We start from the raw sequence: 144179 nt of genomic DNA on the forward strand, positions 1-144179 counted from the left end.
GTGATCACACACTGATTGATCACACACTGATTGATCACACTCTGATTGATCACACTGTGATTGATCACACTCTGACTGATCACACTCTGATTGATCACACACTGATTGATCACACTCTGACTGATCTCACTCTGAGTGATCACACACTGACTGATCTCACTCTTATTGATCACACTCTGACTGATCACACTCTGATTGATCACACTGTGATTGATCACACACTGATTGATCACACTCTGACTGATCTCACTCTGAGTGATCACACACTGATTGATCACACTCTGATTGATCACACTGTGATTGAGCACACTCGGATTGATCACACTCTGATTGATCACACTCTGAGTGATCACACACTGATTGATCACACGCTGATTGATCACACTCTGATTGATCACACACTGATTGATCACTCTCTGATTTATCACACTCTGATTGATCACACTCTGACTGATCACACTCTGATTGATCACACTCTGATTGATCACACTCTGATAGATCACACTCTGACTGATCACACTCTGATTGATCACACTCTGATAGATCACACTCTGACTGATCTCACTCTGAGTGATCACACACTGATTGATCACACTCTGACTGATCACACTCTGATTGATCACACTCTGACTGATCACGCTCTGATTGATCACACTCTGATTGATCACACTCTGATAGATCACACTCTGACTGATCACACTCTGATTGATCACACTCTGATTAATCACACTCTGATTGATCACACTCTGACTGATCACACTCTGATTGATCACACTCTGACTGATCACACTGTGATTGATCACACTCTGACTGATCACACACTGATTGATCAGATTCTGATTGATCACACTCTGATAGATCACACTCTGACTGATCTCACTCTGACTGATCACACTCTGATTGATCACACTCTGACTGATCACACTCTGATTGATCACAAACTGATTGATCACACACTGATTGATCACACTCTGATTGATCACACTCTGATTGATCACACACTGATTGATCACACACTGATTGATCACACTCTGATTGATCACACTCTGATTGATCACACACTGATTGATCACACTCTGATTGATCATTCTCTGATTGATCACACTCTGATTGATCACACTCTGACTGATCACACTCTGATTGATCACACTCTGACTGATCACACTCTGCCTGATCACACTCTGATTGATCACACATTGATTGATCACACTCTGATTGATCACACTCTGATTGATCACACACTGATTGATCACACTCTGACTGATCTCACTCTGAGTGATCACACTCTGATTGATCACACTGTGATTGATCACACACTGATTGATCACACACTGATTGATCACACTCTGACTGACCTCACTCTGAGTGATCACACTCTGATTGATCACACTCTGATTGATCACACTCTGACTGATCACTCTCTGATTGATCACACTCTGATTGATCACACTGTGATTGATCACACTCTGATTGATCACACTCTGATTGATCACACTCTGATAGATCACACTCTGACTGATCACACTCTGATTGATCACACTCTGATAGATCACACTCTGACTGATCTCACTCTGAGTGATCACACACTGATTGATCACACTCTGACTGATCACACTGTGATTGATCACACTCTGACTGATCACACACTGATTGATCAGATTCTGATTGATCACACTCTGATAGATCACACTCTGACTGATCTCACTCTGACTGATCACACTCTGATTGATCACACTCTGACTGATCACACTCTGATTGATCACACACTGATTGATCACACACTGATTGATCACACTCTGATTGATCACACTCTGATTGATCACACACTGATTGATCACACACTGATTGATCACACTCTGATTGATCACACTCTGATTGATCACACACTGATTGATCACACTCTGATTGATCACACTCTGACTGATCACACACTGATTGATCACACTGTGATTGATCACACTCTGATTGATCACACTCTGATTGATCACACTCTGATTGATCACACTGTGATTGATCACACTCTGACTGATCACACTCTGATTGATCACACACTGATTGATCACACTCTGACTGATCTCACTCTGAGTGATCACACACTGACTGATCTCACTCTGATTGATCACACTCTGACTGATCACACTCTGATTGATCACACTGTGATTGATCACACACTGATTGATCACACTCTGATTGATCACACTGTGATTGATCACACTCGGATTGATCACACTCTGATTGATCACACTCTGAGTGATCACACACTGATTGATCACACGCTGATTGATCACACTCTGATTGATCACACACTGATTGATCACTCTCTGATTGATCACACTCTGATTGATCACACTCTGACTGATCACACTCTGATTGATCACACTCTGACTGATCACACTCTGCCTGATCACACTCTGATTGATCACACATTGATTGATCACACTCTGATTGATCACACTCTGATTGATCACACACTGATTGATCACACTCTGACTGATCTCACTCTGAGTGATCACACTCTGATTGATCACACTGTGATTGATCACACACTGATTGATCACACACTGATTGATCACACTCTGACTGACCTCACTCTGAGTGATCACACTCTGATTGATCACACTCTGATTGATCACACTCTGACTGATCACTCTCTGATTGATCACACTCTGATTGATCACACTGTGATTGATCACACTCTGATTGATCACACTCTGATTGATCACACACTGATTGATCACACTCTGAGTGATCACACACTGATTGATCACACACTGACTGATCTCACTCTGAGTGATCACACACTGATTGATCACACTCTGACTGATCTCACTCTGAGTGATCACACACTGATTGATCACACTCTGACTGATCACACTCTGATTGATCACACTCTGACTGATCACACTCTGATTGATCACACTCTGATTGATCACACTCTGATTGATCACACTCTGACTGATCACACTCTGATTGATCACACTCTGACTGATCACACTCTGATTGATCACACACTGATTGATCACACTCTGATTGATCACACTCTGAGTGATCACACTCTGATTGATCACACTCTGATTCATCACACACTGATTGATCACACTCTGATTGATCAACTCTGACTGATCACACTCTGATTGATCACACACTGATTGATCACACTCTGACTGATCACACTCTGATTGATCACACTCTGACTGATCACACTCTGATTGATCACAGACTGATTGATCACACTCTGATTGATCACACTCTGACTGATCACACTCTGATTGATCACACTCTGACTGATCACACTCTGATTGCTCACACTGTGATTGATCACACTCTGACTGATCACACTCTGATTGATCACACTCTGACTGATCACACTCTGATTGATCACACTCTGATTGATCACACTCTGATAGATCACACTCTGACTGATCACACTCTGATTGATCACACTCTGATAGATCACACTCTGACTGATCTCACTCTGAGTGAGCACACACTGATTGATCACACTCTGACTGATCACACTCTGATTGATCACACTCTGACTGATCACGCTCTGATTGATCACACTCTGATTGATCACACTCTGATAGATCACACTCTGACTGATCACACTCTGATTGATCACACTCTGATTAATCACACTCTGATTGATCACACTCTGACTGATCACACTCTGATTGATCACACTCTGACTGATCACACTCTGATTGATCACACTCTGACTGATCACACTCTGAGTGATCACACTGTGATTGATCACACTCTGACTGATCACACACTGATTGATCAGATTCTGATTGATCACACTCTGATTGATCACACTCTGACTGATCACACTCTGATTGATCACACTCTGACTGATCACACTCTGATTGATCACACACTGATTGATCACACACTGATTGATCACACTCTGATTGATCACACTCTGATTGATCACACACTGATTGATCACACACTGATTGATCACACTCTGATTGATCACACTCTGATTGATCACACACTGATTGATCACACTCTGATTGATCACACTCTGACTGATCACACACTGATTGATCACACTCTGATTGATCACACTCTGATTGATCACACACTGATTGATCACACTCTGACTGATCTCACTCTGAGTGATCACACTCTGATTGATCACACTGTGATTGATCACACACTGATTGATCACACACTGATTGATCACACTCTGACTGACCTCACTCTGAGTGATCACACTCTGATTGATCACACTCTGATTGATCACACTCTGACTGATCACTCTCTGATTGATCACACTCTGATTGATCACACTGTGATTGATCACACTCTGATTGATCACACTCTGATTGATCACACACTGATTGATCACACTCTGAGTGATCACACACTGATTGATCACACACTGACTGATCTCACTCTGAGTGATCACACACTGATTGATCACACTCTGACTGATCTCACTCTGAGTGATCACACACTGATTGATCACACTCTGACTGATCACACTCTGATTGATCACACTCTGACTGATCACACTCTGATTGATCACACTCTGATTGATCACACTCTGATTGATCACACTCTGACTGATCACACTCTGATTGATCACACTCTGACTGATCACACTCTGATTGATCACACACTGATTGATCACACTCTGATTGATCACACTCTGAGTGATCACACTCTGATTGATCACACTCTGATTCATCACACACTGATTGATCACACTCTGATTGATCAACTCTGACTGATCACACTCTGAGTGATCACACACTGATTGATCACACTCTGACTGATCACACTCTGATTGATCACACTCTGACTGATCACACTCTGATTGATCACAGACTGATTGATCACACTCTGATTGATCACACTCTGACTGATCACACTCTGATTGATCACACTCTGACTGATCACACTCTGATTGATCACACTGTGATTGATCACACTCTGACTGATCACACTCTGATTGATCACACTCTGACTGATCACACTCTGATTGATCACACTCTGATTGATCACACTCTGATAGATCACACTCTGACTGATCACACTCTGATTGATCACACTCTGATAGATCACACTCTGACTGATCTCACTCTGAGTGATCACACACTGATTGATCACACTCTGACTGACCACACTCTGATTGATCACACTCTGACTGATCACGCTCTGATTGATCACACTCTGATTGATCACACTCTGATAGATCACACTCTGACTGACCACACTCTGATTGATCACACTCTGATTAATCACACTCTGATTGATCACACTCTGACTGATCACACTCTGATTGATCACACTCTGACTGATCACACTCTGATTGATCACACTCTGACTGATCACACTCTGAGTGATCACACTGTGATTGATCAGATTCTGATTGATCACACTCTGATTGATCACACTCTGACTGATCACACTCTGATTGATCACACTCTGACTGATCACACTCTGATTGATCACACACTGATTGATCACACACTGATTGATCACACTCTGATTGATCACACTCTGATTGATCACACACTGATTGATCACACACTGATTGATCACACTCTGATTGATCACACTCTGATTGATCACACACTGATTGATCACACTCTGATTGATCACACTCTGACTGATCACACACTGATTGATCACACTGTGATTGATCACACTCTGATTGATCACAATCTGATTGATCACACTCTGACTGATCACACACTGATTGATCACACTGTGATTGATCACACTCTGATTGATCACACTGTGATTGATCACACTCTGATTGATCACACTGTGATTGATCACACACTGATTGATCACACTCTGATTGATCACACTCTGACTGATCACACACTGATTGATCACACTGTGATTGATCACACTCTGATTGATCACACTCTGATTGATCACACACTGATTGATCACACACTGATTGATCACACTCTGATTGATCACACTCTGACTGATCACACACTGATTGATCACACTGTGATTGATCACACTCTGATTGATCACACTCTGATTGATCACACTCTGATTGATCACACTCTGATTGATCACACACTGATTGATCACACTCTGATTGATCACACTCTGATTGATCACACACTGATTGATCACACTCTGATTGATCACACACTGAGTGATCACACTCTGATTGATCTCACTCTGAGTGATCACACTCTGACTGATCACACTCTGACTGATCACACTCTGATTGATCACACTGTGATTGAGCACACTCGGATTGATCACACTCTGATTGATCACAGTCTGAGTGATCACACACTGATTGATCACACGCTGATTGATCACACTCTGATTGATCACACACTGATTGATCACTCTCTGATTTATCACACTCTGATTGATCACACTCTGACTGATCACACTCTGATTGATCACACTCTGATTGATCACACTCTGATAGATCACACTCTGACTGATCACACTCTGATTGATCACACTCTGATAGATCACACTCTGACTGATCTCACTCTGAGTCATCACACACTGATTGATCACACTCTGACTGATCACACTCTGATTGATCACACTCTGACTGATCACGCTCTGATTGATCACACTCTGATTGATCACACTCTGATAGATCACACTCTGACTGATCACACTCTGATTGATCACACTCTGATTAATCACACTCTGATTGATCACACTCTGACTGATCACACTCTGATTGATCACACTCTGACTGATCACACTGTGATTGATCACACTCTGACTGATCACACACTGATTGATCAGATTCTGATTGATCACACTCTGATTGATCACACTCTGACTGATCACACTCTGATTGATCACACTCTGACTGATCACACTCTGATTGATCACACTCTGATTGATCACACACTGATTGATCACACTCTGATTGATCACACTCTGAGTGATCACACTCTGATTGATCACACTCTGATTCATCACACACTGATTGATCACACTCTGATTGATCAACTCTGACTGATCACACTCTGATTGATCACACACTGATTGATCACACTCTGACTGATCACACTCTGATTGATCACACTCTGACTGATCACACTCTGATTGATCACAGACTGATTGATCACACTCTGATTGATCACACTCTGACTGATCACACTCTGATTGATCACACTCTGACTGATCACACTCTGATTGATCACACTGTGATTGATCACACTCTGACTGATCACAATCTGATTGATCACACTCTGACTGATCACACTCTGATTGATCACACTCTGATTGATCACACTCTGATAGATCACACTCTGACTGATCACACTCTGATTGATCACACTCTGATAGATCACACTCTGACTGATCTCACTCTGAGTGATCACACACTGATTGATCACACTCTGACTGACCACACTCTGATTGATCACACTCTGACTGATCACGCTCTGATTGATCACACTCTGATTGATCACACTCTGATAGATCACACTCTGACTGACCACACTCTGATTGATCACACTCTGATTAATCACACTCTGATTGATCACACTCTGACTGATCACACTCTGATTGATCACACTCTGACTGATCACACTCTGATTGATCACACTCTGACTGATCACACTCTGAGTGATCACACTGTGATTGATCAGATTCTGATTGATCACACTCTGATTGATCACACTCTGACTGATCACACTCTGATTGATCACACTCTGACTGATCACACTCTGATTGATCACACACTGATTGATCACACACTGATTGATCACACTCTGATTGATCACACTCTGATTGATCACACACTGATTGATCACACACTGATTGATCACACTCTGATTGATCACACTCTGATTGATCACACACTGATTGATCACACTCTGATTGATCACACTCTGACTGATCACACACTGATTGATCACACTGTGATTGATCACACTCTGATTGATCACAATCTGATTGATCACACTCTGACTGATCACACACTGATTGATCACACTGTGATTGATCACACTCTGATTGATCACACTGTGATTGATCACACTCTGATTGATCACACTGTGATTGATCACACACTGATTGATCACACTCTGATTGATCACACTCTGACTGATCACACACTGATTGATCACACTGTGATTGATCACACTCTGATTGATCACACTCTGATTGATCACACACTGATTGATCACACACTGATTGATCACACTCTGATTGATCACACTCTGACTGATCACACACTGATTGATCACACTGTGATTGATCACACTCTGATTGATCACACTCTGATTGATCACACTCTGATTGATCACACTCTGATTGATCACACACTGATTGATCACACACTGATTGATCACACTCTGATTGATCACACACTGATTGATCACACTCTGATTGATCACACACTGAGTTATCACACTCTGATTGATCTCACTCTGAGTGATCACACTCTGACTGATCACACTCTGACTGATCACACTCTGATTGATCACACTCTGATTGATTTCACACTGAGTGATCACACTCTGATTGATCACACTCTGATTGATCACACTCTGACTGATCTCACTCTGAGTGATCACACTCTGACTGATCACACTCTGATTGATCACACTCTGACTGATCACACTCTGATTGATCACACTCTGATTGATCACACACTGATTGATCACACACTGATTGATCACACTCTGATTGATCACACTCTGACTGATCACACACTGATTGATCACACTGTGATTGATCACACTCTGATTGATCACACTCTGATTGATCACACTCTGATTGATCACACTCTGATTGATCACACACTGATTGATCACACTCTGATTGATCACACTCTGATTGATCACACACTGATTGATCACACTCTGATTGATCACACTCTGATTGATCACACACTGATTGATCACTCTCTGATTGATCACACACTGATTGATCACACACTGATTGATCACACTCTGATTGATCACACTCTGATTGATCACACACTGATTGATCACACTCTGATTGATCACACTCTGACTGATCACACACTGATTGATCACACACTGATTGATCACACTCTGATTGATCACACTCTGACTGATCACACTCTGATTGATCACACACTGATTGATCACACTCTGACTGATCTCACTCTGAGTGATCACACACTGACTGATCTCACTCTGACTGATCTCACTCTGAGTGATCACACACTGATTGATCACACACTGATTGATCACACTCTGATTGATCACACTGTGATTGATCACACTCTGACTGATCACACTCTGATTGATCACACACTGATTGATCACACTCTGACTGATCTCACTCTGAGTGATCACACACTGACTGATCTCACTCTGATTGATCACACTCTGACTGATCACACTCTGATTGATCACACTGTGATTGATCACACACTGATTGATCACACTCTGACTGATCTCACTCTGAGTGATCACACACTGATTGATCACACTCTGATTGATCACACTGTGATTGAGCACACTCGGATTGATCACACTCTGATTGATCACAGTCTGAGTGATCACACACTGATTGATCACACGCTGATTGATCACACTCTGATTGATCACACACTGATTGATCACTCTCTGATTTATCACACTCTGATTGATCACACTCTGACTGATCACACTCTGATTGATCACACTCTGATTGATCACTCTCTGATAGATCACACTCTGACTGATCACACTCTGATTGATCACACTCTGATAGATCACACTCTGACTGATCTCACTCTGAGTGATCACACACTGATTGATCACACTCTGACTGATCACACTCTGATTGATCACACTCTGACTGATCACGCTCTGATTGATCACACTCTGATTGATCACACTCTGATAGATCACACTCTGACTGATCACACTCTGATTGATCACACTCTGATTAATCACACTCTGATTGATCACACTCTGACTGATCACACTCTGATTGATCACACTCTGACTGATCACACTGTGATTGATCACACTCTGACTGATCACACACTGATTGATCAGATTCTGATTGATCACACTCTGATTGATCACACTCTGACTGATCACACTCTGATTGATCACACTCTGACTGATCACACTCTGATTGATCAGACACTGATTGATCACACACTGATTGATCACACTCTGATTGATCACACTCTGATTGATCACACACTGATTGATCACACACTGATTGATCACACTCTGATTGATCACACTCTGATTGATCACACACTGATTGATCACCTTCTGATTGATCACACTCTGACTGATCACACACTGATTGATCACACTGTGATTGATCACACTCTGATTGATCACACTCTGATTGATCACACTCTGACTGATCACACACTGATTGATCACACTGTGATTGATCACACTCTGATTGATCACACTGTGATTGATCACACTCTGATTGATCACACTGTGATTGATCACACACTGATTGATCACACTCTGATTGATCACACTCTGACTGATCACACACTGATTGATCACACTGTGATTGATCACACTCTGATTGATCACACTCTGATTGATCACACACTGATTGATCACACACTGATTGATCACACTCTGATTGATCACACTCTGACTGATCACACACTGATTGATCACACTGTGATTGATCACACTCTGATTGATCACACTCTGATTGATCACACTCTGATTGATCACACTCTGATTGATCACACACTGATTGATCACACTCTGATTGATCACAATCTGATTGATCACACACTGATTGATCACACTCTGATTGATCACACTCTGATTGAACACACACTGATTGATCACTCTCTGATTGATCACACACTGATTGATCACACACTGATTGATCACACTCTGATTGATCACACTCTGATTGATCACACACTGATTGATCACACTCTGATTGATCACACTCTGACTGATCACACACTGATTGATCACACACTGATTGATCACACTCTGATTGATCACACTCTGACTGATCACACTCTGATTGATCACACACTGATTGATCACACTCTGACTGATCTCACTCTGAGTGATCACACACTGACTGATCTCACTCTGACTGATCTCACTCTGAGTGATCACACACTGATTGATCACACACTGATTGATCACACTCTGATTGATCACACTGTGATTGATCACACTCTGACTGATCACACTCTGATTGATCACACACTGATTGATCACACTCTGACTGATCTCACTCTGAGTGATCACACACTGACTGATCTCACTCTGATTGATCACACTCTGACTGATCACACTCTGATTGATCACACTGTGATTGATCACACATTGATTGATCACACTCTGACTGATCTCACTCTGAGTGATCACACACTGATTGATCACACTCTGATTGATCACACTGTGATTGATCACACTCGGATTGATCACACTCTGATTGATCACACTCTGAGTGATCACACACTGATTGATCACACGCTGATTGATCACACTCTGATTGATCACACACTGATTGATGACTCTCTGATTTATCACACTCTGATTGATCACACTCTGACTCATCACACTCTGATTGATCACACTCTGACTGATCACACTCTGACTGATCACACTCTGATTGATCACACACTGATTTATCACACTCTGACTGATCACACTCTGATTGATCACACACTGATTGATCACACACTGAGTGATCACACTCTGACTGATCTCACTCTGAGTGATCACACTCTGATTGATCACACTCTGATTGATCACACTGTGATTGATCACACACTGAGTGATCACACTCTGAGTGATCACACTCTGATTGATCACACTCTGACTGATCACACTCTGATTGATCACACTCTGATTGATCACACTGTGATTGATCACACACTGAGTGATCACACTCTGACTGATCACACTCTGATTGATCACACTCTGATTGATCACACTGTGATTGATCACACACTGAGTGATCACACTCTGAGTGATCACACTCTGATTGATCACACACTGATTGATCACACACTGATTGATCACACACTGAGTGATCACACTCTGATTGATCTCACACTGAGTGATCACACTCTGACTGATCACACTCTGACTGATCACACTCTGATTGATCACACTCTGATTGATTTCACACTGAGTGATCACACTCTGATTGATCACACTCTGATTGATCACACTCTGACTGATCTCACTCTGATTGATCATACTCTGATTGATCACACTCTGATTGATCACACTCTGATTGATCACACTCTGAATGATCACACTCTGATTGATCACACTCTGATTGATCACACTCTGATTGATCACACTCTGATTGATCACACTCTGATTGATCACACTCTGAATGATCACACTCTGGTTGATCACACACTGACTGATCACACTCTGATTGATCACACTCTGATTGATCACACTCTGATTGATCACACTCTGATTGATCACACTCTGATTGATGACACTCTGATTGATCACACTCTGATTGATCACACACTTACTGATCACACTCTGAATGATCACACACTGATTGATCACACTCTGATTGATCACACTCTGATTGATCACACTCTGACTGATCACACACTGATTGATCACTCTCTGATTGATCACACACTGACTGATCACACTCTGATTGATCACACACTGACTGATCACACTCTGATTGATCACACTCTGACTGATCACACTCTGATTGATCACACACTGACTGATCACACACTGATTGATCACACTCTGATTGATCACACTCTGATTGATCACACACTGATTGATCACACTCTGACTGATCACACTCTGATTGATCACACTCTGATTGATCACACACTGACTGATCACACTCTGATTGATCACACTCTGATTGATCACACACTGACTGATCACACTCTGATTGATCACACTCTGACTGATCACACTCTGATTGATCACACACTGACTGATCACACTCTGACTGATCACACTCTGATTGCTCACACACTGATTGATCACACTCTGATTGATCACAAACTGATTGATCACACTCTGACTGATCACACACTGATTGATCACTCTCTGATTGATCACACTCTGATTGATCACACTCTGAGTGATCTCACTCTGACTGATCTAACTCTGACTGATCTCACACTGATTGATCACACTCTGATTGATCACACTCTGACTGATCACACTCTGATTGATCACACTCTGATTAATCACACTCTGATTGATCACACTCTGACTGATCACACTCTGATTGATCACACTCTGACTGATCAAACTGTCATTGATCACACTCTGACTGATCACACACTGATTGATCAGATTCTGATTGATCACACTCTGATTGATCACACTCTGACTGATCACACTCTGATTGATCACACTCTGACTGATCACACTCTGATTGATCACACTCTGATTGATCACACACTGATTGATCACACTCTGATTGATCACACTCTGAGTGATCACACTCTGATTGATCACACTCTGATTCATCACACACTGATTGATCACACTCTGATTGATCAACTCTGACTGATCACACTCTGATTGATCACACACTGATTGATCACACTCTGACTGATCACACTCTGATTGATCACACTCTGACTGATCACACTCTGATTGATCACAGACTGATTGATCACACTCTGATTGATCACACTCTGACTGATCACACTCTGATTGATCACACTCTGACTGATCACACTCTGATTGATCACACTGTGATTGATCACACTCTGACTGATCACAATCTGATTGATCACACTCTGACTGATCACACTCTGATTGATCACACTCTGATTGATCACACTCTGATAGATCACACTCTGACTGATCACACTCTGATTGATCACACTCTGATAGATCACACTCTGACTGATCTCACTCTGAGTGATCACACACTGATTGATCACACTCTGACTGACCACACTCTGATTGATCACACTCTGACTGATCACGCTCTGATTGATCACACTCTGATTGATCACACTCTGATAGATCACACTCTGACTGACCACACTCTGATTGATCACACTCTGATTAATCACACTCTGATTGATCACACTCTGACTGATCACACTCTGATTGATCACACTCTGACTGATCACACTCTGATTGATCACACTCTGACTGATCACACTCTGAGTGATCACACTGTGATTGATCAGATTCTGATTGATCACACTCTGATTGATCACACTCTGACTGATCACACTCTGATTGATCACACTCTGACTGATCACACTCTGATTGATCACACACTGATTGATCACACACTGATTGATCACACTCTGATTGATCACACTCTGATTGATCACACACTGATTGATCACACACTGATTGATCACACTCTGATTGATCACACTCTGATTGATCACACACTGATTGATCACACTCTGATTGATCACACTCTGACTGATCACACACTGATTGATCACACTGTGATTGATCACACTCTGATTGATCACAATCTGATTGATCACACTCTGACTGATCACACACTGATTGATCACACTGTGATTGATCACACTCTGATTGATCACACTGTGATTGATCACACTCTGATTGATCACACTGTGATTGATCACACACTGATTGATCACACTCTGATTGATCACACTCTGACTGATCACACACTGATTGATCACACTGTGATTGATCACACTCTGATTGATCACACTCTGATTGATCACACACTGATTGATCACACACTGATTGATCACACTCTGATTGATCACACTCTGACTGATCACACACTGATTGATCACACTGTGATTGATCACACTCTGATTGATCACACTCTGATTGATCACACTCTGATTGATCACACTCTGATTGATCACACACTGATTGATCACACACTGATTGATCACACTCTGATTGATCACACACTGATTGATCACACTCTGATTGATCACACACTGAGTTATCACACTCTGATTGATCTCACTCTGAGTGATCACACTCTGACTGATCACACTCTGACTGATCACACTCTGATTGATCACACTCTGATTGATTTCACACTGAGTGATCACACTCTGATTGATCACACTCTGATTGATCACACTCTGACTGATCTCACTCTGAGTGATCACACTCTGACTGATCACACTCTGATTGATCACACTCTGACTGATCACACTCTGATTGATCACACTCTGATTGATCACACACTGATTGATCACACACTGATTGATCACACTCTGATTGATCACACTCTGACTGATCACACACTGATTGATCACACTGTGATTGATCACACTCTGATTGATCACACTCTGATTGATCACACTCTGATTGATCACACTCTGATTGATCACACACTGATTGATCACACTCTGATTGATCACACTCTGATTGATCACACACTGATTGATCACACTCTGATTGATCACACTCTGATTGATCACACACTGATTGATCACTCTCTGATTGATCACACACTGATTGATCACACACTGATTGATCACACTCTGATTGATCACACTCTGATTGATCACACACTGATTGATCACACTCTGATTGATCACACTCTGACTGATCACACACTGATTGATCACACACTGATTGATCACACTCTGATTGATCACACTCTGACTGATCACACTCTGATTGATCACACACTGATTGATCACACTCTGACTGATCTCACTCTGAGTGATCACACACTGACTGATCTCACTCTGACTGATCTCACTCTGAGTGATCACACACTGATTGATCACACACTGATTGATCACACTCTGATTGATCACACTGTGATTGATCACACTCTGACTGATCACACTCTGATTGATCACACACTGATTGATCACACTCTGACTGATCTCACTCTGAGTGATCACACACTGACTGATCTCACTCTGATTGATCACACTCTGACTGATCACACTCTGATTGATCACACTGTGATTGATCACACACTGATTGATCACACTCTGACTGATCTCACTCTGAGTGATCACACACTGATTGATCACACTCTGATTGATCACACTGTGATTGAGCACACTCGGATTGATCACACTCTGATTGATCACAGTCTGAGTGATCACACACTGATTGATCACACGCTGATTGATCACACTCTGATTGATCACACACTGATTGATCACTCTCTGATTTATCACACTCTGATTGATCACACTCTGACTGATCACACTCTGATTGATCACACTCTGATTGATCACTCTCTGATAGATCACACTCTGACTGATCACACTCTGATTGATCACACTCTGATAGATCACACTCTGACTGATCTCACTCTGAGTGATCACACACTGATTGATCACACTCTGACTGATCACACTCTGATTGATCACACTCTGACTGATCACGCTCTGATTGATCACACTCTGATTGATCACACTCTGATAGATCACACTCTGACTGATCACACTCTGATTGATCACACTCTGATTAATCACACTCTGATTGATCACACTCTGACTGATCACACTCTGATTGATCACACTCTGACTGATCACACTGTGATTGATCACACTCTGACTGATCACACACTGATTGATCAGATTCTGATTGATCACACTCTGATTGATCACACTCTGACTGATCACACTCTGATTGATCACACTCTGACTGATCACACTCTGATTGATCAGACACTGATTGATCACACACTGATTGATCACACTCTGATTGATCACACTCTGATTGATCACACACTGATTGATCACACACTGATTGATCACACTCTGATTGATCACACTCTGATTGATCACACACTGATTGATCACCTTCTGATTGATCACACTCTGACTGATCACACACTGATTGATCACACTGTGATTGATCACACTCTGATTGATCACACTCTGATTGATCACACTCTGACTGATCACACACTGATTGATCACACTGTGATTGATCACACTCTGATTGATCACACTGTGATTGATCACACTCTGATTGATCACACTGTGATTGATCACACACTGATTGATCACACTCTGATTGATCACACTCTGACTGATCACACACTGATTGATCACACTGTGATTGATCACACTCTGATTGATCACACTCTGATTGATCACACACTGATTGATCACACACTGATTGATCACACTCTGATTGATCACACTCTGACTGATCACACACTGATTGATCACACTGTGATTGATCACACTCTGATTGATCACACTCTGATTGATCACACTCTGATTGATCACACTCTGATTGATCACACACTGATTGATCACACTCTGATTGATCACAATCTGATTGATCACACACTGATTGATCACACTCTGATTGATCACACTCTGATTGAACACACACTGATTGATCACTCTCTGATTGATCACACACTGATTGATCACACACTGATTGATCACACTCTGATTGATCACACTCTGATTGATCACACACTGATTGATCACACTCTGATTGATCACACTCTGACTGATCACACACTGATTGATCACACACTGATTGATCACACTCTGATTGATCACACTCTGACTGATCACACTCTGATTGATCACACACTGATTGATCACACTCTGACTGATCTCACTCTGAGTGATCACACACTGACTGATCTCACTCTGACTGATCTCACTCTGAGTGATCACACACTGATTGATCACACACTGATTGATCACACTCTGATTGATCACACTGTGATTGATCACACTCTGACTGATCACACTCTGATTGATCACACACTGATTGATCACACTCTGACTGATCTCACTCTGAGTGATCACACACTGACTGATCTCACTCTGATTGATCACACTCTGACTGATCACACTCTGATTGATCACACTGTGATTGATCACACACTGATTGATCACACTCTGACTGATCTCACTCTGAGTGATCACACACTGATTGATCACACTCTGATTGATCACACTGTGATTGATCACACTCGGATTGATCACACTCTGATTGATCACACTCTGAGTGATCACACACTGATTGATCACACGCTGATTGATCACACTCTGATTGATCACACACTGATTGATGACTCTCTGATTTATCACACTCTGATTGATCACACTCTGACTCATCACACTCTGATTGATCACACTCTGACTGATCACACTCTGACTGATCACACTCTGATTGATCACACACTGATTTATCACACTCTGACTGATCACACTCTGATTGATCACACACTGATTGATCACACACTGAGTGATCACACTCTGACTGATCTCACTCTGAGTGATCACACTCTGATTGATCACACTCTGATTGATCACACTGTGATTGATCACACACTGAGTGATCACACTCTGAGTGATCACACTCTGATTGATCACACTCTGACTGATCACACTCTGATTGATCACACTCTGATTGATCACACTGTGATTGATCACACACTGAGTGATCACACTCTGACTGATCACACTCTGATTGATCACACTCTGATTGATCACACTGTGATTGATCACACACTGAGTGATCACACTCTGAGTGATCACACTCTGATTGATCACACACTGATTGATCACACACTGATTGATCACACACTGAGTGATCACACTCTGATTGATCTCACACTGAGTGATCACACTCTGACTGATCACACTCTGACTGATCACACTCTGATTGATCACACTCTGATTGATTTCACACTGAGTGATCACACTCTGATTGATCACACTCTGATTGATCACACTCTGACTGATCTCACTCTGATTGATCATACTCTGATTGATCACACTCTGATTGATCACACTCTGATTGATCACACTCTGAATGATCACACTCTGATTGATCACACTCTGATTGATCACACTCTGATTGATCACACTCTGATTGATCACACTCTGATTGATCACACTCTGAATGATCACACTCTGGTTGATCACACACTGACTGATCACACTCTGATTGATCACACTCTGATTGATCACACTCTGATTGATCACACTCTGATTGATCACACTCTGATTGATGACACTCTGATTGATCACACTCTGATTGATCACACACTTACTGATCACACTCTGAATGATCACACACTGATTGATCACACTCTGATTGATCACACTCTGATTGATCACACTCTGACTGATCACACACTGATTGATCACTCTCTGATTGATCACACACTGACTGATCACACTCTGATTGATCACACACTGACTGATCACACTCTGATTGATCACACTCTGACTGATCACACTCTGATTGATCACACACTGACTGATCACACACTGATTGATCACACTCTGATTGATCACACTCTGATTGATCACACACTGATTGATCACACTCTGACTGATCACACTCTGATTGATCACACTCTGATTGATCACACACTGACTGATCACACTCTGATTGATCACACTCTGATTGATCACACACTGACTGATCACACTCTGATTGATCACACTCTGACTGATCACACTCTGATTGATCACACACTGACTGATCACACTCTGACTGATCACACTCTGATTGCTCACACACTGATTGATCACACTCTGATTGATCACAAACTGATTGATCACACTCTGACTGATCACACACTGATTGATCACTCTCTGATTGATCACACTCTGATTGATCACACTCTGAGTGATCTCACTCTGACTGATCTAACTCTGACTGATCTCACACTGATTGATCACACTCTGATTGATCACACTCTGATTGATCACACTGTGATTGATCACACACTGATTGATCACACTCTGATCAATCACACTCTGAGTGATCACACACTGACTGATCTCGCTCTGATTGATCACTCTCTGATTGATCACACTCTGAGTGATCACACTCTGATTGATCACACACTGATTGATCACACTGTGATTGATCACACTCTGATTGATCACACACTGATTGATCACTCTCTGATTGATCACACTCTGACTGATCTCACTCTGAGTGATCACACTCTGATCACACTCTGACTGATCTCACTCTGAGTGATCACACACTGATTGATCACACTCTGATTGATCACACTGTGATTGATCACACTCGGATTGATCACACTCTGATTGATCACACTCTGAGTGATCACACACTGATTGATCACACACTGATTGATCACACTCTGATTGATCACACACTGATTGATCACTCTCTGATTGATCACACTCTGATTGATCACACTCTGACTGATCACACTCTGATTGATCCCACTCTGACAGATCACACTCTGACTGATCACACTCTGATTGATCACACATTGATTGATCACACTCTGATTGATCACACTCTGATTGATCACACTCTGACTTATCACACACTGATTGATCACACTCTGATTGATCACACACTGATTTATCACACTCTGACTGATCACACTCTGATTGATCACACACTGATTGATCACACACTGAGTGATCACACTCTGACTGATCACACTCTGATTGATCACACTCTGTCTGATCACACTGTGATTAATCACACACTGAGTGATCACACTCTGAGTGATCACACTCTGATTGATCACACTCTGATTGATCACACTGTGATTGATCACACACTGAGTGATCACACTCTGACTGATCACACTCTGATTGATCACACACTGATTGATCACACACTGAGTGATCACACTCTGACTGATCACACTCTGATTGATCACACTCTGTCTGATCACACTGTGATTAATCACACACTGAGTGATCACACTCTGAGTGATCACACTCTGATTGATCACACTCTGATTGATCACACACTGATTTATCACACTCTGACTGATCACACTCTGATTGATCACACACTGATTGATCACACACTGAGTGATCACACTCTGACTGATCACACTCTGATTGATCACACTCTGTCTGATCACACTGTGATTAATCACACACTGAGTGATCACACTCTGAGTGATCACACTCTGATTGATTACACTCTGATTGATCACACTGTGATTGATCACACTCTGAGTGATCACACTCTCTCTGATTGATCACACTCTGATTGATCACACTGTGATTGATCACACACTGAGTGATCACTCTCTGATTGATCACACTCTGATTGATCACACTCTGATTGATCACACACTGATTGATCACACACTGAGTGATCACACTCTGATTGATCACACTCTGATTGATCACACTCTGATTGATCACACACTGATTGATCACACACTGAGTGATCACACTCTGACTGATCTCACTCTGAGTGATCACACTCTGACTGATCACACTCTGATTGATCACATTCTGATTGATCACACTGTGATTGATCACACACTGAGTGATCACACTCTGAGTGATCACACTCTGATTGATCACACACTGATTGATCACACACTGATTGATCACACTCTGATTGATCACACTCTGACTGATCACACACTGATTGATCACACTGTGATTGATCACACTCTGATTGATCACACTCTGATTGATCACACTCTGATTGATCACACACTGATTGATCACACTCTGATTGATCACACACTGATTGATCACACTCTGATTGATCACACTCTGATTGATCACACACTGATTGATCACACTCTGATTGATCACACTCTGATTGATCACACACTGATTGATCACTCTCTGATTGATCACACACTGATTGATCACACTCTGATTGATCTCACTCTGATTGATCACACTCTGATTGATCACACTCTGACTGATCACACTGTGACTGATCTCACTCTGATTGATCACACTCTGATTGATCACACTCTGACTGATCACACTGTGACTGATCTCACTCTGATTGATCACACTCTGATTGATCACACTCTGATTGATCACACTCTGATTGATCACACTCTGAGTGATCACACTCTGACTGATCACACACTGACTGATCACACTGTGATTGATCACACTCTGATTGATCACATTCTGACTGATCACACTCTGATTGATCACACTCTGACTGATCGCACACTGATTGATCACACTCTGATTGATCTCACTCTGATTGATCACACTCTGATTGATCACACTCTGACTGATCACACTGTGACTGATCTCACTCTGATTGATCACACTCTGATTGATCACACTCTGACTGATCACACTGTGACTGATCTCACTCTGATTGATCACACTCTGATTGATCACACTCTGATTGATCACACTCTGATTGATCACACACTGAGTGATCACACTCTGACTAATCACACACTGACTGATCACACTGTGATTGATCACACTCTGATTGATCACATTCTGACTGATCACACTCTGATTGATCACACTCTGACTGATCGCACACTGACTGATCACACTCTGATTGATCACACACTGATTGATCACACACTGATTGATCACACTCTGAGTGATCACACTCTGATTGATCACACACTGATTGATCACACTCTGATTGATCACTCTCTGAGTGATCACACTCTGATTGATCACACACTGACTGATCACACTCTGATTGATCACACTCTTAGTGATCACACTCTGATTGATCACACTCTGATTGATCACACTCTGATTGATCACACACTGATTGATCACACTCTGATTGATCACACTCTGATTGATCACACTCTGATTGATCACACACTGATTGATCACACTCTGATTGATCACACTCTGATTGATCACACTCTGATTGATCACACTCTGACTGATCACACTCTGACTGATCACACACTGATTGATCACACTCTGATTGATCACACTCTGATTGATCACACTCTGACTGATCTCACACTAAGTGATCACACTCTGACTGATCACACTGTGATTGATCACACTCTGACTGATCACACTCTGATTGATCACACTCTGATTGATCACACTCTGATTGATCACACTCTGACTGATCACACACTGATTGATCACACTCTGATTGATCACACTCTGATTGATCACACTGTGACTGATCTCACTCTGACTGATCACACGCTGACTGATCACACTCTGATTGATCACACACTGTGATTGATCACACTCTGACTGATCACACTCTGATTGATCACACTCTGATTGATCACACTCTGATTGATCACACTCTGACTGATCACACTCTGACTGATCACACACTGATTGATCACACGCTGATTGATCTCACTCTGATTGATCACACTCTGATTGATCACACTCTGACTGATCACACACTGAGTGATCACACTCTGACTGATCACACTCTGATTGATCACACTCTGACTGATCACACTGTGATTAATCACACACTGAGTGATCACACTCTGAGTGATCACACTCTGATTGATCACACTCTGATTGATCACACTGTCATTGATCACACTCTGATTGATCTCACTCTGATTGATCACACTCTGATTGATCACACTCTGACTGATCACACTGTGACTGATCTCACTCTGATTGATCACACTCTGATTGATCACACTCTGACTGATCACACTGTGACTGATCTCACTCTGATTGATCACACTCTGATTGATCACACTCTGATTGATCACACTCTGATTGATCACACACTGAGTGATCACACTCTGACTAATCACACACTGACTGATCACACTGTGATTGATCACACTCTGATTGATCACACTCTGATTGATCACACTCTGATTGGTCACACTCTGACTGATCACACACTGACTGATCACACTGTGATTAATCACACACTGAGTGATCACTCTCTGATTGATCACACTCTGATTGATCACACTCTGATTGATCACACACTGATTGATCACACACTGAGTGATCACACTCTGACTGATCTCACTCTGAGTGATCACACTCTGACTGATCACACTCTGATTGATCACATTCTGATTGATCACACTGTGATTGATCACACACTGAGAGATCACACTCTGAGTGATCACACTCTGATTGATCACACACTGATTGATCACACACTGATTGATCACACTCTGATTGATCACACTCTGACTGATCACACACTGATTGATCACACTGTGATTGATCACACTCTGATTGATCACACTCTGATTGATCACACTCTGATTGATCACACACTGATTGATCACACTCTGATTGATCACACTCTGATTGATCACACACTGATTGATCACACTCTGATTGATCACACTCTGATTGATCACACTCTGATTGATCACACACTGATTGATCACTCTCTGATTGATCACACACTGATTGATCACACTCTGATTGATCTCACTCTGGTTGATCACACTCTGATTGATCACACTCTGACTGATCACACTGTGACTGATCTCACTCTGATTGATCACACTCTGATTGATCACACTCTGACTGATCACACTGTGACTGATCTCACTCTGATTGATCACACTCTGATTGATCACACTCTGATTGATCACACTCTGATTGATCACACTCTGAGTGATCACACTCTGACTGATCACACACTGACTGATCACACTGTGATTGATCACACTCTGATTGATCACATTCTGACTGATCACACTCTGATTGATCACACTCTGACTGATCGCACACTGACTGATCACACTCTGAGTGATCACACTCTGATTGATCACACACTGATTGATCACACTCTGATTGATCACTCTCTGAGTGATCACACTCTGATTGATCACACACTGACTGATCACACTCTGATTGATCACACTCTTAGTGATCACACTCTGATTGATCACACTCTGATTGATCACACTGTGATTGATCACACACTGATTGATCACACTCTGATTGATCACACTCTGATTGATCACACTCTGATTGATCACACACTGATTGATCACACTCTGAGTGATCACACTCTGATTGATCACACTCTGATTGATCACACTCTGATTGATCACACTCTGACTGATCACACTCTGACTGATCACACACTGATTGATCACACTCTGATTGATCACACTCTGATTGATCACACTCTGACTGATCTCACACTGAGTGATCACACTCTGACTGATCACACTGTGATTGATCACACTCTGACTGATCACACTCTGATTGATCACACTCTGATTGATCACACACTGATTGATCACACTCTGACTGATCACACACTGATTGATCACACTCTGATTGATCACACTCTGATTGATCACACTGTGACTGATCTCACTCTGACTGATCACACGCTGACTGATCACACTCTGATTGATCACACACTGTGATTGATCACACTCTGACTGATCACACTCTGATTGATCACACTCTGATTGATCACACTCTGATTGATCACACTCTGACTGATCACACTCTGACTGATCACACACTGATTGATCACACGCTGATTGATCTCACTCTGATTGATCACACTCTGATTGATCACACTCTGACTGATCACACTCTGACTGATCACACACTGATTGATCACACGCTGATTGATCTCACTCTGATTGATCACACTCTGATTGATCACACTCTGACTGATCACACTGTGATTGATCACACTCTGACTGATCACACTCTGATTGATCACACTCTGATTGATCTCACTCTGATTGATCACACTCTGATTGATCACACTCTGACTGATCACACTGTGACTGATCTCACTCTGATTGATCACACTCTGATTGATCACACTCTGACTGATCACACTGTGACTGATCTCACTCTGATTGATCACACTCTGATTGATCACACTCTGATTGATCACACTCTGATTCATCACACTCTGAGTGATCACACTCTGACTGATCACACACTGACTGATCACACTGTGATTGATCACACTCTGATTGATCACACTCTGATTGATCACACTCTGAGTGATCACACTCTGACTGATCACACTCTGACTGATCACACACTGACTGATCACACTCTGATTGATCACACTCTGATTGATCACACACTGATTGATCACACTCTGAGTGATAACACTCTGACTGATCACACACTGACTGATCACACTCTGATTGATCACACTCTGATTGATCACACTCTGATTGATCACACTCTGAGTGATCACACTCTGACTGATCACACACTGACTGATCACACTCTGATTGATCACACACTGATTGATCACACTCTGATTGATCACACTCTGATTGATCACACTCTGATTGATCACACACTGATTGATCACACTCTGAGTGATTACACTCTGATTGATCACACTCTGATTGATCACACTGTGATTGATCACACACTGATTGATCACACTCTGAGTGATCACACTCTTATTGATCACACTGTGATTGATCACACTGTGACTGATCACACTCTGATTGATCACACTCTGATTGATCACACTCTGACTGATCACACTCTGATTGATCACACTGTGATTGATCACACTCTGATTGATCACACTCTGATTGATCACACTCTGACTGATCACACTCTGATTGATCGCACTCTGATTGATCACACTCTGATTGATCACACTGTGATTGATCACACTCTGATTGATCACACTGTGATTGATCACACTCTGATTGATCACACTCTGAGTGATCTCACTCTGACTGATCGCACTCTGATTGATCACAATCTGATTGATCACAAACTGATTGATCACACTCTGACTGATCTCACTCTGAGTGATCACACTCTGATTGATCACTCTCTGACTGATCTCACTCTGACTGATCACACTCTGATTGATCACACTCTGATTGATCTCACTCTGATTGATCACACTCTGATTGATCACTCTCTGAGTGATCACACTCTGATTGATCACACTCTGATTGATCACACTCTGATTGATCACTCTCTGATTGATCACACTCTGATTGATCACTCTCTGAGTGATCACACTCTGACTGATCACACTCTGATTGATCACACTCTGATTGATCACACTCTGACTGATCACACTCTGATTGATCACACTCTGATTGATCACACACTGATTGATCACAATCTGATTGATCACACTCTGATTGATCACACTCTGAGTGATCACACACTGACTGATCACACTCTGATTGATCACACACTGATTGATGACACTCTGATTTATCACACTCTGATTGATCACACTCTGAGTGATCACACACTGACTGATCACACTCTGATTGATCACACACTGATTGATCACACTCTGATTGATCACACTCTGATTGATCACACACTGATTGATCACACACTGATTGATCACACTCTGATTGATCACACTCTGACTGATCACACACTGACTGATCACACTCTGATTGATCACACTGTGACTGATCACACTCTGACTGATCACACTCTGATTGATCACACTCTGATTGATCACACTGTGATTGATCACACTCTGATTGATCACACTGTGATTGATCACACTCTGATTGATCACTCTCTGAGTGATCACACTCTGATTGATCACACTCTGATTGATCACACTCTGACTGATCACACTCTGATTGATCACACTCTGATTGATCACTCTCTGATTGATCACACTCTGACTGATCACACTGTGATTGATCACACTCTGATTGATCACTTTCTGAGTGATCACACTCTGATTGATCACACTCTGATTGATCACACACTGATTGATCACACTCTGATTGATCACACACTGATTGATCACACTCTGATTGATCACTCTCTGAATCATCACACACTGACTGATCACACTCTGACTGATCACACTCTGATTGATCACTCTCTGAGTGATCACACTCTGATTGATCACACTCTGATTGATCACACTCTGATTGATCACACTCTGATTGATCACACTGTGATTGATCACACTCTGATTGATCACTCTCTGAGTGATCACACTCTGATTGATCACACTCTGATTGATCACACTCTCATCACACTCTGATTGATCACACACTGATTGATCACACTCTGGTTGATCACACTCTGACTGATCACACTCTGATTGATCACACTCTGATTGATCACACACTGATTGATCACACTCTGATTGATCACACTCTGACTGATCACACTGTGATTGATCACACTCTGACTGATCACACTCTGATTGATCACACACTGACTGATCACACTCTGATTGATCACACACTGATTGATCACACTCTGATTGATCACACTCTGATTGATCACACTCTGAGTGATCACACACTGACTGATCACACTCTGATTGATCACACACTGATTGATCACACTCTGATTGATCACACTCTGATTGATCACACACTGATTGATCACACACTGATTGATCACACTCTGATTGATCACACTCTGACTGATCACACACTGATTGATCACACTCTGATTGATCACACTGTGACTGATCTCACTCTGACTGATCACACTCTGATTGATCACTCTCTGATTGATCACACTGTGATTGATCACACTCTGATTGATCACACTGTGATTGATCACACTCTGATTGATCACTCTCTGAGTGATCACACTCTGATTGATCACACTCTGATTGATCACACTCTGATTGATCACACTCTGATTGATCACACTCTGAGTGATCACACTCTGATTGATCACACTCCGATTGATCACACTCTGATTGATCACACTCTGATTGATCACACTCTGATTGATCACTCTCTGATTGATCACACTCTGACTGATCACACTGTGATTGATCACACTGTGATTGATCACTCTCTGAGTGATCACACTCTGATTGATCACACTCTGATTGATCACACTCTGATTGATCACACTCTGATTGATCACACTCTGATTGATCACACACTGATTGATCACACTCTGATTGATCACTCTCTGAATGATCACACACTGACTGATCACACTCTGACTGATCACACTCTGATTGATCACTCTCTGAGTGATCACACTCTGATTGATCACACTCTGATTGATCACACTCTGATTGATCACACTCTGATTGATCACACTCTGATTGATCACACTCTGATCACACTCTGATTGATCACACACTGATTGATCACACTCTGATTGATCACACTCTGACCGATCACACTCTGATTGATCACACTCTGATTGATCACACACTGATTGATCACACTCTGATTGATCACACTCTGACTGATCACACTGTGATTGATCACACTCTGACTGATCACACTCTGATTGATCACACTCTGACTGATCACACACTGACTGATCACACTCTGATTGATCACACACTGATTGATCACACTCTGATTGATCACACTCTGATTGATCACACACTGATTGATCACACACTGATTGATCACACTCTGATTGATCACACTCTGATTGATCACACTCTGATTGATCACACTCTGATTGGTCACACTCTGACTGATCACACACTGACTGATCACACTCTGACTGATCACACTCTGACTGATCACACTGTGATTGATCACACTCTGACTGATCACACTCTGATTGATCACACTCTGACTGATCGCACACTGACTGATCACACTCTGATTGATCACACACTGATTGATCACACTCTGATTGATCACACTCTGATTGATCACACACTGATTGATCACACACTGATTGATCACACTCTGAGTGATCACACTCTGATTGATCACACACTGATTGCTCACACTCTGATTGATCACTCTCTGAGTGATCACACTCTGATTGATCACACTCTGACTGATCACACTCTGATTGATCACACTCTTAGTGATCACACTCTGATTGATCACACTCTGATTGATCACACTGTGATTGATCACACACTGATTGATCACACTCTGATTGATCACACTCTGATTGATCACACTCTGATTGATCACACACTGATTGATCACACTCTGAGTGATCACACTCTGATTGATCACACTCTGATTGATCACACTCTGATTGATCACACTCTGACTGATCACACTCTGACTGATCACACACTGATTGATCACACTCTGATTGATCACACTCTCATTGATCACACTCTGACTGATCTCACACTGAGTGATCACACTGACTGATCACACTGTGATTGATCACACTCTGACTGATCACACTCTGATTGATCACACTCTGATTGATCACACTCTGATTGATCACACTCTGACTGATCACACACTGATTGATCACACTCTGATTGATCACACTCTGATTGATCACAATGTGACTGATCTCACTCTGACTGATCACACGCTGACTGATCACACTCTGATTGATCACACACTGTGATTGATCACACTCTGACTGATCACACTCTGATTGATCACACTCTGATTGATCACACTCTGATTGATCACACTCTGATTGATCACACTCTGACTGATCACACTCTGACTGATCACACACTGATTGATCACACGCTGATTGATCTCACTCTGATTGATCACACTCTGATTGATCACACTCTGACTGATCACACTCTGACTGATCACACACTGATTGATCACACGCTGATTGATCTCACTCTGATTGATCACACTCTGATTGATCACACTCTGACTGATCACACTGTGATTGATCACACTCTGACTGATCACACTCTGATTGATCACACTCTGATTGATCTCACTCTGATTGATCACACTCTGATTGATCACACTCTGACTGATCACACTGTGACTGATCTCACTCTGATTGATCACACTCTGATTGATCACACTCTGACTGATCACACTCTGACTGATCACACACTGACTGATCACACTCTGATTGATCACACACTGATTGATCACACTCTGATTGATCACACTCTGATTGATCACACACTGATTGATCACACACTGATTGATCACACTCTGATTGATCACACTCTGATTGATCACACTCTGATTGATCACACTCTGATTGGTCACACTCTGACTGATCACACACTGACTGATCACACTCTGACTGATCACACTCTGACTGATCACACTGTGATTGATCACACTCTGACTGATCACACTCTGATTGATCACACTCTGACTGATCGCACACTGACTGATCACACTCTGATTGATCACACACTGATTGATCACACTCTGATTGATCACACTCTGATTGATCACACACTGATTGATCACACGCTGATTGATCTCACTCTGATTGATCACACTCTGATTGATCACACTCTGACTGATCACACTGTGATTGATCACACTCTGACTGATCACACTCTGATTGATCACACTCTGATTGATCTCACTCTGATTGATCACACTCTGATTGATCACACTCTGACTGATCACACTGTGACTGATCTCACTCTGATTGATCACACTCTGATTGATCACACTCTGACTGATCACACTCTGACTGATCACACACTGACTGATCACACTCTGATTGATCACACACTGATTGATCACACTCTGATTGATCACACTCTGATTGATCACACACTGATTGATCACACACTGATTGATCACACTCTGATTGATCACACTCTGATTGATCACACTCTGATTGATCACACTCTGATTGGTCACACTCTGACTGATCACACACTGACTGATCACACTCTGACTGATCACACTCTGACTGATCACACTGTGATTGATCACACTCTGACTGATCACACTCTGATTGATCACACTCTGACTGATCGCACACTGACTGATCACACTCTGATTGATCACACACTGATTGATCACACTCTGATTGATCACACTCTGATTGATCACACACTGATTGATCACACACTGATTGATCACACTCTGAGTGATCACACTCTGATTGATCACACACTGATTGATCACACTCTGATTGATCACTCTCTGAGTGATCACACTCTGATTGATCACACTCTGACTGATCACACTCTGATTGATCACACTCTTAGTGATCACACTCTGATTGATCACACTCTGATTGATCACACTGTGATTGATCACACACTGATTGATCACACTCTGATTGATCACACTCTGATTGATCACACTCTGATTGATCACACACTGATTGATCACACTCTGAGTGATCACACTCTGATTGATCACACTCTGATTGATCACACTCTGATTGATCACACTCTGATTGATCACACTCTGATTGATCACACTCTGACTGATCACACTCTGACTGATCACACTCTGATTGATCACACTCTCATTGATCACACTCTGACTGATCTCACACTGAGTGATCACACTGACTGATCACACTGTGATTGATCACACTCTGACTGATCACACTCTGATTGATCACACTCTGATTGATCACACTCTGATTGATCACACTCTGACTGATCACACACTGATTGATCACACTCTGATTGATCACACTCTGATTGATCACACTGTGACTGATCTCACTCTGACTGATCACACGCTGACTGATCACACTCTGATTGATCACACACTGTGATTGATTACACTCTGACTGATCACACTCTGATTGATCACACTCTGATTGATCACACTCTGATTGATCACACTCTGATTGATCACACTCTGACTGATCACACTCTGACTGATCACACACTGATTGATCACACGCTGATTGATCTCACTCTGATTGATCACACTCTGATTGATCACACTCTGACTGATCACACTCTGACAGATCACACACTGATTGATCACACGCTGATTGATCTCACTCTGATTGATCACACTCTGATTGATCACACTCTGACTGATCACACTGTGATTGATCACACTCTGACTGATCACACTCTGATTGATCACACTCTGATTGATCTCACTCTGATTGATCACACTCTGATTGATCACACTCTGACTGATCACACTGTGACTGATCTCACTCTGAATGATCACACTCTGATTGATCACACTCTGATTGATCACACTCTGATTGATCACACTCTGAGTGATCACACTCTGACTGATCACACACTGACTGATCACACTGTGATTGATCACACTCTGATTGATCACACTCTGATTGATCACACTCTGAGTGATCACACTCTGACTGATCACACTCTGACTGATCACACACTGACTGATCACACTCTGATTGATCACACTCTGATTGATCACACACTGATTGATCACACTCTGAGTGATCACACTCTGACTGATCACACACTGACTGATCACACTCTGATTGATCACACTCTGATTGATCACACTCTGACGGATCACACTCTGAGTGATCACACTCTGACTGATCACACACTGACTGATCACACTCTGATTGATCACACACTGATTGATCACACTCTGATTGATCACACTCTGATTGATCACACTCTGATTGATCACACACTGATTGATCACACTCTGAGTGATTACACTCTGATTGATCACACTCTGATTGATCACACTGTGATTGATCACACACTGATTGATCACACTCTGAGTGATCACACTCTGATTGATCACACTGTGGTTGATCACACTGTGACTGATCACACTCTGATTGATCACACTCTGATTGATCACACTCTGACTGATCACACTCTGATTGATCACACTGTGATTGATCACACTCTGATTGATCACACTCTGACTGATCACACTGTGACTGATCTCACTCTGAATGATCACACTCTGATTGATCACACTCTGATTGATCACTCTCTGAGTGATCACACTCTGATTGATCACACTCTGACTGATCACACTCTGATTGATCACACTCTTAGTGATCACACTCTGATTGATCACACTCTGATTGATCACACTGTGATTGATCACACACTGATTGATCACACTCTGATTGATCACACTCTGATTGATCACACTCTGATTGATCACACACTGATTGATCACCCTCTGAGTGATCACACTCTGATTGATCACACTCTGATTGATCACACTCTGATTGATCACACTCTGATTGATCACACTCTGATTGATCACACTCTGACTGATCACACTCTGACTGATCACACACTGATTGATCACACTCTGATTGATCACACTCTCATTGATCACACTCTGACTGATCTCACACTGAGTGATCACACTGACTGATCACACTGTGATTGATCACACTCTGACTGATCACACTCTGATTGATCACACTCTGATTGATCACACTCTGATTGATCACACTCTGACTGATCACACACTGATTGATCACACTCTGATTGATCACACTCTGATTGATCACACTGTGACTGATCTCACTCTGACTGATCACACGCTGACTGATCACACTCTGATTGATCACACACTGTGATTGATTACACTCTGACTGATCACACTCTGATTGATCACACTCTGATTGATCACACTCTGATTGATCACACTCTGATTGATCACACTCTGACTGATCACACTCTGACTGATCACACACTGATTGATCACACGCTGATTGATCTCACTCTGATTGATCACACTCTGATTGATCACACTCTGACTGATCACACTCTGACAGATCACACACTGATTGATCACACGCTGATTGATCTCACTCTGATTGATCACACTCTGATTGATCACACTCTGACTGATCACACTGTGATTGATCACACTCTGACTGATCACACTCTGATTGATCACACTCTGATTGATCTCACTCTGATTGATCACACTCTGATTGATCACACTCTGACTGATCATACTGTGACTGATCTCACTCTGAATGATCACACTCTGATTGATCACACTCTGATTGATCACACTCTGATTGATCACACTCTGAGTGATCACACTCTGACTGATCACACACTGACTGATCACACTGTGATTGATCACACTCTGATTGATCACACTCTGATTGATCGCACTCTGAGTGATCACACTCTGACTGATCACACTCTGACTGATCACACACTGACTGATCACACTCTGATTGATCACACTCTGATTGATCACACACTGATTGATCACACTCTGAGTGATCACACTCTGACTGATCACACACTGACTGATCACACTCTGATTGATCACACTCTGATTGATCACACTCTGACTGATCACACTCTGAGTGATCACACTCTGACTGATCACACACTGACTGATCACACTCTGATTGATCACACACTGATTGATCACACTCTGATTGATCACACTCTGATTGATCACACTCTGATTGATCACACACTGATTGATCACACTCTGAGTGATTACACTCTGATTGATCACACTCTGATTGATCACACTGTGATTGATCACACACTGATTGATCACACTCTGAGTGATCACACTCTGATTGATCACACTGTGGTTGATCACACTGTGACTGATCACACTCTGATTGATCACACTCTGATTGATCACACTCTGACTGATCACACTCTGATTGATCACACTCTGATTGATCACACTCTGAGTGATCACACTCTGATTGATCACACTGTGATTGATCACACTCTGATTGATCACACTCTGAGTGATCACACTCTGATTGATCACACTCTGATTGATCACACTCTGACTGATCACACTCTGATTGATCACACTCTGATTGATCACACTGTGATTGATCACACTCTGATTGATCACACTCTGACTGATCACACTCTGATTGATCACACTCTGATTGATCACACTGTGAATGATCACACTCTGACTGATCACACTCTGATTGATCACACTGTGATTGATCACACTCTGACTGATCACACTCTGATTGATCACACTCTGATTGATCACACTGTGATTCATCACACTCTGATTGATCACACTGTGATTGATCACACTCTGATTGATCACACTCTGAGTGATCACACTCTGATTGATCACACTCTGATTGATCACACTATGACTGATCACACACTGATTGATCACACTCTGACTGATCACACTCTGATTGATCACACTCTGACTGATCACTCTCTGACTGATCACACTCTGACTGATCACACTGTGATTGATCTCACTCTGATTGATCACACTCTGATTGATCACACTCTGATTGATGACACTCTGAGTGATCACACTGTGATTGATCACACTCTGACTGATCACACTCTGATTGATCACATTCTGATTGATCTCACTCTGATTGATCACACTCTGATTGATCACACTCTGACTGATCACACTGTGACTGATCTCACTCTGATTGATCACACTCTGATTGATCACACTCTGACTGATCACACTCTGACTGATCTCACTCTGATTGATCACACTCTGATTGATCACACTCTGATTGATCACACTCTGACTGATCACACACTGACTGATCACACTGTGATTGATCACACTCTGATTGATCACACTCTGATTGATCACACTCTGAGTGATCACACTCTGACTGATCACACTCTGACTGATCACACTCTGAGTGATCACACTCTGACTGATCACACACTGACTGATCACACTCTGATTGATCACACACTGATTGATCACACTCTGATTGATCACACTCTGATTGATCACACTCTGATTGATCACACTCTGAGTGATTACACTCTGATTGATCACACTCTGATTGATCACACTCTGACTGATCACACTCTGATTGATCACACTCTGATTGATCACACTCTGAGTGATCACACTCTGATTGATCACACTGTGATTGATCACACTCTGATCGATCACACTCTGAGTGATCACACTCTGATTGATCACACTCTGATTGATCACACTCTGACTGATCACACTCTGATTGATCACACTCTGATTGATCACACTGTGATTGATCACACTCTGATTGATCACACTCTGACTGATCACACTCTGATTGATCACACTCTGATTGATCACACTGTGATTGATCACACTCTGACTGATCACACTCTGATTGATCACACTGTGATTGATCACACTCTGACTGATCACACTCTGATTGATCACACTCTGATTGATCACACTCTGATTGATCACACTGTGATTGATCACACTCTGATTGATCACACTGTGATTGATCACACTCTGATTGATCACACTCTGAGTGATCACACTCTGATTGATCACACTCTGATTGATCCCACTCTGACTGATCACACACTGATTGATCACACTCTGACTGATCACACTCTGATTGATCACACTCTGACTGATCACTCTCTGACTGATCACACTCTGACTGATCACACTGTGATTGATCTCACTCTGATTGATCACACTGTGATTGATCACACTCTGATTGATGACACTCTGATTGATCACACTCTGATTGATCTCACTCTGATTGATCACACTCTGATTGATCACACTCTGACTGATCACACTGTGACTGATCTCACTCTGATTGATCACACTCTGATTGATCACACTCTGATTGATCACACACTGTGATTGATTACACTCTGACTGATCACACTCTGATTGATCACACTCTGATTGATCACACTCTGATTGATCACACTCTGATTGATCACACTCTGACTGATCACACTCTGACTGATCACACACTGATTGATCACACGCTGATTGATCTCACTCTGATTGATCACACTCTGATTGATCACACTCTGACTGATCACACTCTGACAGATCACACACTGATTGATCACACGCTGATTGATCTCACTCTGATTGATCACACTCTGATTGATTACACTCTGACTGATCACACTGTGATTGATCACACTCTGACTGATCACACTCTGATTGATCACACTCTGATTGATCTCACTCTGATTGATCACACTCTGATTGATCACACTCTGAGTGATCACACACTGATTGATCACACACTGACTGATCTCACTCTGAGTGATCACACACTGATTGATCACACTCTGACTGATCTCACTCTGAGTGATCACACACTGATTGATCACACTCTGACTGATCACACTCTGATTGATCACACTCTGATTGATCACACTCTGATTGATCACACTCTGACTGATCACACTCTGATTGATCACACTCTGACTAATCACACTCTGATTGATCACACACTGATTGATCACACTCTGATTGATCACACTCTGAGTGATCACACTCTGATTGATCACACTCTGATTCATCACACACTGATTGATCACACTCTGATTGATCAACTCTGACTGATCACACTCTGATTGATCACACACTGATTGATCACACTCTGACTGATCACACTCTGATTGATCACACTCTGACTGATCACACTCTGATTGATCACAGACTGATTGATCACACTCTGATTGATCACACTCTGACTGATCACACTCTGATTGATCACACTCTGACTGATCACACTCTGATTGCTCACACTGTGATTGATCACACTCTGACTGATCACACTCTGATTGATCACACTCTGACTGATCACACTCTGATTGATCACACTCTGATTGATCACACTCTGATAGATCACACTCTGACTGATCACACTCTGATTGATCACACTCTGATAGATCACACTCTGACTGATCTCACTCTGAGTGATCACACACTGATTGATCACACTCTGACTGATCACACTCTGATTGATCACACTCTGACTGATCACGCTCTGATTGATCACACTCTGATTGATCACACTCTGATAGATCACACTCTGACTGATCACACTCTGATTGATCACACTCTGATTAATCACACTCTGATTGATCACACTCTGACTGATCACACTCTGATTGATCACACTCTGACTGATCACACTCTGATTGATCACACTCTGACTGATCACACTCTGAGTGATCACACTGTGATTGATCACACTCTGACTGATCACACACTGATTGATCAGATTCTGATTGATCACACTCTGATTGATCACACTCTGACTGATCACACTCTGATTGATCACACTCTGACTGATCACACTCTGATTGATCACACACTGATTGATCACACACTGATTGATCACACTCTGATTGATCACACTCTGATTGATCACACACTGATTGATCACACACTGATTGATCACACTCTGATTGATCACACTCTGATTGATCACACACTGATTGATCACACTCTGATTGATCACACTCTGACTGATCACACACTGATTGATCACACTGTGATTGATCACACTCTGATTGATCACTCTCTGATTGATCACACTCTGACTGATCACACACTGATTGATCACACTGTGATTGATCACACTCTGATTGATCACACTGTGATTGATCACACTCTGATTGATCACACTGTGATTGATCACACACTGATTGATCACACTCTGATTGATCACACTCTGACTGATCACACACTGATTGATCACACTGTGATTGATCACACTCTGATTGATCACACTCTGATTGATCACACACTGATTGATCACACACTGATTGATCACACTCTGATTGATCACACTCTGACTGATCACACACTGATTGATCACACTGTGATTGATCACACTCTGATTGATCACACTCTGATTGATCACACTCTGATTGATCACACTCTGATTGATCACACACTGATTGATCACACTCTGATTGATCACACTCTGATTGATCACACACTGATTGATCACACTCTGATTGATCACACACTGAGTGATCACACTCTGATTGATCTCACTCTGAGTGATCACACTCTGACTGATCACACTCTGACTGATCACACTCTGATTGATCACACTCTGATTGATTTCACACTGAGTGATCACACTCTGATTGATCACACTCTGATTGATCACACTCTGACTGATCTCACTCTGAGTGATCACACTCTGACTGATCACACTCTGATTGATCACACTCTGACTGATCACACTCTGATTGATCACACTCTGATTGATCACACACTGATTGATCACACACTGATTGATCACACTCTGATTGATCACACTCTGACTGATCACACACTGATAGATCACACTGTGATTGATCACACTCTGATTGATCACACTCTGATTGATCACACTCTGATTGATCACACTCTGATTGATCACACACTGATTGATCACACGCTGATTGATCACACTCTGATTGATCACACACTGATTGATCACTCTCTGATTGATCACACTCTGATTGATCACACTCTGACTGATCACACTCTGATTGATCACACTCTGACTGATCACACTCTGCCTGATCACACTCTGATTGATCACACATTGATTGATCACACTCTGATTGATCACACTCTGATTGATCACACACTGATTGATCACACTCTGACTGATCTCACTCTGAGTGATCACACTCTGATTGATCACACTGTGATTGATCACACACTGATTGATCACACACTGATTGATCACACTCTGACTGACCTCACTCTGAGTGATCACACTCTGATTGATCACACTCTGATTGATCACACTCTGACTGATCACTCTCTGATTGATCACACTCTGATTGATCACACTGTGATTGATCACACTCTGATTGATCACACTCTGATTGATCACACACTGATTGATCACACTCTGAGTGATCACACACTGATTGATCACACACTGACTGATCTCACTCTGAGTGATCACACACTGATTGATCACACTCTGACTGATCTCACTCTGAGTGATCACACACTGATTGATCACACTCTGACTGATCACACTCTGATTGATCACACTCTGACTGATCACACTCTGATTGATCACACTCTGATTGATCACACTCTGATTGATCACACTCTGACTGATCACACTCTGATTGATCACACTCTGATTGATCACACACTGATTGATCACACTCTGATTGATCACACTCTGAGTGATCACACTCTGATTGATCACACTCTGATTCATCACACACTGATTGATCACACTCTGATTGATCAACTCTGACTGATCACACTCTGATTGATCACACACTGATTGATCACACTCTGACTGATCACACTCTGATTGATCACACTCTGACTGATCACACTCTGATTGATCACAGACTGATTGATCACACTCTGATTGATCACACTCTGACTGATCACACTCTGATTGATCACACTCTGACTGATCACACTCTGATTGATCACACTGTGATTGATCACACTCTGACTGATCACACTCTGATTGATCACACTCTGACTGATCACACTCTGATTGATCACACTCTGATTGATCACACTCTGATAGATCACACTCTGACTGATCACACTCTGATTGATCACACTCTGATAGATCACACTCTGACTGATCTCACTCTGAGTGATCACACACTGATTGATCACACTCTGACTGACCACACTCTGATTGATCACACTCTGACTGATCACGCTCTGATTGATCACACTCTGATTGATCACACTCTGATAGATCACACTCTGACTGACCACACTCTGATTGATCACACTCTGATTAATCACACTCTGATTGATCACACTCTGACTGATCACACTCTGATTGATCACACTCTGACTGATCACACTCTGATTGATCACACTCTGACTGATCACACTCTGAGTGATCACACTGTGATTGATCAGATTCTGATTGATCACACTCTGATTGATCACACTCTGACTGATCACACTCTGATTGATCACACTCTGACTGATCACACTCTGATTGATCACACACTGATTGATCACACACTGATTGATCACACTCTGATTGATCACACTCTGATTGATCACACACTGATTGATCACACACTGATTGATCACACTCTGATTGATCACACTCTGATTGATCACACACTGATTGATCACACTCTGATTGATCACACTCTGACTGATAACACACTGATTGATCACACTGTGATTGATCACACTCTGATTGATCACAATCTGATTGATCACACTCTGACTGATCACACACTGATTGATCACACTGTGATTGATCACACTCTGATTGATCACACTGTGATTGATCACACTCTGATTGATCACACTGTGATTGATCACACACTGATTGATCACACTCTGATTGATCACACTCTGACTGATCACACACTGATTGATCACACTGTGATTGATCACACTCTGATTGATCACACTCTGATTGATCACACACTGATTGATCACACACTGATTGATCACACTCTGATTGATCACACTCTGACTGATCACACACTGATTGATCACACTGTGATTGATCACACTCTGATTGATCACACTCTGATTGATCACACTCTGATTGATCACACTCTGATTGATCACACACTGATTGATCACACTCTGATTGATCACACTCTGATTGATCACACACTGATTGATCACACTCTGATTGATCACACACTGAGTGATCACACTCTGATTGATCTCACTCTGAGTGATCACACTCTGACTGATCACACTCTGACTGATCACACTCTGATTGATCACACTGTGATTGAGCACACTCGGATTGATCACACTCTGATTGATCACAGTCTGAGTGATCACACACTGATTGATCACACGCTGATTGATCACACTCTGATTGATCACACACTGATTGATCACTCTCTGATTTATCACACTCTGATTGATCACACTCTGACTGATCACACTCTGATTGATCACACTCTGATTGATCACACTCTGATAGATCACACTCTGACTGATCACACTCTGATTGATCACACTCTGATAGATCACACTCTGACTGATCTCACTCTGAGTCATCACACACTGATTGATCACACTCTGACTGATCACACTCTGATTGATCACACTCTGACTGATCACGCTCTGATTGATCACACTCTGATTGATCACACTCTGATAGATCACACTCTGACTGATCACACTCTGATTGATCACACTCTGATTAATCACACTCTGATTGATCACACTCTGACTGATCACACTCTGATTGATCACACTCTGACTGATCACACTGTGATTGATCACACTCTGACTGATCACACACTGATTGATCAGATTCTGATTGATCACACTCTGATTGATCACACTCTGACTGATCACACTCTGATTGATCACACTCTGACTGATCACACTCTGATTGATCACACTCTGATTGATCACACACTGATTGATCACACTCTGATTGATCACACTCTGAGTGATCACACTCTGATTGATCACACTCTGATTCATCACACACTGATTGATCACACTCTGATTGATCAACTCTGACTGATCACACTCTGATTGATCACACACTGATTGATCACACTCTGACTGATCACACTCTGATTGATCACACTCTGACTGATCACACTCTGATTGATCACAGACTGATTGATCACACTCTGATTGATCACACTCTGACTGATCACACTCTGATTGATCACACTCTGACTGATCACACTCTGATTGATCACACTGTGATTGATCACACTCTGACTGATCACAATCTGATTGATCACACTCTGACTGATCACACTCTGATTGATCACACTCTGATTGATCACACTCTGATAGATCACACTCTGACTGATCACACTCTGATTGATCACACTCTGATAGATCACACTCTGACTGATCTCACTCTGAGTGATCACACACTGATTGATCACACTCTGACTGACCACACTCTGATTGATCACACTCTGACTGATCACGCTCTGATTGATCACACTCTGATTGATCACACTCTGATAGATCACACTCTGACTGACCACACTCTGATTGATCACACTCTGATTAATCACACTCTGATTGATCACACTCTGACTGATCACACTCTGATTGATCACACTCTGACTGATCACACTCTGATTGATCACACTCTGACTGATCACACTCTGAGTGATCACACTGTGATTGATCAGATTCTGATTGATCACACTCTGATTGATCACACTCTGACTGATCACACTCTGATTGATCACACTCTGACTGATCACACTCTGATTGATCACACACTGATTGATCACACACTGATTGATCACACTCTGATTGATCACACTCTGATTGATCACACACTGATTGATCACACACTGATTGATCACACTCTGATTGATCACACTCTGATTGATCACACACTGATTGATCACACTCTGATTGATCACACTCTGACTGATCACACACTGATTGATCACACTGTGATTGATCACACTCTGATTGATCACAATCTGATTGATCACACTCTGACTGATCACACACTGATTGATCACACTGTGATTGATCACACTCTGATTGATCACACTGTGATTGATCACACTCTGATTGATCACACTGTGATTGATCACACACTGATTGATCACACTCTGATTGATCACACTCTGACTGATCACACACTGATTGATCACACTGTGATTGATCACACTCTGATTGATCACACTCTGATTGATCACACACTGATTGATCACACACTGATTGATCACACTCTGATTGATCACACTCTGACTGATCACACACTGATTGATCACACTGTGATTGATCACACTCTGATTGATCACACTCTGATTGATCACACTCTGATTGATCACACTCTGATTGATCACACACTGATTGATCACACTCTGATTGATCACACTCTGATTGATCACACACTGATTGATCACACTCTGATTGATCACACACTGAGTGATCACACTCTGATTGATCTCACTCTGAGTGATCACACTCTGACTGATCACACTCTGACTGATCACACTCTGATTGATCACACTCTGATTGATTTCACACTGAGTGATCACACTCTGATTGATCACACTCTGATTGATCACACTCTGACTGATCTCACTCTGAGTGATCACACTCTGACTGATCACACTCTGATTGATCACACTCTGACTGATCACACTCTGATTGATCACACTCTGATTGATCACACACTGATTGATCACACACTGATTGATCACACTCTGATTGATCACACTCTGACTGATCACACACTGATTGATCACACTGTGATTGATCACACTCTGATTGATCACACTCTGATTGATCACACTCTGATTGATCACACTCTGATTGATCACACACTGATTGATCACACTCTGATTGATCACACTCTGATTGATCACACACTGATTGATCACACTCTGATTGATCACACTCTGATTGATCACACACTGATTGATCACTCTCTGATTGATCACACACTGATTGATCACACACTGATTGATCACACTCTGATTGATCACACTCTGATTGATCACACACTGATTGATCACACTCTGATTGATCACACTCTGACTGATCACACACTGATTGATCACACACTGATTGATCACACTCTGATTGATCACACTCTGACTGATCACACTCTGATTGATCACACACTGATTGATCACACTCTGACTGATCTCACTCTGAGTGATCACACACTGACTGATCTCACTCTGACTGATCTCACTCTGAGTGATCACACACTGATTGATCACACACTGATTGATCACACTCTGATTGATCACACTGTGATTGATCACACTCTGACTGATCACACTCTGATTGATCACACACTGATTGATCACACTCTGACTGATCTCACTCTGAGTGATCACACACTGACTGATCTCACTCTGATTGATCACACTCTGACTGATCACACTCTGATTGATCACACTGTGATTGATCACACACTGATTGATCACACTCTGACTGATCTCACTCTGAGTGATCACACACTGATTGATCACACTCTGATTGATCACACTGTGATTGAGCACACTCGGATTGATCACACTCTGATTGATCACAGTCTGAGTGATCACACACTGATTGATCACACGCTGATTGATCACACTCTGATTGATCACGCACTGATTGATCACTCTCTGATTTATCACACTCTGATTGATCACACTCTGACTGATCACACTCTGATTGATCACACTCTGATTGATCACTCTCTGATAGATCACACTCTGACTGATCACACTCTGATTGATCACACTCTGATAGATCACACTCTGACTGATCTCACTCTGAGTGATCACACACTGATTGATCACACTCTGACTGATCACACTCTGATTGATCACACTCTGACTGATCACGCTCTGATTGATCACACTCTGATTGATCACACTCTGATAGATCACACTCTGACTGATCACACTCTGATTGATCACACTCTGATTAATCACACTCTGATTGATCACACTCTGACTGATCACACTCTGATTGATCACACTCTGACTGATCACACTGTGATTGATCACACTCTGACTGATCACACACTGATTGATCAGATTCTGATTGATCACACTCTGATTGATCACACTCTGACTGATCACACTCTGATTGATCACACTCTGACTGATCACACTCTGATTGATCAGACACTGATTGATCACACACTGATTGATCACACTCTGATTGATCACACTCTGATTGATCACACACTGATTGATCACACTCTGATTGATCACACTCTGATTGATCACACTCTGATTGATCACACACTGATTGATCACCTTCTGATTGATCACACTCTGACTGATCACACACTGATTGATCACACTGTGATTGATCACACTCTGATTGATCACACTCTGATTGATCACACTCTGACTGATCACACACTGATTGATCACACTGTGATTGATCACACTCTGATTGATCACACTGTGATTGATCACACTCTGATTGATCACACTGTGATTGATCACACACTGATTGATCACACTCTGATTGATCACACTCTGACTGATCACACACTGATTGATCACACTGTGATTGATCACACTCTGATTGATCACACTCTGATTGATCACACACTGATTGATCACACACTGATTGATCACACTCTGATTGATCACACTCTGACTGATCACACACTGATTGATCACACTGTGATTGATCACACTCTGATTGATCACACTCTGATTGATCACACTCTGATTGATCACACTCTGATTGATCACACACTGATTGATCACACTCTGATTGATCACAATCTGATTGATCACACACTGATTGATCACACTCTGATTGATCACACTCTGATTGAACACACACTGATTGATCACTCTCTGATTGATCACACACTGATTGATCACACACTGATTGATCACACTCTGATTGATCACACTCTGATTGATCACACACTGATTGATCACACTCTGATTGATCACACTCTGACTGATCACACACTGATTGATCACACACTGATTGATCACACTCTGATTGATCACACTCTGACTGATCACACTCTGATTGATCACACACTGATTGATCACACTCTGACTGATCTCACTCTGAGTGATCACACACTGACTGATCTCACTCTGACTGATCTCACTCTGAGTGATCACACACTGATTGATCACACACTGATTGATCACACTCTGATTGATCACACTGTGATTGATCACACTCTGACTGATCACACTCTGATTGATCACACACTGATTGATCACACTCTGACTGATCTCACTCTGAGTGATCACACACTGACTGATCTCACTCTGATTGATCACACTCTGACTGATCACACTCTGATTGATCACACTGTGATTGATCACACACTGATTGATCACACTCTGACTGATCTCACTCTGAGTGATCACACACTGATTGATCACACTCTGATTGATCACACTGTGATTGATCACACTCGGATTGATCACACTCTGATTGATCACACTCTGAGTGATCACACACTGATTGATCACACGCTGATTGATCACACTCTGATTGATCACACACTGATTGATGACTCTCTGATTTATCACACTCTGATTGATCACACTCTGACTCATCACACTCTGATTGATCACACTCTGACTGATCACACTCTGACTGATCACACTCTGATTGATCACACACTGATTTATCACACTCTGACTGATCACACTCTGATTGATCACACACTGATTGATCACACACTGAGTGATCACACTCTGACTGATCTCACTCTGAGTGATCACACTCTGATTGATCACACTCTGATTGATCACACTGTGATTGATCACACACTGAGTGATCACACTCTGAGTGATCACACTCTGATTGATCACACTCTGACTGATCACACTCTGATTGATCACACTCTGATTGATCACACTGTGATTGATCACACACTGAGTGATCACACTCTGACTGATCACACTCTGATTGATCACACTCTCATTGATCACACTGTGATTGATCACACACTGAGTGATCACACTCTGAGTGATCACACTCTGATTGATCACACACTGATTGATCACACACTGATTGATCACACACTGAGTGATCACACTCTGATTGATCTCACTCTGAGTGATCACACTCTGACTGATCACACTCTGACTGATCACACTCTGATTGATCACACTCTGATTGATTTCACACTGAGTGATCACACTCTGATTGATCACACTCTGATTGATCACACTCTGACTGATCTCACTCTGATTGATCATACTCTGATTGATCACACTCTGATTGATCACACTCTGATTGATCACACTCTGATTGATCACACTCTGATTGATCACACTCTGATTGATCACACTCTGATTGATCACACTCTGATTGATCACACTCTGAATGATCACACTCTGGTTGATCACACACTGACTGATCACACTCTGATTGATCACACTCTGATTGATCACACTCTGATTGATCACACTCTGATTGATCACACTCTGATTGATGACACTCTGATTGATCACACTCTGATTGATCACACACTTACTGATCACACTCTGAATGATCACACACTGATTGATCACACTCTGATTGATCACACTCTGATTGATCACACTCTGACTGATCACACACTGATTGATCACTCTCTGATTGATCACACACTGACTGATCACACTCTGATTGATCACACACTGACTGATCACACTCTGATTGATCACACTCTGACTGATCACACTCTGATTGATCACACACTGACTGATCACACACTGATTGATCACACTCTGATTGATCACACTCTGATTGATCACACACTGATTGATCACACTCTGACTGATCACACTCTGATTGATCACACTCTGATTGATCACACACTGACTGATCACACTCTGATTGATCACACTCTGATTGATCACACACTGACTGATCACACTCTGGTTGATCACACTCTGATTGATCACACACTGACTGATCAAACTCTGATTGATCACACTCTGACTGATCACACTCTGATTGATCACACACTGACTGATCACACTCTGACTGATCACACTCTGATTGCTCACACACTGATTGATCACACTCTGATTGATCACAAACTGATTGATCACACTCTGACTGATCACACACTGATTGATCACTCTCTGATTGATCACACTCTGATTGATCACACTCTGAGTGATCTCACTCTGACTGATCTAACTCTGACTGATCTCACACTGATTGATCACACTCTGATTGATCACACTCTGATTGATCACACTGTGATTGATCACACACTGATTGATCACACTCTGATCAATCACACTCTGAGTGATCACACACTGACTGATCTCACTCTGATTGATCACTCTCTGATTGATCACACTCTGAGTGATCACACTCTGATTGATCACACACTGATTGATCACACTGTGATTGATCACACTCTGATTGATCACACACTGATTGATCACTCTCTGATTGATCACACTCTGACTGATCTCACTCTGAGTGATCACACTCTGATCACACTCTGACTGATCTCACTCTGAGTGATCACACACTGATTGGTCACACTCTGATTGATCACACTGTGATTGATCACACTCGGATTGATCACACTCTGATTGATCACACTCTGAGTGATCACACACTGATTGATCACACACTGATTGATCACACTCTGATTGATCACACACTGATTGATCACTCTCTGATTGATCACACTCTGATTGATCACACTCTGACTGATCACACTCTGATTGATCCCACTCTGACTGATCACACTCTGACTGATCACACTCTGATTGATCACACATTGATTGATCACACTCTGATTGATCACACTCTGATTGATCACACTCTGACTTATCACACACTGATTGATCACACTCTGATTGATCACACACTGATTTATCACACTCTGACTGATCACACTCTGATTGATCACACACTGATTGATCACACACTGAGTGATCACACTCTGACTGATCACACTCTGATTGATCACACTCTGTCTGATCACACTGTGATTAATCACACACTGAGTGATCACACTCTGAGTGATCACACTCTGATTGATCACACTCTGATTGATCACACTGTGATTGATCACACACTGAGTGATCACACTCTGACTGATCACACTCTGATTGATCACACACTGATTGATCACACACTGAGTGATCACACTCTGACTGATCACACTCTGATTGATCACACTCTGTCTGATCACACTGTGATTAATCACACACTGAGTGATCACACTCTGAGTGATCACACTCTGATTGATCACACTCTGATTGATCACACACTGATTTATCACACTCTGACTGATCACACTCTGATTGATCACACACTGATTGATCACACACTGAGTGATCACACTCTGACTGATCACACTCTGATTGATCACACTCTGTCTGATCACACTGTGATTAATCACACACTGAGTGATCACACTCTGAGTGATCACACTCTGATTGATCACACTCTGATTGATCACAATGTGATTGATCACACTCTGAGTGATCACACTCTCTCTGATTGATCACACTCTGATTGATCACACTGTGATTGATCACACACTGAGTGATCACTCTCTGATTGATCACACTCTGATTGATCACACTCTGATTGATCACACACTGATTGATCACACACTGAGTGATCACACTCTGATTGATCACACTCTGATTGATCACACTCTGATTGATCACACACTGATTGATCACACACTGAGTGATCACACTCTGACTGATCTCACTCTGAGTGATCACACTCTGACTGATCACACTCTGATTGATCACATTCTGATTGATCACACTGTGATTGATCACACACTGAGTGATCACACTCTGAGTGATCACACTCTGATTGATCACACACTGATTGATCACACACTGATTGATCACACTCTGATTGATCACTCTCTGACTGATCACACACTGATTGATCACACTGTGATTGATCACACTCTGATTGATCACACTCTGATTGATCACACTCTGATTGATCTCACTCTGACTGATCTAACTCTGACTGATCTCACACTGATTGATCACACTCTGATTGATCACACTCTGATTGATCACACTGTGATTGATCACACACTGATTGATCACACTCTGATCAATCACACTCTGAGTGATCACACACTGACTGATCTCACTCTGATTGATCACTCTCTGATTGATCACACTCTGAGTGATCACACTCTGATTGATCACACACTGATTGATCACACTGTGATTGATCACACTCTGATTGATCACACACTGATTGATCACTCTCTGATTGATCACACTCTGACTGATCTCACTCTGAGTGATCACACTCTGATCACACTCTGACTGATCTCACTCTGAGTGATCACACACTGATTGATCACACTCTGATTGATCACACTGTGATTGATCACACTCGGATTGATCACACTCTGATTGATCACACTCTGATTGATCTCACTCTGACTGATCTAACTCTGACTGATCTCACACTGATTGATCACACTCTGATTGATCACACTCTGATTGATCACACTGTGATTGATCACACACTGATTGATCACACTCTGATCAATCACACTCTGAGTGATCACACACTGACTGATCTCACTCTGATTGATCACTCTCTGATTGATCACACTCTGAGTGATCACACTCTGATTGATCACACACTGATTGATCACACTGTGATTGATCACACTCTGATTGATCACACACTGATTGATCACTCTCTGATTGATCACACTCTGACTGATCTCACTCTGAGTGATCACACTCTGATCACACTCTGACTGATCTCACTCTGAGTGATCACACACTGATTGATCACACTCTGATTGATCACACTGTGATTGATCACACTCGGATTGATCACACTCTGATTGATCACACTCTGAGTGATCACACACTGATTGATCACACACTGATTGATCACACTCTGATTGATCACACACTGATTGATCACTCTCTGATTGATCACACTCTGATTGATCACACTCTGACTGATCACACTCTGATTGATCCCACTCTGACTGATCACACTCTGACTGATCACACTCTGATTGATCACACATTGATTGATCACACTCTGATTGATCACACTCTGATTGATCACACTCTGACTTATCACACACTGATTGATCACACTCTGATTGATCACACACTGATTTATCACACTCTGACTGATCACACTCTGATTGATCACACACTGATTGATCACACACTGAGTGATCACACTCTGACTGATCACACTCTGATTGATCACACTCTGTCTGATCACACTGTGATTAATCACACACTGAGTGATCACACTCTGAGTGATCACACTCTGATTGATCACACTCTGATTGATCACACTGTGATTGATCACACACTGAGTGATCACACTCTGACTGATCACACTCTGATTGATCACACACTGATTGATCACACACTGAGTGATCACACTCTGACTGATCACACTCTGATTGATCACACTCTGTCTGATCACACTGTGATTAATCACACACTGAGTGATCACACTCTGAGTGATCACACTCTGATTGATCACACTCTGATTGATCACACACTGATTTATCACACTCTGACTGATCACACTCTGATTGATCACACACTGATTGATCACACACTGAGTGATCACACTCTGACTGATCACACTCTGATTGATCACACTCTGTCTGATCACACTGTGATTAATCACACACTGAGTGATCACACTCTGAGTGATCACACTCTGATTGATCACACTCTGATTGATCACACTGTGATTGATCACACTCTGAGTGATCACACTCTCTCTGATTGATCACACTCTGATTGATCACACTGTGATTGATCACACACTGAGTGATCACTCTCTGATTGATCACACTCTGATTGATCACACTCTGATTGATCACACACTGATTGATCACACACTGAGTGATCACACTCTGATTGATCACACTCTGATTGATCACACTCTGATTGATCACACACTGATTGATCACACACTGAGTGATCACACTCTGACTGATCTCACTCTGAGTGATCACACTCTGACTGATCACACTCTGATTGATCACATTCTGATTGATCACACTGTGATTGATCACACACTGAGTGATCACACTCTGAGTGATCACACACTGATTGATCACACACTGATTGATCACACACTGATTGATCACACTCTGATTGATCACACTCTGACTGATCACACACTGATTGATCACACTGTGATTGATCACACTCTGATTGATCACACTCTGATTGATCACACTCTGATTGATCACACACTGATTGATCACACTCTGATTGATCACACACTGATTGATCACACTCTGATTGATCACACTCTGATTGATCACACACTGATTGATCACACTCTGATTGATCACACTCTGATTGATCACACACTGATTGATCACTCTCTGATTGATCACACACTGATTGATCACACTCTGATTGATCTCACTCTGATTGATCACACTCTGATTGATCACACTCTGACTGATCACACTGTGACTGATCTCACTCTGATTGATCACACTCTGATTGATCACACTCTGACTGATCACACTGTGACTGATCTCACTCTGATTGATCACACTCTGATTGATCACACTCTGATTGATCACACTCTGATTGATCACACTCTGAGTGATCACACTCTGACTGATCACACACTGACTGATCACACTGTGATTGATCACACTCTGATTGATCACATTCTGACTGATCACACTCTGATTGATCACACTCTGACTGATCGCACACTGATTGATCACACTCTGATTGATCTCACTCTGATTGATCACACTCTGATTGATCACACTCTGACTGATCACACTGTGACTGATCTCACTCTGATTGATCACACTCTGATTGATCACACTCTGACTGATCACACTGTGACTGATCTCACTCTGATTGATCACACTCTGATTGATCACACTCTGATTGATCACACTCTGATTGATCACACACTGAGTGATCACACTCTGACTAATCACACACTGACTGATCACACTGTGATTGATCACACTCTGATTGATCACATTCTGACTGATCACACTCTGATTGATCACACTCTGACTGATCGCACACTGACTGATCACACTCTGATTGATCACACACTGATTGATCACACACTGATTGATCACACTCTGATTGATCACACACTGATTGATCACACTCTGATTGATCACTCTCTGAGTGATCACACTCTGATTGATCACACACTGACTGATCACACTCTGATTGATCACACTCTTAGTGATCACACTCTGATTGATCACACTCTGATTGATCACACTGTGATTGATCACACACTGATTGATCACACTCTGATTGATCACACTCTGATTGATCACACTCTGATTGATCACACACTGATTGATCACACTCTGATTGATCACACTCTGATTGATCACACTCTGACTGATCACACTCTGACTGATCACACACTGATTGATCACACTCTGATTGATCACACTCTGATTGATCACACTCTGACTGATCTCACACTAAGTGATCACACTCTGACTGATCACACTGTGATTGATCACACTCTGACTGATCACACTCTGATTGATCACACTCTGATTGATCACACTCTGATTGATCACACTCTGACTGATCACACACTGATTGATCACACTCTGATTGATCACACTCTGATTGATCACACTGTGACTGATCTCACTCTGACTGATCACACGCTGACTGATCACACTCTGATTGATCACACACTGTGATTGATCACACTCTGACTGATCACACTCTGATTGATCACACTCTGATTGATCACACTCTGATTGATCACACTCTGACTGATCACACTCTGACTGATCACACACTGATTGATCACACGCTGATTGATCTCACTCTGATTGATCACACTCTGATTGATCACACTCTGACTGATCACACACTGAGTGATCACACTCTGACTGATCACACTCTGATTGATCACACTCTGACTGATCACACTGTGATTAATCACACACTGAGTGATCACACTCTGAGTGATCACACTCTGATTGATCACACTCTGATTGATCACACTGTCATTGATCACACACTGAGTGATCACACTCTGAGTGATCACACTCTGATTGATCACACTCTGACTGATCACACTCTGACTGATCACACTCTGATTGATCACACTCTGACTGATCACACTGTGATTAATCACACACTGAGTGATCACTCTCTGATTGATCACACTCTGATTGATCACACTCTGATTGATCACACACTGATTGATCACACACTGAGTGATCACACTCTGACTGATCTCACTCTGAGTGATCACACTCTGACTGATCACACTCTGATTGATCACATTCTGATTGATCACACTGTGATTGATCACACACTGAGTGATCACACTCTGAGTGATCACACTCTGATTGATCACACACTGATTGATCACACACTGATTGATCACACTCTGATTGATCACACTCTGACTGATCACACACTGATTGATCACACTGTGATTGATCACACTCTGATTGATCACACTCTGATTGATCACACTCTGATTGATCACACACTGATTGATCACACTCTGATTGATCACACTCTGATTGATCACACACTGATTGATCACACTCTGATTGATCACACTCTGATTGATCACACTCTGATTGATCACACACTGATTGATCACTCTCTGATTGATCACACACTGATTGATCACACTCTGATTGATCTCACTCTGGTTGATCACACTCTGATTGATCACACTCTGACTGATCACACTGTGACTGATCTCACTCTGATTGATCACACTCTGATTGATCACACTCTGACTGATCACACTGTGACTGATCTCACTCTGATTGATCACACTCTGATTGATCACACTCTGATTGATCACACTCTGATTGATCACACTCTGAGTGATCACACTCTGACTGATCACACACTGACTGATCACACTGTGATTGATCACACTCTGATTGATCACATTCTGACTGATCACACTCTGATTGATCACACTCTGACTGATCGCACACTGACTGATCACACTCTGAGTGATCACACTCTGATTGATCACACACTGATTGATCACACTCTGATTGATCACTCTCTGAGTGATCACACTCTGATTGATCACACACTGACTGATCACACTCTGATTGATCACACTCTTAGTGATCACACTCTGATTGATCACACTCTGATTGATCACACTGTGATTGATCACACACTGATTGATCACACTCTGATTGATCACACTCTGATTGATCACACTCTGATTGATCACACACTGATTGATCACACTCTGAGTGATCACACTCTGATTGATCACACTCTGATTGATCACACTCTGATTGATCACACTCTGACTGATCACACTCTGACTGATCACACACTGATTGATCACACTCTGATTGATCACACTCTGATTGATCACACTCTGACTGATCTCACACTGAGTGATCACACTCTGACTGATCACACTGTGATTGATCACACTCTGACTGATCACACTCTGATTGATCACACTCTGATTGATCACACACTGATTGATCACACTCTGACTGATCACACACTGATTGATCACACTCTGATTGATCACACTCTGATTGATCACACTGTGACTGATCTCACTCTGACTGATCACACGCTGACTGATCACACTCTGATTGATCACACACTGTGATTGATCACACTCTGACTGATCACACTCTGATTGATCACACTCTGATTGATCACACTCTGATTGATCACACTCTGACTGATCACACTCTGACTGATCACACACTGATTGATCACACGCTGATTGATCTCACTCTGATTGATCACACTCTGATTGATCACACTCTGACTGATCACACTCTGACTGATCACACACTGATTGATCACACGCTGATTGATCTCACTCTGATTGATCACACTCTGATTGATCACACTCTGACTGATCACACTGTGATTGATCACACTCTGACTGATCACACTCTGATTGATCACACTCTGATTGATCTCACTCTGATTGATCACACTCTGATTGATCACACTCTGACTGATCACACTGTGACTGATCTCACTCTGATTGATCACACTCTGATTGATCACACTCTGACTGATCACACTGTGACTGATCTCACTCTGATTGATCACACTCTGATTGATCACACTCTGATTGATCACACTCTGATTCATCACACTCTGAGTGATCACACTCTGACTGATCACACACTGACTGATCACACTGTGATTGATCACACTCTGATTGATCACACTCTGATTGATCACACTCTGAGTGATCACACTCTGACTGATCACACTCTGACTGATCACACACTGACTGATCACACTCTGATTGATCACACTCTGATTGATCACACACTGATTGATCACACTCTGAGTGATAACACTCTGACTGATCACACACTGACTGATCACACTCTGATTGATCACACTCTGATTGATCACACTCTGATTGATCACACTCTGAGTGATCACACTCTGACTGATCACACACTGACTGATCACACTCTGATTGATCACACACTGATTGATCACACTCTGATTGATCACACTCTGATTGATCACACTCTGATTGATCACACACTGATTGATCACACTCTGAGTGATTACACTCTGATTGATCACACTCTGATTGATCACACTGTGATTGATCACACACTGATTGATCACACTCTGAGTGATCACACTCTGATTGATCACACTGTGATTGATCACACTGTGACTGATCACACTCTGATTGATCACACTCTGATTGATCACACTCTGACTGATCACACTCTGATTGATCACACTGTGATTGATCACACTCTGATTGATCACACTCTGATTGATCACACTCTGACTGATCACACTCTGATTGATCGCACTCTGATTGATCACACTCTGATTGATCACACTGTGATTGATCACACTCTGATTGATCACACTGTGATTGATCACACTCTGATTGATCACACTCTGAGTGATCTCACTCTGACTGATCGCACTCTGATTGATCACAATCTGATTGATCACAAACTGATTGATCACACTCTGACTGATCTCACTCTGAGTGATCACACTCTGATTGATCACTCTCTGACTGATCTCACTCTGACTGATCACACTCTGATTGATCACACTCTGATTGATCTCACTCTGATTGATCACACTCTGATTGATCACTCTCTGAGTGATCACACTCTGATTGATCACACTCTGATTGATCACACTCTGATTGATCACTCTCTGATTGATCACACTCTGATTGATCACTCTCTGAGTGATCACACTCTGACTGATCACACTATGATTGATCACACTCTGATTGATCACACTCTGACTGATCACACTCTGATTGATCACACTCTGATTGATCACACACTGATTGATCACAATCTGATTGATCACACTCTGATTGATCACACTCTGAGTGATCACACACTGACTGATCACCCTCTGATTGATCACACACTGATTGATGACACTCTGATTTATCACACTCTGATTGATCACACTCTGAGTGATCACACACTGACTGATCACACTCTGATTGATCACACTGTGATTGATCACACTCTGATTGATCACACTCTGATTGATCACACTCTGACTGATCACACACTGACTGATCACACTCTGATTGATCACACTGTGACTGATCACACTCTGACTGATCACACTCTGATTGATCACACTCTGATTGATCACACTGTGATTGATCACACTCTGATTGATCACACTGTGATTGATCACACTCTGATTGATCACTCTCTGAGTGATCACACTCTGATTGATCACACTCTGATTGATCACACTCTGATTGATCACACTCTGATTGATCACACTCCGATTGATCACACTCTGAGTGATCACACTCTGATTGATCACACTCCGATTGATCACACTCTGATTGATCACACTCTGATTGATCACACTCTGATTGATCACACTCTGATTGATCACTCTCTGATTGATCACACTCTGACTGATCACACTGTGATTGATCACACTCTGATTGATCACTTTCTGAGTGATCACACTCTGATTGATCACACTCTGATTGATCACACACTGATTGATCACACTCTGATTGATCACACACTGATTGATCACACTCTGATTGATCACTCTCTGAATGATCACACACTGACTGATCACACTCTGACTGATCACACTCTGATTGATCACTCTCTGAGTGATCACACTCTGATTGATCACACTCTGATCACACTCTGATTGATCACACTCTGATTGATCACACTGTGATTGATCACACTCTGATTGATCACTCTCTGAGTGATCACACTCTGATTGATCACACTCTGATTGATCACACTCTCATCACACTCTGATTGATCACACACTGATTGATCACACTCTGGTTGATCACACTCTGACTGATCACACTCTGATTGATCACACTCTGATTGATCACACACTGATTGATCACACTCTGATTGATCACACTCTGACTGATCACACTGTGATTGATCACACTCTGACTGATCACACTCTGATTGATCACACACTGACTGATCACACTCTGATTGATCACACACTGATTGATCACACTCTGATTGATCACACTCTGATTGATCACACTCTGAGTGATCACACACTGACTGATCACACTCTGATTGATCACACACTGATTGATCACACTCTGATTGATCACACTCTGATTGATCACACACTGATTGATCACACACTGATTGATCACACTCTGATTGATCACACTCTGACTGATCACACACTGATTGATCACACTCTGATTGATCACACTGTGACTGATCACACTCTGACTGATCACACTCTGATTGATCACTCTCTGATTGATCACACTGTGATTGATCACACTCTGATTGATCACACTGTGATTGATCACACTCTGATTGATCACTCTCTGAGTGATCACACTCTGATTGATCACACTCTGATTGATCACACTCTGATTGATCACACTCTGATTGATCACACTCTGAGTGATCACACTCTGATTGATCACACTCCGATTGATCACACTCCGATTGATCACACTCTGATTGATCACACTCTGATTGATCACACTCTGATTGATCACTCTCTGATTGATCACACTCTGACTGATCACACTGTGATTGATCACACTCTGATTGATCACTCTCTGAGTGATCACACTCTGATTGATCACACTCTGATTGATCACACTCTGATTGATCACACTCTGATTGATCACACTCTGATTGATCACACACTGATTGATCACACTCTGATTGATCACTCTCTGAATGATCACACACTGACTGATCACACTCTGACTGATCACACTCTGATTGATCACTCTCTGAGTGATCACACTCTGATTGATCACACTCTGATTGATCACACTCTGATTGATCACACTCTGATTGATCACACTCTGATTGATCACACTCTGATCACACTCTGATTGATCACACACTGATTGATCACACTCTGATTGATCACACTCTGACTGATCACACTCTGATTGATCACACTCTGATTGATCACACACTGATTGATCACACTCTGATTGATCACACTCTGACTGATCACACTGTGATTGATCACACTCTGACTGATCACACTCTGATTGATCACACTCTGACTGATCACACACTGACTGATCACACTCTGATTGATCACACACTGATTGATCACACTCTGATTGATCACACTCTGATTGATCACACACTGATTGATCACACACTGATTGATCACACTCTGATTGATCACACTCTGATTGATCACACTCTGATTGATCACACTCTGATTGGTCACACTCTGACTGATCACACACTGACTGATCACACTCTGACTGATCACACTCTGACTGATCACACTGTGATTGATCACACTCTGACTGATCACACTCTGATTGATCACACTCTGACTGATCGCACACTGACTGATCACACTCTGATTGATCACACACTGATTGATCACACTCTGATTGATCACACTCTGATTGATCACACACTGATTGATCACACACTGATTGATCACACTCTGAGTGATCACACTCTGATTGATCACACACTGATTGCTCACACTCTGATTGATCACTCTCTGAGTGATCACACTCTGATTGATCACACTCTGACTGATCACACTCTGATTGATCACACTCTTAGTGATCACACTCTGATTGATCACACTCTGATTGATCACACTGTGATTGATCACACACTGATTGATCACACTCTGATTGATCACACTCTGATTGATCACACTCTGATTGATCACACACTGATTGATCACACTCTGAGTGATCACACTCTGATTGATCACACTCTGATTGATCACACTCTGATTGATCACACTCTGACTGATCACACTCTGACTGATCACACACTGATTGATCACACTCTGATTGATCACACTCTCATTGATCACACTCTGACTGATCTCACACTGAGTGATCACACTGACTGATCACACTGTGATTGATCACACTCTGACTGATCACACTCTGATTGATCACACTCTGATTGATCACACTCTGATTGATCACACTCTGACTGATCACACACTGATTGATCACACTCTGATTGATCACACTCTGATTGATCACACTGTGACTGATCTCACTCTGACTGATCACACGCTGACTGATCACACTCTAATTGATCACACACTGTGATTGATCACACTCTGACTGATCACACTCTGATTGATCACACTCTGATTGATCACACTCTGATTGATCACACTCTGATTGATCACACTCTGACTGATCACACTCTGACTGATCACACACTGATTGATCACACGCTGATTGATCTCACTCTGATTGATCACACTCTGATTGATCACACTCTGACTGATCACACTCTGACTGATCACACACTGATTGATCACACGCTGATTGATCTCACTCTGATTGATCACACTCTGATTGATCACACTCTGACTGATCACACTGTGATTGATCACACTCTGACTGATCACACTCTGATTGATCACACTCTGATTGATCTCACTCTGATTGATCACACTCTGATTGATCACACTCTGACTGATCACACTGTGACTGATCTCACTCTGATTGATCACACTCTGATTGATCACACTCTGACTGATCACACTCTGACTGATCACACACTGACTGATCACACTCTGATTGATCACACACTGATTGATCACACTCTGATTGATCACACTCTGATTGATCACACACTGATTGATCACACACTGATTGATCACACTCTGATTGATCACACTCTGATTGATCACACTCTGATTGATCACACTCTGATTGGTCACACTCTGACTGATCACACACTGACTGATCACACTCTGACTGATCACACTCTGACTGATCACACTGTGATTGATCACACTCTGACTGATCACACTCTGATTGATCACACTCTGACTGATCGCACACTGACTGATCACACTCTGATTGATCACACACTGATTGATCACACTCTGATTGATCACACTCTGATTGATCACACACTGATTGATCACACGCTGATTGATCTCACTCTGATTGATCACACTCTGATTGATCACACTCTGACTGATCACACTGTGATTGATCACACTCTGACTGATCACACTCTGATTGATCACACTCTGATTGATCTCACTCTGATTGATCACACTCTGATTGATCACACTCTGACTGATCACACTGTGACTGATCTCACTCTGATTGATCACACTCTGATTGATCACACTCTGACTGATCACACTCTGACTGATCACACACTGACTGATCACACTCTGATTGATCACACACTGATTGATCACACTCTGATTGATCACACTCTGATTGATCACACACTGATTGATCACACACTGATTGATCACACTCTGATTGATCACACTCTGATTGATCACACTCTGATTGATCACACTCTGATTGGTCACACTCTGACTGATCACACACTGACTGATCACACTCTGACTGATCACACTCTGACTGATCACACTGTGATTGATCACACTCTGACTGATCACACTCTGATTGATCACACTCTGACTGATCGCACACTGACTGATCACACTCTGATTGATCACACACTGATTGATCACACTCTGATTGATCACACTCTGATTGATCACACACTGATTGATCACACACTGATTGATCACACTCTGAGTGATCACACTCTGATTGATCACACACTGATTGATCACACTCTGATTGATCACTCTCTGAGTGATCACACTCTGATTGATCACACTCTGACTGATCACACTCTGATTGATCACACTCTTAGTGATCACACTCTGATTGATCACACTCTGATTGATCACACTGTGATTGATCACACACTGATTGATCACACTCTGATTGATCACACTCTGATTGATCACACTCTGATTGATCACACACTGATTGATCACACTCTGAGTGATCACACTCTGATTGATCACACTCTGATTGATCACACTCTGATTGATCACACTCTGATTGATCACACTCTGATTGATCACACTCTGACTGATCACACTCTGACTGATCACACACTGATTGATCACACTCTGATTGATCACACTCTCATTGATCACACTCTGACTGATCTCACACTGAGTGATCACACTGACTGATCACACTGTGATTGATCACACTCTGACTGATCACACTCTGATTGATCACACTCTGATTAATCACACTCTGATTGATCACACTCTGACTGATCACACTCTGATTGATCACACTCTGACTGATCACACTGTGATTGATCACACTCTGACTGATCACACACTGATTGATCAGATTCTGATTGATCACACTCTGATTGATCACACTCTGACTGATCACACTCTGATTGATCACACTCTGACTGATCACACTCTGATTGATCACACTCTGATTGATCACACACTGATTGATCACACTCTGATTGATCACACTCTGAGTGATCACACTCTGATTGATCACACTCTGATTCATCACACACTGATTGATCACACTCTGATTGATCAACTCTGACTGATCACACTCTGATTGATCACACACTGATTGATCACACTCTGACTGATCACACTCTGATTGATCACACTCTGACTGATCACACTCTGATTGATCACAGACTGATTGATCACACTCTGATTGATCACACTCTGACTGATCACACTCTGATTGATCACACTCTGACTGATCACACTCTGATTGATCACACTGTGATTGATCACACTCTGACTGATCACAATCTGATTGATCACACTCTGACTGATCACACTCTGATTGATCACACTCTGATTGATCACACTCTGATAGATCACACTCTGACTGATCACACTCTGATTGATCACACTCTGATAGATCACACTCTGACTGATCTCACTCTGAGTGATCACACACTGATTGATCACACTCTGACTGACCACACTCTGATTGATCACACTCTGACTGATCACGCTCTGATTGATCACACTCTGATTGATCACACTCTGATAGATCACACTCTGACTGACCACACTCTGATTGATCACACTCTGATTAATCACACTCTGATTGATCACACTCTGACTGATCACACTCTGATTGATCACACTGTGATTGATCACACTCTGACTGATCACAATCTGATTGATCACACTCTGACTGATCACACTGTGATTGATCACACTCTGACTGATCACACTCTGAGTGATCACACTGTGATTGATCAGATTCTGATTGATCACACTCTGATTGATCACACTCTGACTGATCACACTCTGATTGATCACACTCTGACTGATCACACTCTGATTGATCACACACTGATTGATCACACACTGATTGATCACACTCTGATTGATCACACTCTGATTGATCACACACTGATTGATCACACACTGATTGATCACACTCTGATTGATCACACTCTGATTGATCACACACTGATTGATCACACTCTGATTGATCACACTCTGACTGATCACACACTGATTGATCACACTGTGATTGATCACACTCTGATTGATCACAATCTGATTGATCACACTCTGACTGATCACACACTGATTGATCACACTGTGATTGATCACACTCTGATTGATCACACTGTGATTGATCACACTCTGATTGATCACACTGTGATTGATCACACACTGATTGATCACACTCTGATTGATCACACTCTGACTGATCACACACTGATTGATCACACTGTGATTGATCACACTCTGATTGATCACACTCTGATTGATCACACACTGATTGATCACACACTGATTGATCACACTCTGATTGATCACACTCTGACTGATCACACACTGATTGATCACACTGTGATTGATCACACTCTGATTGATCACACTCTGATTGATCACACTCTGATTGATCACACTCTGATTGATCACACACTGATTGATCACACTCTGATTGATCACACTCTGATTGATCACACACTGATTGATCACACTCTGATTGATCACACACTGAGTGATCACACTCTGATTGATCTCACTCTGAGTGATCACACTCTGACTGATCACACTCTGACTGATCACACTCTGATTGATCACACTCTGATTGATTTCACACTGAGTGATCACACTCTGATTGATCACACTCTGATTGATCACACTCTGACTGATCTCACTCTGAGTGATCACACTCTGACTGATCACACTCTGATTGATCACACTCTGACTGATCACACTCTGATTGATCACACTCTGATTGATCACACACTGATTGATCACACACTGATTGATCACACTCTGATTGATCACACTCTGACTGATCACACACTGATTGATCACACTGTGATTGATCACACTCTGACTGATCTCACTCTGAGTGATCACACACTGACTGATCTCACTCTGACTGATCTCACTCTGATTGATCACACACTGATTGATCACTCTCTGATTGATCACACACTGATTGATCACACACTGATTGATCACACTCTGATTGATCACACTCTGATTGATCACACACTGATTGATCACACTCTGATTGATCACACTCTGACTGATCACACACTGATTGATCACACACTGATTGATCACACTCTGATTGATCACACTCTGACTGATCACACTCTGATTGATCACACACTGATTGATCACACTCTGACTGATCTCACTCTGAGTGATCACACACTGACTGATCTCACTCTGACTGATCTCACTCTGAGTGATCACACACTGATTGATCACACACTGATTGATCACACTCTGATTGATCACACTGTGATTGATCACACTCTGACTGATCACACTCTGATTGATCACACACTGATTGATCACACTCTGACTGATCTCACTCTGAGTGATCACACACTGACTGATCTCACTCTGATTGATCACACTCTGACTGATCACACTCTGATTGATCACACTGTGATTGATCACACACTGATTGATCACACTCTGACTGATCTCACTCTGAGTGATCACACACTGATTGATCACACTCTGATTGATCACACTGTGATTGAGCACACTCGGATTGATCACACTCTGATTGATCACAGTCTGAGTGATCACACACTGATTGATCACACGCTGATTGATCACACTCTGATTGATCACACACTGATTGATCACTCTCTGATTTATCACACTCTGATTGATCACACTCTGACTGATCACACTCTGATTGATCACACTCTGATTGATCACTCTCTGATAGATCACACTCTGACTGATCACACTCTGATTGATCACACTCTGATAGATCACACTCTGACTGATCTCACTCTGAGTGATCACACACTGATTGATCACACTCTGACTGATCACACTCTGATTGATCACACTCTGACTGATCACGCTCTGATTGATCACACTCTGATTGATCACACTCTGATAGATCACACTCTGACTGATCACACTCTGATTGATCACACTCTGATTAATCACACTCTGATTGATCACACTCTGACTGATCACACTCTGATTGATCACACTCTGACTGATCACACTGTGATTGATCACACTCTGACTGATCACACACTGATTGATCAGATTCTGATTGATCACACTCTGATTGATCACACTCTGACTGATCACAATCTGATTGATCACACTCTGACTGATCACACTCTGATTGATCAGACACTGATTGATCACACACTGATTGATCACACTCTGATTGATCACACTCTGATTGATCACACACTGATTGATCACACACTGATTGATCACACTCTGATTGATCACACTCTGATTGATCACACACTGATTGATCACCTTCTGATTGATCACACTCTGACTGATCACACACTGATTGATCACACTGTGATTGATCACACTCTGATTGATCACACTCTGATTGATCACACTCTGACTGATCACACACTGATTGATCACACTGTGATTGATCACACTCTGATTGATCACACTGTGATTGATCACACTCTGATTGATCACACTGTGATTGATCACACACTGATTGATCACACTCTGATTGATCACACTCTGACTGATCACACACTGATTGATCACACTGTGATTGATCACACTCTGATTGATCACACTCTGATTGATCACACACTGATTGATCACACACTGATTGATCACACTCTGATTGATCACACTCTGACTGATCACACACTGATTGATCACACTGTGATTGATCACACTCTGATTGATCACACTCTGATTGATCACACTCTGATTGATCACACTCTGATTGATCACACACTGATTGATCACACTCTGATTGATCACAATCTGATTGATCACACACTGATTGATCACACTCTGATTGATCACACTCTGATTGAACACACACTGATTGATCACTCTCTGATTGATCACACACTGATTGATCACACACTGATTGATCACACTCTGATTGATCACACTCTGATTGATCACACACTGATTGATCACACTCTGATTGATCACACTCTGACTGATCACACACTGATTGATCACACACTGATTGATCACACTCTGATTGATCACACTCTGACTGATCACACTCTGATTGATCACACACTGATTGATCACACTCTGACTGATCTCACTCTGAGTGATCACACACTGACTGATCTCACTCTGACTGATCTCACTCTGAGTGATCACACACTGATTGATCACACACTGATTGATCACACTCTGATTGATCACACTGTGATTGATCACACTCTGACTGATCACACTCTGATTGATCACACACTGATTGATCACACTCTGACTGATCTCACTCTGAGTGATCACACACTGACTGATCTCACTCTGATTGATCACACTCTGACTGATCACACTCTGATTGATCACACTGTGATTGATCACACACTGATTGATCACACTCTGACTGATCTCACTCTGAGTGATCACACACTGATTGATCACACTCTGATTGATCACACTGTGATTGATCACACTCGGATTGATCACACTCTGATTGATCACACTCTGAGTGATCACACACTGATTGATCACACGCTGATTGATCACACTCTGATTGATCACACACTGATTGATGACTCTCTGATTTATCACACTCTGATTGATCACACTCTGACTCATCACACTCTGATTGATCACACTCTGACTGATCACACTCTGACTGATCACACTCTGATTGATCACACACTGATTTATCACACTCTGACTGATCACACTCTGATTGATCACACACTGATTGATCACACACTGAGTGATCACACTCTGACTGATCTCACTCTGAGTGATCACACTCTGATTGATCACACTCTGATTGATCACACTGTGATTGATCACACACTGAGTGATCACACTCTGAGTGATCACACTCTGATTGATCACACTCTGACTGATCACACTCTGATTGATCACACTCTGATTGATCACACTGTGATTGATCACACACTGAGTGATCACACTCTGACTGATCACACTCTGATTGATCACACTCTGATTGATCACACTGTGATTGATCACACACTGAGTGATCACACTCTGAGTGATCACACTCTGATTGATCACACACTGATTGATCACACACTGATTGATCACACACTGAGTGATCACACTCTGATTGATCTCACTCTGAGTGATCACACTCTGACTGATCACACTCTGACTGATCACACTCTGATTGATCACACTCTGATTGATTTCACACTGAGTGATCACACTCTGATTGATCACACTCTGATTGATCACACTCTGACTGATCTCACTCTGATTGATCATACTCTGATTGATCACACTCTGATTGATCACACTCTGATTGATCACACTCTGATTGATCACACTCTGATTGATCACACTCTGATTGATCACACTCTGATTGATCACACTCTGAATGATCACACTCTGGTTGATCACACACTGACTGATCACACTCTGATTGATCACACTCTGATTGATCACACTCTGATTGATCACACTCTGATTGATCACACTCTGATTGATGACACTCTGATTGATCACACTCTGATTGATCACACACTTACTGATCACACTCTGAATGATCACACACTGATTGATCACACTCTGATTGATCACACTCTGATTGATCACACTCTGACTGATCACACACTGATTGATCACTCTCTGATTGATCACACACTGACTGATCACACTCTGATTGATCACACACTGACTGATCACACTCTGATTGATCACACTCTGACTGATCACACTCTGATTGATCACACACTGACTGATCACACACTGATTGATCACACTCTGATTGATCACACTCTGATTGATCACACACTGATTGATCACACTCTGACTGATCACACTCTGATTGATCACACTCTGATTGATCACACACTGACTGATCACACTCTGATTGATCACACTCTGATTGATCACACACTGACTGATCACACTCTGATTGATCACACTCTGATTGATCACACACTGACTGATCAAACTCTGATTGATCACACTCTGACTGATCACACTCTGATTGATCACACACTGACTGATCACACTCTGACTGATCACACTCTGATTGCTCACACACTGATTGATCACACTCTGATTGATCACAAACTGATTGATCACACTCTGACTGATCACACACTGATTGATCACTCTCTGATTGATCACACTCTGATTGATCACACTCTGAGTGATCTCACTCTGACTGATCTAACTCTGACTGATCTCACACTGATTGATCACACTCTGATTGATCACACTCTGATTGATCACACTGTGATTGATCACACACTGATTGATCACACTCTGATCAATCACACTCTGAGTGATCACACACTGACTGATCTCACTCTGATTGATCACTCTCTGATTGATCACACTCTGAGTGATCACACTCTGATTGATCACACACTGATTGATCACACTGTGATTGATCACACTCTGATTGATCACACACTGATTGATCACTCTCTGATTGATCACACTCTGACTGATCTCACTCTGAGTGATCACACTCTGATCACACTCTGACTGATCTCACTCTGAGTGATCACACACTGATTGATCACACTCTGATTGATCACACTGTGATTGATCACACTCGGATTGATCACACTCTGATTGATCACACTCTGAGTGATCACACACTGATTGATCACACACTGATTGATCACACTCTGATTGATCACACACTGATTGATCACTCTCTGATTGATCACACTCTGATTGATCACACTCTGACTGATCACACTCTGATTGATCCCACTCTGACTGATCACACTCTGACTGATCACACTCTGATTGATCACACATTGATTGATCACACTCTGATTGATCACACTCTGATTGATCACACTCTGACTTATCACACACTGATTGATCACACTCTGATTGATCACACACTGATTTATCACACTCTGACTGATCACACTCTGATTGATCACACACTGATTGATCACACACTGAGTGATCACACTCTGACTGATCACACTCTGATTGATCACACTCTGTCTGATCACACTGTGTTTAATCACACACTGAGTGATCACACTCTGAGTGATCACACTCTGATTGATCACACTCTGATTGATCACACTGTGATTGATCACACACTGAGTGATCACACTCTGACTGATCACACTCTGATTAATCACACACTGATTGATCACACACTGAGTGATCACACTCTGACTGATCACACTCTGATTGATCACACTCTGTCTGATCACACTGTGATTAATCACACACTGAGTGATCACACTCTGAGTGATCACACTCTGATTGATCACACTCTGATTGATCACACACTGATTTATCACACTCTGACTGATCACACTCTGATTGATCACACACTGATTGATCACACACTGAGTGATCACACTCTGACTGATCACACTCTGATTGATCACACTCTGTCTGATCACACTGTGATTAATCACACACTGAGTGATCACACTCTGAGTGATCACACTCTGATTGATCACACTCTGATTGATCACACTGTGATTGATCACACTCTGAGTGATCACACTCTCTCTGATTGATCACACTCTGATTGATCACACTGTGATTGATCACACACTGAGTGATCACTCTCTGATTGATCACACTCTGATTGATCACACTCTGATTGATCACACACTGATTGATCACACACTGAGTGATCACACTCTGATTGATCACACTCTGATTGATCACACTCTGATTGATCACACACTGATTGATCACACACTGAGTGATCACACTCTGACTGATCTCACTCTGAGTGATCACACTCTGACTGATCACACTCTGATTGATCACATTCTGATTGATCACACTGTGATTGATCACACACTGAGTGATCACACTCTGAGTGATCACACTCTGATTGATCACACACTGATTGATCACACACTGATTGATCACACTCTGATTGATCACACTCTGACTGATCACACTCTGATTGATCACACTCTGATTGATCACACTGTGATTGATCACACACTGAGTGATCACACTCTGACTGATCACACTCTGATTGATCACACTCTGATTGATCACACTGTGATTGATCACACACTGAGTGATCACACTCTGAGTGATCACACTCTGATTGATCACACACTGATTGATCACACACTGATTGATCACACACTGAGTGATCACACTCTGATTGATCTCACTCTGAGTGATCACACTCTGACTGATCACACTCTGACTGATCACACTCTGATTGATCACACTCTGATTGATTTCACACTGAGTGATCACACTCTGATTGATCACACTCTGATTGATCACACTCTGACTGATCTCACTCTGATTGATCATACTCTGATTGATCACACTCTGATTGATCACACTCTGATTGATCACACTCTGATTGATCACACTCTGATTGATCACACTCTGATTGATCACACTCTGATTGATCACACTCTGATTGATCACACTCTGATTGATCACACTCTGAATGATCACACTCTGGTTGATCACACACTGACTGATCACACTCTGATTGATCACACTCTGATTGATCACACTCTGATTGATCACACTCTGATTGATCACACTCTGATTGATGACACTCTGATTGATCACACTCTGATTGATCACACACTTACTGATCACACTCTGAATGATCACACACTGATTGATCACACTCTGATTGATCACACTCTGATTGATCACACTCTGACTGATCACACACTGATTGATCACTCTCTGATTGATCACACACTGACTGATCACACTCTGATTGATCACACACTGACTGATCACACTCTGATTGATCACACTCTGACTGATCACACTCTGATTGATCACACACTGACTGATCACACACTGATTGATCACACTCTGATTGATCACACTCTGATTGATCACACACTGATTGATCACACTCTGACTGATCACACTCTGATTGATCACACTCTGATTGATCACACACTGACTGATCACACTCTGATTGATCACACTCTGATTGATCACACACTGACTGATCACACTCTGATTGATCACACTCTGATTGATCACACACTGACTGATCAAACTCTGATTGATCACACTCTGACTGATCACACTCTGATTGATCACACACTGACTGATCACACTCTGACTGATCACACTCTGATTGCTCACACACTGATTGATCACACTCTGATTGATCACAAACTGATTGATCACACTCTGACTGATCACACACTGATTGATCACTCTCTGATTGATCACACTCTGATTGATCACACTCTGAGTGATCTCACTCTGACTGATCTAACTCTGACTGATCTCACACTGATTGATCACACTCTGATTGATCACACTCTGATTGATCACACTGTGATTGATCACACACTGATTGATCACACTCTGATCAATCACACTCTGAGTGATCACACACTGACTGATCTCACTCTGATTGATCACTCTCTGATTGATCACACTCTGAGTGATCACACTCTGATTGATCACACACTGATTGATCACACTGTGATTGATCACACTCTGATTGATCACACACTGATTGATCACTCTCTGATTGATCACACTCTGACTGATCTCACTCTGAGTGATCACACTCTGATCACACTCTGACTGATCTCACTCTGAGTGATCACACACTGATTGATCACACTCTGATTGATCACACTGTGATTGATCACACTCGGATTGATCACACTCTGATTGATCACACTCTGAGTGATCACACACTGATTGATCACACACTGATTGATCACACTCTGATTGATCACACACTGATTGATCACTCTCTGATTGATCACACTCTGATTGATCACACTCTGACTGATCACACTCTGATTGATCCCACTCTGACTGATCACAGTCTGACTGATCACACTCTGATTGATCACACATTGATTGATCACACTCTGATTGATCACACTCTGATTGATCACACTCTGACTTATCACACACTGATTGATCACACTCTGATTGATCACACACTGATTTATCACACTCTGACTGATCACACTCTGATTGATCACACACTGATTGATCACACACTGAGTGATCACACTCTGACTGATCACACTCTGATTGATCACACTCTGTCTGATCACACTGTGATTAATCACACACTGAGTGATCACACTCTGAGTGATCACACTCTGATTGATCACACTCTGATTGATCACACTGTGATTGATCACACACTGAGTGATCACACTCTGACTGATCACACTCTGATTGATCACACACTGATTGATCACACACTGAGTGATCACACTCTGACTGATCACACTCTGATTGATCACACTCTGTCTGATCACACTGTGATTAATCACACACTGAGTGATCACACTCTGAGTGATCACACTCTGATTGATCACACTCTGATTGATCACACACTGATTTATCACACTCTGACTGATCACACTCTGATTGATCACACACTGATTGATCACACACTGAGTGATCACACTCTGACTGATCACACTCTGATTGATCACACTCTGTCTGATCACACTGTGATTAATCACACACTGAGTGATCACACTCTGAGTGATCACACTCTGATTGATCACACTCTGATTGATCACACTGTGATTGATCACACTCTGAGTGATCACACTCTCTCTGATTGATCACACTCTGATTGATCACACTGTGATTGATCACACACTGAGTGATCACTCTCTGATTGATCACACTCTGATTGATCACACTCTGATTGATCACACACTGATTGATCACACACTGAGTGATCACACTCTGATTGATCACACTCTGATTGATCACACTCTGATTGATCACACACTGATTGATCACACACTGAGTGATCACACTCTGACTGATCTCACTCTGAGTGATCACACTCTGACTGATCACACTCTGACTGATCACACTCTGACTGATCACACTCTGATTGATCACACATTGATTGATCACACTCTGATTGATCACACTCTGATTGATCACACTCTGACTTATCACACACTGATTGATCACACTCTGATTGATCACACACTGATTTATCACACTCTGACTGATCACACTCTGATTGATCACACACTGATTGATCACACACTGAGTGATCACACTCTGACTGATCACACTCTGATTGATCACACTCTGTCTGATCACACTGTGATTAATCACACACTGAGTGATCACACTCTGAGTGATCACACTCTGATTGATCACACTCTGATTGATCACACTGTGATTGATCACACACTGAGTGATCACACTCTGACTGATCACACTCTGATTGATCACACACTGATTGATCACACACTGAGTGATCACACTCTGACTGATCACACTCTGATTGATCACACTCTGTCTGATCACACTGTGATTAATCACACACTGAGTGATCACACTCTGAGTGATCACACTCTGATTGATCACACTCTGATTGATCACACACTGATTTATCACACTCTGACTGATCACACTCTGATTGATCACACACTGATTGATCACACACTGAGTGATCACACTCTGACTGATCACACTCTGATTGATCACACTCTGTCTGATCACACTGTGATTAATCACACACTGAGTGATCACACTCTGAGTGATCACACTCTGATTGATCACACTCTGATTGATCACACTGTGATTGATCACACTCTGAGTGATCACACTCTCTCTGATTGATCACACTCTGATTGATCACACTGTGATTGATCACACACTGAGTGATCACTCTCTGATTGATCACACTCTGATTGATCACACTCTGATTGATCACACACTGATTGATCACACACTGAGTGATCACACTCTGATTGATCACACTCTGATTGATCACACTCTGATTGATCACACACTGATTGATCACACACTGAGTGATCACACTCTGACTGATCTCACTCTGAGTGATCACACTCTGACTGATCACACTCTGATTGATCACATTCTGATTGATCACACTGTGATTGATCACACACTGAGTGATCACACTCTGAGTGATCACACTCTGATTGATCACACACTGATTGATCACACACTGATTGATCACACTCTGATTGATCACACTCTGACTGATCACACACTGATTGATCACACTGTGATTGATCACACTCTGATTGATCACACTCTGATTGATCACACTCTGATTGATCACACACTGATTGATCACACTCTGATTGATCACACACTGATTGATCACACTCTGATTGATCACACTCTGATTGATCACACACTGATTGATCACACTCTGATTGATCACACTCTGATTGATCACACACTGATTGATCACTCTCTGATTGATCACACACTGATTGATCACACTCTGATTGATCTCACTCTGATTGATCACACTCTGATTGATCACACTCTGACTGATCACACTGTGACTGATCTCACTCTGATTGATCACACTCTGATTGATCACACTCTGACTGATCACACTGTGACTGATCTCACTCTGATTGATCACACTCTGATTGATCACACTCTGATTGATCACACTCTGATTGATCACACTCTGAGTGATCACACTCTGACTGATCACACACTGACTGATCACACTGTGATTGATCACACTCTGATTGATCACATTCTGACTGATCACACTCTGATTGATCACACTCTGACTGATCGCACACTGATTGATCACACTCTGATTGATCTCACTCTGATTGATCACACTCTGATTGATCACACTCTGACTGATCACACTGTGACTGATCTCACTCTGATTGATCACACTCTGATTGATCGCACTCTGACTGATCACACTGTGACTGATCTCACTCTGATTGATCACACTCTGATTGATCACACTCTGATTGATCACACTCTGATTGATCACACACTGAGTGATCACACTCTGACTAATCACACACTGACTGATCACACTGTGATTGATCACACTCTGATTGATCACATTCTGACTGATCACACTCTGATTGATCACACTCTGACTGATCGCACACTGACTGATCACACTCTGATTGATCACACACTGATTGATCACACACTGATTGATCACACTCTGAGTGATCACACTCTGATTGATCACACACTGATTGATCACACTCTGATTGATCACTCTCTGAGTGATCACACTCTGATTGATCACACACTGACTGATCACACTCTGATTGATCACACTCTTAGTGATCACACTCTGATTGATCACACTCTGATTGATCACACTGTGATTGATCACACACTGATTGATCACACTCTGATTGATCACACTCTGATTGATCACACTCTGATTGATCACACACTGATTGATCACACACTGATTGATCACACTCTGATTGATCACACTCTGATTGATCACACTCTGACTGATCACACTCTGACTGATCACACACTGATTGATCACACTCTGATTGATCACACTCTGATTGATCACACTCTGACTGATCTCACACAAAGTGATCACACTCTGACTGATCACACTGTGATTGATCACACTCTGACTGATCACACTCTGATTGATCACACTCTGATTGATCACACTCTGATTGATCACACTCTGACTGATCACACACTGATTGATCACACTCTGATTGATCACACTCTGATTGATCACACTGTGACTGATCTCACTCTGACTGATCACACGCTGACTGATCACACTCTGATTGATCACACACTGTGATTGATCACACTCTGACTGATCACACTCTGATTGATCACACTCTGATTGATCACACTCTGATTGATCACACTCTGACTGATCACACTCTGACTGATCACACACTGATTGATCACACGCTGATTGATCTCACTCTGATTGATCACACTCTGATTGATCACACTCTGACTGATCACACACTGAGTGATCACACTCTGACTGATCACACTCTGATTGATCACACTCTGACTGATCACACTGTGATTAATCACACACTGAGTGATCACACTCTGAGTGATCACACTCTGATTGATCACACTCTGATTGATCACACTGTCATTGATCACACACTGAGTGATCACACTCTGAGTGATCACACTCTGATTGATCACACTCTGACTGATCACACTCTGACTGATCACACTCTGATTGATCACACTCTGACTGATCACACTGTGATTAATCACACACTGAGTGATCACTCTCTGATTGATCACACTCTGATTGATCACACTCTGATTGATCACACACTGATTGATCACACACTGAGTGATCACACTCTGACTGATCTCACTCTGAGTGATCACACTCTGACTGATCACACTCTGATTGATCACATTCTGATTGATCACACTGTGATTGATCACACACTGAGTGATCACACTCTGAGTGATCACACTCTGATTGATCACACACTGATTGATCACACACTGATTGATCACACTCTGATTGATCACACTCTGACTGATCACACACTGATTGATCACACTGTGATTGATCACACTCTGATTGATCACACTCTGATTGATCACACTCTGATTGATCACACACTGATTGATCACACTCTGATTGATCACACTCTGATTGATCACACACTGATTGATCACACTCTGATTGATCACACTCTGATTGATCACACTCTGATTGATCACACACTGATTGATCACTCTCTGATTGATCACACACTGATTGATCACACTCTGATTGATCTCACTCTGGTTGATCACACTCTGATTGATCACACTCTGACTGATCACACTGTGACTGATCTCACTCTGATTGATCACACTCTGATTGATCACACTCTGACTGATCACACTGTGACTGATCTCACTCTGATTGATCACACTCTGATTGATCACACTCTGATTGATCACACTCTGATTGATCACACTCTGAGTGATCACACTCTGACTGATCACACACTGACTGATCACACTGTGATTGATCACACTCTGATTGATCACATTCTGACTGATCACACTCTGATTGATCACACTCTGACTGATCGCACACTGACTGATCACACTCTGAGTGATCACACTCTGATTGATCACACACTGATTGATCACACTCTGATTGATCACTCTCTGAGTGATCACACTCTGATTGATCACACACTGACTGATCACACTCTGATTGATCACACTCTTAGTGATCACACTCTGATTGATCACACTCTGATTGATCACACTGTGATTGATCACACACTGATTGATCACACTCTGATTGATCACACTCTGATTGATCACACTCTGATTGATCACACACTGATTGATCACACTCTGAGTGATCACACTCTGATTGATCACACTCTGATTGATCACACTCTGATTGATCACACTCTGACTGATCACACTCTGACTGATCACACACTGATTGATCACACTCTGATTGATCACACTCTGATTGATCACACTCTGACTGATCTCACACTGAGTGATCACACTCTGACTGATCACACTGTGATTGATCACACTCTGACTGATCACACTCTGAGTGATCACACTCTGATTGATCACACACTGATTGATCACACTCTGACTGATCACACACTGATTGATCACACTCTGATTGATCACACTCTGATTGATCACACTGTGACTGATCTCACTCTGACTGATCACACGCTGACTGATCACACTCTGATTGATCACACACTGTGATTGATCACACTCTGACTGATCACACTCTGATTGATCACACTCTGATTGATCACACTCTGATTGATCACACTCTGACTGATCACACTCTGACTGATCACACACTGATTGATCACACGCTGATTGATCTCACTCTGATTGATCACACTCTGATTGATCACACTCTGACTGATCACACTCTGACTGATCACACACTGATTGATCACACGCTGATTGATCTCACTCTGATTGATCACACTCTGATTGATCACACTCTGACTGATCACACTGTGATTGATCACACTCTGACTGATCACACTCTGATTGATCACACTCTGATTGATCTCACTCTGATTGATCACACTCTGATTGATCACACTCTGACTGATCACACTGTGACTGATCTCACTCTGATTGATCACACTCTGATTGATCACACTCTGACTGATCACACTGTGACTGATCTCACTCTGATTGATCACACTCTGATTGATCACACTCTGATTGATCACACTCTGATTCATCACACTCTGAGTGATCACACTCTGACTGATCACACACTGACTGATCACACTGTGATTGATCACACTCTGATTGATCACACTCTGATTGATCACACTCTGAGTGATCACACTCTGACTGATCACACTCTGACTGATCACACACTGACTGATCACACTCTGATTGATCACACTCTGATTGATCACACACTGATTGATCACACTCTGAGTGATAACACTCTGACTGATCACACACTGACTGATCACACTCTGATTGATCACACTCTGATTGATCACACTCTGATTGATCACACTCTGAGTGATCACACTCTGACTGATCACACACTGACTGATCACACTCTGATTGATCACACACTGATTGATCACACTCTGATTGATCACACTCTGATTGATCACACTCTGATTGATCACACACTGATTGATCACACTCTGAGTGATTACACTCTGATTGATCACACTCTGATTGATCACACTGTGATTGATCACACACTGATTGATCACACTCTGAGTGATCACACTCTGATTGATCACACTGTGATTGATCACACTGTGACTGATCACACTCTGATTGATCACACTCTGATTGATCACACTCTGACTGATCACACTCTGATTGATCACACTGTGATTGATCACACTCTGATTGATCACACTCTGATTGATCACACTCTGACTGATCACACTCTGATTGATCGCACTCTGATTGATCACACTCTGATTGATCACACTGTGATTGATCACACTCTGATTGATCACACTGTGATTGATCACACTCTGATTGATCACACTCTGAGTGATCTCACTCTGACTGATCGCACTCTGATTGATCACAATCTGATTGATCACAAACTGATTGATCACACTCTGACTGATCTCACTCTGAGTGATCACACTCTGATTGATCACTCTCTGACTGATCTCACTCTGACTGATCACACTCTGATTGATCACACTCTGATTGATCTCACTCTGATTGATCACACTCTGATTGATCACTCTCTGAGTGATCACACTCTGATTGATCACACTCTGATTGATCACACTCTGATTGATCACTCTCTGATTGATCACACTCTGATTGATCACTCTCTGAGTGATCACACTCTGACTGATCACACTCTGATTGATCACACTCTGATTGATCACACTCTGACTGATCACACTCTGATTGATCACACTCTGATTGATCACACACTGATTGATCACAATCTGATTGATCACACTCTGATTGATCACACTCTGAGTGATCACACACTGACTGATCACACTCTGATTGATCACACACTGATTGATGACACTCTGATTTATCACACTCTGATTGATCACACTCTGAGTGATCACACACTGACTGATCACACTCTGATTGATCACACACTGATTGATCACACTCTGATTGATCACACTCTGATTGATCACACACTGATTGATCACACACTGATTGATCACACTCTGATTGATCACACTCTGACTGATCACACACTGACTGATCACACTCTGATTGATCACACTGTGACTGATCACACTCTGACTGATCACACTCTGATTGATCACACTCTGATTGATCACACTGTGATTGATCACACTCTGATTGATCACACTGTGATTGATCACACTCTGATTGATCACTCTCTGAGTGATCACACTCTGATTGATCACACTCTGATTGATCACACTCTGATTGATCACACTCTGATTGATCACACTCCGATTGATCACACTCTGAGTGATCACACTCTGATTGATCACACTCCGATTGATCACACTCTGATTGATCACACTCTGATTGATCACACTCTGATTGATCACACTCTGATTGATCACTCTCTGATTGATCACACTCTGACTGATCACACTGTGATTGATCACACTCTGATTGATCACTTTCTGAGTGATCACACTCTGATTGATCACACTCTGATTGATCACACACTGATTGATCACACTCTGATTGATCACACACTGATTGATCACACTCTGATTGATCACTCTCTGAATGATCACACACTGACTGATCACACTCTGACTGATCACACTCTGATTGATCACTCTCTGAGTGATCACACTCTGATTGATCACACTCTGATCACACTCTGATTGATCACACTCTGATTGATCACACTGTGATTGATCACACTCTGATTGATCACTCTCTGAGTGATCACACTCTGATTGATCACACTCTGATTGATCACACTCTCATCACACTCTGATTGATCACACACTGATTGATCACACTCTGGTTGATCACACTCTGACTGATCACACTCTGATTGATCACACTCTGATTGATCACACACTGATTGATCACACTCTGATTGATCACACTCTGACTGATCACACTGTGATTGATCACACTCTGACTGATCACACTCTGATTGATCACACACTGACTGATCACACTCTGATTGATCACACACTGATTGATCACACTCTGATTGATCACACTCTGATTGATCACACTCTGAGTGATCACACACTGACTGATCACACTCTGATTGATCACACACTGATTGATCACACTCTGATTGATCACACTCTGATTGATCACACACTGATTGATCACACACTGATTGATCACACTCTGATTGATCACACTCTGACTGATCACACTCTGATTGATCACACTCTGATTGATCACACTGTGACTGATCACACTCTGACTGATCACACTCTGATTGATCACTCTCTGATTGATCACACTGTGATTGATCACACTCTGATTGATCACACTGTGATTGATCACACTCTGATTGATCACTCTCTGAGTGATCACACTCTGATTGATCACACTCTGATTGATCACACTCTGATTGATCACACTCTGATTGATCACACTCTGAGTGATCACACTCTGATTGATCACACTCCGATTGATCACACTCCGATTGATCACACTCTGATTGATCACACTCTGATTGATCACACTCTGATTGATCACTCTCTGATTGATCACACTCTGACTGATCACACTGTGATTGATCACACTCTGATTGATCACTCTCTGAGTGATCACACTCTGATTGATCACACTCTGATTGATCACACTCTGATTGATCACACTCTGATTGATCACACTCTGATTGATCACACACTGATTGATCACACTCTGATTGATCACTCTCTGAATGATCACACACTGACTGATCACACTCTGACTGATCACACTCTGATTGATCACTCTCTGAGTGATCACACTCTGATTGATCACACTCTGATTGATCACACTCTGATTGATCACACTCTGATTGATCACACTCTGATTGATCACACTCTGATCACACTCTGATTGATCACACACTGATTGATCACACTCTGATTGATCACACTCTGACTGATCACACTCTGATTGATCACACTCTGATTGATCACACACTGATTGATCACACTCTGATTGATCACACTCTGACTGATCACACTGTGATTGATCACACTCTGACTGATCACACTCTGATTGATCACACTCTGACTGATCACACACTGACTGATCACACTCTGATTGATCACACACTGATTGATCACACTCTGATTGATCACACTCTGATTGATCACACACTGATTGATCACACACTGATTGATCACACTCTGATTGATCACACTCTGATTGATCACACTCTGATTGATCACACTCTGATTGGTCACACTCTGACTGATCACACACTGACTGATCACACTCTGACTGATCACACTCTGACTGATCACACTGTGATTGATCACACTCTGACTGATCACACTCTGATTGATCACACTCTGACTGATCGCACACTGACTGATCACACTCTGATTGATCACACACTGATTGATCACACTCTGATTGATCACACTCTGATTGATCACACACTGATTGATCACACACTGATTGATCACACTCTGAGTGATCACACTCTGATTGATCACACACTGATTGCTCACACTCTGATTGATCACTCTCTGAGTGATCACACTCTGATTGATCACACTCTGACTGATCACACTCTGATTGATCACACTCTTAGTGATCACACTCTGATTGATCACACTCTGATTGATCACACTGTGATTGATCACACACTGATTGATCACACTCTGATTGATCACACTCTGATTGATCACACTCTGATTGATCACACACTGATTGATCACACTCTGAGTGATCACACTCTGATTGATCACACTCTGATTGATCACACTCTGATTGATCACACTCTGACTGATCACACTCTGACTGATCACACACTGATTGATCACACTCTGATTGATCACACTCTCATTGATCACACTCTGACTGATCTCACACTGAGTGATCACACTGACTGATCACACTGTGATTGATCACACTCTGACTGATCACACTCTGATTGATCACACTCTGATTGATCACACTCTGATTGATCACACTCTGACTGATCACACACTGATTGATCACACTCTGATTGATCACACTCTGATTGATCACACTGTGACTGATCTCACTCTGACTGATCACACGCTGACTGATCACACTCTGATTGATCACACACTGTGATTGATCACACTCTGACTGATCACACTCTGATTGATCACACTCTGATTGATCACACTCTGATTGATCACACTCTGATTGATCACACTCTGACTGATCACACTCTGACTGATCACACACTGATTGATCACACGCTGATTGATCTCACTCTGATTGATCACACTCTGATTGATCACACTCTGACTGATCACACTCTGACTGATCACACACTGATTGATCACACGCTGATTGATCTCACTCTGATTGATCACACTCTGATTGATCACACTCTGACTGATCACACTGTGATTGATCACACTCTGACTGATCACACTCTGATTGATCACACTCTGATTGATCTCACTCTGATTGATCACACTCTGATTGATCACACTCTGACTGATCACACTGTGACTGATCTCACTCTGATTGATCACACTCTGATTGATCACACTCTGACTGATCACACTCTGACTGATCACACACTGACTGATCACACTCTGATTGATCACACACTGATTGATCACACTCTGATTGATCACACTCTGATTGATCACACACTGATTGATCACACACTGATTGATCACACTCTGATTGATCACACTCTGATTGATCACACTCTGATTGATCACACTCTGATTGGTCACACTCTGACTGATCACACACTGACTGATCACACTCTGACTGATCACACTCTGACTGATCACACTGTGATTGATCACACTCTGACTGATCACACTCTGATTGATCACACTCTGACTGATCGCACACTGACTGATCACACTCTGATTGATCACACACTGATTGATCACACTCTGATTGATCACACTCTGATTGATCACACACTGATTGATCACACGCTGATTGATCTCACTCTGATTGATCACACTCTGATTGATCACACTCTGACTGATCACACTGTGATTGATCACACTCTGACTGATCACACTCTGATTGATCACACTCTGATTGATCTCACTCTGATTGATCACACTCTGATTGATCACACTCTGACTGATCACACTGTGACTGATCTCACTCTGATTGATCACACTCTGATTGATCACACTCTGACTGATCACACTCTGACTGATCACACACTGACTGATCACACTCTGATTGATCACACACTGATTGATCACACTCTGATTGATCACACTCTGATTGATCACACACTGATTGATCACACACTGATTGATCACACTCTGATTGATCACACTCTGATTGATCACACTCTGATTGATCACACTCTGATTGGTCACACTCTGACTGATCACACACTGACTGATCACACTCTGACTGATCACACTCTGACTGATCACACTGTGATTGATCACACTCTGACTGATCACACTCTGATTGATCACACTCTGACTGATCGCACACTGACTGATCACACTCTGATTGATCACACACTGATTGATCACACTCTGATTGATCACACTCTGATTGATCACACACTGATTGATCACACACTGATTGATCACACTCTGAGTGATCACACTCTGATTGATCACACACTGATTGATCACACTCTGATTGATCACTCTCTGAGTGATCACACTCTGATTGATCACACTCTGACTGATCACACGCTGATTGATCTCACTCTGATTGATCACACTCTGATTGATCACACTCTGACTGATCACACTGTGATTGATCACACTCTGACTGATCACACTCTGATTGATCACACTCTGATTGATCTCACTCTGATTGATCACACTCTGATTGATCACACTCTGACTGATCACACTGTGACTGATCTCACTCTGATTGATCACACTCTGATTGATCACACTCTGACTGATCACACTCTGACTGATCACACACTGACTGATCACACTCTGATTGATCACACACTGATTGATCACACTCTGATTGATCACACTCTGATTGATCACACACTGATTGATCACACACTGATTGATCACACTCTGATTGATCACACTCTGATTGATCACACTCTGATTGATCACACTCTGATTGGTCACACTCTGACTGATCACACACTGACTGATCACACTCTGACTGATCACACTCTGACTGATCACACTGTGATTGATCACACTCTGACTGATCACACTCTGATTGATCACACTCTGACTGATCGCACACTGACTGATCACACTCTGATTGATCACACACTGATTGATCACACTCTGATTGATCACACTCTGATTGATCACACACTGATTGATCACACGCTGATTGATCTCACTCTGATTGATCACACTCTGATTGATCACACTCTGACTGATCACACTGTGATTGATCACACTCTGACTGATCACACTCTGATTGATCACACTCTGATTGATCTCACTCTGATTGATCACACTCTGATTGATCACACTCTGACTGATCACACTGTGACTGATCTCACTCTGATTGATCACACTCTGATTGATCACACTCTGACTGATCACACTCTGACTGATCACACACTGACTGATCACACTCTGATTGATCACACACTGATTGATCACACTCTGATTGATCACACTCTGATTGATCACACACTGATTGATCACACACTGATTGATCACACTCTGATTGATCACACTCTGATTGATCACACTCTGATTGATCACACTCTGATTGGTCACACTCTGACTGATCACACACTGACTGATCACACTCTGACTGATCACACTCTGACTGATCACACTGTGATTGATCACACTCTGACTGATCACACTCTGATTGATCACACTCTGACTGATCGCACACTGACTGATCACACTCTGATTGATCACACACTGATTGATCACACTCTGATTGATCACACTCTGATTGATCACACACTGATTGATCACACACTGATTGATCACACTCTGAGTGATCACACTCTGATTGATCACACACTGATTGATCACACTCTGATTGATCACTCTCTGAGTGATCACACTCTGATTGATCACACTCTGACTGATCACACTCTGATTGATCACACTCTTAGTGATCACACTCTGATTGATCACACTCTGATTGATCACACTGTGATTGATCACACACTGATTGATCACACTCTGATTGATCACACTCTGATTGATCACACTCTGATTGATCACACACTGATTGATCACACTCTGAGTGATCACACTCTGATTGATCACACTCTGATTGATCACACTCTGATTGATCACACTCTGATTGATCACACTCTGATTGATCACACTCTGACTGATCACACTCTGACTGATCACACTCTGATTGATCACACTCTCATTGATCACACTCTGACTGATCTCACACTGAGTGATCACACTGACTGATCACACTGTGATTGATCACACTCTGACTGATCACACTCTGATTGATCACACTCTGATTGATCACACTCTGATTGATCACACTCTGACTGATCACACACTGATTGATCACACTCTGATTGATCACACTCTGATTGATCACACTGTGACTGATCTCACTCTGACTGATCACACGCTGACTGATCACACTCTGATTGATCACACACTGTGATTGATTACACTCTGACTGATCACACTCTGATTGATCACACTCTGATTGATCACACTCTGATTGATCACACTCTGACTGATCACACTCTGACTGATCACACTCTGACTGATCACACACTGATTGATCACACGCTGATTGATCTCACTCTGATTGATCACACTCTGATTGATCACACTCTGACTGATCACACTCTGACAGATCACACACTGATTGATCACACGCTGATTGATCTCACTCTGATTGATCACACTCTGATTGATCACACTCTGACTGATCACACTGTGATTGATCACACTCTGACTGATCACACTCTGATTGATCACACTCTGATTGATCTCACTCTGATTGATCACACTCTGATTGATCACACTCTGACTGATCACACTGTGACTGATCTCACTCTGAATGATCACACTCTGATTGATCACACTCTGATTGATCACACTCTGATTGATCACACTCTGAGTGATCACACTCTGACTGATCACACACTGACTGATCACACTGTGATTGATCACACTCTGATTGATCACACTCTGATTGATCACACTCTGAGTGATCACACTCTGACTGATCACACTCTGACTGATCACACACTGACTGATCACACTCTGATTGATCACACTCTGATTGATCACACACTGATTGATCACACTCTGAGTGATCACACTCTGACTGATCACACACTGACTGATCACACTCTGATTGATCACACTCTGATTGATCACACTCTGACTGATCACACTCTGAGTGATCACACTCTGACTGATCACACACTGACTGATCACACTCTGATTGATCACACACTGATTGATCACACTCTGATTGATCACACTCTGATTGATCACACTCTGATTGATCACACACTGATTGATCACACTCTGAGTGATTACACTCTGATTGATCACACTCTGATTGATCACACTGTGATTGATCACACACTGATTGATCACACTCTGAGTGATCACACTCTGATTGATCACACTGTGGTTGATCACACTGTGACTGATCACACTCTGATTGATCACACTCTGATTGATCACACTCTGACTGATCACACTCTGATTGATCACACTGTGATTGATCACACTCTGATTGATCACACTCTGATTGATCACACTCTGATTGATCACACTCTGATTGATCACACTCTGAGTGATCACACTCTGATTGATCACACTCTGATTGATCACACTCTGATTGATCACACTCTGAGTGATCACACTCTGATTGATCACACTCTGATTGATCACACTGTGATTGATCACACTCTGATTGATCACACTCTGACTGATCACACTCTGATTGATCACACTCTGATTCATCACACTGTGATTGATCACACTCTGACTGATCACACTCTGATTGATCACACTGTGATTGATCACACTCTGACTGATCACACTCTGATTGATCACACTCTGATTGATCACACTGTGATTCATCACACTCTGATTGATCACACTGTGATTGATCACACTCTGATTGATCACACTCTGAGTGATCACACTCTGATTGATCACACTCTGATTGATCACACTCTGACTGATCACACACTGATTGATCACACTCTGACTGATCACACTCTGATTGATCACACTCTGACTGATCACTCTCTGACTGATCACACTCTGACTGATCACACTGTGATTGATCTCACTCTGATTGATCACACTCTGATTGATCACACTCTGATTGATGACACTCTGAGTGATCACACTGTGATTGATCACACTCTGACTGATCACACTCTGATTGATCACATTCTGATTGATCTCACTCTGATTGATCACACTCTGATTGATCACACTCTGACTGATCACACTGTGACTGATCTCACTCTGATTGATCACACTCTGATTGATCACACTCTGACTGATCACACTGTGACTGATCTCACTCTGATTGATCACACTCTGATTGATCACACTCTGATTGATCACACTCTGACTGATCACACACTGACTGATCACACTGTGATTGATCACACTCTGATTGATCACACTCTGATTGATCACACTCTGAGTGATCACACTCTGACTGATCACACTCTGACTGATCACACTCTGAGTGATCACACTCTGACTGATCACACACTGACTGATCACACTCTGATTGATCACACACTGATTGATCACACTCTGATTGATCACACTCTGATTGATCACACTCTGATTGATCACACTCTGAGTGATTACACTCTGATTGATCACACTCTGATTGATCACACTCTGACTGATCACACTCTGATTGATCACACTCTGATTGATCACACTCTGAGTGATCACACTCTGATTGATCACACTGTGATTGATCACACTCTGATCGATCACACTCTGAGTGATCACACTCTGATTGATCACACTCTGATTGATCACACTCTGACTGATCACACTCTGATTGATCACACTCTGATTGATCACACTGTGATTGATCACACTCTGATTGATCACACTCTGACTGATCACACTCTGATTGATCACACTCTGATTGATCACACTGTGATTGATCACACTCTGACTGATCACACTCTGATTGATCACACTGTGATTGATCACACTCTGACTGATCACACTCTGATTGATCACACTCTGATTGATCACACTCTGATTGATCACACTGTGATTGATCACACTCTGATTGATCACACTGTGATTGATCACACTCTGATTGATCACACTCTGAGTGATCACACTCTGATTGATCACACTCTGATTGATCCCACTCTGACTGATCACACACTGATTGATCACACTCTGACTGATCACACTCTGATTGATCACACTCTGACTGATCACTCTCTGACTGATCACACTCTGACTGATCACACTGTGATTGATCTCACTCTGATTGATCACACTGTGATTGATCACACTCTGATTGATGACACTCTGATTGATCACACTCTGATTGATCTCACTCTGATTGATCACACTCTGATTGATCACACTCTGACTGATCACACTGTGACTGATCTCACTCTGATTGATCACACTCTGATTGATCACACTCTGATTGATCACACACTCTGATTGATCACACTCTGATTGATCACACTCTGATTGATCACACTCTGACTGATCACACTCTGACTGATCACACACTGATTGATCACACGCTGATTGATCTCACTCTGATTGATCACACTCTGATTGATCACACTCTGACTGATCACACTCTGACAGATCACACACTGATTGATCACACGCTGATTGATCTCACTCTGATTGATCACACTCTGATTGATCACACTCTGACTGATCACACTGTGATTGATCACACTCTGACTGATCACACTCTGATTGATCACACTCTGATTGATCTCACTCTGATTGATCACACTCTGATTGATCACACTCTGACTGATCACACTGTGACTGATCTCACTCTGAATGATCACACTCTGATTGATCACACTCTGATTGATCACACTCTGATTGATCACACTCTGAGTGATCACACTCTGACTGATCACACACTGACTGATCACACTGTGATTGATCACACTCTGATTGATCACACTCTGATTGATCACACTCTGAGTGATCACACTCTGACTGATCACACTCTGACTGATCACACACTGACTGATCACACTCTGATTGATCACACTCTGATTGATCACACACTGATTGATCACACTCTGAGTGATCACACTCTGACTGATCACACACTGACTGATCACACTCTGATTGATCACACTCTGATTGATCACACTCTGACTGATCACACTCTGAGTGATCACACTCTGACTGATCACACACTGACTGATCACACTCTGATTGATCACACACTGATTGATCACATTCTGATTGATCACACTCTGATTGATCACACTCTGATTGATCACACACTGATTGATCACACTCTGAGTGATTACACTCTGATTGATCACACTCTGATTGATCACACTGTGATTGATCACACACTGATTGATCACACTCTGAGTGATCACACTCTGATTGATCACACTGTGATTGATCACACTGTGACTGATCACACTCTGATTGATCACACTCTGATTGATCACACTCTGACTGATCACACTCTGATTGATCACACTGTGATTGATCACACTCTGATTGATCACACTCTGATTGATCACACTCTGATTGATCACACTCTGATTGATCACACTCTGAGTGATCACACTCTGATTGATCACACTCTGATTGATCACACTCTGACTGATCACACTCTGATTGATCACACTGTGATTGATCACACTCTGATTGATCACACTCTGACTGATCACACTCTGATTGATCACACTCTGATTGATCACACTGTGATTGATCACACTCTGACTGATCACACTCTGATTGATCACACTGTGATTGATCACACTCTGACTGATCACACTCTGATTGATCACACTCTGATTGATCACACTGTGATTCATCACACTCTGATTGATCACACTGTGATTGATCACACTCTGATTGATCACACTCTGAGTGATCACACTCTGATTGATCACACTCTGATTGATCACACTCTGACTGATCACACTCTGATTGATCACACTGTGATTGATCACACTCTGATTGATCACACTCTGATTGATCACACTCTGATTGATCACACTCTGATTGATCACACTCTGAGTGATCACACTCTGATTGATCGCACTCTGATTGATCACACTCTGACTGATCACACTCTGATTGATCACACTCTGATTGATCACACTGTGATTGATCACACTCTGATTGATCACACTCTGACTGATCACACTCTGATTGATCACACTCTGATTGATCACACTGTGATTGATCACACTCTGACTGATCACACTCTGATTGATCACACTGTGATTGATCACACTCTGACTGATCACACTCTGATTGATCACACTCTGATTGATCACACTGTGATTCATCACACTCTGATTGATCACACTGTGATTGATCACACTCTGATTGATCACACTCTGAGTGATCACACTCTGATTGATCACACTCTGATTGATCACACTCTGACTGATCACACACTGATTGATCACACTCTGACTGATAACACTCTGATTGATCACACTCTGACTGATCACTCTCTGACTGATCACACTCTGACTGATCACACTGTGATTGATCTCACTCTGATTGATCACACTCTGATTGATCACACTCTGATTGATGACACTCTGAGTGATCACACTGTGATTGATCACACTCTGACTGATCACACTCTGATTGATCACATTCTGATTGATCTCACTCTGATTGATCACACTCTGATTGATCACACTCTGACTGATCACACTGTGACTGATCTCACTCTGATTGATCACACTCTGATTGATCACACTCTGACTGATCACACTGTGACTGATCTCACTCTGATTGATCACACTCTGATTGATCACACTCTGATTGATCACACTCTGATTGATCACACTCTGAGTGATCACACTCTGAGTGATCACACTCTGACTGATCACACACTGACTGATCACACTGTGATTGATCACACTCTGAGTGATCACACTCTGACTGATCACACTCTGACTGATCACACTCTGAGTGATCACACTCTGACTGATCACACACTGACTGATCACACTCTGATTGATCACACACTGATTGATCACACTCTGATTGATCACACTCTGATTGATCACACTCTGATTGATCACACTCTGAGTGATTACACTCTGATTGATCACACTCTGATTGATCACACTCTGACTGATCACACTCTGATTGATCACACTCTGATTGATCACACTCTGAGTGATCACACTCTGATTGATCACACTGTGATTGATCACACTCTGATCGATCACACTCTGAGTGATCACACTCTGATTGATCACACTCTGATTGATCACACTCTGACTGATCACACTCTGATTGATCACACTCTGATTGATCACACTGTGATTGATCACACTCTGATTGATCACACTCTGACTGATCACACTCTGATTGATCACACTCTGATTGATCACACTGTGATTGATCACACTCTGACTGATCACACTCTGATTGATCACACTGTGATTGATCACACTCTGACTGATCACACTCTGATTGATCACACTCTGATTGATCACACTCTGATTGATCACACTGTGATTGATCACACTCTGATTGATCACACTGTGATTGATCACACTCTGATTGATCACACTCTGAGTGATCACACTCTGATTGATCACACTCTGATTGATCCCACTCTGACTGATCACACACTGATTGATCACACTCTGACTGATCACACTCTGATTGATCACACTCTGACTGATCACTCTCTGACTGATCACACTCTGACTGATCACACTGTGATTGATCTCACTCTGATTGATCACACTGTGATTGATCACACTCTGATTGATGACACTCTGATTGATCACACTCTGATTGATCTCACTCTGATTGATCACACTCTGATTGATCACACTCTGACTGATCACACTGTGACTGATCTCACTCTGATTGATCACACTCTGATTGATCACACTCTGACTGATCACACTGTGACTGATCTCACTCTGATTGATCACACTCTGATTGATCACACTCTGATTGATCACACTCTGATTGATCACACTCTGAGTGATCACACTCTGACTGATCACACACTGACTGATCACACTGTGATTGATCACACTCTGATTGATCACACTCTGATTGATCACACTCTGAGTGATCACACTCTGACTGATCACACTCTGACTGATCACACACTGACTGATCACACTCTGATTGATCACACTCTGATTGATCACACACTGATTGATCACACTCTGAGTCATCACACTCTGACTGATCACACACTGACTGATCACACTTTGATTGATCACACTCTGATTGATCACACTCTGACTGATCACACTGTGATTGATCACACACTGATTGATCACACTCTGAGTGATCACACTCTGATTGATCACACTGTGATTGATCACACTGTGACTGATCACACTCTGATTGATCACACTCTGATTGATCACACTCTGACTGATCACACTGTGACTGATCTCACTCTGATTGATCACACTCTGATTGATCACACTCTGACTGATCACACTGTGACTGATCTCACTCTGATTGATCACACTCTGATTGATCACACTCTGATTGATCACACTCTGATTGATCACACTCTGAGTGATCACACTCTGACTGATCACACACTGACTGATCACACTGTGATTGATCACACTCTGAGTGATCACACTCTGACTGATCACACTCTGACTGATCACACACTGACTGATCACACTCTGATTGATCACAGTCTGATTGATCACACACTGATTGATCACACTCTGAGTGATCACACTCTGACTGATCACACACTGACTGATCACACTCTGATTGATCACACTCTGATTGATCACACTCTGACTGATCACACTCTGAGTGATCACACTTTGACTGATCACACACTGACTGATCACACTCTGATTGATCACACACTGATTGATCACACTCTGATTGATCACACTCTGATTGATCACGCTCTGATTGAGCACACACTGATTGATCACACTCTGAGTGATTACACTCTGATTGATCACACTCTGATTGATCACACTGTGATTGATCACACACTGATTGATCACACTCTGAGTGATCACACTCTGATTGATCACACTGTGATTGATCACACTGTGACTGATCACACTCTGATTGATCACACTCTGATTGATCACACTCTGACTGATCACACTCTGATTGATCACACTGTGATTGATCACACTCTGATTGATCACACTCTGATTGATCACACTCTGACTGATCACACTCTGATTGATCACACTCTGATTGATCACACTCTGAGTGATCACACTCTGATTGATCACACTGTGATTGATCATACTCTGATTGATCACACTCTGAGTGATCACACTCTGATTGATCACACTCTGATTGATCACACTCTGACTGATCACACTCTGATTGATCACACTCTGATTGATCACACTGTGATTGATCACACTCTGATTGATCACACTCTGACTGATCACACTCTGATTGATCACACTCTGATTGATCACACTGTGATTGATCACACTGTGATTGATCACACTCTGACTGATCACACTCTGATTGATCACACTCTGACTGATCACACTCTGATTGATCACACTCTGATTGATCACACTCTGATTGATCACACTGTGATTGATCACACTCTGATTGATCACATTGTGATTGATCACACTCTGATTGATCACACTCTGAGTGATCACACTCTGATTGATCACAATCTGATTGATCACACTCTGACTGATCAAACACTGATTGATCACACTCTGACTGATCACACTCTGACTGATCACACTCTGACTGATCACACTGTGATTGATCACACTCTGATTGATCACACTGTGATTGATCACACTCTGACTGATCACACTCTGATTGATCACACTCTGATTGATCACACTCTGATTGATCACACTGTGATTGATCACACTCTGATTGATCACACTCTGACTGATCACACTCTGATTGATCACACTCTGACTGATCACACTCTGACTGATCACACTCTGACTGATCACACTCTGATTGATCACACTGTGATTGATCACACTCTGACTGATCACACTCTGATTGATCACACTCTGATTGATCACACTCTGATTGATCACACTGTGATTGATCACACTCTGATTGATCACACTGTGATTGATCACACTCTGATTGATCACACTCTGAGTGATCACACTCTGATTGATCACACTCTGATTGATCACACTCTGACTGATCAAACACTGATTGATCACACTCTGACTGATCACACTCTGATTGATCACACTCTGACTGATCACACTCTGACTGATCACACTCTGACTGATCACACTGTGATTGATCACACTCTGATTGATCACACTCTGATTGATCACACTCTGATTGATGACACTCTGAGTGATCACACTCTGATTGATCACACTGTGATTGATCACACTGTGATTGATCACACTCGGATTGATCACACTCTGATTGATCACACTCTGATTGATCACACACTGATTGATCACACTCTGATTGATCACACTCTGATTGATCACACACTGATTGATCACACTCTGACTGATCACACTCTGACTGATCACACTGTGATTGATCACACTGTGACTGATCACACTCTGATTGATCACACTCTGACTGATCACACTCTGACTGATCACACTGTGATTGATCACACTGTGACTGATCACACTCTGATTGATCACACTCTGACTGATCACACTCTGACTGATCACACTGATTGATCACACTGTGACTGATCACACTCTGATTGATCACACTCTGACTGATCACACTCTGATTGATCACACTTTGATTGATCACACTCTGATTGATCACACACTGATTGATCACACACTGATTGATCACACACTGATTGATCACACTCTGATTGATCACACTGTGATTGATCACACTCTGACTGATCACACTCTGACTGATCACACTGTGATTGATCACACTGTGACTGATCACACTCTGATTGATCACACTCTGACTGATCACACTCTGATTGATCACACTTTGATTGATCACACTCTGATTGATCACACACTGATTGATCACACTGATTGATCACACTCTGATTGATCACACTCTGATTGATCACACACTGATTGATCACACTCTGACTGATCTCACTCTGACTGATCACACTCTGACTGATCACACTGTGATTGATCACACTGTGACTGATCACAATCTGATTGATCACACTCTGACTGATCACACTCTGATTGATCACACTTTGATTGATCACACTCTGATTGATCACACACTGATTGATCACACTCTGATTGATCACACTCTGATTGATCACTCTCTGATTGATCACACTCTGACTGATCACAGTCTGATTGATCACACTGTGATTGATCACACTCTGATTGATCACACTCTGATTGATCACACTCTGATTGATCACTCTCTGATTGATCACACTCTGATTGATCACACTCTGATTGATCACACTGTGATTGGTCACACTCTGATTGATCACTCTCTGATTGATCACACTCTGACTGATCACACTCTGATTGATCACACTCTGACTGATCACACTGTGATTGATCACACTGTGATTGATCACACTCTGATTGATCACACTCAGACTGATCACACTCTGATTGATCACACTGTGATTGATCACACTCTGATTGATCACACTGTGATTGATCACACTCTGATTGATCACACTCTGATTGATCACTCTCTGATTGATCACACTCAGACTGATCACACTCTGATTGATCACACTCTGATTGATCACACTCTGATTGATCACACACTGATTGATCACACTCTGATTGATCACACTCTGATTGATCACACTGTGATTGATCACACTCTGATTGATCACTCTCTGATTGATCACACTGTGATTGATCACACTCTGATTGATCACTCTCTGGTTGATCACACTCTGATTGATCACACTCTGATTGATCACTCTCTGATTGATCACACTCTGATTGATCACACTCTGATTGATCACTCTCTGATTGATCACACTCTGATTGATCACTCTGTGATTGATCACTCTCTGATTGATCACACTCTGATTGATCACACTCTGACTGATCACACTGTGATTGATCACACTCTGATTGATCACTCTCTGATTGATCACACTCTGATTGATCACTCTCTGATTGATCACACTCTGATTGATCACACTCTGATTGATCACACTCTGATTGATCACTCTCTGATTGATCACACTGTGATTCATCACACTCTGATTGATCACTCTCTGATTGATCACACTCTGATTGATCACACTCTGATTGATCACTCTCTGATTGATCACACTCTGAATGATCACACTCTGATTGATCACTCTCTGATTGATCACACTCTGATTGATCACTCTCTGATTGATCACACTGTGATTGATCACACTCTGATTGATCACACTCTGATTGATCACTCTCTGATTGATCACTCTCTGATTGATCACTCTCTGATTGATCACTCTCTGATTGATCACACTGTGATTGATCACACTCTGATTGATCACACTGTGATTGATCACACTCTGATTGATCACACTCTGATTGATCACTCTCTGACTGATCACACTCTGATTGATCACTCTCTGATTGATCACACTGTGATTGATCACACTCTGATTGATCACACTCTGATTGATCACACTCTGATTGATCACTCTCTGATTGATCACACTGTGATTGATCACACTCTGATTCATCACTCTCTGATTGATCACACTCTGATTGATCACACTCTGATTGATCACTCTCTGATTGATCACGCTCTGATTGATCACACTCTGATTGATCACTCTCTGATTGATCACACTCTGATTGATCACTCTCTGATTGATCACACTGTGATTGATCACACTCTGATTGATCACTCTCTGATTGATCACACTCTGATTGATCACACTCTGATTCATCACACTGTGATTGATCACACTGTGATTGATCACACTCTGACTGATCACACTCTGACTGATCACACTGTGATTGATCACACTGTGACTGATCACACTCTGATTGATCACACTCTGACTGATCACACTCTGATTGATCACACTTTGATTGATCACACTCTGATTGATCACACACTGATTGATCACACTCTGATTGATCACACTCTGATTGATCACACTCTGATTGATCACACACTGATTGATCACACTCTGACTGATCTCACTCTGACTGATCACACTCTGACTGATCACACTGTGATTGATCACACTGTGACTGATCACACTCTGATTGATCACACTCTGACTGTTCACACTCTGATTGATCACACTTTGATTGATCACACTGTGATTGATCACACTCTGACTGATCACACTCTGACTGATCACACTGTGATTGATCACACTGTGACTGATCACACTCTGATTGATCACACTCTGACTGATCACACTCTGATTGATCACACTTTGATTGATCACACTCTGATTGATCACACACTGATTGATCACACTCTGATTGATCACACTCTGATTGATCACACTCTGATTGATCACACACTGATTGATCACACTCTGACTGATCTCACTCTGACTGATCACACTCTGACTGATCACACTGTGATTGATCACACTGTGACTGATCACACTCTGATTGATCACACTCTGACTGTTCACACTCTGATTGATCACACTTTGATTGATCACACTCTGATTGATCACACTCTGATTGATCACTCTCTGATTGATCACACTCTGACTGATCACAGTCTGATTGATCACACTGTGATTGATCACACTCTGATTGATCACACTCTGATTGATCACACTCTGATTGATCACTCTCTGATTGATCATACTCTGATTGATCACACTCTGATTGATCACACTGTGATTGGTCACACTCTGATTGATCACTCTCTGATTGATCACACTCTGACTGATCACACTCTGATTGATCACACTCTGACTGATCACACTGTGATTGATCACACTGTGATTGATCACACTCTGATTGATCACACTCAGACTGATCACACTCTGATTGATCACACTCTGATTGATCACACTCTGATTGATCACACTGTGATTGATCACACTCTGATTGATCACACTCTGATTGATCACACTCTGATTGATCACACTCAGACTGATCACACTCTGATTGATCACACTCTGATTGATCACACTCTGATTGATCACACTCTGATTGATCACACTGTGATTGATCACACTCTGATTGATCACTCTCTGATTGATCACACTGTGATTGATCACACTCTGATTGATCACTCTCTGGTTGTTCACACTCTGATTGATCACACTCTGATTGATCACTCTCTGATTGATCACACTCTGATTGATCACACTCTGATTGATCACTCTCTGATTGATCACACTCTGATTGATCACACTCTGATTGATCACTCTCTGATTGATCACACTCTGATTGATCACACTCTGACTGATCACACTGTGATTGATCACACTCTGATTGATCACTCTCTGATTGATCACACTCTGATTGATCACTCTCTGATTGATCACACTCTGATTGATCACACACTGATTGATCACACTCTGATTGATCACTCTCTGATTGATCACACTGTGATTGATCACACTCTGATTGATCACTCTCTGATTGATCACACTCTGATTGATCACACTCTGATTGATCACTCTCTGATTGATCACACTCTGATTGATCACACTCTGATTGATCACTCTCTGATTGATCACACTCTGATTGATCACTCTCTGATTGATCACACTGTGATTGATCACACTCTGATTGATCACACTCTGATTGATCAATCTCTGATTGATCACTCTCTGATTGATCACGCTCTGATTGATCACTCTCTGATTGATCACACTGTGATTGATCACACTCTGATTGATCACACTGTGATTGATCACACTCTGATTGATCACACTCTGATTGATCACTCTCTGACTGATCACACTCTGATTGATCACTTTCTGATTGATCACACTGTGATTGATCACACTCTGATTGATCACACTCTGATTGATCACACTCTGATTGATCACTCTCTGATTGATCACACTGTGATTGATCACACTCTGATTCATCACTCTCTGATTGATCACACTCTGATTGATCACACTCTGATTGATCACTCTCTGATTGATCACACTCTGATTGATCACACTCTGATTGATCACTCTCTGATTGATCACACTCTGATTGATCACTCTCTGATTGATCACACTGTGATTGATCACACACTGATTGATCACTCTCTGATTGATCACACTCTGATTGATCACACTGTGATTCATCACACTGTGATTGATCGCACTCTGATTGATCACACTCTGACTGATCACACTGTGATTGATCACACTCTGATTGATCACTCTCTGATTGATCACACTGTGATTGATCACACTCTGATTGATCACTCTCTGATTGATCACACTCTGATTGATCACACTCTGATTGATCAATCTCTGATTGATCACACTCTGATTGATCACACTCTGACTGATCACACTGTGATTGATCACACTCTGATTGATCACTCTCTGATTGATCACACTCTGATTGATCACTCTCTGATTGATCACACTCTGACTGATCACACTGTGATTGATCACACTCTGATTGATCACTCTCTGATTGATCACACTGTGATTGATCACACTCTGATTGATCACTCTCTGATTGATCACACTCTGATTGATCACACTCTGATTGATCACTCTCTGATTGATCACACTCTGATTGATCACACTCTGATTGATCACTCTCTGATTGATCACACTCTGATTGATCACTCTCTGATTGATCACACTGTGATTGATCACACTCTGATTGATCACACTCTGATTGATCACACTCTGATTGATCACTCTCTGATTGATCACACTGTGATTGATCACACTCTGATTGATCACTCTCTGATTGATCACACTGTGATTGATCACACTCTGATTGATCACTCTCTGATTGATCACACTCTGATTGATCACACTCTGATTGATCACACTCTGACTGATCACACTGTGATTGATCACTCTCTGATTGATCACACTCTGATTGATCACTCTCTGATTGATCACTCTCTGATTGATCACACTCTGATTGATCACACTCTGATTGATCACACTGTGATTGATCACACTCTGATTGATCACTCTCTGATTGATCACACTCTGATTGATCACACTCTGATTGATCACACTCTGACTGATCACACTGTGATTGATCACTCTCTGATTGATCACACTCTGATTGATCACTCTCTGATTGATCACACTCTGATTGATCACACTGTGATTGATCACACTCTGATTGATCACTCTCTGATTGATCACACTCTGATTGATCACACTCTGATTGATCACACTCTGACTGATCACACTGTGATTGATCACATTCTGATTGATCACACTCTGACTGATCACACTGTGATTGATCACACTCTGATTGATCACACTCTGATTGATCACACTCTGACTGATCACACTCTGATTGATCACACACTGATTGATCACACTCTGATTGATCACACTCTGATTGATCACACTGTGATTGATCACACTCTGATTGATCACACTGTGATTGATCACACTCTGATTGATCACACTCTGATTGATCACACTCTGATTGATCACACTCTGATTGATCAAACTCTGACTGATCACACTGTGATTGATCACACTGTGATTGATCACACTCTGATTGATCACACTCAGACTGATCACACTCTGATTGATCACACTCTGATTGATCACACTCTGATTGATCACACTGTGATTGATCACACTCTGATTGATCACACTCTGATTGATCACACTCTGATTGATCACACTCAGACTGATCACACTCTGATTGATCACACTCTGATTGATCACACTCTGATTGATCACACTCTGATTGATCACACTCTGATTGATCACACTGTGATTGATCACACTCTGATTGATCACTCTCTGATTGATCACACTGTGATTGATCACACTCTGATTGATCACTCTCTGGTTGATCACACTCTGATTGATCACACTCTGATTGATCACTCTCTGATTGATCACACTCTGATTGATCACACTCTGATTGATCACTCTCTGATTGATCACACTCTGATTGATCACACTCTGATTGATCACTCTCTGATTGATCACACTCTGATTGATCACACTCTGACTGATCACACTGTGATTGATCACACTCTGATTGATCACTCTCTGATTGATCACACTCTGATTGATCACTCTCTGATTGATCACACTCTGATTGATCACACTCTGATTGATCACTCTCTGATTGATCACACTGTGATTGATCACACTCTGATTGATCACTCTCTGATTGATCACACTCTGATTGATCACACTCTGATTGATCACTCTCTGATTGATCACACTCTGATTGATCACACTCTGATTGATCACTCTCTGATTGATCACACTCTGATTGATCACTCTCTGATTGATCACACTGTGATTGATCACACTCTGATTGATCACACTCTGATTGATCACTCTCTGATTGATCACTCTCTGATTGATCACTCTCTGATTGATCACTCTCTGATTGATCACACTGTGATTGATCACACTCTGATTGATCACACTGTGATTGATCACACTCTGATTGATCACACTCTGATTGATCACTCTCTGACTGATCACACTCTGATTGATCACTCTCTGATTGATCACACTGTGATTAATCACACTCTGATTGATCACACTCTGATTGATCACACTCTGATTGATCACTCTCTGATTGATCACACTGTGATTGATCACACTCTGATTCATCACTCTCTGATTGATCACACTCTGATTGATCACACTCTGATTGATCACTCTCTGATTGATCACACTCTGATTGATCACACTCTGATTGATCACTCTCTGATTGATCACACTCTGATTGATCACTCTCTGATTGATCACACTGTGATTGATCACACTCTGATTGATCACTCTCTGATTGATCACACTCTGATTGATCACACTCTGATTCATCACACTGTGATTGATCACACTGTGATTGATCACACTCTGACTGATCACACTCTGACTGATCACACTCTGATTGATCACACTGTGACTGATCACACTCTGATTGATCACACTCTGACTGATCGCACTCTGATTGATCACACTTTGATTGATCACACTCTGATTGATCACACACTGATTGATCACACTCTGATTGATCACACTCTGATTGATCACACTCTGATTGATCACACACTGATTGATCACACTCTGACTGATCTCACTCTGACTGATCACACTCTGACTGATCACACTGTGATTGATCACACTGTGACTGATCACACTCTGATTGATCACACTCTGACTGATCACACTCTGATTGATCACACTTTGATTGATCACACTCTGATTGATCACACACTGATTGATCACACTCTGATTGATCACACTCTGATTGATCACTCTCTGATTGATCACACTCTGACTGATCACAGTCTGATTGATCACACTGTGATTGATCACACTCTGATTGATCACACTCTGATTGATCACACTCTGATTGATCACTCTCTGATTGATCACACTCTGATTGATCGCACTCTGATTGATCACACTGTGATTGGTCACACTCTGATTGATCACTCTCTGATTGATCACACTCTGACTGATCACTCTCTGATTGATCACACTCTGACTGATCACACTCTGATTGATCACACTCTGACTGATCACACTGTGATTGATCACACTCTGACTGATCACACTCTGATTGATCACACTCAGACTGATCACACTCTGATTGATCACACTCTGATTGATCACACTCTGATTGATCACACTGTGATTGATCACACTCTGATTGATCACACTCTGATTGATCACACTCTGATTGATCACACTCAGACTGATCACACTCTGATTGATCACACTCTGATTGATCACACTCTGATTGATCACACTGTGATTGATCACACTCTGATTGATCACTCTCTGATTGATCACACTGTGATTGATCACACTCTGATTGATCACTCTCTGATTGATCACACTCTGATTGATCACACTCTGATTGATCACACTCTGACTGATCACACTGTGATTGATCACTCTCTGATTGATCACACTCTGATTGATCACTCTCTGATTGATCACTCTCTGATTGATCACATTCTGATTGATCACACTCTGATTGATCACACTGTGATTGATCACACTCTGATTGATCACTCTCTGATTGATCACACTCTGATTGATCACACTCTGGTTGATCACACTCTGACTGATCACACTGTGATTGATCACTCTCTGATTGATCACACTCTGATTGATCACTCTCTGATTGATCACACTCTGATTGGTCACACTGTGATTGATCACACTCTGATTGATCACTCTCTGATTGATCACACTCTGATTGATCACACTCTGATTGATCACACTCTGACTGATCACACTGTGATTGATCACACTCTGATTGATCACACTCTGACTGATCACACTGTGATTGATCACACTCTGATTGATCACACTCTGATTGATCACACTCTGACTGATCACACTCTGATTGATCACACACTGATTGATCACACTCTGATTGATCACACTCTGATTGATCACACTGTGATTGATCACACTCTGATTGATCACACTGTGATTGATCACACTCTGATTGATCACACTCTGATTGATCACACTCTGATTGATCACACTCTGATTGATCACACTCTGACTGATCACACTGTGATTGATCACACTGTGATTGATCACACTCTGATTGATCACACTCAGACTGATCACACTCTGATTGATCACACTCTGATTGATCACACTCTGATTGATCACACTGTGATTGATCACACTCTGATTGATCACACTCTGATTGATCACACTCAGACTGATCACACTCTGATTGATCACACTCTGATTGATCACACTCTGATTGATCACACACTGATTGATCACACTCTGATTGATCACACTCTGATTGATCACACTGTGATTGATCACACTCTGATTGATCACTCTCTGATTGATCACACTGTGATTGATCACACTCTGATTGATCACTCTCTGGTTGATCACACTCTGATTGATCACACTCTGATTGATCACTCTCTGATTGATCACACTCTGATTGATCACACTCTGATTGATCACTCTCTGATTGATCACACTCTGATTGATCACACTCTGATTGATCACTCTCTGATTGATCACACTCTGATTGATCACACTCTGATTGATCACTCTCTGATTGATCACACTCTGATTGATCACACTCTGACTGATCACACTGTGATTGATCACACTCTGATTGATCACTCTCTGATTGATCACACTCTGATTGATCACTCTCTGATTGATCACACTCTGATTGATCACACTCTGATTGATCACTCTCTGATTGATCACACTGTGATTGATCACACTCTGATTGATCACTCTCTGATTGATCACACTCTGATTGATCACACTCTGATTGATCACTCTCTGATTGATCACACTCTGATTGATCACACTCTGATTGATCACTCTCTGATTGATCACACTCTGATTGATCACTCTCTGATTGATCACACTGTGATTGATCACACTCTGATTGATCACTCTCTGATTGATCACTCTCTGATTGATCACTCTCTGATTGATCACTCTCTGATTGATCACACTGTGATTGATCACACTCTGATTGATCACACTGTGATTGATCACACTCTGATTGATCACACTCTGATTGATCACTCTCTGACTGATCACACTCTGATTGATCACTCTCTGATTGATCACACTGTGATTAATCACACTCTGATTGATCACACTCTGATTGATCACACTCTGATTGATCACTCTCTGATTGATCACACTGTGATTGATCACACTCTGATTCATCACTCTCTGATTGATCACACTCTGATTGATCACACTCTGATTGATCACTCTCTGATTGATCACACTCTGATTGATCACACTCTGATTGATCACTCTCTGATTGATCACACTCTGATTGATCACTCTCTGATTGATCACACTGTGATTGATCACACTCTGATTGATCACTCTCTGATTGATCACACTCTGATTGATCACACTCTGATTCATCACACTGTGATTGATCACACTGTGATTGATCACACTCTGACTGATCACACTCTGACTGATCACACTCTGATTGATCACACTGTGACTGATCACACTCTGATTGATCACACTCTGACTGATCGCACTCTGATTGATCACACTTTGATTGATCACACTCTGATTGATCACACACTGATTGATCACACTCTGATTGATCACACTCTGATTGATCACACTCTGATTGATCACACACTGATTGATCACACTCTGACTGATCTCACTCTGACTGATCACACTCTGACTGATCACACTGTGATTGATCACACTGTGACTGATCACACTCTGATTGATCACACTCTGACTGATCACACTCTGATTGATCACACTTTGATTGATCACACTCTGATTGATCACACACTGATTGATCACACTCTGATTGATCACACTCTGATTGATCACTCTCTGATTGATCACACTCTGACTGATCACAGTCTGATTGATCACACTGTGATTGATCACACTCTGATTGATCACACTCTGATTGATCACACTCTGATTGATCACTCTCTGATTGATCACACTCTGATTGATCGCACTCTGATTGATCACACTGTGATTGGTCACACTCTGATTGATCACTCTCTGATTGATCACACTCTGACTGATCACTCTCTGATTGATCACACTCTGACTGATCACACTCTGATTGATCACACTCTGACTGATCACACTGTGATTGATCACACTCTGACTGATCACACTCTGATTGATCACACTCAGACTGATCACACTCTGATTGATCACACTCTGATTGATCACACTCTGATTGATCACACTGTGATTGATCACACTCTGATTGATCACACTCTGATTGATCACACTCTGATTGATCACACTCAGACTGATCACACTCTGATTGATCACACTCTGATTGATCACACTCTGATTGATCACACTGTGATTGATCACACTCTGATTGATCACTCTCTGATTGATCACACTGTGATTGATCACACTCTGATTGATCACTCTCTGATTGATCACACTCTGATTGATCACACTCTGATTGATCACACTCTGACTGATCACACTGTGATTGATCACTCTCTGATTGATCACACTCTGATTGATCACTCTCTGATTGATCACTCTCTGATTGATCACACTCTGATTGATCACACTCTGATTGATCACACTGTGATTGATCACACTCTGATTGATCACTCTCTGATTGATCACACTCTGATTGATCACACTCTGATTGATCACACTCTGACTGATCACACTGTGATTGATCACTCTCTGATTGATCACACTCTGATTGATCACTCTCTGATTGATCACACTCTGATTGGTCACACTGTGATTGATCACACTCTGATTGATCACTCTCTGATTGATCACACTCTGATTGATCACACTCTGATTGATCACACTCTGACTGATCACACTGTGATTGATCACACTCTGATTGATCACACTCTGACTGATCACACTGTGATTGATCACACTCTGATTGATCACACTCTGATTGATCACACTCTGACTGATCACACTCTGATTGATCACACACTGATTGATCACACTCTGATTGATCACACTCTGATTGATCACACTGTGATTGATCACACTCTGATTGATCACACTGTGATTGATCACACTCTGATTGATCACACTCTGATTGATCACACTCTGATTGATCACACTCTGATTGATCACACTCTGACTGATCACACTGTGATTGATCACACTGTGATTGATCACACTCTGATTGATCACACTCAGACTGATCACACTCTGATTGATCACACTCTGATTGATCACACTCTGATTGATCACACTGTGATTGATCACACTCTGATTGATCACACTCTGATTGATCACACTCAGACTGATCACACTCTGATTGATCACACTCTGATTGATCACACTCTGATTGATCACACACTGATTGATCACACTCTGATTGATCACACTCTGATTGATCACACTGTGATTGATCACACTCTGATTGATCACTCTCTGATTGATCACACTGTGATTGATCACACTCTGATTGATCACTCTCTGGTTGATCACACTCTGATTGATCACACTCTGATTGATCACTCTCTGATTGATCACACTCTGATTGATCACACTCTGATTGATCACTCTCTGATTGATCACACTCTGATTGATCACACTCTGATTGATCACTCTCTGATTGATCACACTCTGATTTATCACACTCTGACTGATCACACTGTGATTGATCACACTCTGATTGATCACTCTCTGATTGATCACACTCTGATTGATCACTCTCTGATTGATCACACTCTGATTGATCACACTCTGATTGATCACTCTCTGATTGATCACACTGTGATTGATCACACTCTGATTGATCACTCTCTGATTGATCACACTCTGATTGATCACACTCTGATTGATCACTCTCTGATTGATCACACTCTGATTGATCACACTCTGATTGATCACTCTCTGATTGATCACACTCTGATTGATCACTCTCTGATTGATCACACTGTGATTGATCACACTCTGATTGATCACTCTCTGATTGATCACTCTCTGATTGATCACTCTCTGATTGATCACTCTCTGATTGATCACACTGTGATTGATCACACTCTGATTGATCACACTGTGATTGATCACACTCTGATTGATCACACTCTGATTGATCACTCTCTGACTGATCACACTCTGATTGATCACTCTCTGATTGATCACACTGTGATTGATCACACTCTGATTGATCACACTCTGATTGATCACACTCTGATTGATCACTCTCTGATTGATCACACTGTGATTGATCACACTCTGATTCATCACTCTCTGATTGATCACACTCTGATTGATCACACTCTGATTGATCACACTCTGATTGATCACTCTCTGATTGATCACACTCTGACTGATCACACTGTGATTGATCACACTGTGACTGATCACACGCTGATTGATCACACTCTGACTGATCACACTCTGATTGATCACACTTTGATTGATCACACTCTGATTGATCACACACTGATTGATCACACTCTGATTGATCACACTCTGATTGATCACACTCTGATTGATCACACACTGATTGATCACACTCTGACTGATCTCACTCTGACTGATCACACTCTGACTGATCACACTGTGATTGATCACACTGTGACTGATCACACTCTGATTGATCACACTCTGACTGATCACACTCTGATTGATCACACTTTGATTGATCACACTCTGATTGATCACACACTGATTGATCACACTCTGATTGATCACACTCTGATTGATCACTCTCTGATTGATCTCACTCTGACTGATCACAGTCTGATTGATCACTCTCTGATTGATCACACTCTGATTGATCGCACTCTGATTGATCACACTGTGATTGGTCACACTCTGATTGATCACTCTCTGATTGATCACACTCTGATTGATCACACTCAGACTGATCACACTCTGATTGATCACACTCTGATTGATCACACTCTGATTGATCACACTCTGATTGATCACACTGTGATTGATCACACTCTGATTGATCACACTCTGATTGATCACACTCTGATTGATCACTCTCTGATTGATCACACTCTGATTGATCGCACTCTGATTGATCACACTGTGATTGGTCACACTCTGATTGATCACTCTCTGATTGATCACACTCTGACTGATCACACTCTGATTGATCACACTCTGACTGATCACACTGTGATTGATCACACTGTGATTGATCACACTCTGATTGATCACACTCTGATTGATCACTCTCTGACTGATCACACTCTGATTGATCACACTTTGATTGATCACACTCTGATTGATCACACACTGATTGATCACACTCTGATTGATCACACTCTGATTGATCACTCTCTGATTGATCACACTCTGACTGATCACAGTCTGATTGATCACACTGTGATTGATCACACTCTGATTGATCACACTCTGATTGATCACACTCTGATTGATCACTCTCTGATTGATCACACTCTGATTGATCGCACTCTGATTGATCACACTGTGATTGGTCACACTCTGATTGATCACTCTCTGATTGATCACACTCTGACTGATCACACTCTGATTGATCACACTCTGACTGATCACACTGTGATTGATCACACTGTGATTGAGCACACTCTGATTGATCACACTCAGACTGATCACACTCTGATTGATCACACTCTGATTGATCACACTCTGATTGATCACACTGTGATTGATCACACTCTGATTGATCACACTCTGATTGATCACACTCTGATTGATCACACTCAGACTGATCACACTCTGATTGATCACACTCTGATTGATCACACTCTGATTGATCACACTCTGATTGATCACACTGTGATTGATCACACTCTGATTGATCACTCTCTGATTGATCACACTGTGATTGATCACACTCTGATTGATCACTCTCTGGTTGATCACACTCTGATTGATCACACTCTGATTGATCACTCTCTGATTGATCACACTCTGATTGATCACACTCTGATTGATCACTCTCTGATTGATCACACTCTGATTGATCACACTCTGATTGATCACTCTCTGATTGATCACACTCTGATTGATCACACTCTGACTGATCACACTGTGATTGATCACACTCTGATTGATCACTCTCTGATTGATCACACTCTGATTGATCACTCTCTGATTGATCACACTCTGATTGATCACACACTGATTGATCACACTCTGATTGATCACTCTCTGATTGATCACACTGTGATTGATCACACTCTTATTGATCACTCTCTGATTGATCACACTCTGATTGATCACACTCTGATTGATCACTCTCTGATTGATCACACTCTGATTGATCACACTCTGATTGATCACTCTCTGATTGATCACACTCTGATTGATCACTCTCTGATTGATCACACTGTGATTGATCACACTCTGATTGATCACACTCTGATTGATCACTCTCTGATTGATCGCTCTCTGATTGATCACTCTCTGATTGATCACTCTCTGATTGATCACACTGTGATTGATCACACTCTGATTGATCACACTGTGATTGATCACACTCTGATTGATCACACTCTGATTGATCACTCTCTGACTGATCACACTCTGATTGATCACTCTCTGATTGATCACACTGTGATTGATCACACTCTGATTGATCACACTCTGATTGATCACACTCTGATTGATCACTCTCTGATTGATCACACTGCGATTGATCACACTCTGATTCATCACTCTCTGATTGATCACACTCTGATTGATCACACTCTGATTGATCACTCTCTGATTGATCACACTCTGATTGATCACACTCTGATTGATCACTCTCTGATTGATCACACTCTGATTGATCACTCTCTGATTGATCACACTGTGATTGATCACACTCTGATTGATCACTCTCTGATTGATCACACTCTGATTGATCACACTCTGATTCATCACACTGTGATTGATCGCACTCTGATTGATCACACTCTGACTGATCACACTGTGATTGATCACACTCTGATTGATCACTCTCTGATTGATCACACTGTGATTGATCACATTCTGATTGATCACTCTCTGATTGATCACACTCTGATTGATCACACTCTGATTGATCAATCTCTGATTGATCACACTCTGATTGATCACACTCTGACTGATCACACTGTGATTGATCACACTCTGATTGATCACTCTCTGATTGATCACACTCTGATTGATCACTCTCTGATTGATCACACTCTGATTGATCACACTGTGATTGATCACACTCTGATTGATCACTCTCTGATTGATCACACTGTGATTGATCACACTCTGATTGATCACTCTCTGATTGATCACACTCTGATTGATCACACTCTGATTGATCACTCTCTGATTGATCACACTCTGATTGATCACACTCTGATTGATCACTCTCTGATTGATCACACTCTGATTGATCACTCTCTGATTGATCACACTGTGATTGATCACACTCTGATTGATCACACTCTGATTGATCACACTCTGATTGATCACTCTCTGATTGATCACACTGTGATTGATCACACTCTGATTGATCACTCTCTGATTGATCACACTCTGATTGATCACTCTCTGATTGATCACACTCTGATTGATCACACTCTGATTGATCACACTCTGACTGATCACACTGTGATTGATCACTCTCTGATTGATCACACTCTGATTGATCACACTCTGATTGATCACTCTCTGATTGATCACACTCTGATTGATCACACTCTGATTGATCACACTGTGATTGATCACACTCTGATTGATCACTCTCTGATTGATCACACTCTGATTGATCACACTCTGATTGATCACACTCTGACTGATCACACTGTGATTGATCACTCTCTGATTGATCACACTCTGATTGATCACTCTCTGATTGATCACACTCTGATTGATCACACTGTGATTGATCACACTCTGATTGATCACTCTCTGATTGATCACACTCTGATTGATCACACTCTGATTGATCACACTCTGACTGATCACACTGTGATTGATCACACTGTGACTGATCACACTCTGATTGATCACACTCTGACTGATCACACTGTGATTGATCACACTCTGATTGATCACACTCTGATTGATCACACTCTGACTGATCACACTCTGATTGATCACACACTGATTGATCACACTCTGATTGATCACTCTCTGATTGATCACACTCTGATTGATCACACTCTGATTGATCACACTGTGATTGATCACACTCTGATTGATCACACTCTGATTGATCACACTCTGATTGATCACACTCAGACTGATCACACTCTGATTGATCACACTCTGATTGATCACACTCTGATTGATCACACTCTGATTGATCACACTGTGATTGATCACACTCTGATTGATCACTCTCTGATTGATCACACTGTGATTGATCACACTCTGATTGATCACTCTCTGGTTGATCACACTCTGATTGATCACACTCTGATTGATCACTCTCTGATTGATCACACTCTGATTGATCACACTCTGATTGATCACTCTCTGATTGATCACACTCTGATTGATCACACTCTGATTGATCACTCTCTGATTGATCACACTCTGATTGATCACACTCTGACTGATCACACTGTGATTGATCACACTCTGATTGATCACTCTCTGATTGATCACACTCTGATTGATCACTCTCTGATTGATCACACTCTGATTGATCACACACTGATTGATCACACTCTGATTGATCACTCTCTGATTGATCACACTGTGATTGATCACACTCTTATTGATCACTCTCTGATTGATCACACTCTGATTGATCACACTCTGATTGATCACTCTCTGATTGATCACACTCTGATTGATCACACTCTGATTGATCACTCTCTGATTGATCACACTCTGATTGATCACTCTCTGATTGATCACACTGTGATTGATCACACTCTGATTGATCACACTCTGATTGATCACTCTCTGATTGATCACTCTCTGATTGATCACTCTCTGATTGATCACTCTCTGATTGATCACACTGTGATTGATCACACTCTGATTGATCACACTGTGATTGATCACACTCTGATTGATCACACTCTGATTGATCACTCTCTGACTGATCACACTCTGATTGATCACTCTCTGATTGATCACACTGTGATTGATCACACTCTGATTGATCACACTCTGATTGATCACACTCTGATTGATCACTCTCTGATTGATCACACTGCGATTGATCACACTCTGATTCATCACTCTCTGATTGATCACACTCTGATTGATCACACTCTGATTGATCACTCTCTGATTGATCACACTCTGATTGATCACACTCTGATTGATCACTCTCTGATTGATCACACTCTGATTGATCACTCTCTGATTGATCACACTGTGATTGATCACACTCTGATTGATCACTCTCTGATTGATCACACTCTGATTGATCACACTCTGATTCATCACACTGTGATTGATCGCACTCTGATTGATCACACTCTGACTGATCACACTGTGATTGATCACACTCTGATTGATCACTCTCTGATTGATCACACTGTGATTGATCACATTCTGATTGATCACTCTCTGATTGATCACACTCTGATTGATCACACTCTGATTGATCAATCTCTGATTGATCACACTCTGATTGATCACACTCTGACTGATCACACTGTGATTGATCACACTCTGATTGATCACTCTCTGATTGATCACACTCTGATTGATCACTCTCTGATTGATCACACTCTGATTGATCACACTGTGATTGATCACACTCTGATTGATCACTCTCTGATTGATCACACTGTGATTGATCACACTCTGATTGATCACTCTCTGATTGATCACACTCTGATTGATCACACTCTGATTGATCACTCTCTGATTGATCACACTCTGATTGATCACACTCTGATTGATCACTCTCTGATTGATCACACTCTGATTGATCACTCTCTGATTGATCACACTGTGATTGATCACACTCTGATTGATCACACTCTGATTGATCACACTCTGATTGATCACTCTCTGATTGATCACACTGTGATTGATCACACTCTGATTGATCACTCTCTGATTGATCACACTCTGATTGATCACTCTCTGATTGATCACACTCTGATTGATCACACTCTGATTGATCACACTCTGACTGATCACACTGTGATTGATCACTCTCTGATTGATCACACTCTGATTGATCACACTCTGATTGATCACTCTCTGATTGATCACACTCTGATTGATCACACTCTGATTGATCACACTGTGATTGATCACACTCTGATTGATCACTCTCTGATTGATCACACTCTGATTGATCACACTCTGATTGATCACACTCTGACTGATCACACTGTGATTGATCACTCTCTGATTGATCACACTCTGATTGATCACTCTCTGATTGATCACACTCTGATTGATCACACTGTGATTGATCACACTCTGATTGATCACTCTCTGATTGATCACACTCTGATTGATCACACTCTGATTGATCACACTCTGACTGATCACACTGTGATTGATCACACTGTGACTGATCACACTCTGATTGATCACACTCTGACTGATCACACTGTGATTGATCACACTCTGATTGATCACACTCTGATTGATCACACTCTGACTGATCACACTCTGATTGATCACACACTGATTGATCACACTCTGATTGATCACACTCTGATTGATCACACTGTGATTGATCACACTCTGATTGATCACACTCTGATTGATCACTCTCTGATTGATCACACTCTGATTGATCACACTCTGATTGATCACTCTCTGATTGATCACACTCTGATTGATCACTCTCTGATTGATCACACTGTGATTGATCACACTCTGATTGATCACTCTCTGATTGATCACACTCTGATTGATCACACTCTGATTCATCACACTGTGATTGATCGCACTCTGATTGATCACACTCTGACTGATCACACTGTGATTGATCACACTCTGATTGATCACTCTCTGATTGATCACACTGTGATTGATCACATTCTGATTGATCACTCTCTGATTGATCACACTCTGATTGATCACACTCTGATTGATCAATCTCTGATTGATCACACTCTGATTGATCACACTCTGACTGATCACACTGTGATTGATCACACTCTGATTGATCACTCTCTGATTGATCACACTCTGATTGATCACTCTCTGATTGATCACACTCTGATTGATCACACTGTGATTGATCACACTCTGATTGATCACTCTCTGATTGATCACACTGTGATTGATCACATTCTGATTGATCACTCTCTGATTGATCACACTCTGATTGATCACACTCTGATTGATCAATCTCTGATTGATCACACTCTGATTGATCACACTCTGACTGATCACACTGTGATTGATCACACTCTGATTGATCACTCTCTGATTGATCACACTCTGATTGATCACTCTCTGATTGATCACACTCTGATTGATCACACTGTGATTGATCACACTCTGATTGATCACTCTCTGATTGATCACACTGTGATTGATCACACTCTGATTGATCACTCTCTGATTGATCACACTCTGATTGATCACACTCTGATTGATCACTCTCTGATTGATCACACTCTGATTGATCACACTCTGATTGATCACTCTCTGATTGATCACACTCTGATTGATCACTCTCTGATTGATCACACTGTGATTGATCACACTCTGATTGATCACACTCTGATTGATCACACTCTGATTGATCACTCTCTGATTGATCACACTGTGATTGATCACACTCTGATTGATCACTCTCTGATTGATCACACTCTGATTGATCACTCTCTGATTGATCACACTCTGATTGATCACACTCTGATTGATCACACTCTGACTGATCACACTGTGATTGATCACTCTCTGATTGATCACACTCTGATTGATCACACTCTGATTGATCACTCTCTGATTGATCACACTCTGATTGATCACACTCTGATTGATCACACTGTGATTGATCACACTCTGATTGATCACTCTCTGATTGATCACACTCTGATTGATCACACTCTGATTGATCACACTCTGACTGATCACACTGTGATTGATCACTCTCTGATTGATCACACTCTGATTGATCACTCTCTGATTGATCACACTCTGATTGATCACACTGTGATTGATCACACTCTGATTGATCACTCTCTGATTGATCACACTCTGATTGATCACACTCTGATTGATCACACTCTGACTGATCACACTGTGATTGATCACACTGTGACTGATCACACTCTGATTGATCACACTCTGACTGATCACACTGTGATTGATCACACTCTGATTGATCACACTCTGATTGATCACACTCTGACTGATCACACTCTGATTGATCACACACTGATTGATCACACTCTGATTGATCACACTCTGATTGATCACACTGTGATTGATCACACTCTGATTGATCACACTGTGATTGATCACACTCTGATTGATCACACTCTGATTGATCACACTCTGATTGATCACACACTGATTGATCACACTCTGACTGATCACACTCTGATTGATCACACTCTGACTGATCACACTCTGATTGATCACACTCTGACTGATCACACTCTGATTGATCACACACTGATTGATCACTCTCTGATTGATCACACTCTGACTGATCACACTCTGATTGATCACTCTCGGAGTGATCACTCTCTGATTGATCACACTCTGACTGATCACACTCTGATTGATCACACTCTGATTGATCACACACTGATTGATCACTCTCTGATTGATCACACTCTGATTGATCACACTCTGACTGAGTTTGGTCTCACTCCAGCTGCCCAGTGACACCCGCGGGGACCACCTGAAGGGAGGAGGATCGGCAGGAGCGCAGCCCAGGGCCCTCCACCCATGGCCCTCCGCCCAGGGCCCTCCACCCATGGCCCTCCGCCCAGGGCCCTCCGCCCAGGGCCCTCCGCCCAGGGCCCTCCCCCCAGGGCCCTCTACCCAGGGTCCTCCACCCAGGGCCCCCTACCCAGGGCCCTCCACCCAGGGCCCTCCCCCAGGGCCCTCTACCCAGGGCCCTCCCTCAGGGCCCTCCACCCAGGGCCCTCCCCCAGGGCCCTCCACCCAGGGCCCTCCACCCAGGGCCCTCCCCCAGGGCCCTCTACCCTGGGCCCTCCACCCAGGGTCCTCCACCCAGGGTCCTCCACCCAGGGTCCTCCACCCAGGGCCCGCCACCCAGGGCCCTCCCCCAGGGTCCTCCACCCAGGGCCCCCTACCCAGGGCCCTCCACCCAGGGCCCTCCACCCAGGGCCCTCTACCCTGGGCCCTCCCCCAGGGCCCTCTACCCTGGGCCCTCCACCCAGGGTCCTCCACCCAGGGTCCTCCACCCAGGGCCCTCCCCCAGGGGACGCGGAGATGTCCATCTCACAACCCCCCACCTCCATGTCAGCGAAACACCACCAGAGGGTAGTGAGTGTCTGGAATGGGCTGCCAGAGGTAGTAGTAGAAGCGGGTACAATTGTGTCTTTCAAAAAGCATTTAGATGGTTACATGGGTAAGATGGGTATAGAGGGTTATGGGCCAAGTGCGGGCAACTGGGACTAGCTGAATGGAAAAAACTGGGCGGCATGGACTGGTTGGGCCGAAGGGCCTGTTTCCATGCTGTAAACTTCTATGATTCTATGAAATACCAATCACACCAGAAATATTCACATTTAGATTTTGAGCCCATGCCGAGCTTCCCATGAAAGGAGAGAGAGAAAACCGCCCCCAACCCCTCTGGACCATTCACCTGCCTCGGATCAATGGGAAGTTTGAGATTGAGGTTAGGGCGAGGCCCTGTTCTTGGAGGCTGGGGATTGAATCATTACAGCTCCCTGCCTCTCAGCTCCCTCTTGTGTCCCATCACTGTTACTGCACCCCCACGGCAGCCACCGCCGGGAGGCGAAAGCTCGGGAGGGCCCGGGAAGGTCAATCCAAAAGAGGTTTAATTCGACAACAAAAGTAATGGCTGTAATGTGGCTTCCTGCCCTGATCTTGCCGGTCCCAGCTCGTATTCAATGAGGCCCACCGGGAGATCAATTGGGGTCTCCCGTTGGGTCTCGTCAGGCTTATTACAGTGGGCTGGGGGGCTGGGTGGTGACACAGAGCGAGGCAGCAGCGTGGGGTCAGTCCCCGCGCCGGGCTGGGGGGCTGGGTGGTGACACTGAGCGAGGCAGCAGCGTGGGGTCAGTCCCCGTACCGGCTGCAGTTATTCATGAAGGCCTCACCTTCTCAACCTTGCCCCTCGCCTGAGGTGTGGTGAGTCAAAAGGGGAGAGTTGCCGAAGATCATCTGGGACTGTGGCGATAAAAGGCCCAGCCACAGCCTCTTGTGTGCCAGTCACTGTAGCTACCCTCCCACTACAACCATACTTGCCTCTGATGGGCTCTGCAGCAATGGTGAACATTGGGGCAGTCTCTTAATAATAATCTTTATTAGTGTCACAAGTAGGCTTACATTAACACTGCAATGAAGTTACTGATCCTAACCGTCTTTCTCCTGGAATAAAATGGGGGCACTTCTGAAACACGGAAGGTCGGGCCCAGCGTGGGCTTTGTGTTGCCGACACGCAGTAAAAGTCAGCCCCATATCTCTGCATCTGGAATGAAAACTGGATCTGGCTGTAGAATGAGGTTTAATGAAGGAAAGAGGCAAAATGAATGACAATATCTTGAATAACAATATTTTGATGTTGGTGTACAGAGACAATGAGGAGGCGAATTAAGCTGCTGTTTGTGGAGTGTGGCTTTTTTTCCACATGTTGTTTTTGTGACTGTTTTTCGTTTTGACGTCCCCCACTGTGGGAGAGGGGGCATGAACTCAGCAGCTGTGCTTGAGACGCCCTGGGTACGAAAAATACTTTTGCTACAAGACCAAACTTATTACAAGTTGTGGTTTTAATGCCCAATATTCACAGATGTTGACACCAAAGTGAGCACAGTTCAGTTTGAATATTACTTACTCGAAAAGGCTGAATCATTGCTCGCTTCAAACAAGTGACACTTTCACTTTCTAATCATTAGAGGCACTCTAACCAACACCAACTGTCAAGCCTTCCAAAGTTGTTTTAATTTGTTCATTGGGTCTTGTTGCAAAGTCATTATTTGTTGTCCAGCCCTCATTATCCTTCAGAAGGTGGTGGTGAATGTCGTTCTCCTGCTCTCCCCCCCCCCTCACTTGCTTCAAAACTCTTACATTTCTATCTTTCTTCAGTTCCGATCAAAGCTTTCAAAAACTAATTCTGATTAAGGGGCAATGTATCGTGGTCAATCCACCTACCTTTCACATCTATGTGTTGTGGGGATGAGACCCACGCAGGGAATGCGAAAACTCCACACGGACAGTGTGTGGTAGTCACCGCTGTTGTATTATATTGCATATATGGGTATTACAGTAAGGCCCCTGTACTACAGGTACGGGGGTAGATCCCTGCCTGCTGGCTCCGCCCTATAGGCGGAGTATAAATGTGTGTGCTCTCCGAACAGCAGCCATTTTGCCAGCTGCTGTAGGAGGCCACACATCTCTGTGTAATAAAGCCTCGATTATTCTCTACTCTCGCCTCGTCGTAATTGATAGCGCATCACAGTGAACCGGGGCTGGGATCGAGAGATGAAAGCTTATTGACCTGAAACATTAACTCTGATTGTCCACAGGTGCTGCTGGGACCTGCTGAAGTTTTGTTCCCGTTTTGGTTTTGAGTTGCACTCACTCAGGCAAATGGAGAGTATCCCATCCCACCCAGCGCCCTGTGCCTTGTGGATGGCGCAGAAGCTTTGAAGAAACATATTTCAGGTGAGTTACTTGCTGTCGAGTTCCCAAGCCCTGACATTCTGTTTGAGCCAGTTTTCAATGTTCCTGTTCAATGGTGACCCCCAGGATATTGATAGTGGGGAATTGAGTGCTGTTGAATGACAAGGAGGATTGGTGAGAGTTTCTCTCATTGCAGATGGCCATTGTCTTGTGTTTATGTGGTACAAATGCCTCAATTTAAATATAGCCCAGGTCTTGCTGTATTTGAACATGGACTGCTTCAGTGAGTCTCGAAATAAGCTGAATATTGAGTAAATGTCTCCACCGTTGATCATAGGAAACAGGAGCAGGAGTAGCCCATTCGGCCCATCGAGCCTGCTCATGCCTGATCTCAGGCTTCAAGTCTATTTTCCCACCCGCTCCCCTTGATTTCCCGAGAGATGGGAAATCTGTCTAGGCCCACCTTAAATGTATCCAACAATGGAACACCCACAATCCTCTGATCTAGAGAATTTCAAATATCCACAACCTTTTGAGTTAAAGAACTTCTCCTCTGCTCAGTCCTAACTGATTGGTTCCTTATCCTGAGACTTTGCCCCCTCTGTGTTTTAGACTCTCTGACCAGCTTCACCTAATCAAAGCTGTGTCAGAATTATGATGTTTCAATGAGATTGCCTCATTCTCCTAAACTCCAGAGAACAGGAAGAGGAGGAGGTCATCCAGACCATTGAGCTGGCTCCACCATTCAAAAAGATCATGGCTATCTCCCTTTCCCCCTCGTATCCTCCCTCTTATTCTGAGACGGTGTCCCCTGTTTCTAGACTCACCAGCCAGTGGAAACATCCTATCCACATCCACCACGTCAGGCCCTGGAAGAATATTGGGATCACCTTTCATACTTTGAAGCTCGAGCGAATACAGGTCCGATCTCCTCAATCTCTCCAAATAAGACAATCCCACCACTCCAGGCACTAGTTTGGTGAACCTTTATTGGACTCCTCTCGGGAAAGTACATCCTTCCTCTGCACAATACTCCAGTAGTCATCAAAGCTCGATGCAATTACAGCAAGACATTTAATAATCATAATAATAATCACTTATTGCCACAAGTAGGCGTCAATGAAGTTACCGTGAAAAGCCCCTAGTTGCCACATTCCACCGCCTGTTCGGGGAGGCCGGTACGGGAATTGAACCGCGCTGCTGGCATCGTTCTGCTTTACAGACCGGTTGTTTAGCCCACTGTGCTAAACCAGCCCCTGATCGCAAATCCCCAGTGAGCAATGAGGCCAGTGCACCATTTCCCTTCCTACTCACTGCTGCAGCTGCCGTGGTGACTCTCAAGCGCCACTGGGGATGGGTAAGAAATCCGGGCCTATTACTGGGCGGCCAACATATCGATGGTCAGGAAGTGGGTAGTGGGGGAGGGGTCGGTCTGGGAGCGGATGGAGGCAGCTTCCTGCAATGGTACGAGTCTGGAGGCTTTACTGACGGCGCCCCTGCCGTTCTCGCCGGCTCGGTACTCCACAAGTCCTGTTGTGGTGGCAGTCCTGAGGGTGTGGGGGGCAATGGAGGCAGCATACGAGACTGGAGGGGGCGTCAGTGTGGTCACCGATCTGTTCCAATCACCGGTTTGTCCCGAGGGGGCTGGATGGGGGCTTTAAGGTACGGCAGCGGGCAGGGATTGAGAGGTTTGGGGAACTATTCATCCAGGAGGGCTTCCCGACCTTGGAGACATTAGAGGAGGAGTTTGACTTGCCGGGAGGGAACGGGTTTCGGTATCTTCAAGTCGGGACTTTGTACGGAGACAGGTCCCAGGCGTTCCTCGCCTCCCCCTGAGGGGACTGCAGGATAAAGTGCTGTCAAAAACAGGGGTTGGAGGTGGGAAGGTTTTGGACATATACAGGGAATTGTTAGAGTGGGAAGGGGCCCCTATCAGAGAGGTGAAGAGGAAGTGGGAAGAGGAGTTGGGAGGGGAGCTGGAAACTGAACTGTGGGAAAAAGCCTTGAAAAGGGTAAATGCATCCTCGTCCTGTGCTAGGCCCAGCTTGGTTCAGTTCAAGGTGGTCCACAGGGCCCACATAACGGTAACCCGGATGAGTAGGTTCTTCGAGGAGGTGGAGGACAGATGTGGACGGTGTGGGGGTAGCCCAGCCAAACATGTTCATATGTTTTGGGCATGTCCCAAACTGAGGGAATTCTGGTATGGAGGGTGCTAGCTATGAAGAAAGGTTGAGTAGATTAGGATTGTTTTGTTTGGAAAGACGGAGGTTGAGGGGGGACCTGATTGAGGTCTACAAAATTATGAGAGGTATGGACAGGGTGGATAGCAACAAGCTTTTTCCAAGAGTGGGGGTGTCAATTACAAGGGGTCACGATTTCAAGGTGAGAGGGGGACAGTTTAAGGGAGATGTGCGCGGAAAGTTTTTTACGCAGAGGGTGGTGGGTGCCTGGAACGCTTTGCCAGCGGAGGTGGTAGAGGCGGGCACGATAGCATCATTTAAGATGCATGTAGACAGATATATGAACGGGCGGGGAACAGAGGGAAGTAGATCCTTGGAAAATAGGCAACAGGTTTAGATAAAGGATCTGGATCGGCGCAGGCTGGGGGGGGCCGAAGGGTCTGTTCCTGTGCTGTAATTTTCTTTGTTCTTTGTGTACAAAACTAGGTGGGATGCAAGTTGGGAGGACGATGCAAACTGGCTTCGAGGAGACTTGGACAGTCAATGGGCAAGAACTCAGCAGATGGAATAGAACATAGAACAGTCCAGCACAGAACAGGCCCTTCGGCCCTCGATGTGCCGAGCATTGTCCGAAACCAAGATCAAGCTATCCCACTCCCTGTCATTCTGGTGTGCTCCATGTGCCTATCCAATAACCGCTTGAAAGTTCCTAAAGTGTCCGACTCCACTATCACAGCAGGCAGTCCATTCCACACCCTAACCACTCTCTGAGTAAAGAACCTACCTCGGACATCCCTCCTATATCTCCCACCCTGAATCTTATAGTTATGCCCCCTTGTAACAGCTACATCCACCCAAGGAAATAGTCTCTGAACATCCACTCTATCTATCCCCCTCATTATCTTATAAGACCATAAGACATGGGAGTGGAAGTAAGGCCATTCGGCCCATCGAGTCCACTCCACCATTCAATCATGGCTGATTTCAACTCCATTTACCCGCTCTCTCTCCATAGCCCTTAATTCCTCGAGAAATCAAGAATTTATCAACTTCTGTCTTAAAGACACTCAACGTCCCGGCCACCACCGCCCTCTGTGGCAATGAATTCCACAGACCCACCACTCTCTGGCTGAAGAAATTTCTCCTCATCTCTGTTCTAAACTGACTCCCTTTTATTCTAAGGCTGTGCCCCCGGGTCCTAGTCTCCCCTGCTAATGGAAACAACTTCCCTACATGCACCCTATCTAAGCCATTCATTATCTTGTAAGTTTCTATTAGATCTCCCCTCAACCTCCTAAACTCCAATGAATATAATCCCAGGATCCTCAGGCGTTCATCGTATGTTAGGCCTACCATTCCTGGGATCATCCGTGTGAATCTCCGCTGGACCCGCTCCAGTGCCAGTATGTCCTTCCTGAGGTGTGGGGCCCAAAATTGCTCACAGTATTCTAAATGGGGCCTAACTAATGCTTTATAAAGCTTCAGAAGTACATCACTGCTTTTATATTCCAAGCCTCTTGAGATGAATGACAACATTGCATTTGCTTTCTTAATTACGGACTCAACCTGCAAGTTTACCTTCAGAGAATCCTGGACGAGGACTCCCAAGTCCCTTTGCACTTCAGCATTATGAATTTTGTCACCGTTTAGAAAATAGTCCATGCCTCTATTCTTTTTTCCAAAGTGCAAGACCTCGCACTTGCCCACGTTGAATTTCATCAGCCATTTCTTGGACCACTCTCCTAAACTGTCTAAATCTTTCTGCAGCCTCCCCACCTCCTCCACACTACCTGCCCCTCCACCTATCTTTGTATCATCGGCAAACTTAGCCAGAATGCCCCCAGTCCCGTCATCTAGATCGTTAATATATAAAGAGAACAGCTGTGGCCCCAACACTGAACCCTGCGGGACACCACTCGTCACCGGTTGCCATTCCGAAAAAGAACCTTTTATCCCAACTCTCTGCCTTCTGCCTGACAGCCAATCGTCAATCCATGTTAGTACCTTGCCTTGAATACCATGGGCCCTTATTTTACTCAGCAGTCTCCCATGAGGCACCTTATCAAAGGCCTTTTGGAAGTCAAGATAGATAACATCCATTGGCTCTCCTTGGTCTAAACTATTTGTTATCTCTTCAAAGAACTCTAACAGGTTTGTCAGGCACGACCTCCCCTTACTAAATCCATGCTGACTTGTCCTAATCTGACCCTGCACTTCCAAGAATTTAGAAATCTCATCCTTAACAATGGATTCTAGAATCTTGCCAACAACCGAGGTTAGGCTAATTGGCCTATAATTTTCCATCTTTTCCTTGTTCCCTTCTTGAACAGGGGGGTTACAACAGCAATTTTCCAATCCTCTTGGACTTTCCCGGACTCCAGTGACTTTTGAAAGATAATAACTAACGCCTCCACTATTTCTTCAGCTATCTCCTTTAGAACTCTAGGATGTAGCCCATCTGGGCCTGGAGATTTATCAATTTTTAGACCTCTTAGTTTCTCTAGCACTTTCTCCTTTGTGATGGCTACCATATTCAACTCTGCCCCCTGACTCTCCGGAATTGTTGGGATATTACTCATGTCTTCTACTGTGAAGACTGACGCAAAGTACTTATTTAGTTCCTCAGCTATTTTCTTGTCTCCCATCACAAAATTACCAGCATCATTTTGGAGCGGCCCAATGTCAACTTTTGCCTCCCGTTTGTTTTTAATGTATTTAAAGAAACTTTTACTATCATTCCTAATGTTACTGGCTAGCCTACCTTCATATTTGATCCTCTCTTTCCTTATTTCTCTCTTTGTTATCCTCTGTTTGTTTTTGTAGCCTTCCCAATCTTCGGACTTCCCACTACTCTTTGCCACATTATAGGCTTTCTCTTTTGCTTTGATGAATTCCCTAACTTCCTTTGTCAGCCATGGCTGCCTCATCCCCCCTCTGATAACCTTTCTTTTCTTTGGGATGAACCTCTGCACTGTGTCCTCAATTACTCCCAGAAACTCCTGCCATTGTTGTTCTACTGTCTTTCCCACTTGGCTCTGCTCCCAGTCGATTTTCGTCAGTTCCTCCCTCATGCCCCTGTAGTTACCTTTATTTAACTGTAACACCTTTACATCTGATTCTACCTTCTTTCTTTCAAATTGGAGATTGAATTCTACCACATTATGATCACTGCCTCCTAAGTGCTCCCTTACTTTAAGATCTTTAATCAAGTCTGGCTCATTACATAACACTAAGTCCAGAATGGCCTGTTCCCTCGTGGGCTCCATCACAAGCTGTTCCAAAAAGCCCTCCTGTAAACATTCAATGAATTCCCTTTCCTTGGGTCCACTGGCAGCATTATTTACCCAGTCCACCTGCATATTGAAGTCCCCCATGATCACTGTGACCTTGCCTTTCTGACATGCACTTTCTATTTCGTGGTGCATTTTGTGCCCCCGGTCCTGACCACTGTTAGGAGGCCTGTACATAACTCCCATTATGTTTTTTTTGCCTTTGTGGTTCCTCAACTCTACCCACACAGACTCCACATCATCTGACCCTATGTCATTTAGTGCTATTGATTTAATTTCATTCCTAATTAACAAGGCAACCCCGCCCCCTCTGCCCACCTCCCTGTCTTTTCGATAGCTTGTGAATCCCTGGATGTTTAAATGCCAGTCCTGAACCCCCTGCAACCATGTCTCTGTGATGCCTACCACATCATACCTGCCAGTCACAATCTGGGCCACAAGCTCATCAACCTTGTTCCGTACACTGCACGCATTTAAATATAGCACCTTTAATTCTCTATTGACCGTCCCTTTTTGTTTTCTTAGTGTGGTGGACCTTGGTTTACTGAGCCTTTCCATACACTGTGTCATATTTTGTGGGATGGGGACTATCGTAACCTCTCCTGAGTTTTGTCTTTTCGTGTTTTTTTGTATTCCTAAGCAGCTACGCTTCCCACTGATTACTTCACCTCTTGGTTCCCTGACTTTCCCTTCCCCCCCAATCTTTAGTTTAAAGTCCTATTGACCACCCTATTTATTCTTTTCGCCAGAACACTGGTCCCAGCTCGGTTCAGGTGGAGACCATCCCAACGGTATAGGTCCCCCCTGTCCCAAAACTGATGCCAGTGTCCCATGAAAAGGAACCCCTCATTCCCACACTACTCTTTCAGCCACGTGTTAACTTCCCTTATTCTTGCCTCCCTATGCCAATTTGCACGTGGCTCGGGCAGTAATCCGGAGATTATGACCCTTGAGGACCTGTTTTTTAATTTGAATCCTAGCTCTTTATAATCTCTAAGCAGGTCCTCTTTCCTAGACTTGCCTATGTTGTTGGTACCGACATGGACCACAACAACTGGATCCTCCCCCTCCCCCTCCCTCTCCAGTATCCTTTCAAGCCGGTCAGAGATGTCCTGCACCCTAGCACCGGGCAGGCAACATACCATGCGGGACTCTTTATCCTGCTCACAAAGGATACTATCTATCCCCCTGATAATAGAATCCCCTACAACTACCACTTGCCTATTTACTCCCTCCCCTTGAATGGCCTGCTGAACCATGGTGCCTTGGTCAGCTGACTCATCCTTCCTGCATCCCTGTTCGCCATCCACACAGGGAGCAAGTGCCTCATACCTGTTGGACAGAGTCAAAGGCTGAGGCTCCTGAGTTCCTGATTGCTGGTTCCCTTTACCTGCCTGACTTGCAGTCACACCCTGCTGTCCCTGGCCACTGGCAGGATTTAAACTACTTACTCTGACAGGTGTGACTGCCTCCTGAAACACAGTGTCCAGGTAAGTCTCCCCCTCCCGGATGTGCCTCAGTGTTTGAAGCTCAGACTCCAGCTCATCAACTCTGAGCCGGAGCTCTTCGAGCAGCCAACACTTACTGCAGATGTGGTCGCTGCAGCTCGCAATGGGATCTGCCAGCTCCCACATCAAGCAGCTCAAGCACATCACCTGACCAGCCATCACTAATTAATTAATTAGTTTAATTTAAGTTTATGAGTTTAGCTGTGTTTTTTTTTAAATTTGGGGCAGATTTGCTATCAACCACTCAGATCACAGCTTCCCTCTGACGTCACTTTTGGAAAAAAAACTGGAAAACAGGCAGTTACCGTTAGGTTTTTATACTCACAGAGAGACTGCTCCTCCTCCTCCGAACGGCTCCCAAAATTAGGCCCGAAGAAAGAGAGAGAACAAAACAGTCGGGAAAAAGCACCTTCTCCCACTCTTCACCGAATTACCTCACTGCACCAAATTACCAAATTCTCACTCGGTCTGTATCTCTCTCACTCAGGCTGTGTCTCCTTGACCTGCGCAATGCTTACACTTTATGTGTGTGTATATATGTGTGTTTGTGTGTGTATATATGTTTGTTTGTGTGTGTGTATATATGTTTGTTTGTGTGTGTGTATATATGTTTGTTTGTGTGTGTGTATATATGTTTGTTTGTGTGTGTGTTTATATATGTGCGTTTGTGTGTGTGTATATATGTGTGTTTATGTGTGTGTATACATGTTTGTTTGTGTGTGTATATATGTTTGTTTGTGTGTGTGTATATCTGTTTGTTTGTGTGTGTGTGTGTATATATGTTTGTTTGTGTGTGTATATATGTTTGTTTGTGTGTGTGTATATATGTTTGTTTGTGTGTGTGTATATATGTTTGTTTGTGTGTGTGCTTATATATGTGCGTTTGTGTGTGTGTATATATGTGTGTTTATGTGTGTGTATACATGTTTGTTTGTGTGTGTATATATGTTTGTTTGTGTGTGTGTATATATGTTTGTTTGTGTGTGTGTGTGTATATATGTTTGTGTGTGTGTGTGTATATATGTTTGTTTGTGTGTGTATATATGTTTGTTTGTGTGTGTGTATATATGTTTGTTTGTGTGTGTGTATATATGTTTGTTTGTGTGTGTGCTTATATATGTGCGTTTGTGTGTGTGTATATATGTGTGTTTATGTGTGTGTATACATGTTTGTTTGTGTGTGTATATATGTTTGTTTGTGTGTGTGTATATATGTTTGTTTGTGTGTGTGTGTGTAAATATGTTTGTTTGTGTGTGTGTATATATGTTTGTTTGTGTGTGTGTATATGTTTGTTTGTGTGTGTGTATATATGTTTGTTTGTGCATGTGTGTATATGTGTGTGTGTGTATATATGTTTGTTTGTGTGTGTGTATATATATGGAAATCCAGGTATACCACATCCATTGGCTCCCCGTTATCTACCGCACTGTTAATGTCCTCAAAAAATTCCACTAAATTAGTTAGGCACGACCTGCCCTTTATGAACCCATGCTACGTCTGCCCAATGGGACAATTTCCTTCCAGATGCCTCGCTATTTCTTCCTTGATGATAGATTCCAGCATCTTCCCTACTATCGAAGTTAAACTCACTGGCCTATAATTACCCACTTTCTGCCTACCTCCTTTTTTAAACAATGGTGTCACGTTTGCTAATTTCCAATCCGCCGGGACCACCCCAGAGTCGAGTGAATTTTGGTAAATTATCACTAGTGCATTTGCAATTTCCCTAGCCATCTGTTTTAGCACTCTGGGATGCATTCCATCCGGTCCAGGAGACTTGTCTACCTTTAGCCCCATTAACTTGCCCATCACTACCTCCTTGGTGATAACAATCCTCTCAAGGTCCTCACCTGTCATAGCCTCATTTCCATCAGTCACTGGCATGTTATTTGTGTCTTCCACTGTGAAGACCGACCCAAAAAACCTGATCAGTTCCACAGCCATTTCCTCATCTCCCATTATTAAATCTCCCTTCTCATCCTCTAAAGGACCAATATTTACCTTAGCCACTCTTTTTTGTTTTATGTATTTGTAGAAACTTTTACTATCTGTTTTTATATTCTGAGCAAGTTTACTCTCATAATCTATCTTACTCTTCTTTATAGCTTTTTTAGTAGCTTTCTGTTGCCCCCGAAAGATTTCCCAGTCCTCTAGTTTCCCACTGATCTTTGCTACTTTGTATGTTTTTTCCTTCAATTTGATACTCTCCCTTATTTCCTTAGATATCCACGGTCGATTTTCCCTCTTTTTACCGCCCTTCCTTTTTGTTGGTATAAACCTTTGCTGAGCACTGTGAAAAATCACTTGGAAGGTTCTCCACTGTTCCTCAACTGTTTCACTTTCAAGTCTTTGCTCCCAGTCTACCTTAGCTAGTTCTTCTCTCATCCTATTGTAATCTCCTTTGTTTAAGCACAAAACACTAGTGCTTGATTTTACCTTCTCACCCTCCATCTGTATTTTAAATTCCACCATATTGTGATCGCTCCTTCCGAGAGGATCCCTAACTATGAGATCCTGAATCAATCATGTCTCATTACACAGGACCAGATCTAGGACCGCTTGTTCCCTCATAGGTTCCATTGCATACTGTTCTAGGAAACTATCGCGGATACATTCTATAAACTCCTCCTCAAGGCTGCCTTGACCGACCTGGTTAAACCAATCAACATGTAGATTAAAATCCCCCATGATAACTGCTGTACCATTTCTACATGCATCTGTTATTTCTTTGTTTATTGCCTGCCCCACCATAATGTTACTATTTGGTGGCCTATAGATTACTCCTATCAGTGACTTTTTCGCCTTACTATTCCTGATTTCCACCCGAATGGATTCAACCTTACCCTCCATAGCACCGATGTCATCCCTTACTGTTGCCCGGATGTCATCCTTAAATAACAGAGCTACACCACCTCCCTTACCATCCACTCTGTCCTTCCAAAAAGTTTGATACCCTTGGATATTTAACTCCCAGTCGTGACCATCCTTTAACCATGTTTCAGTAATGGCCACTAAATCATAGTCATTCACGATGATTTGCGCCATCAACTCATTTACCTTATTCCGAATACTACGAGCATTCAGGTAAAGTACACTTACGTTGGCTTTTTTACCTCTGTTCTGAATCTTAACACCTCGGTCAGTAACCTCTCCTAAGTTATATTTCCTCTTAACCTTTCTCCTAATTTTCCATGTCGTTGAACCCATATCTTCCTGTAACAACCTGCCGCGTCGCTTACCATTAATGTTTTCACTTCCCGTTTTATTTCTTTTAGTATTCCTGGTCCTATTCACTGAGCTCCCCTCAGTCACTGTACCTTGTACTGTCGCCCTTTTTGATTTTTGACTATGGCTTCTCTGCCTTACACTTTCCCCCTTACTGCCTTTTATTTCTGTCCCTGTTTTACTACCTTCCAACTTCCTGCATCGGTTCCCATCCCCCTGCCCCATTAGTTTAAACTCTCCCCAACAGCTCTAGAAAACACCCCCCCTAGGACATCGGTTCCAGTCCTGCCCAGGTGCAGACCGTCCGGTTTGTACTGGTCCCACCTCCCCCAGAACCGGTTCCAATGTCCCAGGAATTTGAATCCCTCCCTCTTGCACCATCTCTCGAGCCACGTATTCATCCTCTCTATCCTGACATTCCTACTCTGACTAGCTCGTGGCACTGGTAGCAATCCTGAGATTACTACTGAGATTAGGGGCAGCACGGTAGCACAAGTGGATAGCACTATGGCTTCACAGCGCCAGGGCCCCAGGTTCGATTCCCCGCTGGGTCACTGTCTGTGTGGAGTCTGCACGTTCTCCCCGTGTCTGCGTGGGTTTCCTCCGGGTGCTCCGGTTTCCTCCCACAGTCCAAAGACGTGCAGGTTAGGTGGATTGGCCATGATAAATTGCCCTTAGTGACCAAAAAGGTTCGGAGGGGGTATTGGGTTACGGGGATAGGGTGGAAGTGAGGGCTTAAATGGGTCGGTGCAGACTCGATGGGCCGAATGGCCTCCTTCTGCACTCTATGTTCTATGTTCTATGTACCTTTGAGGTCCTACCTTTTAGTTTAATCCTAGCTCCCTAAATTCAGCTTGTAGGACCTCGTCCCGTTTTTTACCTATATCGTTGGTGCCTATGTGCACCATGACAGCTGGCTGTTTACCCTCCCCCCCAGAATGTCCTGCAGCCGCTCCGAGACATCCTTGACCCTTGCACCAGGGAGGCAACATACCATCCTGGAGTCTCGATTGCGTCCGCAGAACCGTCTGTCTAGTCCCCTTACAATTGAGTCCGCTGTCACTATAGCCCTGTCATTCTTCTTCCTGCCCAGCTGCGCAGCAGAGCCAGCCACGGTGCCATGAACCTGGCTGCTGCTGCCTTCCCCTGGTGAGCCATCTCCCTCAACAGTATCCAAAGCGGTATATCTGTTTTGCAGGGAGACGACCGCAGAGGACACCTGCACTGCCTTCCTACTCTTGCCCTGTCTTTTGGTCACCCATTTTCTATCTCCCTCAGTATTTTCACCTGCGGTGTGACCAACTCGCTAAACGTGCTATCCACGACGTCCTCAGCATCGCGGATGCTCCAAAGTGAGTCCATCCGCAGCTCCAGAGCCGTCAAGCGGTCTAACAGGAGCTGCAACTGGACACACCTCTTGCACATGAAGGAGCCAGGGACAGTGGACGTGTCCCTGAGCTCCCACATCGCACACGAGGGGCATGACACGGGTCTGAGATCTCCTGCCTTGTCTTAAACCTTTGGTTAACTTCAACAACTACAATTTCAATTAAAAAAAACAAAGAAAAAATAAATAAATATACCAATGAAAAGAAACAGAAAAACAGAAACACTACTTACCAGTCACTTACCAGGGATAAAAAGCACTAAAAAGCACTTCCTCCCCACCCAGCTTCGAATTCCCACTGAGATTCAAATTCCCAAACTCACTCTTAGCTGTGTCTCACTCCTGGCTCTGTCTTCTCTGGCTCACTGGGAGAACTCACATATGTTTGTTTGTGTGTGTGTATATATGTTTGTGTGTATGTGTGCATATATGTTTGTTTGTGTGTGTGTATATATGTTTGTGTGTATGTATGTAAATATGTTTGTTTGTGTGTGTGTATATATGTTTGTTTGTGTGTGTGTATATCTGTTTGTTTGTGTGTGTGTATATATGTTTGTGTGTATGTGTGTATATATGTTTGTTTGTGTGTGCGTATATATGTTTGTGTGTGTGTGTGTATATCTGTTTATTTGTGTGTGTGTATATGTGTGTGTGTGTGTATATCTGTTTGTTTGTGTGTGTGTGCATATATATGTTTGTGTGTGTGTATACATGTTTGTGTGTGTGTATATCTGTTTGTTTGTGTGTGTGTATATATGTTTGTGTGTGTGTGTGTATATATATGTTTGTGTGTGTGTATATCTGTTTGTTTGTGTGTGTGTATATATGTTTGTTTGTGTGTGTGTATATATGTTTGTTTGTGTGTGTGTATATCTGTTTGTTTGTGTGTGTGTATATATGTTTGTGTGTATGTGTGTATATATGTTTGTTTGTGTGTGTGCGTATATATGTTTGTTTGTGTGTGTGTATATCTGTTTGTTTGTGTGTGTGTATATATGTTTGTGTGTGTGTGTATATATGTTTGTTTGTGTGTGTGTGCATATATATGTTTGTGTGTGTGTGTATATATGTTTGTTTGTGTGTGTGTATATATGTTTGTTTGTGTGTGTGTGTATATCTGTGTGTTTATGTGTGTGTATATATGTTTGTGTGTGTGTATATATGTTTGTTTGCGTGTGTGTGCATATATATGTTTGTTTGTGTGTGTGTATATATGTTTGTTTGTGTGTGTGTGTGTGTGTATATATGTTTGTTTGTGTGTGTGTGTGTATATATGTTTGTTTGTGTGTGTGTATATATGTTTGTTTGTGTGTGTGTATATATGTTTGTTTGTGTGTGTGTATATATGTTTGTTTGTGTGTGTGTGCATATATATGTTTGTTTGTGTGTGTGTATATATGTTTGTTTGTGTGTGTATATATGTTTGTTTGTGTGTGTGTATATATGTTTGTGTGTATATGTGTATATATGTTTGTGTGTATGTGTGTATATATGTTTGTTTGTGTGTGTGTATATATGTTTGTTTGTGTGTGTGTATATATGTTTGTGTGTGTGTGTATATATGTTTGTTTGTGTGTGTGTATATATGTTTGTTTGTGTGTGTGTGCATATATATGTTTGTTTGTGTGTGTGTATATATGTTTGTTTATGTGTGTGCTTATATATGTTTGTGTGTGTGTGTGGATATAAGTTTGTTTGTGTGTGTGTATATCTGTTTGTTTGTGTGTGTGTATATATGTTTGTTTATGTGTGTGCATATATATGTTTGTGTGTGTGTGTGGATATATGTTTGTTTGTGTGTGTGTATATATGTTTGTTTGTGTGTGTGTGTGTATATATGTTTGTTTGTGTGTGTGTATATATGTTTGTTTGTGTGTGTGTATATATGTTTGTTTGTATGTGTATATATGTTTGTTTGTGTGTGTGTATATCTGTTTGTTTGTGTGTGTGTATATATGTTTGTTTGTGTGTGTATATATGTTTGTTTGTGTGTGTGTATATCTGTTTGTTTGTGTGTGTGTATATATGTTTGTTTGTGTGTGTGTGCGTATATATGTTTGTTTGTGTGTCCTTGTGTGCGTGCTCGTAGGGTGGAGATATGTTTGAAGCTGTTTTGATGCGGGGAGGGGGTGAGTGAGTGTGTTTTGATGCGGGGAGGGGGTGAGTGTCTGTGTTTTAATGCGGGGAGGGGGTGAGTGTCTGTGTTTTGATGCGGGGAGGGGGTGAGTGTCTCTGTTTTGATGCGGGGAGGGGGTGAGTGAGTGTGTTTTGATGCGGGGAGGGGGTGAGTGTCTGTGTTTTGATGCGGGGAGGGGGTGAGTGTCTGTGTTTTGATGCGGGGAGGGGGTGAGTGTCTGTGTTTCGATGCGGGGAGGGGGTGAGTGAGTGTGTTTTGATGCGGGGAGGGGGTGAGTGTCTGTGTTTTGATGCGGGGAGGGGGTGAGTGAGTGTGTTTTGATGCGGGGAGGGGGTGAGTGTCTGTGTTTTGATGCAGGGAGGGGGTGAGTGAGTGTGTTTTGATGCAGGGAGGGGGTGAGTGAGTGTGTTTCGATGCGGGGAGGGGGTGAGTGAGTGTGTTTTGATGCGGGGAGGGGGTGAGTGTGTGTGTTTTGACGCGGAGATGGGGCGAGTGCGTGTGTTTTGATGCGTGGAGGGGTGACATAGTTCTATATCCAGGTTAGTGCATGTTCCTTCTCGTTATTCTCGAACGTTTATAGGTTAGAATCAAAATATTTGATACTTCTTTTATGTGAGAGCTGAGTGTTGGGTGTTCTGGATCACAAACAGGTCACCAACACTGGAAGTGGTGCAACTCTATTTTATTATAAGGTTAACTATATTAACATACTTGAACTGTGGGTAAATGCAATACCAGCTTTAACTGTTGACCCTTGCCTAGTCCTAACCAGGTGATGCACTCAGCACATGGTGAATGTCTGTGTTGCAGGCTGTGAGCTCTGTGCTCCGAGCTGGTGCTACTAGAATGAGCGGGAACTCTCCTGTCCCCTGTCTTTATAGTGCGTGTGCTCTCACTGGTGATTGGCTGCGGTGTTGTGTATGCTGATTGGTCCCACTGCATGTCCATCAGTGTGTGTGTGTGTGTGTGTGTGTGTGTGTGACTGCACCATAATATATTGGTGTATATTATGACATCCCCCCTTTTATATAAAGAACATGTGCCTGCGTGACAATAAATATCATGTAGTGAATGTGCCTGACTATGTGTGTGCATGTTATTTACATGACTATGTACATGAGGCTAATCTATTTACGCGGGAAGGTGCCTGGTGCAGAGAAACAGGGTGTCACACCAACAATGAAGTGAACATTATATACAAACTACTGGAACGATGAAACAGGAGAACAGAACAGATCAAAGAGTCCAACATTGTAAAATTCATAAGTCAAGTCTCTGAGGTGGGCGACGAATTCTGGTTGACCGCCTCAAGGGTGGGTCAGGAGCCACCGGCTGAGGAACGGGCTGGGCCACGGCAGAGTGAGGAGGATGCAGAGTATTCGGAATCTCCACATAGTCCAGGTTGGGGACAACAGGAGGGCGTGGCACCGGTGGAGGATCACGTAGCGAGCGTGGAACGAGACGAAGGGCGCGGCGATTGCGGCGGCGAATGGAACCATCTGGCAGACGAACCAGGAACGAGCAGGGGACACCTGCCGAAGAACCACAGCAGTTGCAGACCAGCCACCCTCCGGAAGATGGATGCGGACGTTGGCATCCGGCGCCAGAGCAGGGAGATCAGTCGCCCGAGCGTCATGCGCCGCCTTGTGTTGTGCACGAGACTGTTGCATCCGCTGAAGGACCGGAACGTGGTCGAGGTCTGGGACGTGAATGGACGGCACCATGGTCCTGAGGGTGCGACCCATGAGCAGCTGGGCTAGCGACAGGCCCGTGGAGAGTGGGGCCGAACGATAGGCCAGCAAGGCGAGGTAGAAGTCAGATCCTGCATCGGCAGCCTTGCAGAGGAGCCGTTTGACAATCTGGACGCCCTTTTCCGCGTTGCCATTGGATTGGGGGTGCATGGGACTGGATGTCACATGCACAAAGTTGTACCTGCTGGCAAAGTTGGACCATTCCTGGCTCGCGAAGCAGGGGCCATTGTCCGACATCACAGTGAGTGGGATGCCGTGACGAGCAAAGTTCTCCTTGCAGGCACGGATGACCGCCGATGATGTGATGTCGTGCAGGCGTACGACCTCCGGGTAGTTCGAGAAATAGTCTACAATCAGAACATAGTCCCTGCCGAGCGCATGGAACAGGTCAACGCCTACCTTAGACCAAGGGGACATGACCAAGTCACGGGGCTGTAGGGTCTCACGTGGTTGGGCCGGCTGGAACCGCTGACAGGTGGGGCAGTTGAGCACTGTGTTGGCGATGTCCTCATTGATGCCGGGCCAGTACACAGCCTCTCGGGCCCTCCGTCGGCACTTCTCCACGCCAAGATGGCCCTCGTGTAGCTGTTCCAAAACGAGCTGGCGCATGCTGTGCGGGATCACGATGCGGTTCAGCTTCAGGAGGACACCATTGACTACTGCCAGATCGTCTCTGATATTGTAGAACTGCGGGCATTGGCCCTTGAGCCACCCGTCCGTCATGTGGCGCATGACACGCTGTAGTAGGGGGTCAGCTGCAGTCTCGCGGCGAATGTGGAGAAGGCATTCATCCGTGGCCGGCAGATTGGAGGCTGTGAAGGCCACATGGGCGTCAACCTGGCAGACGAACCCCTCTGGGTCACACGGGGTGTTGACTGCCCTGGACAGAGCGTCGGCTATGATCAGGTCCTTGCCCGGGGTGTATAGGAGCTGGAAATCGTACCGCCGGAGTTTAAGCAGAATGCGCTGGAGCCGAGGGGTCATATCATTCAGGTCTTTTTGTATAATGTTGGCCAGCGGGCGATGGTCGGTCTCGACAGTGAAGTGGGGGAGGCCGTACACGTAATCATGAAATTTGTCGACCCCAGTCAATAGGCCCAGGCAATCCTTTTCAATCTACGCGTAGCGCTGTTCCACGGGGGTCATGGCACGTGACGCATATGCAACGGGGGCCCATGATGATGCCTCATCGCATTGCAGGAGCACCGCCCCAATGCCGGATTGGCTGGCATCCGTTGAAATTTTTGTTTCCTTCGTGGGATCAAAAAATGCCAATACCGGGTCTGTGGCAAGCTTGGTCTTAAGCTCCGCCCATTCGCGCTTGTGGGCAGGAAGCTATGGGAAGTCTGTCGTCTTCCTGACCAGGTTCCGGAGAGCTGTGGTATGGGAGGCGAGGTTGGGGATGAACTTCCCCAGGAAGTTGACCATGCCCAAAAATCGAAGGACCGCCTGCTTATCCGCTGGCTTCTGCATGGCCGTGATGGCAGCCACCTTGTCCGCATCCGGCCGCACACCCAACCGGGAGATGTGGTCCCCTAGGAACTTGAGTTCCGTCTGGCCGAAGGAATATTTGGCTCTGTTGAAGCGAAGGCCTTGGTCCCGTATTCGTTTGTAAACGCGCTGGAGGCGACTGATATGCTCCTGCGGGGTGGTGGACCAAATGATGATGTCGTCAACATAGACGTGCACATCCTCAATGCCCTCCATCATTTGCTCCATGATCCGGTGGAATACTTCTGATACCGATATAATCCCAAACGGCATCCTGTTGTAGCAGTATCTGCCAAACGGGGTATTAAAGGTACACAGCTCTCTGCTGGACCTGTCTAGTTGAATTTGCCAGAATCCTTTCGAGGCGTCAAGTTTGGTGAAGATGTTGGCCCGAGCCATCTCGCACGTGATCTCCTCGCGCTTGGGGATAGGGTAATGCTCCCTCATTATGTTGCGATTCAGATCCTTTGGGTCAATGCAGATCCGGAGCTCGCCGGAGAGCTTCTTTACGCACACCAGTGAACTGACCCAGTCGGTTGGTTCCATCACAAGGAGAGCACTCCTTGGTCCTGGAAGTCCTGCAGCTGCTGCTTGAGGCGGTCCTTGAGGGGTGCTGGGACTCTGCGAGGTGCATGAACCACAGTATTGCTTGAGCAGGATTTTGTAAGTGTATGGAAGCGTGCCCATGCCTTCGAAAACGTCGCGGTGCTGGTCGATGATGGCATTGAGATGCACCCTGAAGTCCGCATCCTGGAAGGCAGACGTGTCCTCTGGAGAGAGAGAGTGTACTCGCGAGGTTTAGGAGTTTGCACGCCTGTGCGCCTAGCACAGAGTTCTTCGAGGAGCCCACGATCTCGAAGAGAAGGATGGCTTTTTGCGAGTTGTACGTCACTTCGAGTTGGCATGAACCGGTAGCAGGAATGACGTTGCCATTGTAGTCCACTAGTTGGCAGGTCGATGGAAGAATGGTTGGTTTAACTCCAAGGGTCTGAAAGGCTGACCACGCTCGGAGATTAGCGGAAGCACCAGTGTCCAGGCGTATCTTGGATCGGTTGACCGTCAGGGTGGCACACCACTCGTCGTCTAGATCAATGCTACCGACAGCGGCTGGTGGTTTTGAATCGGGGACAGCCTGTTCTTTGTTATAACAGCGACTCGAAAAGGCTCCCTCGGGTCTTTGGTGTCAGTGGTCTGCGGGAAGTCGGAATCGGACTCGGTGAACATGGGTGGAATTGCCCGAATGTTCCTGCGAGGCTGGCTGAAGCGATGCGAATTGGCAGGCTGAGCTGCTCGACAACAGGCAGCATAGTGGCCCAGTCTGCCACATCGTAGGCATTGTCGCGATTTTGCAGGACATTGCCGCTTTAAATGGGCGGAGCCACAGTTGCCGCACGCCATGACGACAGTTCGTTCACGGTGCAGTCCTGCGTGGTGCGCGCCTGCGCATCACGTTCCTCCATGTCACCGTCCCCTCGTTTGGCGGGTACAAGCGCGGGAGGCCGCGAAATGCGTGCGAAATGGCCGCCCCCACCCAGGCTGCAGCCTTGGAGGTGTTCAATTGTTTGGATCCGTTCCGCCTCATGGGGACCTTGCCGCGCCGTTTCAGCCGCCTGTATGTGGGAGTACCGGCTGGTGGCATTTTCATGCAGGACACAGGTCTCGATGGCGGTCGCTGGGGTGAGTTGCTTAATTTTGAGGAGCTGCTGACGTAGGGGGTCCGACAGAACACCGAAAACGATCTGGTTGCGTATCATGGAGTCGGAGGTGGGCCCGTAGCCGCAGGACTGCGCAAGGATGCAGAGGTGTGTTAAAAAAGATTGGAAAGGCTCGTCCTTACCCTGCAAGCGCTGCTGGAACAGGTATCTTTCGAAGCTTTCATTGACCTCTATGCTGAAGTGGGTATCGAATTTGAGGAGAACCGTCTTGTACTTTGGCTTGTCCTCGTCGTCTGCGAATGTGAGGGAGTTGAAGATGTGGATGGCGTGTTGCCCGGCCGTGGAGAGGAGCAGAGCAATCTTCCTGGTGTCCGAGGCGTTCTCCCTGTCCGTGGCTTCGAGGAAGAGCTGGAAGTGCTGTTTAAAAATCTTCCAATTGACCCCGAGATTGCCGGCGATGCGGAGCGGCGGCGCTGGGTCGATGTTCTCCATACTTCAGGATGACGGAATGCCGATTAGTTGCAGGTGGGTCTCAGAAGTGCTAGTATGCAACCACTCCTTGTACCATGCTGTTCAAGTGAAGACAAGCATCCAGCAGAGGGCAGTAGAGCAGAGCTGCTGATTGGTTGTTGTGGGGGAAATTTGCATACGTGCATTGTGGTCATCCTAACTTGAAGGTGTACCTGAGCAAGAGACCCTAGTTGTTCAAGTGAAGACAAGCATCCAGCAGAGGGCAGTAGAGTGGAGCTGCTGATTGACTGTTAGAACATAGAACATACAGTACAGAAGGAGGCCATTTGGCCCAACAAGTCTGCACCGATCCACTTAAGCCCTCACTTCCACCCTATCCCCATAACCCAATAACCCCTCCCAACCTTTTTTGGATACTAAGGGCAATTTAGCATGGCCAATCCACCTAACCTGCACGTCTTTGGACTGTGGGAGGAAACCGGAGCACCCGGAGGAAACCCACGCACACACGGGGAGAATGTGCAGACTCCGCACAGACAGTGACCCAGCGGGGAATCGAACCTGGAACCCTGGCACTGTGAAACCACATTGCTATCCACTTGTGCTACCGTGTTGCGGGGGAAATTTGCATACGTGCATTGTGGTCATCCTAACTTGAAGGTGTACCTGAGCAAGAGACCCTAGCTGTTCAAGTGAAGACAAGCATCCAGCAGAGGGTGGTAGAGCAGAGCTGCTGATTGGCTGTTGTGGGTAAATTTCCATACGTGCATTGTGGTCATCCTAACTTGAAGGTGGTTTGTGGAGGAGCTGTTGTCAAGTGACACTTAAAGCCGAAACACTTCTTCAGTGTTTCCCTCCCTACCCCCTCATCTAACCCAAAAAAACAACCACTGTAAAGATCAAGGGGAAGGCTCGAGGGCAGGTAGAAGTTGAACCGTGACGTCACAGCCTGCAGGCAGGTAAGGGATTGGCTGGTGACTGGTAAGTAGTTTTTCTTTTATTTTCCCTCAGGTGTTATCGTGCGGGGCACAGAGGTTGCTGAGTGAGTGCTTGCTGAGAAGGGGAGTGAATAACAGGTACGCGCTTTCTTTCTTTTTCATTTTTTATCTAGAGGGGATGGCAGGGAAGGCAGTGCAATGTTCCTCCTGCAGAATGTTTGAGGTGAGGGACGCCGTCAGTGTCCCTGCTGATTTCATCTGTGGGAAGTGCACCCATCTCCAGCTCCTCAGAAACCGCATTAGGGAACTGGAGCTGGAGCTGGATGAACTTCGGATCATTCGGGAGGCAGAGATGGTCATAGATAGCTTCAGGGATGAAGTTACTCCGAAGAATAAAGATAGATGGGTGACGGTGAGAGGGGCTGGGAGGAAGCAGTCAGTACAGGGATCCCCTGTGGTCGTTCCCCTTAGTAACAAGTATACCGCTTTGGATACTGTTGGGGGGGGGGGCTTACCAGGGGTAAGCCATGGGGTACAGGTCTCTGGCACAGAGTCTGTCCCTGTTGCTCAGAAGGGAAGGGGGAGAGGAGTAGAGCTTTAGTCATTGGAGACTCCATAGTTAGGGGGATAGATAGGAGATTCTGTGGGAACGAGAGAGACTCGCGGTTGGTGTGTTGCCTCCCAGGTGCCAGGGTGCGTGATGTCTCGGATCATGTTTTCGGGATCCTTAAGGGGGAGGGGGAGCAGACCCAAGTCGTGGTCCACATAGGTACCAATGACATAGGTAGGAAAAGGGATGTAAGGCAGGAATTCAGGGAGCTAGGGTGGAAACTTAGATTTGGGACAGAGTTATTATCTCTGGGTTGTTACCCGTGCCATGTGCTAGCGAGACGAGGAATAGGGAGAGAGAGGAGTTGAACACGTGGCTACAGGGATGGTGCAGGAGGGAGGGTTTCAGATTTCTGGTTAATTGGGGCTCATTCTGGGGTCGGTGGGACCTCTACAAACGGGATGGTCTACACCTGGACCAGAGAGGTACCAATATCCTGGGGGGGAAATTTGCTAATGCTCTTCGGGAGGGTTTAAACTAGTTCAGCAGGGGCTTGGGAACCTGAATTGTAGCTCCAGTATACAAGAGGTTGAGAGTAGTGAGGTCATGAGTAAGGTTTCAAAGTTGCAGGAGTGTACCGGCAGGCAGGAAGGTGGTTTAAAGTGTGTCTTCTTCAATGCCAGGAGCATCCGGAATAAGGTGGGTGAACTTGCGGCATGGGTTGGTACCTGGGACTTCAATGTTGTGGCCATTTCGGAGACATGGATAGAGCAGGGACAGGAATGGTTGTTGCAGGTGCCGGGGTTTAGATATTTCAGTAAGCTCAGGGAAGGTGGTAAAACAGGGGGAAGGGTGACATTGTTAGTCAAGGACAGTATTACGGTGGCAGAAAGGACGTTTGATGAGGACTCGTCTACTGAGGTAGTATGGGCTGAAGTTAGAAACAGGAAAGGAGAGGTCACCCTGCTAGGGATTTTCTATAGGCCTCCGAAAAGTTCCAGAGATGTAGAGGAAAGGATTGCAAAGATGATTCTGGATAGGAGCAAAAGCAACAGGGTAGTTGTTATGGGGGTCTTTAACTTTCCAAATATTGACTGGAAACGCTATAGTTCGAGTACTTTAGATGGGTCCGTTTTTATCCAATGTGTGCAGGAGGGTTTCCTGACACAGTATGTAGATATGTAGATCCCCAAATTTCTTTCTCTGTCAGTCTGGCCTCAATAAAAGTTGAGACGGATTCGCACGTAAACAGAAGTTATTTATTTAGCTTGCAAGCTTGAATCATCTTACAGAAATGTAAGAGACATCCAGCTTCTTACATCCCAGAAAACGACTGAACTAAAAGACAAAGGGATCTCTGCAAAATCAATTCAAATGGTATCAAGTTTCACATACTCGACGGACATAGGTCAGCCTATGTCCCTCCTGACCTGTTCGATCTATTCTGATTGGCTCACTTCCAATCCCTTTCTCTGGCCCCTATCAATGCAGCATCACTCTCATAGACACACCTCTTCCTGCTTTTTCCATGCGGTCTCAAATTCCTTTGTCCCTAACTGCAAGAATCAAAGTGGCTTATTTCTACATTACATTAACTAGTAACTCTAAAGTAACTATTTTATATCACATTCGTCATTCCCTCCTTTTATCATTCCATGATAACCGAACTATCCAATCCAAAGCTACGGTTCCTCATCTAAAAAGATCCGTCGCTGCATTTCCAATTCCTGTCTCAGCCCCCCTTCATCTGCCTCACCCTCATGGATTTTAACAGTTAAATTTTTTTTCTCGGTGATTGGGGCGGTGATCTGATCTAGTGCACCCCGCATTCTACCCATCACACATTTAAGGATGGCCAGGCCCACAAAGATGCAGCCGATAGCTACCACTAGATACATGGCCATATTTATCAACCAGTCCTTCCATCCTCCAGATCCCCAGTTACCCCAAGAGTCAGGATCCTGCATCCCGTCCAAGTGATCCCGTATGCGATCCATAAATTTAGTGATGTTAGCGGTCAAGTCTTGAACTCCCATGATACACTTGCCCTGTACTATGGCGCATACCCCACCCTCACGGGCCAGAAGATAGTCAAGAGCATACCGGTTCAGCATTGCAAACAACCGTAGCTGAGACAACTCCTTAGTTATTGCCCCGAGGGCTCCCAAGGTTTCATTTCCCAAGATGGTAAGGCCGCAAATAAAATAATTCCGATCACTAACAGCCAAGGAACCCCCCACACCTCCCAGTGTCAATACGCTCAGAATGCCCCACCCGGCTGAGTGGCCCCGGTTGGGTGCAAGAACCTGAGGTTTTTTCCAGTTCTCGCAAAATTCAGCAGAGACTGCCCGGCGTGCTAACTGATTATGCAGCTTCCACGCCGAAGGGCAGGGGACTGTGGTAGGGACTAGAGTCCCTATAGCAATTCGGCGGGGAAATGGGGTGACAAAACGTTGGTCGCCGTACCATTAAATAAAAAGTAGTATCCTTGTTCCGTGTGGAGACTAGCATCACAATCAGCATATCGGTTGCGTAAGGACCTCCCAGTAGCCCAGTTTATCCAATTTTGAAATGCCCATTCGGGCCGCCCAGCAATGCAGAAAGCCCTAGTCCCAACAGTGATATGAGAGACATTCGCCCAGCCACAAAGGAGCTGGAGGCCAGCGTTCAATGGAACGCAAGTGATGTTGTAACAAACGCATTGGCCAGACGCCTGGGTGATATGGCACCTCCTGTCCGTACAGGTGGGAAACAGACATGTTATATTTGTGTCCACCTCTACCAGCAAACAGCCGTATCCTTCACTGCTGAAGCAATTCT

The sequence above is a fragment of the Scyliorhinus torazame genome, chromosome 27, assembly GCF_047496885.1.
Source record: "Scyliorhinus torazame isolate Kashiwa2021f chromosome 27, sScyTor2.1, whole genome shotgun sequence".
In the NCBI taxonomy this organism is placed as follows: Eukaryota; Metazoa; Chordata; class Chondrichthyes; order Carcharhiniformes; family Scyliorhinidae; genus Scyliorhinus; species Scyliorhinus torazame.